The following is a 141,492-nucleotide window of genomic DNA, read 5'->3' on the forward strand; positions in this document are numbered from 1 at the left end:
CAGGGCTTTTTTTGGCTTAAAATGAGGCGGAGGTGGTGCCATCCTGATCTTGTACATACACGCATGTGTGGACCTATTCTCCCTTTAAATGGATTAACCAAACTCTTTACAAATAACATTCAAAAGTTCAAAAGATAAGATGAAAATGGCAATCATAAAGTTATAGAAAACCTTAAATTTATCCAACAAACAGAAAAGTTTTACTAAAGGACCAGAGCTCATTCTCATCCTACGATCTCTTTTGGTTCACTGAGCTTAAAATGACTCACTGTTCTCTTATATTCCATTTACATTTACATTTACATTTAGTCATATAGCAGACGCTTTTATCCAAAGCGACTTACAAGTGGGGTAGATAATGGAAGCAATTAGGACAGCATAAGTACAACAAAAGCATAAGTGCAATCAAAAAGAATACTAGTCTCATATAACCTAACACAGTATAAGGAACCATTCATTTTAGAGTAGAGAAGTAAAGAGTTGAGAAGAAAAGAGTCAGAACAGATCAGTCAGATGTTGGCGGAAGAGATGTGTTTTCAGGCGTTTCTTAAAGATGGCTACAGAAGCCGCAGATCTTGTAGCAGTGGGCAGATCATTCCACATAGGTGGAATAGATGCGGAGAAGGTGCGCGAGAGAGATTTTTTACCTTTATGGGATGGCACCACAAGACGTCGTTCGTTTGCAGAGCGTAGGGATCTGGCAGGTACATATGTCTGCATTAGCGATTTAAGATAAGGTGGTGCCGAACCAGTGGTGGTCTTGTAGGCCAGGAGCAGAGTCTTGAATTTGATGCGAGCGACTATAGGGAGCCAATGTAGCTTAATGAATAGAGGAGTGACATGTGCTCTCTTTGGTTCATTAAAGATAACTCTTGCCGCAGCATTCTGGATCATCTGTAGAGGTTTGGTTGTGCAAGCTGGAAGTCCACCCAGTAGCGCATTGCAGTAGTCCAGTCTGGACAGGACCAGAGCCTGGACAAGGATTTGTGTAGCATGCTCTGATAGGAAGGGTCTAATTTTCCTGATATTGTAGAGGATGAATCTACAGGACCGGGCGGTGCTGGCAACTTGATCCGTGAAGTTGAGCTGATCATCGATCACCACTCCCAGGTTTCTTGCGTTTCTGGAAGGTGTGATGGTTGATGAGCCCAGTTGAATGGAAAGGTTGTGATGAGTCTTCGTGTCAGCCGGGATTACAAGCAGTTCTGTTTTTGGAAGGTTCAGCTGCAGGTGATGGGCGTTCATCCAGAGCGAGATGTCGGCTAGGCAAGCTGAGATGCGTGCAGAGACAGTCGGATCGTCAGGGCGAAAAGACATGTAGAGTTGTGTATCATCCGCATAGCAGTGATAGGAAAAGCCATGTTTCCTAATGACAGAGCCAAGGGATATCATGTATTCATACAGAATAGCAACGGACCAAGCACTGAGGCCCTGAGGCACACCTGTGTCGAGATGATGGGACTCCGACACCTCACCTCTCCAAGATACTCTAAAGGACCTACCCAAGAGGTAAGACCTGAACCATTGTAGTAAGACCTGAACCATTGTGAATCACTAGTGAATCAATAGTTTCAACTGTACAAGCGAACAGGTTCAAAGGAGTCATTGGTTTGTGAGTAGTTCTGATCACAATGAGTGTTCATAGTGGCAAACTCGCTGTGACAAACTTATTCGCATTATACAATGATCTACAGTTGGTTCATTTAAGGACACGTTTCAAGAAATTGAACAAACTTGTTTGCAAAAGAAACCATATTCACCTGAACAGCGGTGAAATACAGCTTATACAGCTCCCTATAGCTCTTGTGCTGCAACTCATGGCTCTATTGCGGCGTAATGCAGCATCTGCAGTTAAATCACAGTCTGTTGAATGCATGCTGTTTTTTTATTCAAGACACCCAACATAATCTTGGCCAGAGACTGAGGCGGCACAAAATTTGACTGAGGCAGATGCCTCCAATTTGTCTATGCAGGAAAAACACTCTGTATCATATCTGGAGAACAATATTAACACCATCACCTATCAGACCTGTTGTGTTTGAATAAACTCGACAACTAGAGAAAACTTTGCAATTCACTTTTGTGTTTTAAGGACAATGACACGCAAAGAATGTCTAAGCTTCAGGTGTGTGTTGATGTGCGTGTGTGTGTTGCAGTACTCTGGGGACGGCCGTCACTATGGTGTTCAGACACACAGGAGGTGTCGAGGGAACAGCTGAAACACACAGTGACATCTGGACAGAGTAACAACCATCTGTTACATCATCATAGGGCTGGGCGATATATATCACGATTCACGCTAATCATACATGTCTAAATCAATTCTGAAATCGATTTGATATTTATGCACAGCTCTTCCATGAACTACGGTTGTTTGATCAGTAGAAAGTACTGCTCCATCTAAATGTTGATTATAACGTAGATTTGAAAAAGCAACACTCGTCTATCATCATCACTATAAATATAGTTTATTATCCTGAAAAAACCTGAAAAGGTTTGAAGAACAGTGATAAAATATGACCACTGGCATTTCCTGGAACTGAGCGTTCTTCTTCTGTTTCCCGTATTGGGAGTTTCTGCACAAGAGCGCCTCTGGCTTTCGGATGTGGCGCATTTAACCATAAGTCAATGAGAAACAGAGCATAAGAATCTCACGATATATCGCCCAGCCCTTCATCATCTTCACAATGTCTCAATCACAATCAATGAAGACAAACACATACACACCAGAACAATATAACCAATCGAAACATGTGAAAGTTTTAATGTCCTGGGGGTATGAGACACACCTGTCATGAGGTTTACATCCGGTGACTCATTTAAGTGTTGTGTGGCGGTGGTGAGAAACATGTTAAGAGCTTGACAGGTTTACACTCGTATGAATCTCTGTGAACTTAGCACAAAATCTCCTGATTCACAAAAGAAGCTTGACGACAGGATCGGACGCGTTCTCGTGTGTCTTACGGCGTCAATATTTTAAATATGAAATGAACTAAAGACATCTCTTAAACCCATATGACTCACCGGCACATGATCCAGTTACAACCTTCATTGAGTTTCATTAGCAAATTAATGATGAGGTTCATGTTCTTCAGACATGGCACCGTATCAGTTTCTCATGTCATCACCAACTTTGATCACAGTATACAGTCTAATCAGAATACTACATTTGGTCACAATAACTGGTTCTTAGTAACACAGTAAGATTTGTTTGATCAGAATGTCGTTTCTGAGCATTGTAGATGACTGGCGTGCTTGTGATGATTGGAGGAATAAAGAGCTGTGCACTCTCTCTGTGTTCTGTTGCGAAGACCGATCGGCATATGATGAAGTAGCTGCAGAGGCAGACGCATTGTGTGCTTTAAAAAGCTCTCCCTGAAGTTGGATATCATACACCGTTCGGTCACATGAAGCAGAACATGCTGGTTTCTGAACTCTCCTGCCGCTTGCACATCAATCAAAAGTAACTGACACAATGAGAAAATTCTATCCATGTTTCAGGTGGTGCAGCCGGTGAATATTTTACCTACATTACAGCTGGATGAACTGCGCTAAAAACCAACTTTCCTTTTCAATGACAAGTGTTCCGCTCCTACACACAAAACAAATCCTATCCAGTGACGAGGTGTTTTCCGTGTTCACTTCTATCTTTTGTAATGTTTTAAAGGGGAAGTGCAACGGTGTGTCATGCAATCTGACTTCTTTACACTTTTAAATGTGTTGTCTTCTCGTGCTTGACATGGTTCACTTTCAAAAACATAGTTGGACGTATGATGTAGTATTTCTGTGCTCTACACACCCCAGCGATCACATACCGTCAGGTCCATAAATATTGGGACATCGACACAATTCTAACATTTTTGGATCTATACACCACCACAATGGATTTCAAATGAAACGAACAAGATGTCCTTTAACTGCAGACTGTCAGCTTTAATTTTAGGGTATTTACATCCAAATCAGGTGAACGGTGTAGAAACTACAACAGTTTGCATATGTGCCTCCCACTTTTTAAGGGACCAAAAGTAATGGGACTGAAAAATAATCATAAATCAAACTTTCACTTTTTAATACTTGGTTGCAAATCCTTTTCAGTCAATTACAGTCTGAAGTCTGGAACGCATAGACATCACCAGACGCAGAATTTCATCCCTGGTGATGCTCTGAAAGGCCTCTACTGCAACCGTCTTCAGTTCCTGCTTGTTCTTGGGGCATTTTCCCTTCAGTTTTGTCTTCAGCAAGTGAAATGCATGCTCAATCGGATTCAGGTCAGGTGATTGACTTGGCCATTGCATAACAGTCCACTTCTTTCCCTTCAAAAACTCTTTGGTTGCTTTTGCAGTATGCTTTGGGTCATTGTCCATCTGCACTGTGAAGCGCCGTCCAATGAGTTCTGAAGCATTTGGCTGAATTTGAGCAGATAATTTTGCCCGAAACACTTCAGAATTCATCCTGCTGCTTTTGTCAGCAGTCACATCATCAATGTATACTAGAGAACTAGTTCCACTGGCAGCCATACATGCCCACGCCATGACACTACCACCACCATGCTTCACTGATGAGGTGGTATGCTTAGGATCATGAGCAGTTCCTTTCCTTCTCCATACTCTTCTCTTCCCATCACTCTGGTACAAGTTGATCTTGGTCTCATCTGTTGGATGTTGTTCCAGAACTGTGAAGGCTTTTTTAGATGTCGTTTGGCAAACTCTAATCTGGGTTTTCTGTGGTCTTCCGGATCTTTTGGTGTTGCTGAGCTCACCGGTGCGTTCCTTTTTTTTAAGAATGTTCCAAACAGTTGTTTTGGCCACGCCTAATGTTTTTGCTATCTCTCTGATGGGTTTGTTTTGTTTTTTCAGCCTAATGATGGCTTGCTTCACTGATAGTGACAGCTCTTTGAATCTCATCTTGACAGTTGACAGCAACAGATTCCAAATGCAAATAGCACACTTGAAATGAACTCTGGACCTTTTATCTGCTCATTGTTATTGGGACAGTAAGGGAATAGCACACACCTGGCCATGGAACAGCTGAGAAGCCAATTGTCCCATTACTTTTGGTCCCTTAACAAGTGGGAGGCACATATGCAAACTGTTGTAATTCCTACACCGTTCACCTGATGTGGATGTAAATACCCGCAAATTAAAGCTGACAGTCTGCAGTAAAAGCACATCTTGTTCGTTTCATTTGAAATCCATTGTGGTGGTGTATAGAGCCAAAAATGTTAGAATTGTGTTGATGTCCCAATATTTATGGACCTGACTGTAGGTTTCAAAAAAATAAATTCAACATGAAAAACTGTTACTTAACAACTTTCTTATTCCCTTGTTGGCCAATTCTTCTGGAAAAGCATGCCCACGGCAAGTTGAAAGAAATAGCCCGTCCACACGCCAACTGACAAGCGATACGAAGACCTGCAGCTGGTTACTCTTGTGATAGTTGTTCACTCCGTTCAGTGATGGATGTTAAATAAACTGGGGATGTGCAAGAATGTTTGAATATTAGATCCGCATTCATTTTTCGTAAATAAAAATGCTATTTGAAAAAACTGCGTCAAAACAGGGTTAGAATTGTCTTGTCTTATTTAACGCTTCTTCACTTCATCTGTAATGACTTTATAATATACAGAAAATATAATAAATCACTTACATGTGTTCCTAAATCTTTGTTCAGTCAGATGGCAAGCTAGTTTAAACATTTTAAGTTCAGACATGGCGGCCTGACAGATTGCGTGATATGCTTGGCTCACATCATCATATTAAAATATTTTCAAAACGTGAGCCACAGAATTCAATAAAATAACTTTTAGGTTGGTATAAAAATACCAAAGTAATAGTAAATAAATGAATCATCCAATCATTTACTATCATAACTTGTTAAGAGCGGTTGTTCGTTCATTAGAAATATATTATGCTAACTGATGCGGATTTCAAAGACTTTGAACATAAAAATGAATATTTCACTGCAACTCCTGTTAATAAATTTGACCTTTGGTTCATTTCTCCTTCGCTAAAGCCTGTATTTTCCTCCTAAGAACTTCAAATAGGGTCGTTGCATGTAAATGAATTGGCACAGATGTTTTTTTGCGCTGTAATTCCCTATTAGGGCTACCTGGATTGATTTGATTTATTGATGCAAATGCAATGAAAGCTAAACAAGACAGATATAAAAACCTCAAAGAAAACAATATGATCATCAGGATTAGTCATTCTTCCTCAGATGACGTCACGTTATAAACAGGACAGCAAGCACTACACTAGATCCGTCTTTGTTTTTAGAATCAATTAACAGTCAGCATGGAGGTATCTAGCTGTTTACTTTATCTATTATCAACGTTATAAACAATAAAGAACGATTTTATCGTCAGATTAGGGAATTAGAGAAGAGCAGCGTGTTTTCTGTACTGTCGGCTTGTTGAACAGACTTTCAGCAGAGTATAATACAGCTATATGCTTGTTTTTCATATAAAGAACATGTGAAACAAAATAAACAAGATAACCATACATCACAGACTGTCAATATACCTTGCGTTTTGTTCGTTTAGTTTTGCTTGTTAAATGCCATTTATTATTTTTCTATTTAACATTTTTCAACATAAACAAAAAGTATATACAGGATACAATTTTAGAGCTTTTTTATTGAATTAATTTTAATTAGAAGCTTGATATGAAATTTACACTAAATAAAAACGTAAAACAAACTACGCCTTTATTAACTTCATTATTATTATTAGACTATTCGTTTTTATGAGCTCAAATATTTCAATATGAAAGGATTGAAATATGTCCATCCCTAATATAAACCGTGGATCTAACACTGGACTAGGAAATCATTTAAAACTGATAGATTGCGTGATCCCAGCGCTAAAAGATGCCGGACATGAAGCGCACACGGTAAGTCAAACGCACTCATATGCTTGTGTGTTGTTAGCAATGGGTGCACACGTGCTTTAGTTTAGTCAGAGAGAGATGAAACCAAAACAATAATAAGTTGTTGTAAGCTTAATTTAATTGTATGTGGTGGAAATTAGACCTGATATTTAATGTCCTATACTGATATAGTTATATATCAAGTCTGGCAAATAAAAATCAACAAAGGCTAGTGGAGAAAATACAGCTTTTTTGCAAAGAGGGCAAGAAGGGAGGACATCAGTAATTTCACACGCATTATTTAACTTGGAAGAGGTTGTAAAACTAAATGATAACATGTGAAATAAAATGACAAATCGATTTTTGTTTTTTTGCATTTATATTGGATTAATTGTCCGTGTTGGACTCACAGTTCATGAGGGTACGTCATCAGCCACCACACAAGACACATTTTGATCCAGGAAAAACACTGAGTGATTGAGTTTATCGTCGCAGAAAGTTTTAAATGTTCTCATCCTGCAGGTAAAATGTGTGTGTGTTCATCATCGGCGGTCAGTGTTTGTCTTCTCACTGGTTAACATTCTTCAAGCAGAAATCGCTCTGTGAGTGACATACACATGACATAATAACACACAACAGATCAGCCGTAATAAAATAACACACACACGAGCATCACACACTGTCTCACACATCAATATCTGTTTCAAGTTCATTCCAACAGATTTTCCATTCAGTCATGGATTACAGTTGTTTCTCCTCTGGAACTTTGATAGGAAAAAAAGAGCTTCGACCCTCATGCGTGACAACATTCCCAGCTGAACCAGTTCCAGTCTTACATAATACAAGCCGATCACATCGATCAAACAACACACAAACACTTCCATCTGAACACAATTTTCCAGCAGAAAACACCAGGCATAAGGATTTTCATTCGAGCATTTCATTAGTGAACTAACACACACACACACACAACATTAAATAAACAAACACATCTTGATGTCATCTTCAGTTTATAAAGTGTCACATCAGCCGAGAGATGACACATGATGTGGAAGGGTTGTGTTATAAATCTAACCTGCTTCAACAAGCACTGAATCAAAGAAGCTATTGTGAGCTGTGAAAGTCTTTTGTAATTCACTTGTTTGTCAATTCAGTGACAACAATAACTCCAGCATTGACATTTAACCTCAGCCGTGTGCGTTTATGTAGCTCATTCTACCTTCATTTCATCAGATAACAAAAGACAGAGTCCAGACGTCATAATAGAACATCTGTTTATATGAAACTGGCTTTGGCTGGAGCGTGCGGCTCAAATGAGTGGAAATTACTCTTAAAGCCTCAGTGCCACACAAAGAGGCTTTTCTTCAAGCTGGCACCAAAGTTTGTTACAAATGCACTTAACTCTATAAAGTGCCAAGACATTATGAGCGGTGTCGTCACAGACCTGAACCAACATGCCTCTGGCTAAAACTGATCCCAGTGCAGGTCACATCCGGACAATAGCTGCTGTGTTTATACTGACGTCGGTCTCTAACACTTCTGTAAGAATGCCATGTTTTCACAACACTGACCCGCATCATCTACAATGATACAGTCAAGAGAGTCACATCACGATTCTCAGAACCACTGTCCTCGCATCAACTGACATCACCATCATCACATCCATACAATCATCATCATCATCATCACATCTGCTGTCTGTCCTATCATATCATTTCACCATCACAACTGCATCACATCTGCTGTCTGTCATCATTTCACCATCAAATCTGCTGTCTGCCCTATCATATCATTTTACAATCAAAACTGCCTCACATCACATCTGGTGTCTGTCATCATTTCACCATCAAATCATTGTCACATCTGCTGTCTGCCCTATCATATCATTTTACAATCAAAACTGCCTCACATCACATCTGGTGTCTGTCATCATTTCACCATCACATCATCATCACATCTGCTGTCTGTCCCATCACATCATTATACCATCACAACTGCATCACATCACATCTGGTGTCTGTCATCATTTCACCATCACATCATCATCACATCTGCTGTCTGTCCCATCACATCATTATACCATAACAACTGCATCACATCAGCATCACATCTGCTGTCTGTCATCATTTCACCATCAAATCATTGTCACATCTGCTGTCTGCCCTATCATATCATTTTACAATCAAAACTGCCTCACATCACATCTGCTGTCTGTCATCATTTCACCATCACATCATCATCACATCTGCTGTCTGTCCCATCACATCATTATACCATCACAACTGCATCACATCAGCATCACATCTGCTGTCTGTCATCATTTCACCATCAAATCATTGTCACATCTGCTATCTGCCCTATCATATCATTTTACAATCAAAACTGCCTCACATCACATCTGCTGTCTGTCATCATTTCACCATCACATCATCATCACATCTGTCCCATCACATCATTATACCATCACAACTGCATCACATCTGCTGTCTGTCATCATTTCACCATCAAATCATTGTCACATCTGCTGTCTGTCCTATCATATCATTTCACCATGACAACTGCATCACATCTGCTGTCTGCCTCATATCATTTTACAATCAAAACTGCCTCACATCACATATGGTGTCTTTCATCATTTCACCATCACATCATCGTCACATCTGCTGACTGCCCTATCATATCATTTTACAATCACAACTGCCTCACATCACATCTCCTATTTGGCATCATTTAACCATCACATCTGCAGTCTATCACCACCTCACCATCACATATGCTTTACATCATCACATCTGCTGTCTATCATCACATCTGCATCACATCTGCTTTCGTCATCATTTCACCATCACATCATCATTACATCTGCTGTCTGTCCCATCACATCATTATACCATCACATCATTATACCATCACATCATTATACCATCACATCATTATACCATCACATCATCATCACATCTGCTGTCTGTCCTATCATATCATTTTACCATCACATCATCATCACATCGGCTGCCTGTCATCACACCATTTCACCATCACATATGCTGTCTATTATCACATCATTATACCATCACACCATCATCACATTTGCTGTCTGTCAAAGTACATCACACCATCATCACAAATGCTTATAACAAATGCTGCACACTCGCTGATCATCAAATCACATCTGCACTGCAGCACATCACTTTAAACCGTCATCACATCACACACTAACATAAGCTACACGTCACATCTGCATGACACCACACGTCAATAACAGCTGCAGCAAGCATGTTATCACACCACTGTGACATGTTTCACACTCAGTTCAGTAATCATTAATACAATGACATGATGACATGTTGAGCGTGTTCCAGTACACAGATAATAAGTGATGCTGTGACTACCAGCTGAAGATCACATCGTTATCTATCACATGACCAATAACAGGGTACTGTAACGTATCTCAGCACTACTTTACGCACCATAGGAATTACATGACGATACTTCAAAATCTATTACTGTGCTAGAGACGTAACGTTACACGATTCCAAAACCACAACAATGAGGTAACGTCACTAGGGCACTTTAGACAGTTTTTCTGTGGTCAGTAAAGTTGAGTGTGACATGCTGAACTATTCTCACAGTGTGTTGCTCACACAAGTCAGTTACTAAACTAGTGAGCACTGCAGCACGAGCACAGCAGTCAGAGCCGAGTGTTGTGCGCTCGCAACCTTACCTTGTCCAGCTCGTCATGTAGTTCGGACAGGGTGGGTCTGATGAGTTTCTCGCCCAGCGGCGCGGCGGTTTGCCGGTAAAAGTCGATGTTGGGCACGGCGTCGATGGTGTTGTGCCCGAAGGTACGGAGGTAGTACGTGTTGGTGTGGGTGTCGTAGTGATGATGCTGCTGGCCGCCGGTGGATGAATGCAGGCTGCCCTCACTCATCACCGTGTCCCCGTTCTGCGCGCTCTCCGCCGGCGCGGCGTCCGGACTCGAGGCCGCGAAGTTCACCACCCGAAACCGGCCTTTGGCTTCCTCTCCGCCGGGCGCGCACTCCCGCGGCGGCTCGGGCGTGTAATCGGGTGGGGATGAGTCTGGGGTAGTGTGCCCGTCACCGGCGGACTCGGACACCAGATCCACCTGAAAGCGACTCTGGCTCGGCGTCGGACCGGCAGGTTTCAGCGCGTCCGGTTCGGGTAGCGGGAGCAGGTCGCTCCGAGTAGCGGATGGAGGAGACGTCGACATGACAAAATGTCCAAAACCTTCACAAAAAAGAACGCTCACAAGCAGATGCTGCAGGAAGACAGAAATAACGCGCCGCTCGTCCCTCCAAACCCGCAGCGCGACGCGCACATGCGGATGCAAATGGGGAATCCGCGCGCACCCGGAACGCAACTCCCCACGAGTTCTCGCGCGCGCTTGATGTAAATTCTGTTCGGGCTGTTCGGACTGGCGGGACTCGGAGGTTTCAGTGTCCGTGAATCGAGCTCGGCGTGGTTTACTTTTAGCGTGATGCTGCCGCGACCTTGCCGCAACTCCTCCTCTCGTCCGCGCGCGCCTCGCCGTTTATACGCGCACTCACTGCAGCAGCAAAGCGATGCTGGGCGGGCTCGCGAGAGGAGAAAATCTCGCGAGATCTCTCATGGGGTGGAAACTGGAGGAGAGACGCAGGCACATGGGTAGTCTTCTTTCGGACCTTATACGATGATCAAAATCTTTCGATTAAAATAATTACTAAAATATTTGTATAATTGCGTATTTTTTGTAGTGTTATATTTTTTGTGCTTACGAGTAATAACCGCCCGAATGAGCTGACAGGCTCTTAGTAAACTGGCCAATTATAATGGATATTCAAATGATTTCAATTCATTTGCTTTAAAATGTGGACATGAAACATTTTTCCTCCATCTAAACATTAAAAGATATTAAACAAGTGTTGTTTTATCTCTTTACAAGAGAGCACAGTGATGCTTCAGTGATGCTGAATGAGTTTTATTAGTTCAGTCCTTCTCCGACACACCTGTCTGTCATGTTCAGGTAACCCTGAAGATGTTAGTAAGTGACGTGATTCAGGTGTGTTTGATTGGCACCTCTCATATGTTCACACAATGTGTTTTCATTTCTCACACAAGTTTCTGAAATGTTCACGCGTGTGCTTATAGAATGTGGGATGTGTTGTTATTGATTATAAAACGGTCAGTTCTGGTCCTTGATTCTGATTGGTTGAGCCGAGCTCTACGCCCTTAGCTGTTTTAGCACTGTAACTCACTGCTTCACACGGCTTATTGCTTTAATGACTGCTTTGAGAAGGTGAAAGTTGATTGAAACGATGTTGTTGGTCTGTGGTGTTGTTGTGAACGGCCTCAGGCTTTCACTCCTCTTTCTAGCTGCTGCTGTTTGTGTAGTGTTCTGTCGACCCCTAGCTAGTGTTCACGTCACTCCAACACACACGGTATTCACTTGAGTCCACAGCTGCATAGAAATAATAGCATTTTGCTTTTTCACACTAATAACCCACCATATCAGAGAAAGTCAAACCTCATTTTCTTTTCTATACGCACAGATGTCTTGTTCTCCATCTTGACGTCATGATTCACTTCTCCTTCTCATTTGACCCAAGAACCAGGTCATAACATAAAGCCTTTATTTCGTTGTGTTTTCTTATTTTTAAAAAGAATTTCTTAGGCATGCAGACAGATGGTGTTATGGCTGATATCTCTGAGAACACTTTAGCATCACTGTCACAGTGAGACAGGGTCAGATCGTCTGAAGGTTATAAACTGACACATGATGAGATCACTTCATGAGTTTGATGCAGAAACATGCATCAGCATAACAGAGACACATCATGAGACAGATGAATTTTACCTCACGGACTTCAATGTCAGTTCATATATTCTTATTAGAGCAACTTTACTTGATCAATTTGATATCAGCAGTGTACAGAGAGTCTAAACCCTGACGCACTCACACACACACACACACACACACACACACACACACACACACACACGTGTGTGTTAAAGTTCTCTGTGAGCTCTGACCAGCGTACGAGAGGAATTTATGAGGCTGCTGTTAAACTTTACATTGAAATGCAAATTGTTAAATGAATCAGTAAAACTTCTTTGACACATTGAAGCTCTTCTGTGAGACCAGCAGCTATCATTGTAGCGAGAGAATCCTGTAAATGCTGAACACCACGATGAGCAGGTGACACCTGATGTCATTATTAGAGTGACACTGAATAAAACAAACCAGTTTCACACTAAATAACAAAGAGATCGCTGCTGTTTGTTCTTGCTTCAGTGTTAAGATGTTGACAAACAGAACTAGAATATGTGCGAACCAAACAACATCACACTTGACACTGCTCACGCTTCATGTTTACCATTTCTCCACAGAAAAAAAGCTTGTTTGTCTTCTTTTGTCACCCCCTATTACAGGTATTTGACACAGATATTTTATACATAAATATGACATTGACTTGACAACAAAAGAAATAATTTGAATGCGCTTTATTGACTAATTTCATTTACAGCCGTTCTGGAGGAATTATGGGCTTTATACTTTGCATGTTCCAGTGTAAAACTGCCTGACAAGTTTGAATTCTTGATCTCACAAATCATTTGATCTAAAGGTCTAAATGTTACATTACAATCAACATTTCCTGAAGAAACATTACAGAAGTGTTTTAAAGAGATGGTTTGAATGAAGAAGAATTCATCAATAAGAGGTCAGAACAGATGAGAACTCCTTCAAGTTTCTCTTTGGTCGCATTGATTCATTTTTCAGATCGCAAATAAAATCTTCAAAACTACTTGTTCAACCTCAACATCCTCCAGTGGCTTGTGCACATCATAAAAGCAATTTCTCATTATTATAAACAAACTGTTCATGATTTGCTACATTTATGCAATTTATTCTGTATATTTGTCTGCTGTTTCTTCCATTATCAAGTGCTTGGGCAGTGTACAGACGCTTTATCCAAATATAGGCTACCTGTTGCTGTCCACATGTTTAGGACATTCAGGATTGTACAGTATTGTATATGTATGAGTATACATATTTACTCATGAGAGGTGAAATTAAGATTTTGATCTACAGATCTATGATGACTGTGGTGTTTGTCCGAAAATTCTCCATAGCAACTGAGAATTTTTTTATTAAAAGGACTCTTATTTTAAATAGCATTCATGGACTTTTAGTTTGTATTTTGTTCCTTTGTTTCTCTTTGTTTGCACAGGTTTGTTTGTTCATTTTGTGTTGTCATAAGCATAAGTTTATTGTTAGTTTCTTTGTCTTGGTGTGTTAGTTTGCGGTTTAACTGTTGGCTTTATTTTAATATATATTCCTAATCATCTTCTCCATTCGAGCCTGAACTTTATTAATCTTTCAAGTTTTTCTTTAGTGATGTGGAAAACGAAGCATTGAATCAACTGCTTCTCAAAATGATTGAGGTTTGGAAGCGTTGGAAACAGCGCGTGCTGGCGCCACCTACTGGTGAAAATATGGAACAAGCATTGAGATCTCAGGCCAAACTCACGTCAGATTATACAAAACAACGGCTAACGTAATGTTTTAAAAGAAATTACAAATCCTCACGTTTAATTAAACATTAGTGCCTGCATTTTGTGTTTTAGTTTTATTTAATTATAATCAGGGCATTAACGCAAGTATCAAATTTAAACAAGCTGGTAAAGTGCAGGTAGTGTTATAAATCTTGCACATGACAAGGTTGATGTCTATAGTATTTATAATGTATTTTAATATCAGTTTTGGGCTTGAGGATTTAAAGGGCTATTTGACCGCCACTTTTGTAAAGCCTTCCACACAGATAATTGAGCACTTTATTTTGGAAGCACTGGCTAAATTTAGTTTCGGCAATTCTTTTATAAAGAGGATGTGTAACCTGGTATAATGGTATTAATGGCAGTGTTTCTTTAGTCTCTGGCACTTCTCATCTTCACTGTTGCTTGTGGTATTCGTCAGGGATGTACTATCTCCCCCTTTCTTTTCTTCTATGGCCGCAGAATTTCTTAGCTTAGACATAAAAATCCACAAATTAAAAGGTTCAAATATTGGTGAAATAATATATAAACAGTCCTTTAGCTGACGATTCTAAGAGATGATCCCTTTAAGTCTTTCATTAAAGCACACTTCAATTATTCTAGGTTGTCCAATCATATTGAATGCTGGTAATTGATGATGCTTATATTGTAGACAAAAAAATGTAATCATGTTTAATTAGAAAGACCCTTCTATCAGATCAAGTGATTTGATCCAAAGCACAGTTTTCCTCGGTTTCTTAGTTCTAATATGAGTAAAAGGTACGTCTCCTTTCATGTTTTTAACCCCAAACCGAATGAAAAAAATCAATCATGATTGTTACTCTTGTAATAAATCTTTAAACAGATTTTCTGAAAGTTTTTTATCCTTAAGCTCTTGTTGTAAAAGTGATGAGGATTCTGCTTTACATTCTTTTTTTCAGTGTCCCTGCTCTTTTTCCTTTGGGTGTGATATATCCATGCTTTAGTTGTTTTAACAAATAGGTACATATATCTTCATTTATTCGCGCCCGCCGCAGGACCTCCCGTCTGAAGGGAGGAGGGGAATGACTCGGCCTCCGTTGTCCATCTCGTCCCACAGCAGACACTCTCGCATCCTCATGCGCACACGCCCCGCATCCTCCATGACCACCTCATCTATACACACACAATACTTCAATCACATCAGAGACAAGAGAGATACTTATTTGTCTTTAAAGGACTTATAGAACTGTCATTCATTCATCCCAATATCATGTTAAACCTGTTTGAGTTTTCTTTTTGAAAAAGTTATTTTGAAGAATGAACCAGAGCTGAAGTACTCGAGTGGACTTGACGGCTTCAGCCTAATGTCTTCAAATGTATCTGTGTGATGGATTTGTCTCAAGATGAACACGGTCATGTTTTTTTGAAAAGTAGGTTTTTGAAAAACAGCTTCAGTATCTGTCTTGACCTAATTGAACTAAAACCTAGTCCTGGCTTAAACTAGTCACAGTCTGGGAAACACACAGTAGTCTGGGACTTGTCTTGTCACTCAGACTTGCTCATTGCACTCGCCTCATGTTATTGTCGGTCTCGAGTGAGTCTGATGATATTTTCTCCCTGCAAACAAAATCATTGATGAATCAGACATGTTTGCTCTAGTTGGACTCTTTCATTCTCTTTCCTCTTTGACTGGGTTACTTTTGTTTTGGGCGTCGAGCTGTAAAGAGATGTGATATAATCCTCAATGTCGTCGATGACTGATTTGAGTCTTCTGCCTCACAACACTAAAATACTGCCACACATTAAAACAAACATTTTCCTGACATGAACACTCGACGGTGACAATCATCAAAATCGTCAATCAATCAAAACGATCAGTTTACTTGATACAGAATAGAGAAATGCTCTGATATAAAGTGTGAAATGTAATGATACTGTATGTTTACTGTATAACGTCCTGTAGAAGATTCTGAGATGAGCCTCTGTTGATATGATCCTGAGATTCTGATGTGTGTGTCATCAGTTTTGCTTCTGAATGTTTACTGAAGGATAAATGTGTGCTGTTTGAGTTTACATCTTGACACTTCAGTTCATTATATTGTGTGTTTGTGTTTTCAGAATGGAAACATGCTTCAACCTTTGCAAAATGAGGCTGTTTGTGTGTGGGGTTTGTACAAGTTTGTGTGTTGTTCTTGAGTTGATAGTTGTGAGACAATGGTGAATTGTGTCACGAGTTAGCAATTGAGAAAAACTTTAACAAATATGCAATTTCTAATTAAGTCAAATAAACTAACTCGAAAATAATTATTTTATTATTATTTTAGAAGGATGTTTGCCGGAATGCTGTTTTTGTAAAGAGAAACAATAATCTATAGGCTACGTTTATTTTTTCAAATGCTCTTATACATATATATAACTATCTGTTTTGGTATATCATTTCCTTTTTCTCCATTAATCAGTCATTGGAGTTTGGGTTCCTCGCCACAGCAGGGCAGTGTTGGCTGCATTTATTTATTCATTTATTAGATATTATTTATTAGAATGATCTTGCTTGTTCTATAAACACATGCTGTATTTTACCTATCTGTGTTTTTCTGTTTTTCCTGTTTTCTCCTGTAAAGCTGCCTCGGAACAAAGAACATTGTGAAAGCGCTACATAAATAAACTTGAATTGAATTGAATCTTTAAGCTGTTTTATAAGTTTCTTCATGTAACTAATAAAATGGTCTTCATACTGGTTCATTGGAAATCAATAACACTTTAAATTCTTATTGGATTTTGATAGGTAAATACCAAACATAAAGCAATTGATTTGCAATAAATTTCAATAAATTAGAAAAGAGGATCTGTATAAAAAATAAGAATATACAATATAAATGCAATCGATTTTGATATTATAAATGGTGTTTTAAATTAAATTGGTTGAAGTCCTTCATCCAAAATAGGCCTAGTCATTCTTTTTTATTCAGTGCCGTTTTATAATAATTAGGGGATAGGCTAAATGTTTTGTTACGTAGTGATTGTGAATGCTCTTCTTTATCAGTTAAACTTTCCATTAAAAGGAAGGTTACTACTTTTCTGGAAAATGTTGTTAAAGCATAACTTTAATGATATAATATATAATGACTATAATGATATAAGTTGGGTTTATGGAGAGAAATTTAAAACAAAAGTTTTTTTTGAATGATGATTATTATTTCATGAGAAGTTCTTAGAGAATTTTCAACTTCAGTGAATGGTTAATATGTATAACAGAATGTTAAGAGCAGTACCAATTCTTTTGAGATTAATGGTTAAAGAATATATTGTGTATTCTCCAAGGCCTTCCATTTAGACAGCTCCCCATATCAGACATGTTTGTGATAAAAATGTACAAATAGAGTTGTAAGACGACGTCTCCTTTTACACACATTTTACAAAAACCCTATTAAAAGAGAATATTTGCTGAAAGATTTTGATACGTTAGAAATAAAAAAATTGGAAACCATGATACAGTTAATAATAAAAAATGAGAACTCTTGCCATCCATTGGATTCAAAAGAACGGATTCGCTTAAACACGTGTTCAACGCAGTTTAAAAAAAGTAAACACAAATCAGTTTTTTTGTTTGTTGCTCATTGTATTATAAATGTTGTTTCAATCTAAATGATTACTTTCATATTATCTGAAGAAGCTCGACATCATTGTAATCTGCTGGAGTGAATCGCGCGACTCAACATCAGACGTGGCATCGTGTGACGTCATCAGTGCGCGGCAGCGTCCCTCTGTTTTCTCTCTTGGTCCGCTCGGATTGAACGTCTAAACTTACTCTGATCTCGAGAGAATCACGTCTGGTAAGAATCAGATTTATTATCGGTTTCTGCCTAATCTGTGTCTGACAATACTCGGTTGTCCGATGAAGATGTGCGCGTGATGCTGAATCAAACTCATCACATCTCACGAGCAGTGAGTGACGCGATGACTCTCGTAAAAATGTGATTTATGAGAAGAAATGTGATTCGTGTTGTTGTTTTATGTGCTTTCTGGTCGTGTGGAGGGAGGCTGCGGCTCTTGTGCATCGAATCTATCAATTAATAAGCAATAATAATGAAACGGACAGTGTTATAGTTCATCGATCAGGGTTTGTTGAAGAGAAGACGTGTCATGTAAACATCACGTCATCCTGTGTTTAGTAGCGATGCGTCGTGCGCGAACGAGACGATTCTTTGTAGGGAACGAGAAGAGCCGACTCCCATTGGGGAGATCCGAATCATAAGCCGCAGGTAGATCGGGACTTTATTTGGATGGGCACACCATGCCGCCAATCACATGGGAGGACAGATTAGGATAATAAAATGATGTGAAAGAAGGATCCGATGATAGCGAGTGTGGTGGTCCAGGCCATGTAAAGATGCGACAGAGAGAGGACGGGAGCCGGATTTAAGTGTAAGCGTGTTATAAGAAATGAGCGAAAAGACTAAAAGAAGATATCAGCCAATCCAAGCTTAGACATCTTATATTTCTAGATGCCAACCTGCACTAAAGAAGTGACTTAAAGGGACAGTTCACTCAAAAATGAAAATGCTGTTCTCATTTACTCACCCAGGTTGTTTCAAAAGAAATATATTTGTAAGAATGTTTGACATTTTCAGATCTGTGACATGATCCATTTCCATAGTAGGAAAAAAATATTGTATATTATTGTGTTCTGCCGAACACAAAGTGGGATATTTTGAAGAATTTAGGAAAACAAACTAAAGTTCTGGGGACCTTTGACTACCATTGAATTGTTCCTACTATGGCAGTCAATGATGTCACAGAATTGAAAATTGCTCACATTCTTTAAAATATCTTTCTAATTTATACAGGTATAAGATGACATGAGGGTGAGCAAATGATGACAAAATGTTCATTTTTGGGTGAACTATCACTTAAATGTTAAGACTTTTGCATTTGTTTGATTTGTTTGCTGTGGTTCTGTGTTCAATTAAAGTTTTATCAAAAATGTTAAATATAAGGAATTTTATATTTTCTCGTAACAAAACCTAAATGCCTAAAAATAAGTATTTTATGAAAAACATTATACAAAATTCTTAATAATACTGAAAGCATTGATCGTTGAAAAGAGCCGGACTTCCCGTCACTAGTGTTTAGTGTTGTGGTGTAAGAACACAGCTGTTTCTGTCAACACTCAGTGATGATGACCCCAAATCTGTTATAGTTCTGTTAAAACATCATTTTGTATGTGTAGAATATATCACCGTTTCTTCTTTTTTCATGATTTAGCCTTTTTTGTAAAGTTCTTTGGAACTATAGTAGATCAGATAAATGTTTTTTTATTTAAGATGAAAGAAACGTGTGCACATATGTGATGAATGAGAGTTCTCTCAGTCTGTCAGTCTCATGTTTCTCCTGCATGTGGATGGAGAACCTTGTTTGACATGTGTGTCATGTGCCAGTAGGTGGCGCTACTCTGAGCTACAGATCTGTGATGTGTGAATTCTTTCTGCTCTCTTCACAGGCAGGATAGAGTGAAGATGATGGAAGAGAGTGGAATAGAGAGCACACCCCCTGCCACCCCCCCACCACCCCCCACAGCAACCATCAGCCCCCCTCCTCCCACCGCAGGTGACATCAGCTCATTTCTGTCTTTATTGAACAGCTTTCATCACTTCTAGTCGTGTGTTAATTCAGTCATCTATGGACGTATTTTAATGACATTAGTGTTTCAAGCAAAAAAGCATGTTGAATTACCACTAATCAAAAATAATACTGTTGCATTACCAGTACTTGCATGTTTAGAGTCTGCAATTCAATATGGTTGTACATTTAAGCTGTGAATATTTCAAATTTAAACATTTCACACTCTGTTTCATCGTCTAAAAATTAAATAATCAAAATTCACCTTTTTAAATTTCATGAAAAAAAATTCAACCTGGTTTTAAATACAACATTTAATATTCAACAGATCATTTCCTGTTCATATTAGATATAAAAATTCGCTTCCACAAATTCAGGGGTTCAAATTCGACTTGAAATTCAAAGTTTCACATCCGGGGATCTGAGGAAAAGCAATAGAGCGCCGATTCTACAAATGCATGATCTCTTCCTGCTGCCTGACCGCTTCACCAGCAGGTGGTGTAAGTCGGTTCTGACGTAGATCAAATCAAGAAAAACAGATACTCTTTATGTGTTTGCCACAGAGTCCACTCATCTGCTCGATTAAGTGAATATAGTTGTTCTCACATATAGCTTCTTATGTATCATCAAGGAAAAATGTACTGTTTGTACTGGCAGCTTAGCTCACCACTGTCAGCCCTGGAAAGGACATGGAGCACCCAGGTGGCCTGGAATCATTGGACTACTCATACATTTATAATATGAATTTAATTATTTAAATATTCTACCCGATCTCCTTGTGCTGCCTATCTAGAGTACGAGTTTATGTTTGTATTTGGCTTGCTATTTATACGCATCCATTGCTTTTTACGTGCATATGATAAATTAACATTAAGTCATTTTGCATTTTTTAGCATTTTTATTCAAATTAATGTAAGAAGAGTTCAAGGAGCAATAAAGCGATATGTCATACAGATGCAAAACCATTTTGGTTAAGATCGTGTAGGCAAATTACTTCAAATAATTTCTGTAGCTTGCCAAATACAAACATAAAATTGTGCTATTGATGAGCACCATCTTACGTCATCAAATAATGGTTTGAGTTTCGGGAATGAGAAAAAATGGATATATAACAGTGCTTTACTGAACCATGCTGTGTATTGAGTTTTTTAAATAAAGTTAATTTCATGAAGCTATTTGAATGACACATGCAACGGTATATGATTAAATGTGCCAGAAAACAATACAACAAGATTTTAAAGCATTACATTAGGTTCATATCACCATCACAATAAACTTAACGATTAAAATGAAACATTTTATTTTGGTATAAAACTAAATAGGAAATAATTCAATAAATATCCATTTAAAACTGACTACAGTAGTAAATGAAAAAATAGTGCAAACAGATATAAGAACAAGCCATGAAGTATTTTTATAAGAACGTAAAATAATCTACAATATAACAACATGTTAAAATAAGTATTTTCTTAAAAACGTAACTGTAAAATACTTTGTAAATATAGGATATAAATACTTAAATTTAAACAAACCAATTACCACTTAAAAGAGACATATCAATGGAAATAATTATGCCTCCGAAATCTCTGACGTCAGAACGAAAAATAAAGCCAATTATAGCCTATAAGGCTAAATGAACGAGTGAATAAAAAACAATCTGAAATACTGCAATAATAAAGACACCTACCTAACTCGCGTCATTGTTTTTCCTCCTGGCTATGTTTTTTATGTGAGAAATACACCTGGACATCCTAAAATGTATTATTATTATTAAAAAGGTGTAGGCTATATTAATTTTGGTCGTCTGGTCTGAAGATAAAGCAACATTAAGCATTTTAGCAAGGTACACCGGCTGTGATGCCGTGGTCCGTGGACACTAAAGTGATAGAGTAGGCTACAAGCACTGAGCAACCTTATAAGCTCATAATGTTTTTGTTCCACCATGCCATCATGCATATTGCGGATATTCAGCAAAATGTTCGCATCTCATTCAGTCAGCATAAGTTTAAAGAGGGTAAACTTGATCTTTTAACTGAACTGTACACATACATTTTAGACACCTTGCGTTGAAGTGTACAGGTATGTTAGACCTCCTTATGGGTCCCAGCAGCTTTGGGTCTAAAAAGTTGACAAAAGGTCGAGAACGATATGGCATCGGGTCTCTGGTAAATTAAAATGAATTTGCTTTTTCCAAATCGACTCGAAAGACACAAAATAAATCAGTTTAATTGATATGTAAACAACAAATATTTGTTACACCAAACTTTGCCAGACATCATAAGGTTAATACCGTGAGTGATTGACATTATTGCATTTCATTAACAGACAGCAACTCAAGCATTTTGTTGCACATTTTGGGAAATGAACACAGTATGCAACAAAAGTTTGTATCTTTGCGCTCAAAAACCATCTTACAGCTGTTAGATCCATAACGCGTGAGGTATCTTGCTTGGCTGCACAAGACATTTCGGGTCTAGTCTGGTTCTAAAGAAAGTGAAGTCTATTTGTATCTGGTCAATTTTATCTGGCCTGCTCAAGAAGTTCGCTTGGCTAAAAGATCAGTTTTATTTTATTTTGTATTGACAAAATGAAAACCACAAAGATTTCCACAATTCCACAACATCCAGCATTTTCTGAGAGTTGCAAATTAAAACAAGGTAATGTAAGGAAAATAAAAAGAAAGTCTGTAGAGATTGCTGCTTTGTCATATAAACAGAAGCACATACTGGGAGAGTTGCTTACGTGTTAAAATCGGAGCAGTTATCAATGAGATGCTGGTTGAGATCTCAGTATTTGACTGCTTTAAACACAATAAATGTCCTGTAAATGCTGATGATGCATAATATTTATGTGAACATGATGTGTTGAAGTAAAACATAACCTAATTCCTTCTAGCCAGAGCAGGACGGCAGTCAAAGTCTGAGCATAACAGGCCTAGAGTGTGTCTGTGCAGGCAGTGCAAGCGTCAGTAAACATTTCTGAAAATGTTGATGATACATAAGAAGCTATATGTGAGAACAACTAAATTCACTTAATCGAGCAGATGAGTGGACTGTGTGGCAAACATATAAAGAGTTTCTGCATTTCTTGATTTGATCTACGTCAGAACCGACTTACACCACCTGCTGGTGAAGCGGTCAGGCAGCAGGAAGAGATCATGCATTTGTAGAATCGGCGCTCTATTGCTTTTCCTCAGATCCCCGGATGTGAAACTTTGAATTTCAAGTTGAATTTGAACCCCTGAATTTCTGGAAGCGAATTTTTATATCGAAATAATATGGACTGAAAATTATCTGTCGAATATTAAAGGTTGTATTTAAAACCAAGTTGAATTTTTTTAATGAAATATAAAAGGTGAATTTTGATTATTTCATTTTTAGATGATGACACAGATTGTGAAATGTTTCAATTTGAAATATTCACAGCTTAAATGTACAACCATATTGAATTGCAGACTCTAAACATGCAAGTACTGGTAATGCAACAGTATTATTTTTGATTAGTGGTAATTCAACATGCTTTTTTGCTTCAAACACTAATGTCATTAAAATACTTCCATAGTCATCTCTTTTAATCAATTCTTTTGATTTTCTTCTGGTGTTCTACAGGGATTTCTGGCCCTCTGATGCACCCAAGTCCCGCTGGCGTCTCAAGTTTTGCCCCAGGAGCATTTTCCAGCCCTCTTCCACCTGCGGCCCTGACCTCCACCCTGCCGCCCATGCATTCATCTGCTCCTCCTCTCTCTTTCGGCTTGATATCGTCTCCTCCGGGCACGAGTGCTCCGTACAGTGGTCCCATGGCACCATTTGCCTCTCCGTCCGCTGTCCCGCCGCTCAGCACAGCTGCATTGTCGGGCTCCACCCTCTCTGCTCCACCCACCGCTGGCTTCTCTGTAAGCGCAGGATATGACATCACCCGTGGCCACGCTGGGCGCACCCCTCAGACGCCGCTGATGCCTAGTTTCTCCAGTGCTCCACCGATGCCCGGTACGGCTCAGAACAGATTCAACCTAGAACACATTTATATTAAAATGCCTCAGATAAAAACAACGGTGGTGTGCATCTTGAGACAAAACGGTATATTTAAGATATGTAAGGGCAATTTATCTTTAGTTAAGACAGCTCAAACTTTCATTTTAGTCTAAACTTAAAGCGCTGGCAATACTTGACCGTCCGTCTCTCTGCACAGCTTCTTGAGCATCCTCATTACAGATCAAGTGAGGACGTCCAATACAAATAAGTATGTGTGTCCTCTACCTGAACATCAGAGGGCAGCAATGAGCCGCGTCACTCACAGACCAACTGCAAATGAATGACAGAGGAAGTCATTCTCTTTTGCCAACAATCTATGCAAACAGCAAGACAAGACATGTTTCAGCATGATGCTTTTGTATCGTTCTTCTTGAACAGAGGCTCACTGCACACTTTCTGTGTGTGTATGACTCCTAGTGGACTAGTGCACTTTTCCTAACACATGCACTGTTGAACGCGTCCCGACCGCTGACCCTCCTGATGACAAAAATGACATAATGAGTACACTCGCCCCTTAAGCCTTGTCTGTGAACCGGGCCTTCATGTCTTTAAGATTAAAGGTTACAGTGATTCACGTGGACAGGGAAACGTTCTTCATGTGTACATTTCTCACACATTCTTCTTCTCTGCTGTTGTGGTGGTCTGTCTCTAGGCATCGTCAGCAATCCCATGATGCAGCAGCCGGTGTCTGGAAGCCTAGACGTCAGTTCTCCCATCACATTCCCTGAGGACACTGAGGACCCCAGAGTGACTCCAGACAGCGCCGGCTCCGCGGGAGGATTATGGGGCTTCATCAAGGTACTGAAATACTGGAACACAAACATCACGTGTCATCACTTTGCTGATCTGGTTGTGTTGTCAGGGTGTAGCTGGTAATCCCATGGTGAAGACGGTTCTGGATAAAACCAAACACTCGGTTGAGTCCATGATAACTACACTGGATCCTGGAATGGCTCCTTACATCAGTGAGTCCAGATCTCACCTTCCTGTGTGTCATGTCATGAATCTGATCTGAATCTGAAGTTAATCTGAAGTGGTTTATGCAGTTCATTGCTAGTTTCTGGCTGATTTCAGATTGATTGTCCACAAAAGTTGAGTTTTCCTTCTTTTGCAGTTGTGTTTGTTGTTTAAAGGGTGATGATGTGTGTGTGTGTGTGTGTGTGTGTGTGTGTGTGTGTCAGAGTCCGGTGGTGACGTGGACATCGTGGTGACGTCAGATAAGGAGGTGAAGGTGGGGGCGGTGCGGGATGCATTTCAGGAGGTGTTTGGTTTGGCCATGGTGACGGCAGAGGTGGGACAGTCTAACATCGCCCCTCAGCCTGTGGGATACGCAGCAGGAGTGAAGGTGAACTCTGACCTCCACAGCTCATGTGACTGTCTGCTTCTGAACAACGCCATTAATATATTCTTATCCTAACCAAACGTGACAATCAATTAGAAACAGCGATGAGCAATTTGTCTGTCTGCACTGAATGTGATAAAGGGGCGTCACGTAGAAAATCAATCACAAAACACAGCCAATCAGAACAATAGATCTCTGTCCGTCTGTGTGCTGCAGCTGAAGAGTTTGCACATGACTTTCATGATCAGCCTCACTGCATGCTATACAATGTATCATCCCTCTTTCATGAGTAAAATATTGATTTATATTTAGTTTCATTCAGTTAGTTCCTTATCAAACAAGAAAAACAAAACACTGCATTGAACGCATTAGCAGTGATCCTCCAGAGATGATGCAACATTCATGACGGCGTAACGTAGCTTCACATTCTCTATTGCTGTTGCTGCCGTTTATCACTAAAAGTTTTAACCGTGTGTGTGCGTTGGCGTGTGTGTGTGTGTGTAGGGAGCTCAGGAGCGCATTGACGGTCTGCGGCGTACAGCGATCATTCATGAGAAACAGCCTGTGGTCTCTGTGGAAAACTTCATTGCTGAACTTTTTCCTGACAAGTAAGAAAATCAATCCTTGTGTTTCTTTCATACAATACAATGCAGCCTTTATTTAGAATGCACACTTAAAATATAACTGAGGTTGAACAATGAGCTGCACAAAATATAAATGTGACCCTGGACCTCAAAAGCAGTCTTGAGTAGCGTGGGAACATTTAAAGTAATGTTCTTACTGCAGTGGTCAAGTGAGTGGATGGGTCTTGACTCATGAAGCTCACAAACAGCATTTCTTCCCTAGAACTCATTACTCCATGATTTCTTTTTTCAAACCAAAGCACGCACACACATCACCTCTGACAGCTCTTAAGCGTTCTTATATTTACTATGTTCGCTTCCACTTACTTTTGGCAGTATGTATATAACATCATTTACAAAAATCTATTGATAGTAAGGCTATCACTATAAAAACATATTGCTATAGTTACCTGTATCTATATTGTTGCACAGCTGTAGTCTTAAGCACACATGGATAGATGGGTTATGGAAGTTTTATTCTGACGGTGTATGACGCAAGTCATAATGTGCTCATTAGAGTTGAGCCGGATACTCTGCTGAAACGAGTATCCCGTACGGATAAAGCACTTTTGCTGAGTACGAGTATCATACGAGTAATACGAGTCAATATCTGTGCTCGGATTGAATAAAAATCCTCATTGGGTAGCTGACTGTGTCTGTGTTCTGTGATAGTCACAGCGCCCCTCCTCTACACATATACAGATGTATTGTGTTGCTGACTGTGTCTGTGTTCTGTGATAGTCACAGCGCCCCTCCCCTACACATATACAGATGTATTGTGTTGCTGACTGTGTCTGTGTTCTGTGATAGTCACAGCGCCCCTCCCCTACACATATACAGATGTATTGTGTTGCTGACTGTGTCTGTGTTCTGTGATAGTCACAGCGCCCCTCCCCTACACATATACAGATGTATTGTGTTGCTGACTGTGTCTGTGTTCTGTGATAGTCACAGCGCCCCTCCTCTACACATATACAGATGTATTGTGTTGCTGACTGTGTCTGCGTTCTGTGATAGTCACAGCGCCCCTCCCCTACACATATACAGATGTATTGTGTTGCTGACTGTGTCTGTGTTCTGTGATAGTCACAGCGCCCCTCCCCTACACATATACAGATGTATTGTGTTGCTGACTGTGTCTGCGTTCTGTGATAGTCACAGCGCCCCTCCCCTACACATATACAGATGTATTGTGTTGCTGACTGTGTCTGTGTTCTGTGATAGTCACAGCGCCCCTCCCCTACACATATACAGATGTATTGTGTTGCTGACTGTGTCTGTGTTCTGTGATAGTCACAGCGCCCCTCCCCTACACATATACAGATGTATTGTGTTGCTGACTGTGTCTGCGTTCTGTGATAGTCACAGCGCCCCTCCCCTACACATATACAGATGTATTGTGTTGCTGACTGTGTCTGCGTTCTGTGATAGTCACAGCGCCCCTCCCCTACACATATACAGATGTATTGTGTTGCTGACTGTGTCTGTGTTCTGTGATAGTCACAGCGCCCCTCCCCTACACATATACAGATGTATTGTGTTGCTGACTGTGTCTGTGTTCTGTGATAGTCACAGCGCCCCTCCCCTACACATATACAGATGTATTGTGTTGCTGACTGTGTCTGTGTTCTGTGATAGTCACAGCGCTCCTCCCCTACACATATACAGATGTATTGTGTAGCTGACTGTGTCTGTGTTCTGTGATAGTCACAGCCCCCTCCCCTACACATATACAGATGTATTGTGTTGCTGACTGTGTCTGCGTTCTGTGATAGTCACAGCGCTCCTCCCCTACACATATACAGATGTATTGTGTTGCTGACTGTGTCTGCGTTCTGTGATAGTCACAGCGCCCCTCCTCTACACATATACAGATGTATTGTGTTGCTGACTGTGTCTGTGTTCTGTGATAGTCACAGCGCTCCTCCCCTACACATATACAGATGTATTGTGTTGCTGACTGTGTCTGTGTTCTGTGATAGTCACAGCGCCCCTCCCCTACACATATACAGATGTATTGTGTTGCTGACTGTGTCTGCGTTCTGTGATAGTCACAGCGCTCCTCCCCTACACATATACAGATGTATTGTGTTGCTGACTGTGTCTGCGTTCTGTGATAGTCACAGAGCCCCTCCCCTACACATATACAGATGTATTGTGTTGCTGACTGTGTCTTTGTTCTGTGATAGTCACAGCGCCCCTCCCCTACACATATACAGATGTATTGTGTTGCTGACTGTGTCTTTGTTCTGTGATAGTCACAGCGCCCCTCCCCTACACATATACAGATGTATTGTGTTGCTGACTGTGTCTGCGTTCTGTGATAGTCACAGCGCCGCTCCCCTACACATATACAGATGTATTGTGTTGCTGACTGTGTCTGTGTTCTGTGATAGTCACAGCGCCCCTCCCCTACACATATACAGATGTATTGTGTTGCTGACTGTGTCTGCGTTCTGTGATAGTCACAGCGCTCCTCCCCTACACATATACAGATGTATTGTGTTGCTGACTGTGTCTGCGTTCTGTGATAGTCACAGCGCCCCTCCCCTACACATATACAGATGTATTGTGTTGCTGACTGTGTCTGTGTTCTGTGATAGTCACAGCGCCCCTCCCCTACACATATACAGATGTATTGTGTTGCTGACTGTGTCTGCGTTCTGTGATAGTCACAGCGCCCCTCCCCTACACACATACAGATGTATTGTGTTGCTGACTGTGTCTGCGTTCTGTGATAGTCACAGCGCCCCTCCCCTACACATATACAGATGTATTGTGTTGCTGACTGTGTCTGCGTTCTGTGATAGTCACAGAGCCCCTCCCCTACACACATACAGATGTATTGTGTTGCTGACTGTGTCTGCGTTCTGTGATAGTCACAGCGCCCCTCCCCTACACATATACAGATGTATTGTGTTGCTGACTGTGTCTGCGTTCTGTGATAGTCACAGCGCCCCTCCCCTACACATATACAGATGTATTGTGTTGCTGACTGTGTCTGTGTTCTGTGATAGTCACAGCGCCCCTCCTCTACACATATACAGATGTATTGTGTTGCTGACTGTGTCTGTGTTCTGTGATAGTCACAGCGCCCCTCCCCTACACATATACAGATGTATTGTGTTGCTGACTGTGTCTGTGTTCTGTGATAGTCACAGCGCCCCTCCCCTACACATATACAGATGTATTGTGTTGCTGACTGTGTCTGTGTTCTGTGATAGTCACAGCGCCCCTCCCCTACACATATACAGATGTATTGTGTTGCTGACTGTGTCTGCGTTCTGTGATAGTCACAGCGCCCCTCCCCTACACATATACAGATGTATTGTGTTGCTGACTGTGTCTGTGTTCTGTGATAGTCACAGCGCCCCTCCTCTACACATATACAGATGTATTGTGTTGCTGACTGTGTCTGTGTTCTGTGATAGTCACAGCGCCCCTCCCCTACACATATACAGATGTATTGTGTTGCTGACTGTGTCTGCGTTCTGTGATAGTCACAGCGCCCCTCCCCTACACACATACAGATGTATTGTGTTGCTGACTGTGTCTGCGTTCTGTGATAGTCACAGCGCCCCTCCCCTACACACATACAGATGTATTGTGTTGCTGACTGTGTCTGCGTTCTGTGATAGTCACAGCGCCCCTCCCCTACACACATACAGATGTATTGTGTTGCTGACTGTGTCTGCGTTCTGTGATAGTCACAGCGCCCCTCCTCTACACATATACAGATGTATTGTGTTGGTGACTGTGTCTGCGTTCTGTGATAGTCACAGCGCCCCTCCCCTACACATATACAGATGTATTGTGTTGCTGACTGTGTCTGCGTTCTGAGATAGTCACAGCGCCCCTCCCCTACACATATACAGATGTATTGTGTTGCTGACTGTGTCTGCGTTCTGTGATAGTCACAGCGCCCCTCCTCTACACATATACAGATGTATTGTGTTGCTGACTGTGTCTGTGTTCTGTGATAGTCACAGCGCCCCTCCCCTACACATATACAGATGTATTGTGTTGCTGACTGTGTCTGAGTTATGTGATAGTCACAGCGCCCCTCCTCTACACATATACAGATGTATTGTGTTGCTGACTGTGTCTGTGTTCTGTGATAGTCACAGCGCCCCTCCCCTACACATATACAGATGTATTGTGTTGCTGACTGTGTCTGCGTTCTGTGATAGTCACAGCGCCCCTCCCCTACACATATACAGATGTATTGTGTTGCTGACTGTGTCTGTGTTCTGTGATAGTCACAGCGCCCCTCCCCTACACATATACAGATGTATTGTGTTGCTGACTGTGTCTGCGTTCTGTGATAGTCACAGCGCTCCTCCCCTACACATATACAGATGTATTGTGTTGCTGACTGTGTCTGCGTTCTGTGATAGTCACAGCGCCCCTCCTCTACACATATACAGATGTATTGTGTTGCTGACTGTGTCTGCGTTCTGTGATAGTCACAGCGCCCCTCCCCTACACATATACAGATGTATTGTGTTGCTGACTGTGTCTGCGTTCTGAGATAGTCACAGCGCCCCTCCCCTACACATATACAGATGTATTGTGTTGCTGACTGTGTCTGCGTTCTGTGATAGTCACAGCGCCCCTCCCCTACACATATAAAGATGTATTGTGTTGCTGACTGTGTCTGTGTTCTGTGATAGTCACAGCGCCCCTCCCCTACACATATACAGATGTATTGTGTTGCTGACTGTGTCTGTGTTCTGTGATAGTCACAGCGCCCCTCCTCTACACATATACAGATGTATTGTGTTGCTGACTGTGTCTGTGTTCTGTGATAGTCACAGCGCTCCTCCTCTACACATATACAGATGTATTGTGTTGCTGACTGTGTCTGTGTTCTGTGATAGTCACAGCGCCCCTCCTCTACACATATACAGATGTATTGTGTTGCTGACTGTGTCTGTGTTCTGTGATAGTCACAGCGCTCCTCCTCTACACATATACAGATGTATTGTGTTGCTGACTGTGTCTGCGTTCTGTGATAGTCACAGCGCCCCTCCCCTACACATATACAGATGTATTGTGTTGCTGACTGTGTCTGCGTTCTGTGATAGTCACAGCGCCCCTCCCCTAAACATATACAGATGTATTGTGTTGCTGACTGTGTCTGTGTTCTGTGATAGTCACAGCGCCCCTCCCCTACACATATACAGATGTATTGTGTTGCTGACTGTGTCTGTGTTCTGTGATAGTCACAGCGCCCCTCCCCTACACATATACAGATGTATTGTGTTGCTGACTGTGTCTGTGTTCTGTGATAGTCACAGCGCCCCTCCTCTACACATATACAGATGTATTGTGTTGCTGACTGTGTCTGTGTTCTGTGATAGTCACAGAGCCCCTCCTCTACACATATACAGATGTATTGTGTTGCTGACTGTGTCTGTGTTCTGTGATAGTCACAGCGCCCCTTCCCTACACATATACAGATGTATTGTGTTGCTGACTGTGTCTGTGTTCTGTGATAGTCACAGCGCCCCTCCCCTACACATATACAGATGTATTGTGTTGCTGACTGTGTCTGTGTTCTGTGATAGTCACAGCGCCCCTCCTCTACACATATACAGATGTATTGTGTTGCTGACTGTGTCTGTGTTCTGTGATAGTCACAGCGCTCCTCCTCTACACATATACAGATGTATTGTGTTGCTGACTGTGTCTGTGTTCTGTGATAGTCACAGCGCCCCTCCCCTACACATATACAGATGTATTGTGTTGCTGACTGTGTCTGTGTTCTGTGATAGTCACAGCGCCCCTCCCCTACACATATACAGATGTATTGTGTTGCTGACTGTGTCTGTGTTCTGTGATAGTCACAGCGCCCCTCCCCTACACATATACAGATGTATTGTGTTGCTGACTGTGTCTGCGTTCTGTGATAGTCACAGCGCCCCTCCTCTACACATATACAGATGTATTGTGTTGCTGACTGTGTCTGTGTTCTGTGATAGTCACAGCGCCCCTCCTCTACACATATACAGATGTATTGTGTTGCTGACTGTGTCTGTGTTCTGTGATAGTCACAGCGCCCCTCCTCTACACATATACAGATGTATTGTGTTGCTGACTGTGTCTGTGTTCTGTGATAGTCAAAGCGCCCCTCCTCTACACATATACAGATGTATTGTGTTGCTGACTGTGTCTGCGTTCTGTGATAGTCACAGCGCCCCTCCCCTACACATATACAGATGTATTGTGTTGCTGACTGTGTCTGTGTTCTGTGATAGTCACAGCGCCCCTCCCCTACACATATACAGATGTATTGTGTTGCTGACTGTGTTCGCAGCTCTCTCTCTCTCCGTCTCTCCCTCAGTCACTCATGTTCGCGGGTCTTTTCCATAAACATTTAGGTTTCTTCAGCTTCAGGTTTGTTTTTTATTTCGGTTTGTAGTACTTACTTATTAACCAGTAGAGTTTGGTAAACTTGGGGTTTGTTCAGACGTGGTGCTTGGTAGAATGCGACTCGCGTTTCGTCTCTGCCTGTCTTTTTTAAACCGTCAGCTGGCTCTAAACAGTTTTTAATTAAAAATGAAAAATAAAGTTATGTTTAAATGAAAACTCTTGTTCATTACAGTTTACTTCATAATTGCAACCGCATGTGTTGTATTCATTGTTGCAAAACTTATTCTGTATATAGTTCGTTTGTCATCGTGATCAAAACCATCGATCTGAAGCTCAATGCTGATGCTGTCATGTAAATAGTTTTCTAATCAGCATTAAATAAAAAAAATTCTGATCAACCCATATCAATTGCATGCTTAAAATAACATACCGGTTAAAGCCCCGCCCATCTCAAGACAACCCGACCCAATTTCCGGGTTAAAACCCGCCCCTTTCCTGGTTAGGCCCCGCCCAGTCCAATTACAGATACGGATACAGATAATTCATATGGTTAACAGATACAGATACAGATACAGATAATGCTGTACTCGCTCATCCCTAGTGCTTATGTTCCCAAATGATGTTTCATTGTCAGATGAAAATGCTCTTGTGTCAATTATAATGTAGCCGGAGATCATACTGTGTGTCATCAGCTTAACATCCATTCCACAGTGCACACTGAACCCATCATGTGTGGTGTAAAGTGTGTAACGTGTGTGTGTTTTCTCTGCTCAGGTGGTTTGACATCGGCTGTCTGATCTTAGATGACCCTGGAAATGGAGTTCACATTGAAGCGTTCACTCAGGCGACACCTGTAGCTCTGGAACATGTTCAACAGGTAAACAGTCATGTGGGGAGTCCTGCTCTCTCCTGTCAGTAATGCGATTGATGTTTGGATTGAACTGTCAAATCATGGGCGAGATTCAGCAATATTCCTCATTTAGTGCCGTCAATCATCAGGTGTGTGTGTGTGTGTGATAGTAGTTCAGCAGATGCTGAGGATCTTCGTGTCATCTACACACAAGTGCTGCAATAACAATAAACATGTCTTATGTGTGTATAGGCTCAATCCCTCACTCCTCCGGACTATAACCTGCGCTGGTCTGGTCTGATGGTGACCGTCGGTGAGGTTCTGGAGAGAAATGTGCCAAACGTCACCCGTTCAGACTGGCATCAAGCTTTCACCGGCATGTCACGCAGACAGATGATCTACTCCGCAGCTAAAGCTTTAGCTGGCATGTACAAACAGCGGCTGCCCGCCAGGACACTGTGATGGGGATGTGCGTCAGGACTACAGTTACCCACAATGCACCTGGAGTCTGATTCCGTCCACACACATTTTAAAGCACATCACATGAGAACCGAATTGACATGTCAAAAACAGAGGTCTGCTGTATCTCTGCTCCAGCTTTGACATAAACTATAGCTTACAGGATCGTCTTTTAAAGGATTCTTTGAATCACAGTTTTAGCCTTGATTATTATGTTCAACAGTGACAGTATGCATAATGTCGACATTGAAACACATGTGATGGTCTGAGTGTGACATCAGATTCATGTGTCCTCGTTCGCTCATATGTTTACATTTAAATGTGTCCGATAAATCCTTTTTTTTCTTGGAAATTTTGAAAAATGAACAATTAAAAAGTATATTAACATTAGTGATGTCATCTCTTAGGGTTTTGGATTTTATTTGATAGTATATTTTTCATACTGTCTGTGTGTTTTTGTTGAGTGTTTACTGCGCTTAAATCCGATCAGTTAGTACAGCAAAGTGTGTTTGTGAGATGAAATGCTTGATGAAGATGACGACGGGTCAGAGTGACAGAGGACACACACACTGAGGATGACCTCTGACCTGATGCGTAGCAAATATTTCCACAACCTTAGACAGAAAATCTGCCTGGACTGCATCTTTTGAATGTTGCTAACATTCCTCAAGAACAAGTCTGGAATTTACTGCCGTGCCTTTGACCAGCAGACCTTCATTATAACAGACTGTTTTTCTGTTGTGCTTGCTGATAGTGTTCATTTATTTCTGATAACAATTTTTGGTTCCCACAACATTTTTAAGGTGTGTTTTTGGTTGTTCAGGAAATATATTTTTTTGAAAGTAGGATGTTAGTTTTCTAGGGTGGAGCTACAAGGGCAAATTTCCCCCAGATTTGATTTGGGCTCCTTCAAACATATCAATTAAAGAGTAAACATGACGTGCTTCTTATTTGTGTTATCTATTTAATCACAGGAAATTGTGAAAATGATGCATACAGTGAACTTTGATTATATTACTAGAAAAGTTGTTACCCATTTGTGAATGCCTCCAGCAGCCGGTCTGTGTGCCAGAACAATGCCCTCACTTGTGTCTGGTGATGATGGGTGTGCAGGTGTTTTCTCTACAGATCTGACTGAATGACTGGAGCCTTAAATCACAGAAGGGTTTAGTACCTGTAACCATATCAGCACGCTCACTTCAGAAACATTTGGCGACAAAGGTTTGGCCTTAATCGTCATGAGGGTCTTGTAAGTGTGCTGGAGTAGGTCAGGCATGCAGTCACAACATCAACACAAAGAATAAACCCAAAAACACCTGAGGGGTATTGCACAAAACCAGGATAAGGGAATAAGCCGGGATGTGTTGGTTATCCTGACTGAATTTAGCCTCAAGTCGGTTGCATGAAAGCAGCTCAAATTAAACCTGGCCAAGTTACTGGTGATTTATTCTCTGCAGCTCGCCTGCTCCAGACCAGGCTAACAGCCAGACTAAGATTAATCCTAGTGATTCACCTGTATTTCCACCGTCAATCCTCTATTTGCTGAATGGAAACACATGAATTCCTCACAGGATTGATTGCAGCATGTCCATGATCTTTCTGTGTATGTTGCATCATTTTAATTATCCTGTATTAAAATATTACATATATAGTCATTTCTCATTTCATTTAAATCTGTTGGCTGTTTGTAAATGCAACAGTCGTTTTATATTGAAACAAGTTGTAGTATTATTGCTCAGGCCAAGTGTTATATTGCTATGCTAATGAAGACTGATTGTCAAATTGCTTGTTTACAAAACACAGCTGATGAAGTTGCAAAGGTGTTTTCTTTAACTTGAATTAAGATTTGACAAGACAAACCAAGCCTGTGATTTCAATAAGATATACTAACTGGAACATCTTCTGGTGGCTCCAAATGTGTAAGCCTGTTCCCAGACACTGCTAGGATATCCAAAGTCAGACAGTATAATATATTTATTTGATCGTGTTCCATGTGCAGAAGTGCTGCAATATGTACCTTGTATGAAGCGGACAGTTTCTGTGGCTGGGACAGAGTCTGTTACTGGCCCTCCCTGATCCCCTCCATCACCCTTTATTTAAATGGAGTGCCAGCTCCTCCGCTGGGGTCATATCCTGGCCTGGTGGGCCGCCCCCTGTGCCAGTTCTATGGGCCTTTTTTTAACTTCTACAGCCATACAGACATTCAACATGTCAGCAAATCCTGGATTTCTTTATTCTACTTTTGTGCGATACCCCTCTGGTGTGTATTCCAGAAAGCAGTTAATTTACCGTCAGCTAAACCCTGAACTCTTGGTTGATGAACACAAACCTTGCTTCCTCGGGGCATGTCGTGTCCAAAACACCTGAGAAGAGTTAGTTTACTGAAGCTCCAGAAGATACCCAGAGTTAACGCGCTCTCACATGAACAACATGAACAGTGTCACACACATTTAACCAGTCAACATGGAAACGCTCAGGACGCTTAAAGTTTAGGAGTTTTTTTCACAGAAGACCTAAATCTGCATCAGTGTCTATAGTTATGAAACTAAAAAAACACTATACATTAATTATTTTATTAGATATATACATATTTTAAATATATGCACTATTTTATACTCATCATGGCGATCTTTGTTACATAAACTGTAGATTTGTTGAGATGTTTGTAACTGTTATTTTACGTGTCTATCATGGTATTTTACCATAATCGTGTTGTGAATGTGTATTTGATCACATTGCTCATTTTGAAGGCAGTATTAAACCTCTTTTTGTTCCTTCTCTATATGGTCCTTAAAAAATCTTCTTTGATTGGGTTTTCTGAAAACTGACTCTGCATTGAATCAGCTTTATTTAACAGTTGCTGATCTAGTCATATTAATGGACTCTTTTCATTCTAGAAACTATGACATTGGTCATAATCACTGTGTGATAATAAGAACTTGCAGTAGAGGATGAAGGTCTGCTGGGACAGAGGTTTAAAGTGTTAGTCACAATAAAGTCTTTATATATCCCTTTCAAATACATATACATTTTGTTTTTTTGGTTGTTTCTTTTGCAACACTTCTCTTCTTGAGTTTTAAATCTGGCTCTCTGACCAATGGACCACAACTATCTTTGACCCAAGTCATCAAATATTGATTAATAAGTGGACAAGAGTAATGATGCGTTCCACTGTAGTTAAAATACTTCACTATAAACATCCTTTAACTGTTGGAAATTGTAAGAAGTGTATATTCATCCAGTGATATTTGGAGATGTTTTAATAAACCTAATTCAAAGTATATACGATATTTAATATAAATACATAAAGTTTAACAATAACATCTTACATTATTTTATTTAAAGATTACTTCATTTTAAAAGGTTGAATATTAATGTTAATCAAAACATTGCGTTGGGTGAGATTGTAAATTTAATTGTATTACTGCTGTAAAATTACTATATATTATTCGTAATCTATGCTTCCACGCCCACTTGACGCTCATCAAACGCTTTGGTGTATAATGCCTTGTTATTATACACTGATTTGATGACTTTGGATTCATCAACACCACCTGACGAGATAAATCGATTCTATATGTAAACGGTTGCATTTTATTTCAGTTGTAGCATGTTGTTGTGGGCAAAATACATGGAAAACATCCTTTCTACTAGGTTGCAATGTCGCGTCTCTGGTTGACACCGGGCGACAATTACAAATTACTTACGAACTGCATCAAAAATATACCTTAAATGATTTACAGGGTATTCATAGATGCTGCTGAACATTTCTATCGTTAAACACATGAAATGCGTTGCTAATTACATTGTATGTTGCACTTGTTTAACGTTACCATTAAAACACTGTAAACAGCAATTCCGGCCTCTTTGAATGGCCATCATAAACATTTTTGCTGACTGAGATAAGCAAACATGTCAAGCTACTAGCCTAGTAAACGCACGGGGTGGTAAGATAAGTATACAATATAGTTAAAACCATTGTGAAATAATACTAATTAAAAACTCACCGTTAATGCAGACAGAAGAATGTCTGTCAGAGTCACCAAAGCGGGAAACTGAGAGACGTGCAGGAGATCCGTGATCTGCTTCAATCTCGCAATACTTGCAGTAAAAACCTGTGAAAATATGATGCAGTTGTTTCAACAAGCATTTTTTTGTTTAATCAACAATTGTGCTCGTTAATTTAACTTTCACCCTAGTTGAGAACCAAGCAACTTATATTTTCTTGTTGTCTCAACCATTTATAAAAAAAATGTTGTGTCTTCAAATAAAATTAGTTTTTTTAACTAAAACCGCAATTATTTTTTACAGTCTAGGATTATAATGTAAAACAGACACTGGCAGCCTAAAAAAAGAAGTCAAATGTGAACACAGCCTAACTAAAGAAATTCACGAAAGAACATCCCCAGTTCACTTATATCAAGAGTCTTTTCCCCTAACATGTTATTGTTAAATATGCAGATTCACTTGTTTTTGTTCAGTTGGAAATGAAAGTAACAGACGTTAATCTTAAATTTAAGATCTTTCTTTGTAATCATTTTAGTTAAGTTTCAGTTCAGTTAAGTATCGTTGCATCATTTTTTTCCCTGTGAAATGAACAATGGACTGTTTGACTTTAGTGTAAATATGTTTTGCCAACATTTCCGTGTGTGTCTCGGTCTGATATCATGAGCTCTTTTCCATCAGCACAGATTATAAAGATTTTATTACAGGTGAGCCTGAAACACAAATCCGCCTAAAGAATTGTCTTTGATATTTTATTCCTTTAAGAAGACAAGAGGAAGTGAGCACACAGCATCTTTACACCCCACTCAGATGAATGTCACTGCCAAAGCAGAAGTTTCTTACTCAACAACCAGTTCTAACTCTAGTCAAGAGAAGAAAACATTTGGTTATATAAAGGACATCATGTACGTGAAAACACACTTCTCACTTCTCTTGATTGCAGTGAAAGCAAACATGTGCATGTACTTCAGTCACTTTCCATCATCCTCCAGTACACAGCACTTTCTCACATCAGACAAATAAAGGTCAAAGAAAGAAATACACCTACACAGGCCAAACAGAGATCATGTGTACAGACAGTGATGATGTCATTACTGACACATTTATTAGGGATGGATGTAAATACTCTCTCTCTCTCTCTCTCTCTCTTGCGTTTGTTCTCGAGATGTTTTTGGTAAGAGAATGGAAGATGTGAAGGATAGAGTTCGGGAATGTGACATCAGTAAATGCATTCTGGGAGCATATTCTCCGGAAGTTGCGGTGGACCATAGATGTTTATGTGGTGGAGGCTGTGAGGTACTGGAGGTTGAGGTTAACCTTTGCCTTATGCGTCTTAAACAAAATCATAGAGTGAACACTTGCTGTGTCGTTCACTACCACAACTAAACTCAGGGTCTCAACAAATCTCAACAGAGCTTTCTTGTTTGGAAACAACTCATATTGGAGCTCTCTTCAGGCAGCGTAGCATGATATCAGTAAAGGACAGACTGACAAACATCACCTCCTACAATAAGTCAAGGCGTTGACATTTACATGACATGACATTTAGTGACAGTGTTGTGATTGTATGTTGTGTCTTGATGATTGTCTGGTAAACCATGACATAAAACATGTTAACCTATGAATGGCATATCGTCACTATCAGTGTTGTACACTATGCATATCACAAGTAAATATAACAAAAATTACAAAAGAACTTCAATTTACCAACTCAACTCAACTTTATTTATATAGCGCTCTTTACAATTTTCATTGTTACAAAGCAGCTGTACATGAGACATAATGACCAAAAGCAAAACAACTAAAGTTATATACCTGTAATAACAAGAAAAGGGTGAAAACACAGAAGACAGACATACCCACACACAAACGCTCCACACACACAATACAAACACATACTTACACACCTCGACATAGACACACAAACGGTTGGACACACTGACAAGCACGTGCGCACACACCTAAAAGTGCATTACAGTAATCTAGTCTTGATGTCTTGAAGGCATGAATTAACTTCATTGCATCTGACAATGACAGCATATGACGTAGTTTAGATATATTCTTAAAATGGAAAAATGAAATTTTGAAGGTGTTGGCGACATGGCTCTCAAATGACAGAGTACTGTCGAATACAACGCCAAGATTCTTAGCTGACGACGTGGATTTTATGGAACATCCCTCAATAGTTAAGCAGTTTCTTGGTTGTTACGTATGACGGTTTAATGTCCCAGAAGTGAAAGAATGTTAACTTCTTATGTCCCCTTGTCTAAAAATATTCTACGGTTGAAGAGTCTACTCGACGGAACACACAGAGTATTCAGGATCCTGGAGACAAAGTTTGACACAGACACAAGTGCTTGTTCAATCAGAGTCCCAAGTTTATTATTTTAGGACTAATACTTATAAGTTTGCATCAGGAGGCGTCATATAAAACCACCAAAACAGTGGAAAATCACCAGACTTTCTGTTTAGTCTTATTCCTCCTGAACAATCAGATATGATTACATATTTAATATTACAATAACAAAACAATCGTCCATAGGCATCATTAGGAACCTTGATATGGAGAACAACAGATGCTTATATCAACATGAGACAGCATAAGATCCAACTGGAATTACTGTACCGGTTATCCAATATCCCCATCCCCCGGATAGGCTGTCCAACCATTGAAACCATGTTGCATCTACCGGTGTGGGTTCACGAACTGATTCTCTCATGTGCTTCACAACATCGGTGACATTGTCTGCATAATCTGGAATTGAAAAACAACAAGATACTCCTAGCATTTTGCCCCTCTCCTCCTTTCTCTGCTGTTAATGTATCCAAAGCAAGTCTATGTTGCACGACGGCAACTCTCATTTTCTTTAATTCGTTAGAGATTAAGTTTAAAGCTTGTGCTGTGTCATTTTCCAAAGAAAGAACTTGCCATGTCAGACCATTGATTTTATTCAGAGCAACAGTAGTACCGGTTCCTGTAAACAAACCTGCTAGGGACATCCCACGTTTTCCCAAGGAGTAGTCCATGGATCACTAATCTTATGGCCTGCATAATAATTTGGCAGTTTTACTTCCCTTTTATGTCTATTCAAAGATGTGGCCAGATTTGTCTTTTCCATTATGCTAGTTCCTGTGGACAAAATAGCAGCATAACAACAACCTTTCCATTCCTCTGCATCTAAATGGTAATATGCAGTTCCACCACAAACCCACACCATTCCTGGTGAACTGTCTAAGTGTGAAAATGGACATTCAAATCCCTCAGTAGTTTTATTGAGATATTGTATGGTGCAATTATGATGTCCGTTATTTGATTGAGACAAAGTAATTTCATTTCTACAATCGCACATTCCTACTATATGTCTGCCTGATTTGGAACACACACATAATTCTGTGGGACGAGCATTTACATAAAATGCAGGACCTTGAAAAGGTTCTCCTGTATACGAACAGTTATAGTCTCGCATTACGGATGTTGGTGGTCTTCATTCTTGAATATTCAGAGTCATTTGTACAATTAAACACATTTGTTTTGGCATATTTCAGTCACCCTTATCATTTACTAGCATGTCTGCTGTAAGCTCCTGCGTTCCCCACATTGAGTGGAGCTGTATACATACCCATGATTAGGATAATTTCAATGATTCAATTTTGCCCTCAATGCACCTCAGGGGAAGCTACGGAGTCAGCACTGTTGGCTCAATGGGCCTCCTATCTTCTTGCTTTGGGTGGCCCCTACCTCACAAAAGGTAGTTCTGTCCTCAGCTTAGTCAGTGCTTTCTCTACCCTGAGATGTATTTGTCACGAATAATGGGTGTGATAGGGAAACAGGACCCAGATGCAGTACAGCGAGTAAAAAATATTTAATATACAAAAATAGTGAAAACAAAACCCACGAGGGGGTAAAAATAACAGGACCAAACAAACAATATCACACGAAGAATACACGAACAATCCCACACAAAAGGCTGGGAAAAAATAATCCAGAACATACAGGGGACAATGCCACACGAAGACTACACGAACATTCCCACACGAAAAGGCGGGGAAAAATAATCCAGTGCGCACAGGTAAACCACAGCATGAACCAGAACAAACCTAAAACATACAAGCATAAAACTTACGAACAGCATACAACGAACCGACCCCGGACTCGGGAAACACAGGGTTTAAGAAGGCAAAACTAACGAGGGATAATGAGACAGGAGGCGTAACAAGGCTAAACATTAAAGGGAGACAGGTGACGGAGATAAAACACTAATGGGAGACTAACAGAAATAAGGGGCGGAGCTACACGGACAGGAGGACACGCGGCGAATTATCAAAACATACAGCCGCGTGTCTCCACAAAAAACAAAACATACATACAAGACATTGTACCGTCACGGTCCCGTCCACAAGGCATGAAAGCCTGAAACAGGAAGGACAGAACCCTGACAGTATTAAGGTGAATCCCCTGTTGAGATTCTATGTTAAATTGGAGCTTGCCTGCTCTCCTGAAGAACACAACTTCAGTCTGGAAGCGTGTATCCACTGTGGCTGGTAGTCCGTCAGAACTCCTGTCCGTGTTACGGCAATCACAGTTGCTGGTCCGTGGTACTTTGGTTCTCCAACCTTTGTTGGCTTCAGACTCCTCACAAAGACTTTTTGTCCTGGAACAAAGTTATGAGTAGGCTGCTCTGAGGGAAGAGCAAGGCACAAAGAAACATCAGCACATATAGAATTTAACTTTTCGACTAGGGAGGTCACGTAGTCTTCCTGGATCACCTGAAGATCACCTAAACAAGAAATACCAGACCGGCCTTTGACCCACGGGTCGGGAAAGGTCTACCCATTAGTACCTCGAACGGTGACAATTTTGTCGTGGAAGATGGGGTCATTCTTATTTCTGCCAAGACTGCGGGCAATAAATCAACCCACTTTCTTCCCGTATCGAGTACAGCTTTTGTTAGTCGTGTTTTCAGTGTTCGATTACATCTCTCCACGACTGCTGCACTTTGCGGATGATATGGAATATTAAAATGCCAATCAATAGACAATGTTTTTGCTAAGAGCTGTGTTACCTTTGACATGAAACTCGTCCCGTTATCCGATTCCAATCTGGCCGGTACGCCCCACCTGGGCACAATCTCCTTCGTTAAGATTTTTACCACTGTTTTAGCATCTTCCTTTGCGCATGGAAATGCTTCAGGCCACTTTGAGAATCGATCAACAATTACCAAAAGATATTTTAAGTTACCTATTCACGAGTTCACCTACACAGATAACAGTGATGCTGATAGGGATAATGATAGAGCTTGGTTATGAAGGTAATGCGTATTTGGCGTGTTGTCCGGGAAGCGGGCTCCGAGCTCGCCAGATCTATCCGAGCCCGAAACACTCTACCTTGGTATGAGTGAGTGCGCCGAGCTCGGAACCGGTCTGAGCCCAGAGCACACCCCCCGGGGTTCCTGCGGGATATTGAGCTTTGGAGAGGAGCCGGGGTGGAGGAGGGATGCTTAATCGTATGAGATCGAACAGTTAAGATGGTTTCCTTATTTATTAGCGAGCTCGCTAGGGCTGATTGTGTATACGTTGTGATTGCTGATTGTAGACCAGCCGGCTGATTATATGCTTCGGCTCCTCCCGAACTTTGTTAATTAAACATCATTTCACGAGTTCACCTACACAGATAACAGTGATGCTGATAGGGATAATGATAGAGCTTGGTTATGAAGGTAATGCGTATTTGTCGTGTTGTCCGGGAAGCGGGCTCCGAGCTCGCCAGATCTATCCGAGCCCGAAACACTCTACCTTGGTATGAGTGAGTGCGCCGAGCTCGGAACCGGTCTGAGCCCAGAGCACACCCCCATAAAGCGAGAAAGTGGGACAGCCGCCGGAGTACGCATACCCCCCAAAGCGATGCTGAGCGCTGCGGAGGCGTGGCCTGCGTTCGGGTAGAGACGAGAGGATGAGGGCTCCTTAGGAGATGTGGTTCGTTATGAGACAAGAAGGGGTAGGGGTTCCTCCGAGGATGGTTGAGACTGAGAAGGTGAAAGGTGTCTGCTGCAGTGATGAGAAGTTTGAATCCACGAGTGGCTGGTAGTAGTGCGTAGGGAGAGTTCCTAATATGGATTTTTCGGGAACCGTCCAGAATGAACATGGCTTCGTGTGTGTCCCTGTTGTTGAGACTTATACTGGAAAGAGGCGACTAAAGGAGGGAGCCGGCTGTAGTGGAGCGCCTGACGGAGGCTCCTGCTGGGGTGATCATGCTGTAATGCTTGCTTCCTTGGAAAGTCGTAGGTGGCAGGAAGCGAAGCGCAAGCTCTGGCCTCTGTGGAGGCGATCGCTGCGGCGACGCTGGCTTCGCCGCCTTAGATGGAAGCGCTGGCCTTTGGGAGGCGATCGCTGCGGTGACGCTGGCTTCTGCGCATTAGATGGAAGCGCTGGCCTCTGTGGAGGCGATCGCTGCGGCGACGCTGGCTTCTGCGCATTAGATGGAAGCGCTGGCCTCTGTGGAGGCGATCGCTGCGGCGACGCTGGCTTCTGCGCATTAGATGGAAGCGCTGGCCTCTGTGGAGGCGATCGCTGCGGCGACGCTGGCTTCTGCGCATTAGATGGAAGCGCTGGCCTCTGTGGAGGCGGTCACTGCGGTGATGCTGGCTTCTGCGCCCTAGATGGAAGCACGGGCCTTTGCGGAGGCGATCGCTGCTGCGACGCTGGCTTCGGCGCTTGTGGTAGGTGCATAGGCGTCTGAGGAGCCAATCCCTTCTGCAACGCTGGTTTCTGTGCCTTACATGGAACCATGGGCGTCTGTGGAGCCGATCCCTGCTGCAACGCTGGCTTTGGCGCTTGTGACAGAAGTGCTGCGGATGATTCCTAGTTGCAGCACTTGGTTCCATGCCTGAAGTGGAAATGCTGGCCTTGGCTGAGGCGGTTGTGACGCTGACTTCTTTGCTTGGAATGGGAGTGCTGGTCTCTGCCAGGGTAGTCGCTGCTGCGATGTTGGCTCCTGCTGTTAAATCTGCTGCTGCAGAGCCTGAGACTTGGGCACTGGCCCCTGAGCCGGTTGAAGCAGTGGTGAGATCTCCTGTTAGAGAGATTTAGGCTGGCATGGAGGATGTTCGAGCTCGTGTGTGTGAAGTATGGATTCTCTACATGATTTTGGAACTGAGGGTTCGATGGGCTTCCCTGATGATAGAGCGATCTGACCTGATGTAGCTCTTGAAAGCTTCCGATGTCCAGCGCCCTAGTGCTTGGATTTGAGACTGCGAGAGGCCTTTTTGGGCTGCTGTGGTTGCTGCGCCTATGCGGAAGGAGTGGCCGGAAAAGTGGTCTGCGGGGATACCGGATAGGAGCAGGACAGCTTTTAGGTGCTTTTGGAACCAGAAGCGTGTAGCTGGGCGGTTAGACTCGTCGACGAATAGAGGATCCGTTGCGGTTTTGGTCTGGGATTTCCTGAAGTGGAGGTAGGCTAGGAGGGTCTGGTAAGGTTGAATTGGTGAGTGGAGATTGAATATATAGATGAAATGTCCTCTCCTGGTTTGGTCCGTCTTGCTCTGTTTAATGGAGAATGACATCGTCTCTGAATCGACTACTGACAGGTCGGATACCGTTGGGTGAGTTAGGGGGTTGAAAATGGATGTTGTGGAAATTTCTGAACATCTTAGAAATCCGAAGAATGCTAGGATAAACATGGTGTCGAGTGTGCGATCGACGTGTTTGGAGTGGTATCCTTTACGGAGGATGGAAATGCATCTGGTCAATATATCCAGGGTTATAGGTTGCCTTGCATCCTGGCGAGCAGGCTGGGTGCGTTGAATGCCCTTGATAAGCATAGATGTTTGGGAGCTGGCTATGGCTTCAGATGGCGAATTGAATATGAGTTTGTGGAAGAACTGAACTCCACTCATGTAGCCTTTAATTGAGCTGGCCTGGAGGTTTTTTGAAGAGTTTAGGAAGGAGATGAAGGAGGTGATGGTGAGGACAGAAAAATCCGGAAAGGGAATGTTGAACGCTAGGTGAAAAGACTTGAAGCTTTTCCATGCAGTGAGGTAAGATTGGAGGGTCCTGAGGGAGACGGCTTGGATGATGGAGTTTAGAGAGGCGTCGAGGAGGGTTTTTAGGGGGTGGTTAGCCGGAATATCAGCTCCGAATAGGGAGGTACCGGTGTTGGCAAAGGGTCTGCTTCGGGTGCCAGCAGCCTGAATTTCTGGAAGGCAAAGCGAGAAAGGGCGTCAGCAATCTGATTTTTTGATCCGGGAATGTGTTTGGCAGTTAGAATGAACTGGTCGCAGGCTGAGATCCAGATGAGGCGTCTGAGGAACGGCATTATGGCGGGGGAGTGAGAGCGGCCTTTGTTGATACAATGGACTGTTGCCTCGTTGTCACAGTGCACGATTATGCTGGAAGCTGACCACTCTTTTCCCCATAGGGATGCTGCGACGACCAGTGGATATAGCTCAAAAAGAGCTGAAGATGCTAAAGCCTGGGGAATCTCTAGGACCTGGGGGGGCCAGGTGGACGCGAACCAACGGCCTTGGTAATAGCCTCCGAAACCGACGGAAGGGGCGGCGTCTGTGAATAGGTGAATATCGACGGGGGAAGAGGCCATGTCACTGTAGAAAAATGACAAGCCGTTCCATTGTTTGAGGAATTTTATCCATAAGCTCAGCTCATCGAGGCAGGAGCTGGATATGGATAACGAGTCCTCTAAAGCGTGTGCGGATGATGCGAGTGAGAGGAGGTGTGAAACGATGGGCGGCCTTGCGGGATTATTCTCATCGCGAAATTTAGATGGCCGAGAACAGACAGAAGCTCGCGTTTTGAGCAGCGGGGATTTGCTAATAGGGAGGACGCGATCAAGATCGTTCTATCGATTTTCTCTTTCGGCAGAGAAGCCTGGAATTTAAGCGAGTCTAATTTAATTCTGAGAAATTCGATGGACGTGCTTGGACCTGAAGTTTTGTCTGGGGCGAGGGGAACGCCGAGATTTTTGAAAACCTCCTGGACTTTTGCTAGATGTGCCGCCGGGAACGAGTCGGGAGACGAGATGATTAAAAAATCATCGAGTAGGTGGATAAGGTACGGAATTGCATAATTGTTAGAGAGAATCCAGCAAATTGCCTCTGACAACATGTCGAAAATTTTTGGGCTGCTTCTGCAACCGAAGGTGAGACGGACAGAAAAGTAAAATTTATTGCGCCATCGAATGCCGAAAAGGTGCCAGAAGTCTGGGTGGATTGGCATAACTTTAAATGCGGATGTGATGTCTACTTTTGCTAGCCAAGCGCCACGACCAGCATGTTTTATTAAAGTGATGGCTTGTTCGATGTTATGGTAGTGCAGGGAAAATTCCTCGATCGGAATGAGGCTATTAATGCTAGGGAAGGCAGAGCCGTGTGGTGACGAGAGATCAAAAATGAGGCGCTTTTTTCCAGAGAATTTACGTGTTGCTATGCCAATGGGGCTGATGCGAAATGCAGTAAAAGGGGGAGCGTCGAAGGGGCCAATAATGAAATTAGCGTCGATCTCTTTATTAATGAGGAGATCGACTGACTCTGGTTCGGCGAGCGCAGACTGGAGGTTGGGGCATATTAAGCTGTGTGATGGAAGACTGATGACGCCTGGGTCGAAACCGTTCGAGAGACCGGTCAGAAGATAGTCAGTGAACTGAAAGTCGGGGTGCGAGGACAATTCGGAAGACAAACAAGAAATGTTCACGGGAGTCGAAAGGTAATTTTTTAGGTTTTTATTCTGTGTTTGAGGCAACGGGCACACGATTCGAGCGTGTGCTCCGCTACAAAATGAGCAAACGTGCAGGAAGCGACAACGTTGCCTGGCGCATCTTCCGACGTTGAAATTCCTGCAAGCCTCCAAATTGGTGGGTTGCCCCTGGGTTTGGTGAACTGGGCGAGTTGGCAGGCGCGGAACAGAGCAGGTAGATTTGGGAGGCGAAGCTGAGCGTGGGGGAAGAGAGGGGGTGACTAGGGGACAATCGATTGTGGTATGCGCTACTGAGCGACATACCGCACATGAAATATTGCGGACGCCCAGGAAAACCCTGTTATGCAGCTCAGTGTCCAATGCTCCCCAGTAGGGGCACTGGTTCCACTGAGCCACACGAATGGCACATTTGGCAGAAAAAAGTTTGTGATACGTGTAGAAATGCGCGCCCCCATAGGAGAGAGCGAGCTCTGCCACGATAGCGAGATAATCGCCCAGCTCGCGTCTCCTATGAGGGAACGCAGTGCAGATCACGTCAGTGTAGCGGGAAAAAGCAACGGTAAATTCGGGGAAAGAAAGCGTGCGGGTGTGGCGGGGTGACTGATTTTTTAGCGTGAGCGACAGATCGCCGTAAGTGATCTGCCGCTCGGTTGACGGAGGTGATAAAGGTGAGAGGAGTAAATAAAGATCTGTGTCCGCACCTGTCAAGATCTGCGATCTGATGTTCCCGGAAACTGGAGGCGGTTCCAACGCTGGTGCGTTAACCGGCACTGGCATTGCTGTCGCCGTAGCCAATGTGAAATTTGGTCGGCTCTGCGGGAGAGAGAAAATGGAGGGGATTGCAGCCGCCTGAGCGGCTAGCGGAGTCATGCTCGCGCTAGCGGTGGCTTCTAAGGGGGCGGTGAACTGGCTGAGTACCGGTCCCTGCATCGCTAGCTGAGGCAGCCTCGCGCTAGTAGTCGATGGGGGGGCAGCGGGCCAAGAGCCAGGGGCGGGGAATGGGTGAGAACGCACCGGAGCTCCGGGTGCTGTCGAGCCAACGTTTCTTATGCGGCCCGCGCTGTTTACTGCTGGCGGGATGTTGGCTGGAGGTTGGAGCTGGCCTACAGCTAGAGGGACGAGTTGCTGGAAGCCTTCGACCGGACGGTTCGTGGCGTCCTGGAAATCCGTGGCGGAACCTGCGCTCGCGGAGGGCCTGCTGTGCCGGCTTGCCGGCGGACGGCCACGACGAGCCGCATTGGTGGATTGCCCGGGTCGGGAATAGGGGGAACCACGAGCCTTGCCCGGCTTGTCAGTGGTCTTTTGTGGAGCTGACTTCGGTGGGGCGGTGTCGGCCAGGGAAGAAACGTAGAGGCAGTAAAGCTCCGCCTTGGTCATCCGCCTATGGAACTCGACGTCCGCATTGGATAGAGCCAGCCGTAGGCCCTGGACGGTCCATTTCTGGATGGCGGGTATCGTGTCGTGAGTAGAGGTATAGGAAGAAGCCGGTGAAGGCGGCGGACGTCTCTCTGGGGCAGGTGATGAAGTGTCACCTCTGGTTTTAGCCTTGCGAGGTGCGGAACGTCGGAGCTGGCGGCCGCGTGATGAAGCCGGGGAATCTTCTACTGGATCCGATCCCGAGCTGGAAAGATGGGACGCGCTCGTCGGCGCTGAAGGGTTGCGGTATATCGGTGCGTCGTCTCGGACATAGCGTCGAACTTCAAGTTGATGCTTAATCTTATGAGATCGAACAGGTAAGATGGTTTCCTTATTTATTAGCGAGCTCGCTAGGGCTGATTGTGTATACGTTGTGATTGCTGATTGTAGACCAGCCGGCTGATTATATGCTTCGGCTCCTCCCGAACTTTGTTAATTAAACATCATTTGGCGGCATGTGCGTAAAATCAATTTGTAAATGTTGAAAAGGAGCTTCCGGATGTGTCAATGCATCGTGCTTAGCTGATTTGTGCGGATTTACCTGAGCACATGTTAAGCATGCATCCAAAACAAGCTTTGCTGTTTTATGAACATCGGCTATACAGTACAATTGATTAATTGCTTGAACTACTTATGCACAACTGGTGTGAGATAACCCATGGTAATGTCTTATTAGGATAATTAACCCTAATTTCGGTAGTGCTATTGTACCCTGTTCATCTCTTATAATCCCTTCTTTATCAGGAGTGCAAATATTTTTTCTCCAATGCTCTAAGTCTCCCTGTGTTGTTTGACTTTGAAGGAATTTGATATCAATGTCAGGTACATTCGTTATGTGCACCGTCATTGCTACATGTGTTTCATTTTTTGGATGAAATGGTGATTTAATCTTAGATTGGGCTGCTGCCTTTGCGGCTTCATCAGCCCTTCTGTTGCCTATAGTCTGTTCATCCTCCCCTGAAGCGTGACCCTTGACCTTTACTATGGCCACTTCGAGTGGAAGCTGAACTGCTTCAGTTAACTGTCCTATCAGATTTGCATGTGCTATTGGCTTTCCATCAGCAGTTTTAAAACTTCTCGCTTCCCACATTCTGGCATAATGGTGAAGAACACTCCAGGCATACCGAGAATCGGTGTGAATTGTTACTCTCTTTCCTGTCATCAGCTCACAGGCCCGTATTAATGCTATCAACTCTGCAGCTGAATTGAAATCTAGAGCAAAAGCTTCTTTTACCTCTCCTGACTCGGAAACCACAGCATAGCCACAGAGGTAGACCCCGTCAGATGGCTTTGAACAAGAACCATCAACATAAATGTGTTCTCCCCCCTCTAGGGGCGTATCCAACAGATCGAACCTAGAAGAGTAAGAGGTGGTCAGTTCAAAGATGCAATCATGTTCAACATTAAAATCTGCAATGTCTACCATACCCAAAATACCCAGCAAAGCAGGATTAATGTTTGCTGTAGTTTGAATGCTAAGATTTTTCGTTGCCAACAGAGTAGCCTCGTAACCTGAGCGTCGTTGCGCTGTCATGTGTTGTGTTTGCATGTTGTGTAAAATTACACCTACCTGATGGGATGCATATAATATTAAAGGGTGTGACAGCACAGTTTTCTCAGCCATCTGTACAATCAGAGCAGCTGCAGCCACAGCACGAAGACATGCTGGCATACCTGTGACTATGTTATCTAACTTCTTAGACAGATATGCAACTGGCCTATATGTTGAGCCATGCAGTTGCAACAGCACCCCTAAAGCTGCACCCACTGCCTCCCTAACATGCAAGTGAAAAGGCTTGGTGTAGTCCGTTAGGCCCAATGCTGGTGCTGTCGTGATGGCTGCTTTCAAAGCATTGAAATGTTCATCAGCTTCCGCAGTCCACTCCAATGCTGTGTTTGGCGGAGCTTTGTGATCTATCAGACCCCTCAGGTGCCTATCGTGAATCGCACAGTCAGGTATCCACTGTCTACAATAGTTAATTAGTCCCAGAAAGCTTTGTAGCTCCTGTAATGTTCGTGGGGACTTAACCTTTCTGATCAGCTGGACCCTATCTGTAGATATTGCTCTGAGACCCTGCATCAACACATGTCCCAAATAGGTTACCTTGGATTGAACCCATTGCAGTTTCTCTTTCAAGGCTTTAAAACCTGTTTCGGCAAGTACATTGCAAACAATTATAGATGCTTTTTCACAGTCCTCCTCCGTCTCCCCCGACACGAGTATGTCATCTGCAAACTGAAGCACACACACGGTTGAAGGCAAATCAGTCATTTTGGCCAAAGTTCTGTGCACTGCTGCAGAAAAGACAGCGGGTGAGTCTACATAGCCCTGAGCAAGGCGTTTCCACGAATATTGCTGCCCCTTAAATGTAAATATTAACAAAGGCTGAGTATCTGGGTGAAGAGGTACAGAGAAAAAAGCTGCACACAAATCAATTACTGTGAAATACGTGTGCGAATGTGGCACTGAATTCATAACAGTCAAAACATCAGCCACAATTGGTGCGAGTGGTATGATTAACTGGTTAACTGCTCTTAAATCTTGAGTTAATCTCCAAGTTTTCCCATCAGCTTTCATAACAGGATTTATTGGTGTGTTATATGGTGAGTGTGTTTGTTCGAGGACACCCTGCTTGACAAAGTTTTCAATCAAATGTTGAATGCCTTGTTCCTTATCTTTAGACAAAGGGTATTGTTTAATGTAGACAGGTTTGTTTGTTTTAAGTTTAGCCCGATAAGGTTCCATGTCAATGAAACCAGTTTCATCCCTGAACTGAGACCATAACAAAGGGTTAATCATGGTGTCCGCCCCTATAGATATGCTGCTACCGGAGGGAGTTACCCTTGAGCCGCTTATCAGTCCACTTGTAGTGTAGTGTAGTGTTGCCTGTAAACTAGACAGAAAGGAAAAAACAACCTTGTAATCAGTAAACTTAATGTCCATGCCTAATTTATGCATCATATCACAACCTAAAAGATTTAGTGGAGCACCTGGAATAATTGTGAATTTGTGGAAAAATGGTTTAATGCCAGAGGCTGCAACCTGTAAAGGAGGTATTACAGTACAAACAATGTCAGTTCCGGAAATTCCCACAGAGTGAATAATTTGATTAGTAATAGGACCCTCATAACTGTTAGAAGTCATAGACGAAGCATCTGCGCCTGTATCAAGCAGAAAGGTTTGAGGCTGGCCATTTATCATAAGGAAAAAATAAGGCAAATCCTCCCCATTATTCAAAAATGTTAGGGTCATCATACATAAATCAGAACTGACATCACTCTGATCACTCTGTGCGCACCCCTATTTTTGATTTGAGTGCCACTGGGTTGGGTATGGAGCACCCGTGTTCTCATGTCTGCTCGGTGGTGTGTGTTGTTGTGTGTGTGTCTCACCAGAAATCGGCTTGCGCAACTGTCTGCACTCTCGTTTGTAATGGCCCCTCCTTCCGCAACAAAAGCAAATGACCTCAGACTTCTTCCGTTGGGTAGGGTTTACAGCTGTTTGTTCAGTCTTCATCTTTTCGGGATAGCCTGTAAACATAGCATGTTCCTGTTTTACAGAAAACCCCCCAGAGCTATCCAGCTCTCTGATTCGCTTTCCTAGAGCATCTAAAGTCATATCATGCAAGTTTGAAGTTGTTATTCTGATTAACTCCGCTTGTTTCGGATTCATGTTATTTAACAGGGTATTGACAAATAGAGGCCTTATGTCATTATTCATAGGCAATTTAGAATCTTCAACCCATGCTTTGTTAAAACGCACAAAATATTGAGCAGCTGAGTTAGTGCCTGCAGCAAATGATAAGTCTTGCTGACTCCCTAAGCGTTCATCAAGAAACTCTCTCAGCTGTTTGAAAAATGTTTCAACATTAGCAGCCGTCTCCCAAAACAACTCATGTGGGTTTGCAGCCGTATCGCTGTTTGTGATTTTATCATGGTCAAGTGATAATGCGGGACATTTTTCAATCAGCATTTCCTCTGTTACATCTTTCTCTAGTGTTTTTAACAACACCGCTCTGAAATCTCTTCCTGTAAAATGCCCATATTTTGTATGCGTTTGTAAAATTGATACAGATTTACCCGCATCCTGTGCAGAAGGCAAGCTTTTACAGATCGCCTCCATATCAGACATTCTTAACGGTCTCTCATTTAGCGTGTTCCCAGCTCTTACCCAAACCATTGAATTGTGAGGGTTTGTAGTTACATTGGGTTTATCAATTAACTTTTCTGGTTTTATCTCTTTTGATTTTATCGACAGTGATGGTGCAGAGGGAGAAGTCTGTTTTTGGCAAGGGGCAGTTTTGATTTGCATACGCAACAATTTTTGTTTTTTCCGGACCCTGGTCCCAAACCTTTTTCATGTCTTTCCATACTGCTTAAGCTTTATTCATGTATGGGTCTCCCCAACCTCCCTTTGACATGCCCCCTGCCAGTAACATACACTCATCAGAAAAGGACCCTTCCCTCGGATAGGGAATATCAATTTTCGGTATTATTCACTCCGACCATCCTGCGATATTGCTAACATATAGATCTGTATAAAATCCTTGATTATTTCTGTACATACAGGCGACTGGCGTTTCGCCCGGCAGTGGCCTCGAAACAGAATTTCCCATCTTACACTTTATACCCGGCGGTGATAAACAGTACAGTACAGACAAAACAAAGAAAAACCCTCGTGTTCAATCGACCAACCGTTTCAACAGTGCTGCATGTTTTATATTGTGTTCAGAGGTGGATATTATATTCACCGTCCTTTTCTGACACCAATATTTCAATACATGCAGTAACAGTGATATCAATAATATTTTCAATTTTTAACTGTAAGAATGTTATCTTTTAGAATTAACATTAAACAGATTTTTTTTTGTAACAAAGCCTCCTCAAAGCTAACACTTCGATCCCAAATTACAGTGTGATCAAGACTGCATTAACCATTCATATTCGTGCGTTAATAATTATTTTAGTAATTACTGTCGCCAGCCTCGCTGTCACAACAATGGGAAGTCGAATCCCACTAACATGAATTGAAACCTATTCATATTCGTTAATAATTATTTTATTAATTACTGTCGTCAGCCTCGCTGTCACAACAATGGGAGAATCAACTCCCACTAACATGAATTTAAACACACAAGAATCCTACAGGGTAAGCGTTAGATTTCTGTAAGTCATAAAGAACTGTATAGAAAAACACTTACCCCTTTTAATGTAGGTAAGTAAACCGATCATCAGTGCGCCCCAGAGGTCTTTGTTCTCTTTGGTTCAATGAGAGAAGAGTCTCCCCTCAGACGAGCCCCCAATTGAAAGAATGTTAACTTCTTATGTCCCCTTGTCTAAACAATATTCTACGGTTGAAGAGTCTAGTCGACTGAACACACAGAGTATTCAGGATCCTGGAGACAAAGTTTGACACAGACACAAGTGCTTGTTCAATCAGAGTCCAAAGTTTATTATTTTAGGACAAATACTTATAAGTTTGCATCAGGAGGCGTCATATAAAACCACCAAAACAGTGGAAAATCACCAGACTTTCTGTTTAGTCTTTCCTCCTGAACAATCAGATATGATTACATATTTAATATTACAATAACAAAACAATCGTCCATAGGCATCATTAGGAACCTTGATATGGAGAACAACAGATGCTTATATCAACATAAGACAGCATAAGACATAATACAACTTTCAACGAGGTTAAACAACAAGAAAGTAAGGAGCAAATATTATGAATAGAAGTGAATAATATGAATACATATGATGAATATTGGAATAAACACAGATGCAGTATTTGTGGAGGACAGGGCGAAATCCAGATTCTCACAATGGCCCATAAGCAACGCTTCTGTTTTGTCTGAGTTTAGTAGTAAAAAATTGTTACTCATCCAGTTTTTTTATCGACTTGCATTCCTTTATTCGATGGAACTGCTGGGTTTCATGAGGCTTCGAGGAAATATAAAGTTGAGTATCATCAGCATAACAGTGAAAGCTAATTCCGTGTCGCTTTATTATATCTCCTAGAGGTAGCATGTATAATGCGAAGAGCATAGGCCCCAAGACTGAGCCCTGTGGTACACCGTACTGGACTTGTGATTTGCGGGACACATCATTGTTTATTGCTACAAATTCAAAAAAGGTCAGATAAATAAGACTTAAACCATTTCAATGCTGTTCCGTTAATGCCGACGTAATTTTCGAGTCTATGTAGAAGTATGCTGTGGTCAATGGTGTCGAATGCGGCACTAAGGTCTAGCAGCACCAATAATGAAATACAGCCACGGACAGACGCTAAAAGCAGATCATTTGTAACTCTGATCAAAGCAGTCTCTGTACTGTGACATGCTCGAAATCCAGACTGGAATTCATCATTAATGTCATTCCTTTGGAGGAAGGAGCATAATTGAGTTGAAACTACTTTTTCCAGAACTTTAGATATAAAAGGTAAATTCGATATAGGCCTGTAATTCCCTATTTCTTTAGGGTCAAGTTTTTTTTTTAAAAGAGGCCTTATAACAGCCACCTTAAATGCTTTAGGCACATGTCCTAATGTCAGAGATGAGTTAATAATACTAAGAAGAGGATCTATAATTTCTGGGAGCATTTCTTTCAGTAGTTTTGTAGGTATAGGGTCTAGCATGCATGTTGTTGATTTAGATGATCTAATGATTTTAGACAGTTCATCGTGATCTACGTTAGAAAATAATTGCAATTTCTCCTTAGGGGTGCTGTAGTTAGTTTGTTCAGCGGGTTTCACTTCTGGTTGCATTGTTATAATTTTATCTCTAATATCTTGGATTTTACTAGTGAAGTAGTTCATAAATTCATCACTGTTATGCTGATAATCAGAATCTGAAGTCGTTTATGTTTACATAAACGAGCCACTGTGTTAAATAAAAGCCAAGGGTTGTGCTGGTTTTCTTCTATTAGTGATGAAAAGTAGGCGGATCTAGACGTTTTTATGGCTTTCCTGTAATTTCGAGTGCTATCCTTCCACGCTGTACGAAATACCTCTAATTTAGTTTTCTTAAAGTTGCGCTCCATTTTCCGGGTCGCTTTCTTTATAGCCTGAGTGTGTTCATTATACCACAGTATTGGGCTGCCATTTTTAATCTTTTTTAAACGCAGAGGAGCAACTGTGTCTAGTGTGTCCGAGAAGGTGGAGCTAAAATTTTCATTAGTAATGTCAAGATCTTCAACGTTTTTAATAATGCCAGAGAATTGAGACAATTCAGGCAGATTATCGAGAAACGCATCTTTGGTAGTTGAAGTAATTGCTCTACCATATTTGTAACGTGGAGTTTGGTTTGATCCCGGTTCCTGATTGCATCGCTGCCGGCGGCTAGTTTGTACACTTGCTTCACCTCACATTTGTGTATTTTGCTGTCGTTGCCTGCTATCACTGTCGTTGCCGAATTATTTATAACTTTATATTCTAAACCTATAATAATTGAAACTTAACGCCGCTAGCATAGTATTAGCGTGTTAGCTTGCTTTCTGTTTACACTGTGAAATATCATCTCCCCCTATTAGTCTTGTGTGCTAACTGTTCTTCTTTTTAAGTGTATATACTAAGACTCATCAAGCAACCTTGTTAAGTTAGGATTGCACTTCATAGCCAGTGAGTCATGGCTTCTATTCCTATTGTTGCGCCTCATGTCATATGTTTAGCTTACCCGACCGGCGAGGGTTTTTCATGCGATAAATGCTTTCCTGTAGCTCAGTGGTAGGAGCGTTGAGTTGTGGGTTTGATCCTGGGGATTGCAAATACCTATGTAAAATGTATAGGATAAAGCAATGTAAGTCGCTTTGGATAAAAGCGTCTGCCAAATACGTAAATGTAATGTAAATGCAGGGAAGTAGTTAGAATCTTAGATCTTAGAATTAGAGTCTCGCATCCAATCTTTATTTCAGGATAGTAAGAGTGTAAGGACTGTAGAAAACACTTTGGATGTGAGCAATGTTAGTGCACACAGCTCAGTTCCGGTTGAAAATCCCCTGCAGCTGGGAAACTTTGTGACGGTGAGACGGCATAGTCGCAGGACAAAACATCACTCAACCGTTCCGATTAAAGTCTCGAACAGGTTTGCCCCGCTCAGTGACGCACCGACTGAGAAACCTGCTGAATGTGCCCTAGTGATCGGTGATTCTATTGTCCGGAACGTTAACATAGAGGCACCAGCCACCATAGTCAAATGTTTAGATAAAAAGATAATATTAAAGAGGTGTGTGAGCTCGCAAAAACGATGTCAGACACTGTAACATTCTCTGGCCCCCTCACTGCTTACCGTGGTGATGAGATTTATAGCAGATTATCATCACTAAATGGCTGGTTGTCTGAGTGGTGCCTGCAGAATAATATAGATTTTATAAATAACTGAAAGAGTTTTGAGGGCAGACCTGACCTGTTGAAACGAGATGGTCTCCATCCCTCCTGGGATGGGGTTTCCCTCCTCTCTAGAAATTTGGCACACAGTCTTAATAATGCTAAAGTCTGACTAATTGGGGGCCAGGTCAGGAAGGAGACATAATGGTTTAACCAACTGTCTGCTTGCCGTCTCAAGATTCAGAATGCACAAAATATACAACATGTAATCACCCTTCTCACAAACAACATAAAATAGAGACTGTGTCTGTCCCCCGGATTAGCCAACATAAAAATAATGCGTAAACCTCTTGAAAGTAATTTAATAAACGTTAAACAAATCAAACATGAACAAAATACAGATAATCAGCTGTTACGACTCGGATTGCTTAATATAAGATCTCTTTTAAATAAAGCACTTTTTGTTTATGATATGATAACCGATCATAAAATAGACATGCTCTGTTTGACATGGCTAACAGAAACATGGCTAAAGCCAGATGATTATATTACTTGTCACAGGTAGAGCAACGACACATACACGAGGAGTGCAGTTTAAGCCCCGGAGGGTAATTTTATTAGAGTTCTCGTAGAGAACGAAGTTTGAGAGTCAATCCGGTCTGTTCCCTTTAAGGCGTGAGCTATACTTCCGGCTTCGTGGGGCGTGTTGCTTCCGGGTTAGATGGCTCCAGTTTCCTCCAGCTACGGCTACTCGTCGGAGCCTGTAAACAGAAGAAAAGTATGCTGAGTCTTTGCTCTCTAGTTTGGAGATGTTGCTCCCCCTTCGTTGTTCCCCAGCGGCTTTTAAAGACACTCGATAACGAGCCGCTGGTAATGGTGCTGATGAGCGGCAGCTGAGCCACTCTGATTTCTCCCGATTCCATGGCGACACTGATTGCGCCAGGGGTGACTCATCACATACTCTAAATCAGGGGTGTCAAACTCATTTCGCATCGTGGGCCACATACGGCCTAGGGAGATGTCAAGTGGGCCGGACCATTAAAATTATACCATACTCTGCTATAAATAATTAAAATATCATGTCTTTCCTTTGTTTTGGTGTAGAAAAGCACAAGAACATTAGGAAAAGATTGAAATTTAATAAACTATCCTTTTACAAAACATTTCATAAAACATCTCATATTTCCTTAGACAAATGTGAAAAGGCACAAAACTTTAATTGGTACTAAAAAATATAGTAATGCACTTTAAGATTAAATGAGACTTTTAAAAAAAGGAATTTTTAAACCACTTACACAACTTTTATTTTGAAGCTGCTGACTAACATTAAAGTGCACATTTTTTAAATCACCACAGTAAGGATTCATCTTCACAGAGCTGTATTCTTTCAATGCAAACAGTATCTAAGGCAGCATTTTAAAGGTGTTAGTCTAGTCTGGACTTGTATTTGTTCCTGAAACTTGGCATCTTTTGGCCTGTACAAGTGCATCAACACCAGGTGTCATGTCCTGACTAGCTGTCACTTTCAGAATGTCATTTAAGTGCTTGTTTGTGAGCCTTGAACGCATTTTTGTTTTATTGATATTCATCACTGAGAAAATTTGTTCACAAAGGTAAGTTGTCCCAAACATGCACAAAATTTTAGCAGCCAGGGCTGTTAATTTGGGGTACCCTGGTAGTAGATACTGATAAAATTTGTCCAGACCTACAGAGGCAAATTTGCTCTTCAAATCTGCATCACACTGCAAATCAATTATCTCTAGCTGAATTTCGACCGGCAGATCAGAAGCTTTAACTGTGAAAGGTGAGCGAAAAACTGAAAATTCTGTCTCAAGTTCACCAAATACCTGAAAACGTTTCTCAAACTCCCGCAGTAGTCCTGCAATTTTGTCTTTGTACCTTTTAATGTCCGCATCAGGTCTGGTCACACACACATCTCTCAAACAAGAGAAATGAGCAGGAGTTCCATTTGCCAGTTGCATCTCCCACAAAGTCAGCTTTAACTTAAATGCATGTATGTTGTCAGAAAACTGTGTGACAACTTTTTTGCGGCCTTGCAACATTTTGTTTAGATTGTTCAAGTGTTCAGTAATATCAACCAAGAATGCAAGGTCCCGTAGCCATTCCTGAGATTGTAATTCCAACACCGGTTTTCCTTTTTTTTCCATGAACTGTCCGATTTCCTCTCGTAGATCAAAGAAATGCCTCAGCACAGCGCCTCGGCTTAACCATCTCACTTCAGTGTGGTATGGCAGGCTGTGGGTAATGTTTCTGTCGCTGAGAAGTTTGTCAAACTGACGATGGTTCAGACCTCTGGACCGGATGAAATTTACAGTGCGAACAACCACTTCCATGACGTGGTCCATTTTCAGCGACTTGCAACACAATGCCTCCTGGTGCAAAATACAGTGAAATGTCCAGAAACGATCTCCTCCATTAAGAGCTTGTACTTTGTCTTTGAACTTTGTCGCGACACCTGCTTTCTTTCCGACCATGGATGGCGCGCCGTCTGTAGCCAGGCTGACAGCGCGGGACCAGTCCACTCCAACTTTGTCTAATGCAGCAACGACAGAGCCGAAAATGTCCTCGGCTGTTGTGGTGTCCATCATTGGCACCAACTCAAGAAACTCTTCAGTAACTGTCAATGTCTCATCAACTCCTCGAATAAATATGGCCAGTTGGGCCACGTCTGTGATGTCAGTGCTCTCGTCAATTGCCACGGAAAATGCAATAAATGACTTGACTCTCTGTTTCAATTGACTGTCTAAATCTGCCGATAGTTCCGAAATCCTCTCTGCTATAGTATTCCTCGTCAGGCTAATATTGGCAAAAGCTTGTCGCTTCTCGGGACATACAAGTTCAGCCGCTTTCATCATGCATCGTTTAACAAAGTCACCGTCGGAATACGGCTTCGATGCTAATGCTATTTCGCTTGCAATTAGGTAGCTGGCTTTTACCGCTGCTTCACTGACTTCTCGGCTCTGGATGAAAGTTGACTGCTGTTTCCTTAGACCCGCCAGCAATTCGTTAATCTTATCTCTTCTTAGTTGTCCTTGCAAGCCGTCATATTTTTCGCTGTGATGAGTCTCGTAGTGGCGTAGAATATTATATTCCTTCATTACCGAAACTTGTTGCAAACACACCAAGCACGAAGGTTTTCCGTGCATATCTGTAAATAAATAGGACGTGGTCCATTTTTCATTGAAAATTCTACACTCCTTATCTACTTTTCTCCGTTTTGATAACGACATTTTGGCTAAAGAGGGTGTAGCGGAGAAATAGAGACCAAGGTATTAACAACGTCGTAACAAGCAGCAGATGACGCATTGATACCGTCTGCTGTTTTAAGTCTGTCTCAGTGATGCGGCTTGTCTTCTACTCTGATGGAAAGAGTGCGCTCCTTAGCGGATAATCAATGAATTGCAGCGAATTAAAAATATTAATTTCATGTCTTTTATGCATTTTTTCCACTTTCAAATTATCCCGCGGGCCTGAACGAACCTCCTGGGGGGCCGGTTCCGGCCCGCGGGCCGTATGTTTGACACCCCTGCTCTAAATGAATCCGTTCCCCAAGATTGTTATTATAAACACGAGCCTCGTCTAAAAGGTAGAGGGGGAGGTGTCGCTGCACTTCACAATAATTATTTTAGCATCTCTCAGAAGTCAAATTTTAAATACAATTCTTTTGAAGTCATGATACTTCACGTATCAACACCTAATACTAAGGACAATTTTTTATTTATTTATTCTAGCTATTGTATATTGCTCTCCAGGGCACCACACAGATTTTATTAAAGATTTTGGTGGGTTCTTATCAGAACTAGTACTGGCCGCAGATAGAGTCCTTGTCGATAATGTAGATAATGATACAGATGCCTTGGGAATGGCTTTCAAAGACACTCTTAACTCCATGGGCGTTAGTCAACATGTGTCAAGACCCACTCACCTTTGTAATCATACTTTAGGTTTAATACTATCTTATGGTATAAATGTGGACGATGTTAAAATCCTTCAGCAGAATGAAGACATTTCGGATCATTATCTGATATTATATTTGCTTCACTGGCCTACGGCTGCAAATCAAACGTCTTGGTGACGTCTGTAACCTCAGTTCCCTGATGGAGGGAACGAGACATTGTGTTGAGAACGACAGATGGGGTTCGCCTTTGAGAACCAATCAACTCTGACTACTATAGAAAAGGCCAATGAAATTTGGCAAATTAAATTTGCATGCCGGTCTCCGCCCCCAGATGTCCGGTATAAAAGGAAGCCGGCTTGCAGCATTCATTTACGTCTTGTTCTAAAGAGCCTGAGAGCCTCTCACGACTGCAGCAGAATACGATACGTGTTTGTGGCATAAGGGACACAACGTAGAGAGACCAACAGAAAGGGAACGTCTTGGTTACGTCTGTAACCTCAGTTCCCTGATGGAGGGAACGAGACGACAGATGGGGTTCCCATGGAAAACGCCATAACGCTGTATCGCGTCACAATCTTAGCGAAGCAACGACAACAGGTCTGGGTGTGTCAGCTAGAAGCTTTCGCGAAACTGTAACCTTCCAGTGTGTTGGTCGGGGGGTTCCAGAGCTTTCTTGGAGAAAGATGGGTACAGCACTGACCAGTAACTTTTCACGGACGGAGGCCTTAGCTCTCTACTGGCGAGAGGTCGTCCAGCTCGGGTTTACACCACGAAAGTGCAACTTCCTTAATTAGGAATGCGCTGCAGAGGCCACCTCCTACCCGTGGGGTAGTTATGATCTCGTCTTTGGAGGAGAACGCATGGAACGTGCGGGCTGAGTACTTAACCGAGAGGTGGAGGTCCGCCTGGGGAAGACCATGGTTTACCAGGAGTGGGAACCATCTCATGAGGATACATCAGACGGAACAGCCCACGGAGGGGGTGTTACAGTCGTCTGGTAGTACTAGGTCCGGTTAGAGCTATCTGTGATAGCTCATATGTTCTCCTGGCCTAAGGGGGAAGGCTGCTCTGCCCAGCCAACCCCCAGGGGGTGCTTGCTTAGAGATGGATGGAATGCCTGTTCTTAACCAGTGTTTGGGTAAGAAGGAAGTTGGTGAGATACCGGTTCTTAGTCATGTGTTTGGGTAAGAAGAGAGGCAGATAGCACACTGACCCAACCTGCTGGAGTGTGGGAAGGTGCTTTCACAGGCATATGTCCCGCCGGATGCCAGTCCTACATGTCGCCACGCAGGACTTGGGCTGACACTGGGTTTACGCATGTTGTTAAACCTTGCGAAGGTGTTGGGCGTAGCCCAACCCACAGCTCTACAGATTTTTGCTAGAGAGGCGCCTCTGGCCAGTGCCCAGGAGGTGGTTATACCCTGTTTGGAGTGTGCCCTCACTGCCAATGGGCATGGGAGATTCTGAGAAAGGAATTCCGTCATAACGGCATCCACAATCCAGTGCGCCAGCCTCTGCTTGGAGACAGCCTTCCCCTTCTGCTGTCCTCCAAAGCAGACCAAGAGCTGGTCAGAGCTTCTGAGCTCTGCGTGCAGTCCAAATAGAGGCGCAGTGTGCGTACTGCAAACAACACGGATGGGGTTGGGTCTTCCTCCACCATGGGGAGTGCCTGCAAGTCCACCATTTGGTCCCGGAAAGGAGTAGTCCAGACAGGGAGGCGTTTGTCGACACCACGACTTGCCTCGTAATCTGCCCAGAGGGACTTCAGTCTGTCGAAAGGTCATGGAAGACCAGGGTTTTATGGTGCGTCGGCAGCAGGGTGTTATCACCATGCTCCTGCTGCCGGTTTGCCAAGCTCTCCTCGGAACTCGACTCTGAAGCCAGTGTTGGAGCGGTCTCATGTGCATCAACCCGAGGGGTATTACCCCCGCGAGGACGCCATGTGTCCCAGGAGCCTCTGAATTGTTTCACTGTTCACTGGGGAGAACTTGACCTTCTCTCGGTTGACCTATAGTCCCAATCGATCTAGATTCCGGAGCACAAGGTCCCTTTGTGTACACCACAGATCTCGTGAGTGTGCCAAGATAAGCCAGTCATCGAGATAGTTTAGTACCCGCACACCTTCCCCCCTCAGGGAGATAGGGCGGCTTCCACGATCTTCGTGGAGTCCGTGGGGCGAAGGACAGTCTGAAAGGGAGAACAGGTCGATGCCATGGAACTAATCCTGACACCTGATGGATGTCAGGATGCGCCTCTGCGTGAGCATCCTGAACGGCAGCTTGCAAAGGTGCTTTGTTCAGGCTACGCAGACCTATAGGCCGTGACCTGCCGTCTTTCTGGGGAACGATAAAGTGCAGGCCATAACCAACTGAACATCTTGGCTTTGAGGGACGAACTCGATGTTTCGCCAGAAGGGTGGTGACCTCTACCCGAAGTACAGAGGCGTCCCTGCCTCTGACAGAGGGAGAGATGATGCCCCAAAACTTGGGAGAGTCTCTTGCGAACTGGATCAAGTAGCCAAGACGGACCGTCCTCATTAGCCACCGAGACAGTGTGGGCAGCTCACAAGCTCCCAGGGACTGTGACAGGGGGACCAAGGGGACGGTCTGCATAACCATTCCCACGGGGGTAATTTAGATATATTCTTAAAATGGAAAAATGCAGTTTTACAGGTGTTGGCGACATGGCTTTCAAATGACAGAGTACTGTCGAATACAACGCCAAGATTCTTAGCTGATGACGAGGATTTTATGGAGCATCCGTCAATCGTTAAGCAGTATTCTTGGTTGTTACACATTGCAGTTTTCGGTCCAGTAAGTAGCACTTCTGTTTTGTCCGAGTTTAGTTGTAAAAAATTGTTACTCATCCCCATTTTTAAGTCAACTTCGCAATCCTTTATTCGATGGGACTGCTGGGTTTCATGAGGCTTCGAGGAAATATAAAGTTGAGTATCATCAGCATAACAGTGAAAGCTAATTCCGTGTCGCTTTATTATATCTCCTAGAGGTAGCATGTATAATGCGAAGAGCAGAGGCCCCAAGACTGAGCCCTGTGGTACACCGTACTGGACTTGTGATTTGCGGGACACATCATTGTTTATTGCTACAAATTCAAAAAAGTTCAGATAAATAAGACTTAAACCATTTCAATTAGGGATGGGTACCGAAACTCGGTACTTTATCGGTCTCGGGGCTAAATTGTGAAAGACCGAAGTATCGATAAGCTCTGACGTTAACAGTCCTGCTATCGGTACTTGCGAAATTAAGAAAAACATTTCCTATTTATTATTGCTAAATAAACGTTACATAGCATTTTAACTGACCAGCCATTTCTAATTTGAGATAATATTTAAGACATTTACCTGCATTTTCGTTATTCGCAATCTCGCACCGCACGCAAAATGTACGTCTGTTCCACACTACACGGAGCTCGCGCGCACACAACACGAAAGCTTGCGCGCACAACACGAAAGCTCGCGCGCACAACACGAAAGCTCGCGCATATAATAGTGATGATGGCGGAGAGAAACAAACGTTCTAAAGTCTGGCTATATTTCAAGCGAGTAGACACAGATAATGCTCGTTGCAATAAGTGCAACAAGACTTTTGCTTGTAAGAGTGGTAACACAAGTAATCTGGCTAAACATCTCTCTAAAGTGCATTATGTGCAGACAGAGAGATGCAAAGTTTTCGACTGCCTGCTAGCTAATAGTTCGTCATCCACGTCCTCAGGTGCGTATGCTAGCCCAGCAGTCTTTCTAAATAACACAGACAAAATTTAAACATTGCATAAGGTTTCTTTAAATTATTATGTAATAATTGTATAAACACACATCACATAAAAAATAGCCTACATATAAATCTTTAGAGTGTTTTTTTCTGCAGTAGCCTAAATAAATCTTAAACATAAAAACCGCTTTCACAGTACTGAATTTAAAATGGATGAATAATAAGAAATTATGCTTAAGAAATTATAAAGCAGAGCTTACCTAAAAAAATAATTTGTAGCGATGAAATACATAAACTTTTTTGTGTTTGTGTAAATTGCAAGAGGTTCCAAACCTGTATAACTTTTAAGCCCAGACAGAGTTAACTACATTGTAATTTATGTGAATGTAAAGCTGCAGTTACAGTGAACCAAGCCACTCCAGCATCTGGTCCAAACAAAAGAGAAATCCAAAGCCCCTTCACACTGAGCAGCATGTGTGTGTGTTTGTGTGTTTATACATATTATGTCCCTATTTATCATAAGTATTAAATGCACAAACACACAAATGAAGGAAATATGTGCTGCACTACACACATCATCACAAAAGAGAAGATCTCCAGCCACAACACATAATAGGAAAACCATTTCTTTATTATTATTAAACAAAAACAACAAAAAACAAACAAATTTAGGACCACATGCATTTTATCTAAATTCTCTATGAATAATAGGCGGGTATCAGTCATCTTTTACCTGCATTAAGATATGTTAGGTCAACGAAAGTAAAGAATACAAATGTTTTAAATAGTGAAAAAAAACTCCAGCTTTAGTTTCGTCTTTCATAAAAAAAAGGCAACAAAAAGTACCGATAAGAGTACCGTTAAAGTACCGGACCGATAAGTGGTACCGATAAAAGTAGTAGTACCGTTAAAACCTTAACGATACCCATCCCTAATTTCAATACTATTCCGTTAATGCCGACGTAATTTTCGAGTCTATGTAGAAGTATGCTGTGGTCAATGGTGTCAAATGCAGCACTGAGGTCTAGCAGCACCAATAATGAAATACAGCCACGGACAGACGCTAAAAGCAGATCATTTGTAACTCTGATCAAAGCAGTCTCTGTACTGTGACATGCTCGAAATCCAGACTGGAATTCATCATTAATGTCATTCCTTTGGAGGAAGGAGCATAATTGAGTTGAAACTACTTTTTCCAGAACTTTAGATATAAAAGGTAAATTCGATATAGGCCTGTAATTCCCTAGTTCTCTTGGGTCAAGTTTGGGTTTTTTGACAAGGGGCCTTATTACAGCCACCTTAAATGCTTTAGGCACATGTCCTAATGTCAGAGATGAGTTAATAATACTAAGAAGAGGATCTATAATTTCTGGGAGCATTTCTTTCAGTAGTTTTGTAGGTATAGGTATCATTATACCACGGTGTTGGGCTGCTATTTTTAATTTTCTTTAAACGCAGAGGAGCAACTGTGTCCAATATTTCCGAGAAAGTAGTGTTACAATTTTCAATAGTAGAATCAAAATCGTCAACGTTATTACTCATGCTAGATATTTTAGAAAATTCAGGCAGATTATCGAGAAACGCATCTTTGGTAGTTGAAGTAATCGTTCTACCATATTTGTAACAAGGAGTTTGATTTGCAGCCGTAGTGAAGCAAACATAATATCAGATAATGATCCAAAATGTCTTCACTCTGCTGAACGATTTTAACATCGTCCACATTTATACAATAAGAAAGTATTAAATCTAAAGTATGATTACGAAGGTGAGTGGGTCCTGACACATGTTGACTAACGCCCATGGAGTTAAGAGTGTCTTTGAAAGCCAGTTCCGAGGCATCTGTATCATTGTCTACATGGATATTAAAGTCACCGACGACAAGGACTCTATCTGCGGCCAGTACTAGTTCTGATAAGAACCCACCAAAATCTTTAATAAAATCTGTGTGGTGCCCTGGAGGCCTATATACAATAGCTAGAATAAATTTTAAAAATGTTTTGTCCTTAGTATTAGGTGTCGATACGTGAAGTACCATGACTTCAAAAGAATTGTATTTAAAATTAGACTTCTGAGAGGTGATAAAAGAATTATTGTAAAGTGCAGCGACACCTCCCCCTCTACCTTTTAGACGAGGCTCGTGTTTATAGTAATAATCTTGGGGAATGGATTCATTTAGAGTAATATAATCATCTGGCTTTAGCCATTTTTCTGTCAAACAAAGCATGTCTATTTTATGATCGGTTATCAAATCGTTAACAAAAAGTGCTTTACTTGAGAGAGATCTAATATTAAGCAATCCGAGTCGTAACAGTTGATTATCTGTATTTTGTTCATGTTTGATTTGTTTAACGTTTATTAAATAACTTTCAAGAGGTTTACGCAATATCTTATGTTTGCTAATCCGGGGGACAGACACAGTCTCTATTTTATGTTGTTTGTAAGAAGGGATTATTACATGTTGTATATTTTGTGTATTCTGTAACGCGAGACGGCAAGCAGACAGTTGGTTAAGCCATTCTGTCTCCTTCCTGACCTGGGCCCTAGGTAGTCAGACTTTAGCATTATTAAGACTGTGTGCCAAATTTCTAGAGAGGAGGGAAACCCCATCCCAGGAGGGATGGAGACCATCTCTTTCAAAAGGTCAGGTCTGCCCTAAAAACTCTTCCAGTTATTTATAAAATCTATATTATTCTGCAGGCACCACTCAGACAACCAGCCATTTAGTGATGATAATCTGCTATAAATCTCATCACCACGGTAAGCAGTAAGGGGGCCAGAGAATATTACAGTGTCTGACATCGTTTTTGCGAGCTCACACACCTCTTTAATATTATCTTTATTGATCTCCAATTGACGGAGTCTAACATCATTTGTGCCGACGTGAATAACAATCTTACTGTATTTACGATTAGCCTTAGCCAGCACATTTAAATTTGACTTGATGTCAGGCGCTCTGGCTCCCGGTAAACATTTGACTATGGTGGCTGGTGTCTCTATGTTAACGTTCCGGACAATAGAATCACCGATCACTAGGGCACTTTCAGCAGGTTTCTCAGTCGGTGCGTCACTGAGCGGGGCAAACCTGTTCGAGACTTTAATCGGAACGGTTGAGTGATGTTTTGTCCTGCGACTATGCCGTCTCACTGTCACAAAGTTTCCCAGCTGCAGGGGATTTTCAACTGGAACCGAGCTGTGTGCGCTAACATTGCTCGCATCCGAAGTGTTTTCTACAGTCATTACACTCTTACTATCCTCAAATAAAGATTGGATGCGAGACTCTAATTGTAAGATCTTCTCCGTCAGCCTAACTACTTCCCTGCATTTATCACATGTAAAACCCTCGCCGCTGACAGAGAAGGCTAAGCTACACATATGACATGAGGTGCAAGTAACAACAATAGGAATAGAAGCCATAACTCACCGGGTATGAAGTTCAATCCTAATTTACCAAGGTTGCTTGATGAGTCTTAGTATATACACTTAAAAAGAGAAACAGTTAGCACACAAGACAAATAGGGGGAGATGATATTCCACAGTGTAAACAGAAGGCAAGCTAACACGTTAATATGCTAGCGCCGTTACGCTTCAATTAATATAAATTAAGAAAATAAAGTTCTAAATAATTCGGCAACGACAATGATAGGTAACTATAGTAAAATACACTAATATTAAGACCAAGAACAAATGTGAGGTGAAGCAAGTGTCAGAGGATACAAACTAGCCCCCGGCAGCGATGCTGGGATAACTGGGATGTATCTTTTTTGTTTGAGTGTTTTGGGAAACCTCGATACAGCCGTTCTTTTAAAATGGCAAAATAAGGATAGACGAGCGATTGTGCAGGGTGGAGAAGCTGTCCGTCTATGGTACGGACCTGATCAAACGCATGTTTGAGCGACTCATCGTGAGACTGTTCCAGGGAAAAATCGTTGCACCGAGAGAGCCTTCGTCTCTCCAGGGCACTCTGTTCCACTGAGTCAGATCTCCGTGGTCAAAGTAGGCAAGAAGGCAAAAAGATAGGTGAGGAGAGGCTGGAGGAAGGTGAGGGCCCGCAGCCCCATTCAAGCGTCCCGGTGCCTGGAAAAAGGTACTTGTAGCTCCGCTGGTCTCCCGGGTCCGGGGAGCTGGCTTGGGAACAAGGCCCGTCTGGGTTCTGGGAAAGGGAACGGGTTTGGGGGGAGAGGGAGAAGACATAGAGGGAGAGAGAGATGGTCGGGGTAAGCCGACCTCGGGGCACGCCACCATCTGGTCCTGGATGGACTCTGTCAGCGACGCCGTCTTGTAACACTGGACCCACTGGGCAGTATACGGCGCGGGTGATGAGTCACGAACTGCTCCAGTGTCACCTTGTCGTCACCTCTGTCAGCCATTAGCCACTTACGGCAGGCATCCCGGAGCTGCTGAGCCATCGCCAAAGGTTGGCCACAATCCCCAAGCTCCAATGAGCGGAACCGCTACCAATGTTTTTCGGGGCTCAGGCCCACCCATTGGAGGATGGCCTTCTTGAGGTCTGCGTAGACAAGGAGATTTGCGACTTGCACCTACTGAGCGGCCAGCTGGGCCTCCCCCGTTAATAGGGGGATAAGCCTATCTGACCAAACGCTGAGTGCCCATCCCGAAATCTCCGCAGAACTCTTGAACAGCTCGAGGAAAGCTTCCTGGTTCGCAAGCAAGCAGCTGGGGTTGTGGTCGATGGCTCCCTTGTGGCTCCCTCCTGACTCAGCCAGCTCTGGAACGACTTGCGGTCTTCCTGCCTGTACGAGGACGTGGAAGTGGCATTCCTGGTCTTCCCGAAGGCCCAGCAGCGCTTGATGCTGTTCATGGACTGGCGAGCGAATGGATCACGTCCGCAAATGGAGTTGTTGGCTGGGGCTGCATGGCGGCTGCAATTCACTCCTTTCTTCCCGGGGTTCGGTACCAATGTAACAAACTTCGTAGATATATTGAAAAAAGGAGGCAGGGTTGGCGTGGCTGGGGGACAAGATTCCTTATATTCCTCAAAAAAAGAAAAACGTTGCGTCACTGCGCTTCTCAGCGTACAATAACTCAGAATAAACAATTCAATACGTTTTTCTTGGAACTGTGTCCATAAGATTCCTTCTTCTCCACTGGTGAAGCGGTCAGACGTCTCCCAGACGGTTTCTCTCAGCCTTGTCTGCTCTCAGTTGGCATATTAAGCGTCTCCTCACCAATCACTGTAACGAGATGCAGTTGATCTTAATCTGCACTTGACCTACTTACTCACCGTTTTTCCCTCACCTCACCTCACCTGCATCCTCCCCTGTGGCGGCCTTCCCTGCGCCGGTCGCATAGCCAGCTGCAGCCTCATTGGTGCAGACCGCAAAACTGCAGCCTTACTGGTGCCATCGTCACCCGATCCTAAATCGAGTCCCCAACTACGGGAGCCATGCCCTCCCTGGACTCCATCGCTCACCCTGTAAGCCATGTTTCTTCTCCTAACCCGGGACTGCTCCCATTGACCCCATGCTCAGTTCCCTTCTGGCCCCTTACTCTCTATCGTGCCTGGCCTCACCTCAACATCAACCCTAGAACCCTGCTCCTTACCTATCTGCTCCCCTGGTCACCCCTGGACCCTTCCGACCTCAAATGGGTCCCCATGCCTCACTCTGGTTCCAAGGGCCCATTCCCCTGGGACCTATTCCCCTCAGGATTCCCCCTGTCAAAGTCCCCCGGACTCCCCGCTTTCCCCCCAGGCATCCCCCTGTAATAAGACTTATTCCCACCCAACCCTCTGGAACTCTTTTGTGCTCCCACCCCCCCTCCCATGGTTTTTATTTGTATTATTTCACCCTTACCGCTTTATTGTACACTCATGTTTGCCTTTGCAATGTTTTGTTGGTTTCTGTCTGTCTCTGAGCCTTTTCCCGATTGTAGTGTGTCCCCCTAAGGGACTCCAGGGGGCGTCGCTTGAGAGCGGGGAACTGTCATGATCCTGCTTCACCTCTTCATGATTTTCTAGTCTTGTGGCTGGATAATGACAGTCCCAAGTGTTTTGTGTGGAAGCACATTGTCATTGTTTGTTATGATGTTGTGTTTTGACCCCGCCCCCCTAGTTTAGCTTCCCGCAACTGTTTCATTCCCCATATCTACCCATTATTACTATCTTCGTTAAGTCCGCTATTAAGTCTCCTTGTGTTTACTGTCCTGTGGTGTATTTACCTCGTGTCCTAGTTCTTTAACATGAACATACCTTTGAGCATTGAATTCTAGTTTATATTATGACGGACAGATAGTTTGATAATGAAAATAAAACATCACATATAGATGATTAATCATTTGAGTATTTTGATACCCCCAAAATCAATGGTGGTCAAATCAAATTTAAAAGTATTTTAGTGTTTGAGTCATCATTTAATGTTCATAAATCATTAAAACTTCATTTCTTTTTCATTTTATTAGACAAAAACCACTTGACATTTTTGTCATTTTATTGTAAAGCTCAATTGCATAAACAGTATACTCCATTTCAGTTAAAAGCATGAAACCAGTAAAATACAACATTCAAAATAAGTGAAGGAAAGGATACAAAAATAATTGTTACAACCAGTGCTCTTTGGGAAGGTAAATAACAACAGTTGTGCAACTATTTATTATAAACAAAACAAACCAACAATACTGATTTAAACACCATACAAACACACACACACACACACACACACACACACACGTTGCAGAATCAGTATTATTCATCATATAAATGAAACGATAAACACACTACAGTATGTTGGGTTTCAGTCAGTAAAGAACTGTAATCTACATGTCAAAATACTTGAAAACTGACAGATTAGGAATGTTATATTTTTAGGAATAATAAGAAATGATGAACTGCCACTATGTACACTTTCATAGAATGATCGTTGAGCCCTTTAAGACTCAGAACACATGACTATATGTCATATTAGACTGACCTCACAAACCCATCTGTCTCTGCAAAAGTCCAGCTTCAGCTCACTAAAACAACTTCAAGCATTTGATGGTTTCAGTCATTAAAATCATCTCAATATCTGGAACGTCTGTCAACATAAATACAAGAAGAACGCTGCCTTGTAACAGCACATTCACCTTTGGTACGTCTGAAATGCTTTTGGAGAACAAATGAAGAATTCTTTCCCCACCGTGGAGGAGTTTTTCAGCTTTCCACCTTTTAACTGTTATACAGCAGGTCGTGCTGTGATTGGGCGACAATCCATGGGAAACGCTGGCACTGGTAAGTGGTAAATTGGTCAATTTCCGTGTGTGATATGTGAATCTTGAACAGATGTTTTATTTGTATTTACGTTACAGACTGAATGGAATGATTCACGTGTGTTAACCCAAATGTTTTCCTCCTCCAATGGATGTCTGGGTCAGACTGAGCTATTGTACAAACCATTAAATGAAGAGTTGCAAGAATGTTTATGTCACTCAGAACACATGACAGAAGGGATTACAGGTTGTTGTCCGTGAGGTTCTGGGGTGGGGCGGTGCTGTCTCTGGTGGGTAACAGGTCATAATGACATGGAATGTGACTGTTCTTTGGTAGATCGTATGGATCTTGACCGAATGCTCCATTGTAGTTGTTGTTTGAGATGTTATTGATGGTCGGCTCTGGAAAGTGAAGAACATTGAAGGTTAAAAGTTGGAAATGCACACAAACTGTCTGATGAATCCAGATTCAAATGTGTGTAACGTGTTATATTAAACATCTAAATACATCACATCATCTGTTATGACATTCATCTCATCCCTGACACAACACCACAGAACCACAACAATGTGTTCTCACGTGTTTCTGTGCTTGAACAAAAGCACTTCATATGGATCTGGTGTGATCCTCATAAGGCGTGAGAGATACTGTACAATAGGGCAGAGAATAAAACTGGTTTAACATGTCTTACTAAAACAGTAGCGCAGGTGTGTGTATGCTTAACATCGGGCTTAACTTCACGTCCAGGCAGTTTACGCCCAATTCATTACTATTCTGGTAAACTTGACATAGTCGCTCAAGGTATGGGCCCATGTCTCAGAGAAGTGCAGGCAGTTCATCTAGCTCTTTAGGCTTCATCAGGAATGGTGTTAGGACAGACTGTAAACGTAAGATGCCCTCAAGCATTGTCCGCACTAATGACTCAAGCAAAAGTCACTTCTGTAACCTCCTTTCGTTGGGGAAATTGGTTAACAACCCTCACAGCCCCGAACATTGTTTTACAGCGTGCGGCAGTCACGAACCCATCCTCATGTATGATGTCTGCAATGACTGAAGTTGTGTTGAGGATGTCTGCGAAATGACACATGATGGTGTTACACTTACACATCTCTGCACGATAGAGAGCATCCAGACCAACTGTGTCACAGTCTGGTACGGGAACTGTTCTGTTGCTGAGCGCAAGGCACTGCAGCGGGTGGTGAAAACAGCCCAGCGCATCACAGGGACTACACTCTCTTCCATTGAGGACATCCAGAATAAACACTGTCTGCGTCGAGCTCGCAGCATTATCAAGGACTCCTCTCACCCCGCTCATATACTGTTTACACTACTGTCTTCCGGTAGGCGCTTCAGGTGCCTCCAGACAAGAACCAGCAGACTAGGAAACACCTTTTTTCCCAGAACTGTTTCATTATTGAACTCTGCCCCCCACTGATTCCACTACCCCTCATAACTTTAATTTCAATGCTGCTATTACATTGTTTACATTAAACTAAAGGGCTGCCATGCATGACTGAACTGTATACAACAGTGCTTCATGTTATCTGCTCCACCGGACTGTTAACACACACACAGCATCATTTGCACACTATAAGGCTCACTTGCACACAAGGAATATTATACTGAATGCTCATTTGCACTAATTGACTACTCTTATAACTGCATTACCTCATCTACTCCACTGTAACATCAATAACTGCATTAACTCATCTATTGCACTATAACTTCAATAACTGCATTAACTCATCTACTGCACTGTAACTTCAATAACTGCATTAACTCATCTACTGCACTATAACTTCAATAACTGCACTAACTCATCTACTGCACTATAACTTCAATAACTGCATTAACTGATCTACTGCACTGTAACTTCAATAACTGCACTAACTCATCTACTGCACTATAACTTCAATAACTGCATTAACTCATCTACTGCACTGTAACTTTAATAACTGCATTAACTCATCTACTGCACTGTAACTTCAATAACTGCATTAACTCATCTACTGCACTATAACTTCAATAACTGCATTAACTCATCTACTGCACTATAACTTCAATAACTGCACTAACTCATCTATTGCACTATAACTTCAATAACTGGATTAACTCATCTACTGCAGTGTAACTTCAATAACTGCATTAACTCATCTACTGCACTATAACTTCAATAACTGCATTAACTCATCTACTGCACTATAACTTCAATAACTGCATTAACTCATCTACTGCACTGTAACTTCAATAACTGGATTAACTCATCTACTGCACTATAACTTCCATAACTGCATTAACTCATCTACTGCACTGTAACTTCAATAACTGCATTAACTCATCTACTGCACTGTAACTTCAATAACTGCATTAACTCATCTACTGCACTGTAACTTCAATAACTGCATTAACTCATCTACTGCACTATAACTTCAATAACTGCATTAACTCATCTACTGCACTGTAACTTTAATAACTGCATTAACTCATCTATTGCACTGTAACTTTAATAACTGCATTAACTCATCTACTGCACTGTAACTTCAATAACTGCATTAACTCATCTACTGCACTGTAACTTCAATAACTGCATTAACTCATATACTGCACTATAACTTCAATAACTGCATTAACTCATCTACTGCACTATAACTTCAATAACTGCATTAACTCATCTACTGCACTGTAAATTCAATAACTGCATTAACTCATCTACTTATGAGTTAACTGCATTAACTCATCTACTGCACTGTAACTTCAATAACTGCACTAACTCATCTACTGCACTATAACTTTAATAACTGCATTAACTCATCTACTGCACTGTAACTTTAATAACTGCATTAACTCATCTACTGCACTGTAACTTCAATAACTGCATTAACTCATCTACTGCACTGTAACTTAAATAACTGCATTAACTCATATACTGCACTATAACTTCAATAACTGCATTAACTCATCTACTGCACTATAACTTCAATAACTGCATTAACTCATCTACTGCAGTGTAACTTCAATAACTGCATTAACTCATCTACTGCACTATAACTTCAATAACTGCACTAACTCATCTACTGCACTATAACTTCAATAACTGCATTAACTCATCTACTGCACTGTAACTTTAATAACTGCATTAACTCATCTACTCCACTGTAACTTTAATAACTCATTAACACATCTACTCCACTGTAACATCAATAACTGCATTAACTCATCTATTGCACTATGACTTCAATAACTGCATTAACTCATCTACTGCACTGTAACTTCAATAACTGCACTAACTCATCTACTGCACTGTAACTCTATTAACTGCATCTACTCATCTATTGCACTGCAACTTTAAAAGCTAATGTCTATAATTAATGCACACTTAAGTCACTTGCAATATTGTATAGTCTATATTGTTATCTGTTCATAACCACCTGTACCTTAATGTTCAAAGTTTATAGCCTTCTGTATATATTGTTCATAGTACATACCGACTGTCTTTTTTTTTCATAGAACTTTCCTTCTGTAAAGTATTTTCATATTACATGCCATTTGTATAGTATTTTTACTAATATTGTATTCTGTATTTATTCACACTGTATATCCTGCACTTGCTAATTGCACTTCTGGTTAGACCTAAACTACATTTCGTTACACTGTACTTGTATATGTGTAATGACAATAAAGTTGAATCTAATCTAAAAGTGACAGAAACTCCTATAGAGAATGCAGAATTAGAGTTGTTTGTTTATGGTTCAGCTCAAGTCATTGAAGGTAACAGATGTGCAGGTTATGCAGTCAGTTCCACCATTGAAGTGGTAGCTTCAGGTCATCTTTCAGATAATTTTTCAGCTGAAGCTGCAGAGCTAGTAGCCTTAACTAGACCATACACGCTAGCTTCAGGATCAGTTCTACACTGATTCCAGGTATGCTTTTGGGGTAATTCATGATTTTGGTGTTATTTGGCAAAGTAGACAGTTTCTAACCTCTGCTGGATCCCCCATTAAGCATGCTGGATTAGTAATATATCTGATGTTTTCCATGAGACTTCCAAAGAAATTAGCTGTGATCAAAGTGAAAGTACATCTCACATCTAATACTACGGAAGCAAAAGGTAATGCCCTTGCAGCTGCTAAACAAGCTTGTCCCCATGCAACTGTACAAGTGAGTTCAGGAAGTACAGCACAGAAGACAATTCTGCCTCCTGAATCAATCATTGATCTGTACAAAGACATTCCTCTATATGAAGAATGGACATGGTTATAAAAAGGAGCCACAGTGGATTCATCCGGCTGCTGGACCAAAGGGGGAAAGTATGTCGCTCCCGAATCACTGCTACCATATTTGGCTCAACAAATACACAATTTGGGTCACAGTGGTCCAGCAACGATGAATCACAGGTTCTCAAATCTTCTCAAAATTATGAAAGGTAGCCACCGAAATAGTCAAGAGATGTGTTTCATGTCAGAAAAATAATGATGTGCCAGCAGCAACTACCGCAGCAACACATACCCCAGCTATATCTGGACCATTTTGTTACCTGCAAGTTGATTACATATCATTGCCTCAGTGTAAGGGAAAAACTGACATTTTGGTTTTAATAAACAAGTTCTCGAGATGGATAGAAACTTATCCAACAGGGCGTGGTACAGCTGCACATACTGCTAAATATCTTGTCAGTGATTTCATTCCTAGATGGGGATTACCAGATTTCATTGACTCAGATCAAGGTACACACTTCACAGGAGCCCAGGGAAGAACGGAATGCAACAGGCTCGGGGGCGAACTCTGCGGTGCAGACTCCCTCATAGGCCTTCCCCATCCACTAGTCCATCCTTAACTTACTGTTCTTTAGGTGTCACAGGAATCGAGAAATAGGAAAAGAAAGAACAATAATAGCAGACTCAAATCGAACAAAGGATAAAACCCTAATATTTGCAGTCTTTTACCACAGAAAAAGACAACTAGACCCCTTGCAGAGCCGACTGTCATGAAAGAAGAAAGAATACACAACGCAGAGAATCACATACGGGAACTTCAGTCACCTATCAACATGATCAAGATTGCTGTACTAGTCCTACAGTGGACTTGAACAAAATACAACAAGACATTCTTGATCTTGGATCACACCAGATGACTGAAGATAGTTCTTCATAGTTTGGAAACCTGTTAGGTAAACCCTGGCTGTGGATCAAGGAAATAGCAGTTCTGCTGTTGTTTTTCCTACTGGTGTACTATCTATGCGTCCACAGTATCAAGTGTTTCATTCAACACGTGACTCATGCCCATCACGAGGAAATGGCAGTTCCAACTGGACCCTTACTGCATGTTTGTTTCTGTGTCAGCATGCCGTTCGTCACTACAGATAATCCAAACTGAACAAGTGCTATGTGCCTGTAACGATCACAGGTTACAAGAATTAACTTTTGAAGTTATTAAAACTCTCAAAGGGGAACTGTGGGATTACAAATCTATAAAATGTTATATCTAGGTTCCAATGTAATACTATATAGACTAAGAAAGTTATTTACATTGTGTTTCACTTCCTGAACATTTGGCAGAGTCTCAAGTCTCAGTACAGGCTGATTCCTGTACTGCATTTACATGCTTTGTGTAAATTGTCTCTACCTCAATGTATCCCGGCCCCTTGAAGGTATAAAACTCTACTGTGTTGAGCTAGAGTCAGACTTGGATGTCCTCAATAAAGATAACTTCTGTATGAAAGATATTCCAACGTCTCCTGGTCTTTGCTTCAACGAGGTAAAAAGGTTTCCTACACTACTCTGTGCCAGCGCGTCACATGTGCTTATTTCACATATGTGATAGAGAGAGAAGTCTCTGGGAGAAGAGGAAGCACAAGACACAATCTGTGTCTCTAAGTGATTTAATGAGCGTCATACTTTCCTTCACAATCGCTTTTAAAACACAGCAAACTTGTAGCGTGACTGCTGACCAGTCACCCCGAAACTCATTACAAAGGCAGAAAAAAGGTTTTTACAATAAAGTAAACTAAAAGAAACCAGCGCTGTTCCAATTAGAGAAGCGATGAAGTGAGTAGTACTGTATATTAAAAGATTGAATGACATGGTAAAAAACAAGTATGTGATCTGCATGATTGATGAAATGTAATGCAGATTATGATTCGTGCAAACAAGCAGGTTTTTACTGATGGTTTCTGAGGGATTTCCACTAAAAAAAAAATGTCTGTTCCTAGGATTGGACTCTGTGCAGCGACTACATTGCATGTTGACATTGCAAGTTGAAATTCTAATTTTACTAGTTGAAATATCAAATTTTGATATCAAGAATACACATTTCTTGGAGTGACTGCGTGATGGTTGATATCAAGAATTCATATCATGAGAATAATGAAAAGTTTGCCATAGTCATTTGAACAGTGAGTTAGTCATATGTGAGGATTTGTGCGGTCTCTTTGATCCTCGCTGTTATAACACGTGTCATTAATGTTTTCTCCAGAGAAACCAGTCAATTGACACTTGACTATCTTCAAATAGACTTCTGATCTCAGATGTGCGCTACATCAACATGATGCAACACTTCTCCATCATACATCCCACTTCAAACACAATACTGTGCACTGGTGTCCAGTAAGGAATGAATTATTTCATTGGTCGACCACTTTTACTGTGAAAGTGAAAGGATTTTCATGAGAATTGTTGGTCAGAATCTCTTACCGACTTCATAGACGTTTTTGTTGGCCGGAGCGCCAGCATGTACATCTGCGTACGGTGAATGTCTGTGAGCGGGTGATTTCATTTCCATGTATCCACATTCAGAGCTCTTGGTCAGAAGCGCGGGAGGATCTTTAATGGTGGCGTACGGATTCTCTGAACTACTGAGCGAACACGAACTGACGTGATACGACACATTCTTCACCAGATCTACACAAACACATAGGAAAGAGCTTTTCACATGTCATTCATCACAGGTCTGCTTAAAACCTCTCTGCTTGTGAAATGATCTGATACCTCGGAGCGATTTACCCATGTAGTGCCTGTCAACACCATACGCTCCTATGACGAGAAGAAAGATTATGACTGACATGATGTTTACCGTCCACATTTCTCTCTTTTAATCAATGAAATGCTGAAGATGTTTTGTGTTTTCACCCAGTTCATTGAAGCATCCGCTCTGTTTCCAGTCAGCCGGCAGCGTTCCCGTGTGACCCGGAACTTTCCTCATCTCAGGATTCTTCAGATTCACCAACGGCTGGTTATTCTTCGGCTGTTGAAGAGAAGCAAATAAACAGTGATATTTTGCTCAAAGTCCCAGTGAAATTACAAAACTTATTTTTTCATGAAATATTGCAGTGTTTATGGTAAATAGTTGATCAATGTGGGTCATTGAGTTTTTCAAATGTGTGTCCTCATAATATTCAGTTAAAATCTCTGAAAGTGCACGTCAGTCCTGTAATGACATCCATCTTAAATGAGCTATGTTAGACGGCTTGGGAGGATCATCTGTTAACTCCTCCCCTTCAACTGTCCGTCTGCTGCCTGTTCCATTTCAAAATGCAACTGCTGTTTATATACATCCAATCAAATCACAGTATTAAAACAAGTCACTCGGAAATGCATAAAACAAAAATCGCAGCTTTCGGTTTACATTTATGAATTTGGCAGACGCTTTTATCCAAAGTGACTTCCATTGCATTATCCTATACATTTAAACATGGGTATGTGCGATCCCCTGGGATTAAACACACAACCTTGTGTTGTTTACACAATTCTCTTACCACTGAGCTACAGGTTCATGTGGTCTTGAGTAATATGTTGATCATTTTGATATGAATGACTTCTAATACGCCACAACAGCATCAGTAAATACAAACACATTCACAACTAAAGAGAATACAGCTTCAGCTTGATGTTTATTACACATATCTTGTGTTTTTCTGTGTTCTCTGACCTTTCCGTACAGCACATTATTGACATGAGGTGGACTGCTGCATTGAGTCAGTGTGTCGTAACTGGGATTAGAGAAATGGTTGGTGTTGGGAGAGAGGTCATTCATCTGCGACTCTAAAAACATAAACGCACAGCATTACACACACCTGTACCACTTTTAACAATGACACACGCACATGTTCAGATGGTGACACTGACCTGTGATGGTGTAATCTGTGTTGGCTCTCGTGGTTGGCGTGTATGTGACAGCAGGCATGGAGGACTCTTTACCCTTCTGTTTTCTGCAGTAAATGACGAAGAGTGTGAGGAGCGTGAGCACCAGAAGAACCAGCACGATGATTCCTGTGATAGCTCCGATCTGATACGAGCCCACCGGCACAGCCGTACTTGTCAAACTGTTGGGATTTCCCACGATGATCACCCCCACTGACAGAAAAACCACGCCTCAAAATCTTAGTCAAGTCACATTTTTCTTAAATAAATGAGACTGAATGTAAGAACAGCTGGCGTTACCCAGGTCACAGCGTGGCCCTTTCCAGCCGGGGTTACAGTAACAAGTGCCAGTCATGTGATCACAGGTAGAGCTATTCAGACAATCACACACCTGTCGACAGCCGTATCCATACGTACCAGAAGGACATTCTGTGTGTAGAATAACACATTTAACAAATGGCAAACAGTGTTACACAACATCACATCAACACTTACTCTGTTCACAGTGATGTCCCATGAAACCGGTACGACACGTACACTGACCAGAGATGTGATCACAATTTGCTCCGTTCTCACACTGACACACCTGAGCGCAATCTCTACCGTAAAAACCCAACGGACAACCTGCAATAACAACACACACAAACAACACATCACACAGTGAGACGGGCCTGTTTGTTTTCTCTTTTCTCACACCATTGCTTGAGCTCACGCAGCTGTGTCGGGCTCATCAGATTGTCAGCATGTGTGTGTGTGTGTTTGTGTTACAGTATACTCACGTTGTGTGCAGTAAAGACCCGTCCAGCCAGCCGTACACTTACACTCGCCGTCATATGCACTACAGAACGCTCCGTTATGACAGTTACACGTATTGATGCAGTCTGGACCCCACTGACCCGGTGGACAGGCTGCACAAAAAAACACATATTTAACCCTTTCATGTCTGCATTTTCAGATATTTATCTTAGTGGAAAGTATGTGTAATGTTGTTGTTTGAAGAGATACTGTATTCCATTAACATCTATGTATACCACATTTAACATTAGGCTCTATGGGAGAGGGGAAACGGGCTGTCGGCCTGTATGGGGGAGAGGGATAGGGGGGTGTCGGACTCTACTGATATGTGGCTGCGGGGCATTGGACTCTGCGGGAGTGGCATAATGGGCCAATGAATGTCAGTCATGCTCTATAGAGGAACAGAAGAACATCAGGGTGTACAAGGGAGCAGGTTAGTGTGGTGTCATGCTCTACATGAGAGAGACAGCAGAGCATATTGCCCAACGTGAGTGGGACAGCGGTGAATGGGGCTCTACAGGAGTGGGTCAGTGGAGCGTTGGGCTCTACAGGTGTAGGTCAGTGGAGCTTGGGCTCTACAGGTGCGGGTCATTGGATCGTTGGGCTTTACAGGTGCGGGTCAGTGGTGCGTCAGAGTCTACAGGAGCGGGTCATTGGAGCATCGGGCTCTACAGGTGTGGGTCGGTGGAGCATTGGACTCTACAGGAGCGGGTCAGTGGAGCATCGGGATCAACAGGAGCAGAACAGTGGAGCGTCGGAATCAACTGGAGCGGATCAGTGGAGCGTTGAAATCAACAGAAGCGGATCAGTGGAGCGTCAGGCTCTACAGGTGCAGGTCAGTGGAGTGTCGGGTTCTACAGGTGCGGGTCAGTGGAGAATCGGGCTTGACAGGAGAGGGTCAGTGCAGAATTGAGCTCTACAGGTGAAGGTCACTGGAGCATCGACTCTACAGGTGCGGGTCAGTGGAGCGTCGGGATCAACAGGAGCAGATCAGTGGAGCGTCGGAATCAACAGGAGCAGATCAGTGGAGCGTCAGGCTCTACAAGTGCAGGTCAGTGAAGCAACGGGATCATCAGGAGAGTACTACTGGAGTGGGATAGAGGGCCGATAACAGAAGTAGAATAACGGGGAAGGAGGCTTTATGGGAGAGGGAAAGCAAGCAAGCCATCGTGCAGTATGGAGGAGCAGCATAGTGGGGTGTCTCACTCTACGGAAATGGGGCTTCGGAGCATTGGGCTCAGCAGGATTGAAAGATAGCAGGTTGTCGAATTCTACAGGTTAGCAGGATAGTGAGGTTTCGGGATCTACAGGAGCAGGAGAGCATGGTGTCAGGCTCTATGGGAGTGTCAGTGTAGGTGTGAAGGGAACTCACGCTGTGAGCAGTCGCTGCCGATCCAGCCAGGGTAACACTGACACGAGCCATCGATGGGGTTACACGTGCCGTTATTAGTGCACCTGCAGCTCCAGGCACAGTTCTTACCAAACCTACCACTGGGACACACTGACATCATACACATACATGATCAGATCAATGAATACACAAACACTGACATCAGATCAGTCATGTAGTTGAGTTATTAAGAGTGACACACACACACATACACATGTGACATATGTCTGTCTTACCTTCATTACACAGAGAGCCTTTAAAACCAGGCAGACAGTCACACTGTCCGGTCACATGATGACACGGGCCGTTGCTATGGGCACACTGTGGACACGCCTGGCCACAGCGATGACCAAAGTAACCCGGAGAACAGACTGAAATGACATCACAGAGATGTGAACACACATACATACACAAAAAAAACGTGTGTGTGATGAACTCACTGCGCTGACAGGTGGCTCCTCTGAATCCAGACGCACACTCACAAGTGCCCTCATCAGGTGAACACGAAGCCCCGTTCTTACAGTTACAGGAGAGAGAGCAGCTGGGCCCCCAGCGGCCTTCAGCACAAACACTGTCACAGTGAACACCTGCATCACACAAACACACACCGTCACAGTGAACACCTGCATCACACAAACACACTGTCACAGTGAACACCTGCATCACACAAACACACTGTCACAGTGAACACCTGCATCTCACAAGCACACACCGTCACAGTGAACACCTGCATCACACAAACACACACACTGTCACAGTAAACACCTGCATCACACAAGCACACACCGTCACAGTGAACACCTGCATCACACAAACACACACACTGTCACAGTAAACACCTGTATCACACAAACACACTGTCACAGTGAACACCTGCATCACACAAGCACACACGGTCACAGTGAACACCTGCATCATTCAAACACACACACCGTCACAGTGAACACCTGCATCACACAAACACACACTGTCACAGTGAACACCTGCATCACACAAACACACACACTGTCACAGTAAACACCTGTATCACACAAACACACCGTCACAGTGAACACCTGCATCACACAAACACACCGTCACAGTGAACACCTGCATCACACAAACACACACTGTCACAGTGAACACCTGCATCACACAAACACACACTGTCACAGTAAACACCTGTATCACACAAACACACACTGTCACAGTAAACACCTGTATCACACAAACACACACTGTCACAGTAAACACCTGTATCACACAAACACACACTGTCACAGTAAACACCTGTATCACACAAACACACACTGTCACAGTGAACACCTGTATCACACAAACACACACTGTCACAGTAAACACCTGTATCAAACAAACACACACCGTCACAGTGAACACCTGCATCACACAAACACACCGTCACAGTGAACACCTGCATCACACAAACACACACTGTCACAGTAAACACCTGTATCACACAAACACACACTGTCACAGTAAGCACCTGTATCACACAAACACACACTGTCACAGTAAACACCTGTATCACACAAACACACACTGTCACAGTGAACACCTGCATCACACAAACACACAGTGTCACAATAAAGACCTGTATCATACAAACACACACTGTCACAGTAAACACCTGCATCACACAAACACACACTGTCACAGTGAACACCTGTATCACACAAACACACACCGTCACAGTGAACACCTGTACCACACAAACACACACCGTCACAGTGAACACCTCAATGTGGAGTCATGGGCCGTTTCTCAGTTCCAAGAACACAAAAAACAGACTTGTGTCCTTGGCAAGTTCAGACTCAGGAGTTCGAATTCACAAGGACGGGAGGACACAGTCCCGTTATATTACAAATGGGACATCATAGGACTTGATTTGTCACTCAAATACAAGCAATCATAGTTCATTTCATAATAATTATTTTAATAGTCGCTAAAAAATAAATAATATGACTTATCTTTGCCATCATTCAAAATTCTTTGCCCAGGAACAAATAATACATTTATAAGACCAAAGACTGTTAAATATACCCAAATTAATTCAATCTCAAGTTTAAAGGCTACAGAGACATCAGAGCCAGCTGTGAGATTCCGAAGCACTTGATGAGGTGCGTACATGAGCGCAAGAGCGCCCGCTGACTGGCTGGACCTCATGTCTCTGAAATCCTCACAGCAAATTTTAAATAGACACTATCTTTATTAACCAACGGCAGATTTAAACTTTAAAAACATATTTTCTCGCCTGAACAACTTAAAACTACATTTTGTGAAAAAATAACAGTAATATTGTGAGGATTGTGCAATTTTACTGCTCCACTGCTGTTGCTGCGCAATACATGTCAAGAAATACTTTATAGTGTCAAAAGTCCGAACAAGTCACCTTCTGATACATCCTTGATAAAATGGGCGGAGAGAGGACACATCAGGGGATTCTAACCGTTCTTGTCATGATTCCACTATCATGTCATGTTTATTTCGTGTTATTTGAGTGGAGTCATGGCATAACCTATGGTTTTATGTGAGATTGAATGTTTCTTTCTCTTGTCTCGTCATTGTTCCCTGCATCACGTTCCTCGTCAGCCTCTCCTTAGTGCTAATCCCCAGCACCTGTTGCTCGTTATGATCCTGTGTTTGTTCCCCTATAAAACACCCTCGTGTTCTTTGTCTTGTGCTCGTGCATTGTTTCATTGTACCTGTTCTAGTACTTGTTCCTGTTTCCTGTTTCATGCCGTCGTCTTACCCTGTTCCTGTTCCCTGTGTCTAGTGTTAGTTTAGTGTTTGTCTCCAGTGTTTGTTTCATAGTTTAATCAGTCAGTGTCCTTTGTTGTTAAAGTTTATATATTTATTCCTGTCTGGTTTTACCCCATCGTGGGTCTTTGTTTTGTGTTTATTATTTTAATAAATCCTTTAACCCCTTCATCCGCCTTGTGTGTGCCTGCAATTGGGTTCTCCCTGCATTGTCTTCCTTGCAGTTCATGACAGTTCTCGTCAAGATGTGAACTTTGAATTGGAACAGTACAACTGATGACGTTTGACAAGACCACAAGAACCGACAAGAAAACATATTGAAAAACGTCCGTGTTATATGACATTATGGCAACTTTAGACATTGACATGTGGACAAAAAGAAACAAGTCACTAATGCTTGCCTACAGGACTATCACTGGATCTGCACCGGCTTACTTCCACTCTCTCCTGCACTCCTACACCCCATCAAGATCCCTGCGTTCAGCAGACCAGCGGCGTCTTGTATTGCCTTCTCATAAGGGCAGTAAATCGCTCTCCCGCTCTTTCTCATTCACAACTCCTTCATGATGGAACATTCTTCCTTACTCTGTCCTCTAACAACATTTAAAAAGCTACTTAAACCTCATCTCTTCTGTGAATACTTGACAGACAAATGAGAAAAAAACACACTCTCTCTCTCTCTCTCTCTCTATCTTTCTTTCTTTCTCTCAACAGGTAGTGTTCTAGCTTTTGTTGAAACCAGTAACTTTGTATTAACACCTGTTGTATTATTGCTCCTGTGTGATATCACTTATTGCTCCTAAACTCTCTGTAAGTCTCTTTGGATAAAAGCGTCTGCTAAATGACTAAATGTAAGTTCTCTGTACATCTCTCTGTTCTCTGATGATGTGTCACGATCACAGCCAATCCAAGCACACGTACAACAACACAAAAACCATTCTGCTGTAGTTTAGTATTTGTTCTTATTTATTACACAACTCTCTGGAATACCTGATTCTGATTGGACAGTCAGACTGGCATTCAAAAATCTGCTATTCCAAATTATAACCCCTCAAAAGACCGCCATAGTTTTACATTACACACAAATTCAATATACACATACGTACATATGAGATTAAATTGTAAAATTGTGTCTCTTGTGATGTTTATGTCTTAAATTTAAAATGAAATTAAACAGGCTTTCCTTGCAAAAGGTCTACATTCATTACAAATAAGCTGATCAAATATTTCAAATCAATATTTTTATATGTAGAAATGGACTCATGAGGTAAGCAGTTAAAAGTGATACTGTACACGCACTCAGTCTTTCAGTCAGTGTTGATCACACCATCATGATCTTACATAAGACATTGTGAGAGAGTTTCACACACTTCAGCTCTGAATGTGTGTTTGTCTACAGACTGAGTAAGAGTGGGTAAAGTAGAGTTGTGCTCAGTTTGTTGCCAGGCGACGCAGCAGGCCTAAAGAAAGACTCAAGACAGCATCAGTATTCTGTAGGTGTCCAACACACACTGAAGGAATGTGCGGCACACAATACACACACCTCACATCACATCACACTCAATGTCACAAACTTTCTTCAGTCTCATTATCTGACACATTTACGGTTTCATCAGAATTGACTCTTCATTCACCAGCATGATGTTTATAAATCAGTCACATGTCTGTTATTAATTGATTCTGATTGGTCTCGGTTATTGATCAACAAAAATAAAAAAGACATGTCAATTATTTCATGGTCTGTGTATTCTTCTCTAAACGCTTGATGTATATTTGGAGAGATTGGGGGGGGGGTGAAGGGGAATGGTGAGATGTGTTTACCCGTCCAGCCGGGCAGACAGCGACAGTGTCCAGTTGTAGGGTGACATCCATCAGCATGAATACAGTCACATCTCTCGCGACACTCCAGTCCATACGTGCCGTCCTGTACACGTAACACAAACATCCATAACCAACAACACTGCACAAGAGAATATGAGAGTGATGTGTGAAGTTGTCTCTAACATGACAGTGCAGATCACATCGGTCTCCTCTCCAGCCTGGAGTACATGTGCAGCTGCCGTCCAGAGCGTCACACGAGCCTCCGTTCTCACAGACACACGTCCGGTTACAGTTCAGACCCCACGTACCGCTGGCACAGTTAATAGAGCAATCCACACCCTGCCAACCTGACATGGGGAGAAATGACATCATTTACATTTACATTTAGACATTTGGCAGACGCTTTTATCCAAAGCGACTTACAAAGAGTTTAGGAGCAATAAGCGAAAGTTCATACAGGAGCCATAATACATTAGGTGTCAATACAAAGTTACTGGTTTCAACAAAAGCTAGACACTACCTGTTGAGAGAAAGGGTTAGTGTATTTTTTGTTGACAACCCTCCTACCAAGGTGCGATGGAATAGCTAGGTCAGGTGAAGTCTGTTCATTTGTTAGCTTAGAAATTATACTAAATAAAAACCTTGGATTGTTTTTGTTAGTTTCTATGAGGTTTCGGAGGTGCTCAGCTTTTGAGGCCTTTTTATAAATGTGTGCACTCTCTTTCCATGCAATTTTAAAGACCTCTTCTTGGGTTTGTTTCTATTTTACGTCCAGTTATGCATTTCTCTTTTAAGGGCGCGAGTGGTGCTATTGTACCATGGTGCTGTGATTTTCTCATAAATCTATTTTGCCTTCATAGGTGCGGACTTTATGGACTTAATAAAGATGATTAGCAACACTGTATCACAGATGAAGAATTACCTGCTTGACATGAACAGGATCCATCTACAGGTGAACATGTGGCTCGGTTCTTACAGGAACACAGAGAGGTGCAGTTGATGCCGTTTGTACCGACAGGACACGTCCGCGAGCAATCTGAGCCCTGTGACAACAATCGCTGATCAACACGTGTGATCTTAAACAACAACACAACACAACATTCATGTTTGTACCTGGAATCCAGGCGCACAGACACACTTGCCGCTCAAGCTATGACAGTCAGCGCCGTTCTGACAGCTGCAAACCTCCTGACATGATTCACCAAAGAAACCTGGAGCACAAGTCTGGTCACAGAATAATCCCGCCCAGCCCGTCTCACATGAACACTTGCCTGTCAGCGGGTGACAGCTGAAACACATACGTCACATGTGTGATGTTCTCCTCTGGAGTGCTTCAGTTGATTTCAGTTTTCATGATTTATACATAAACATCTTGAGTCATGTGTAAAACATCAGAGCATGTCACACATGCAGTTCTACACACAGCTGTGTCTCATCTTATCTCAACAATGACAAAGACACACACTCGAAAAACAACAACAACAAACACAGCACCATATGAATAGATGACATACTGTAGAAACAACAGAGATGAAAGTTTGATTAACTGTAACATAATAAAAGAAAACCATTCACACAAACCCAAAGGATTCTCCTAGACAAGCATTTCAAGACCAACCTAAATATTGGAAAAAAACAACACATTCATTCTCTTTTCATATAAAGAAATAATATGATTAAAATATAAATTTAACTACAACAGGGTAATGAGTCTAGACATCAGGAAAACATCAGTCTATGCACATTTTTTTCTATTTAAAAAAAGATGTAATAAACATGCTTTAAAGGACACATTTCTCACAAACAACATACTGTGGGATTTCTGTGAATTAATCAAATCTATTATAAAAAATGAATAGTCATTAATGGAACTAAAGATTTTTTGTGTGTTTCATTTACTGAAACATCTGAGTTAGCCACCTCACAACACTGTGAGAGCCACAGGTGTGACCATCCATCCATCCATCCATTTTCTACCGCTTATCCGAACTACCTCGGGTCACGGGGAGCCTGCGCCTATCTCAGGAGTCATCGGGCATCAAGGCAGGATACACCCTGGATGGAGTGCCAACCCATCGCAGGGCACACACACTCACTCATTCACTCATTCACTCAGGTGTGACCAGACCCACAGATTTAAACCCACTACAGTTTTTCTGTCTCTTTGGGGCATTTCTCAACTCTTTCTATTAATTTGCAAAATAGTGAAAGCATTCTTCAAAACAATCCATACAAACAGCACAACATAATGTAATACATGCAAAAGCCTGTGCAAAATTCTTAGTTCTCTCAAAAGTACTTGTTTACATCAATGAGCATATTGTAATTCTTTGTTACTTGTAATCTACATATCTGTCATACTGTCACGTTGGTCGGAACTGCACCCAGGTTTTTCACCTACTGTTGCACTTCTGTATATGGTTGAGTGACAATAAAGGCATTTGATTTGATTTGAGACGCATTCACCCCAGACCCCTCCATTATAATCTACATGACTCGTTCACCCCAGACCCCTCCATAATCATCTACAACACTCGTCCACCCCAGACCCCTCCATAATCATCTACAAGACTTGTCCACCCCAGACCCCTCCATAATCATCTACAAAACTCGTCCACCCCAGAACCCTCCATAATCATCTACAACACTCGTCCACCCCAGACCCTCCATAATCATCTACAAGACTCGTTCACCCCAGACCCTCCATAATCATCTACAAGACTCATCCACCCCAGACCCCTCCATAATCATCTACATGACTCGTTCACCCCAGACCCCTCCATAATCATCTACATGACTCGTTCACCCCAGACCCCTCCATAATCATCTACATGACTCGTTCACCCCAGACCCCTCCATAATCATCTACATGACTCGTTCACCCCAGACCCCTCCATAATCATCTACATGACTCGTTCACCCCAGACCCCTCCATAATCATCTACAAGACTCGTTCACCCCAGACCCCTCCATAATCATCTACAAGCCTCGTCCACCCCAGACCCCTCCATAATCATCTACAAGACTCGTTCACCCCAGACCCCTCCATTATAATCTATATGACTCGTTCACCCCAGACCCCTCCATAATCATCTACATGACTCGTTCACCCCAGACCCCTCCATAATCATCTACAAAACTCGTCCACCCCAGACCCCTCCATAATCATCTACAAGACTCATCCACCCCAGACCCCTCCATAATCATCTACAAGACTCATCCACCCCAGACCCCTCCATAATCATCTACAAGACTCATCCACCCCAGACCCCTCCATAATCATCTACAAGACTCATCCACCCCAGACCCCTCCATAATCATCTACAAGACTCATCCACCCCAGACCCCTCCATTATCATCTACAACACTCGTCCACCCCAGACCCCTCCATAATCATCTACATGACTCGTTCACCCCAGACCCCTCCATAATCATCTACATGACTCGTTCACCCCAGACCCCTCCATAATCATCTACATGACTCGTTCACCCCAGACCCCTCCATAATCATCTACATGACTCGTTCACCCCAGACCCCTCCATAATCATCTACATGACTCGTTCACCCCAGACCCCTCCATAATCATCTACAAGACTCGTTCACCCCAGACCCCTCCATAATCATCTACAAGACTCGTCCACCCCAGACCCCTCCATAATCATCTACAAGACTCGTTCACCCCAGACCCCTCCATTATAATCTATATGACTCGTTCACCCCAGACCCCTCCATAATCATCTACATGACTCGTTCACCCCAGACCCCTCCATAATCATCTACAAGACTCGTTCACCCCAGACCCCTCCATAATCATCTACATGACTCGTTCACCCCAGACCCCTCCATAATCATCTACATGACTCGTTCACCCCAGACCCCTTCCATAATCATCTACAACACTCGTCCACCCCAGACCCCTCCATAATCATCTACAACACTCGTCCACCCCAGACCCCTCCATAATCATCTACATGACTCGTTCACCCCAGACCCCTCCATAATCATCTACATGACTCGTTCACCCCAGACCCCTCCATAATCATCTACAACACTCGTCCACCCCAGACCCCTCCATAATCATCTACATGACTCGTTCACCCCAGACCCCTCCATAATCATCTACAACACTCGTCCACCCCAGACCCCTCCATAATCATCTACATGACTCGTTCACCCCAGACCCCTCCATAATCATCTACATGACTCGTTCACCCCAGACCCCTTCCATAATCATCTACAACACTCGTCCACCCCAGACCCCTCCATAATCATCTACATGACTCGTTCACCCCAGACCCCTCCATAATCATCTACATGACTCGTTCACCCCAGACCCCTCCATAATCATCTACAAGACTCGTTCACCCCAGACCCCTCCATAATCATCTACAAGACTCGTCCACCCCAGACCCCTCCATAATCATCTACAAGACTCGTTCACCCCAGACCCCTTCCATAATCATCTACAACACTCGTCCACCCCAGACCCCTCCATAATCATCTACATGACTCGTCCACCCCAGACCCCTCCATAATCATCTACATGACTCGTTCACCCCAGACCCCTCCATAATCATCTACATGACTCGTTCACCCCAGACCCCTCCATAATCATCTACAAGACTCGTTCACCCCAGACCCCTCCATAATCATCTACAAGACTCGTCCACCCCAGACCCCTCCATAATCATCTACATGACTCGTTCACCCCAGACCCCTCCATAATCATCTACATGACTCGTTCACCCCAGACCCCTCCATAATCATCTACATGACTCGTCCACCCCAGACCCCTCCATAATCATCTACATGACTCGTTCACCCCAGACCCCTCCATAATCATCTACATGACTCGTTCACCCCAGACCCCTCCATAATCATCTACATGACTCGTTCACCCCAGACCCCTTCCATAATCATCTACATGACTCGTTCACCCCAGACCCCTCCATAATCATCTACATGACTCGTTCACCCCAGACCCCTTCCATAATCATCTACATGACTCGTTCACCCCAGACCCCTTCCATAATCATCTACATGACTCGTTCACCCCAGACCCCTCCATAATCATCTACATGACTCGTTCACCCCAGACCCCTCCATAATCATCTACATGACTCGTTCACCCCAGACCCCTCCATAATCATCTACATGACTCGTTCACCCCAGACCCCTTCCATAATCATCTACATGACTCGTTCACCCCAGACCCCTCCATAATCATCTACATGACTCGTTCACCCCAGACCCCTTCCATAATCATCTACATGACTCGTTCACCCCAGACCCCTTCCATAATCATCTACAACACTCTTCCACCCCAGACCCCTCCATAATCATCTACAAGACTCGTTCACCCCAGACCCCTCCATAATCATCTACATGACTCGTTCACCCCAGACCCCTCCATAATCATCTACATGACTCGTTCACCCCAGACCCCTTCCATAATCATCTACATGACTCGTTCACCCCAGACCCCTCCATAATCATCTACATGACTCGTTCACCCCAGACCCCTTCCATAATCATCTACAACACTCGTCCACCCCAGACCCCTCCATAATCATCTACATGACTCGTCCACCCCAGACCCCTCCATAATCATCTACATGACTCGTTCACCCCAGACCCCTCCATAATCATCTACATGACTCGTTCACCCCAGACCCCTCCATAATCATCTACAAGACTCGTTCACCCCAGACCCCTCCATAATCATCTACAAGACTCGTCCACCCCAGACCCCTCCATAATCATCTACATGACTCGTTCACCCCAGACCCCTCCATACTCATCTACATGACTCGTTCACCCCAGACCCCTCCATAATCATCTACAAGACTCGTTCACCCCAGACCCCTTCCATAATCATCTACATGACTCGTTCACCCCAGACCCCTCCATAATCATCTACATGACTCGTTCACCCCAGACCCCTCCATAATCATCTACAACACTCGTCCACCCCAGACCCCTCCATAATCATCTACATGACTCGTTCACCCCAGACCCCTCCATAATCATCTACAAAACTCGTCCACCCCAGACCCCTCCATAATCATCTACAAGACTCATCCACCCCAGACCCCTCCATTATCATCTACAACACTCGTCCACCCCAGACCCCTCCATTATCATCTACAACACTCGTCCACCCCAGACCCCTCCATAATCATCTACAAGACTCGTCTACCCCAGACCCCTCCATAATCATCTACATGACTCGTTTACCCCAGACCCCTCCATAATCATCTACATGACTCGTTCACCCCAGACCCCTCCATAATCATCTACATGACTCGTTCACCCCAGACCCCTCCATAATCATCTACATGACTCGTTCACCCCAGACCCCTCCATAATCATCTACATGACTCGTTCACCCCAGACCCCTCCATAATCATCTACAAGACTCGTTCACCCCAGACCCCTCCATAATCATCTACAAGACTCGTCCACCCCAGACCCCTCCATAATCATCTACAAGACTCGTTCACCCCAGACCCCTCCATTATAATCTACAAGACTCGTCCACCCCAGACCCCTCCATAATCATCTACATGACTCGTTCACCCCAGACCCCTCCATAATCATCTACATGACTCGTTCACCCCAGACCCCTTCCATAATCATCTACAACACTCGTCCACCCCAGACCCCTCCATAATCATCTACATGACTCGTTCACCCCAGACCCCTTCCATAATCATCTACAACACTCGTCCACCCCAGACCCCTCCATAATCATCTACATGACTCGTTCACCCCAGACCCCTCCATAATCATCTACATGACTCGTTCACCCCAGACCCCTCCATAATCATCTACATGACTCGTTCACCCCAGACCCCTCCATAATCATCTACAAGACTCGTTCACCCCAGACCCCTCCATAATCATCTACAAGACTCGTTCACCCCAGACCCCTCCATAATCATCTACATGACTCGTTCACCCCAGACCCCTCCATAATCATCTACAAGACTCGTCCACCCCAGACCCCTCCATAATCATCTACAAGACTCGTTCACCCCAGACCCCTTCCATAATCATCTACAACACTCGTCCACCCCAGACCCCTCCATAATCATCTACATGACTCGTCCACCCCAGACCCCTCCATAATCATCTACATGACTCGTTCACCCCAGACCCCTCCATAATCATCTACATGACTCGTTCAACCCAGACCCCTCCATAATCATCTACAAGACTCGTTCACCCCAGACCCCTCCATAATCATCTACAAGACTCGTCCACCCCAGACCCCTCCATAATCATCTACAACACTCTTCCACCCCAGACCCCTCCATAATCATCTACAAGACTCGTTCACCCCAGACCCCTCCATAATCATCTACATGACTCGTTCACCCCAGACCCCTCCATAATCATCTACATGACTCGTTCACCCCAGACCCCTTCCATAATCATCTACATGACTCGTTCACCCCAGACCCCTCCATAATCATCTACATGACTCGTTCACCCCAGACCCCTTCCATAATCATCTACAACACTCGTCCACCCCAGACCCCTCCATAATCATCTACATGACTCGTCCACCCCAGACCCCTCCATAATCATCTACATGACTCGTTCACCCCAGACCCCTCCATAATCATCTACATGACTCGTTCACCCCAGACCCCTCCATAATCATCTACAAGACTCGTTCACCCCAGACCCCTCCATAATCATCTACAAGACTCGTCCACCCCAGACCCCTCCATAATCATCTACAACACTCTTCCACCCCAGACCCCTCCATAATCATCTACGAGACTCGTTCACCCCAGACCCCTCCATAATCATCTACATGACTCGTTCACCCCAGACCCCTCCATAATCATCTACAAGACTCGTTCACCCCAGACCCCTCCATAATCATCTACAAGACTCGTCCACCCCAGACCCCTCCATAATCATCTACAACACTCTTCCACCCCAGACCCCTCCATAATCATCTACATGACTCGTTCACCCCAGACCCCTCCATAATCATCTACATGACTCGTTCACCCCAGACCCCTTCCATAATCATCTACATGACTCGTTCACCCCAGACCCCTCCATAATCATCTACATGACTCGTTCACCCCAGACCCCTTCCATAATCATCTACATGACTCGTTCACCCCAGACCCCTCCATAATCATCTACATGACTCGTTCACCCCAGACCCCTCCATAATCATCTACATGACTCGTTCACCCCAGACCCCTCCATAATCATCTACATGACTCGTTCACCCCAGACCCCTCCATAATCATCTACATGACTCGTTCACCCCAGACCCCTTCCATAATCATCTACATGACTCGTTCACCCCAGACCCCTCCATAATCATCTACATGACTCGTTCACCCCAGACCCCTTCCATAATCATCTACATGACTCGTTCACCCCAGACCCCTCCATAATCATCTACAACACTCGTTCCACCCCAGACCCCTCCATAATCATCTACAAGACTCGTTCACCCCAGACCCCTCCATAATCATCTACATGACTCGTTCACCCCAGACCCCTCCATAATCATCTACATGACTCGTTCACCCCAGACCCCTCCATAATCATCTACATGACTCGTTCACCCCAGACCCCTCCATAATCATCTACAACACTCGTCCACCCCAGACCCCTCCATAATCATCTACAAGACTCGTCTACCCCAGACCCCTCCATAATCATCTACATGACTCGTTCACCCCAGACCCCTCCATAATCATCTACATGACTCGTTCACCCCAGACCCCTCCATAATCATCTACATGACTCGTTCACCCCAGACCCCTCCATAATCATCTACATGACTCGTTCACCCCAGACCCCTCCATAATCATCTACATGACTCGTTCACCCCAGACCCCTCCATAATCATCTACAAGACTCGTTCACCCCAGACCCCTCCATAATCATCTACAAGACTCGTCCACCCCAGACCCCTCCATAATCATCTACAAGACTCGTTCACCCCAGACCCCTCCATTATAATCTACAAGACTCGTCCACCCCAGACCCCTCCATAATCATCTACATGACTCGTTCACCCCAGACCCCTCCATAATCATCTACATGACTCGTTCACCCCAGACCCCTTCCATAATCATCTACAACACTCGTCCACCCCAGACCCCTCCATAATCATCTACATGACTCGTTCACCCCAGACCCCTCCATAATCATCTACAACACTCGTCCACCCCAGACCCCTCCATAATCATCTACATGACTCGTTCACCCCAGACCCCTCCATAATCATCTACATGACTCGTTCACCCCAGACCCCTCCATAATCATCTACATGACTCGTTCACCCCAGACCCCTCCATAATCATCTACAAGACTCGTTCACCCCAGACCCCTCCATAATCATCTACAAGACTCGTTCACCCCAGACCCCTCCATAATCATCTACATGACTCGTTCACCCCAGACCCCTCCATAATCATCTACAAGACTCGTCCACCCCAGACCCCTCCATAATCATCTACAAGACTCGTTCACCCCAGACCCCTTCCATAATCATCTACAACACTCGTCCACCCCAGACCCCTCCATAATCATCTACATGACTCGTCCACCCCAGACCCCTCCATAATCATCTACATGACTCGTTCACCCCAGACCCCTCCATAATCATCTACATGACTCGTTCAACCCAGACCCCTCCATAATCATCTACAAGACTCGTTCACCCCAGACCCCTCCATAATCATCTACAAGACTCGTCCACCCCAGACCCCTCCATAATCATCTACAACACTCTTCCACCCCAGACCCCTCCATAATCATCTACAAGACTCGTTCACCCCAGACCCCTCCATAATCATCTACATGACTCGTTCACCCCAGACCCCTCCATAATCATCTACATGACTCGTTCACCCCAGACCCCTTCCATAATCATCTACATGACTCGTTCACCCCAGACCCCTCCATAATCATCTACATGACTCGTTCACCCCAGACCCCTTCCATAATCATCTACAACACTCGTCCACCCCAGACCCCTCCATAATCATCTACATGACTCGTCCACCCCAGACCCCTCCATAATCATCTACATGACTCGTTCACCCCAGACCCCTCCATAATCATCTACATGACTCGTTCACCCCAGACCCCTCCATAATCATCTACAAGACTCGTTCACCCCAGACCCCTCCATAATCATCTACAAGACTCGTCCACCCCAGACCCCTCCATAATCATCTACAACACTCTTCCACCCCAGACCCCTCCATAATCATCTACGAGACTCGTTCACCCCAGACCCCTCCATAATCATCTACATGACTCGTTCACCCCAGACCCCTCCATAATCATCTACATGACTCGTTCACCCCAGACCCCTCCATAATCATCTACATGACTCGTTCACCCCAGACCCCTCCATAATCATCTACATGACTCGTTCACCCCAGACCCCTCCATAATCATCTACATGACTCGTTCACCCCAGACCCCTCCATAATCATCTACATGACTCGTTCACCCCAGACCCCTTCCATAATCATCTACATGACTCGTTCACCCCAGACCCCTCCATAATCATCTACATGACTCGTTCACCCCAGACCCCTTCCATAATCATCTACAACACTCGTCCACCCCAGACCCCTCCATAATCATCTACATGACTCGTTCACCCCAGACCCCTTCCATAATCATCTACAACACTCGTCCACCCCAGACCCCTCCATAATCATCTACAAGACTCGTCCACCCCAGACCCCTCCATAATCATCTACAAGACTCGTTCACCCCAGACCCCTCCATAATCATCTACATGACTCGTTCACCCCAGACCCCTCCATAATCATCTACATGACTCGTTCACCCCAGACCCCTTCCATAATCATCTAAAATACTCGTCCACCCCAGACCCCTCCATAATCATCTACAACACTCGTCCACCCCAGACCCCTCCATAATCATCTACATGACTCGTTCACCCCAGACCCCTCCATAATCATCTACATGACTCGTTCACCCCAGACCCCTTCCATAATCACCTACAACACTCGTCCACCCCAGACCCCTCCATAATCATCTACAACACTCGTCCACCCCAGACCCCTCCATAATCATCTACATGACTCGTTCACCCCAGACCCCTTCCATAATCATCTACAACACTCGTCCACCCCAGACCCCTCCATAATCATCTACATGACTCGTTCACCCCAGACCCCTCCATAATCATCTACAAGACTCGTTCACCCCAGACCCCTCCATAATCATCTACAAGACTCGTCCACCCCAGACCCCTCCATAATCATCTACAACACTCTTCCACCCCAGACCCCTCCATAATCATCTACAAGACTCGTTCACCCCAGACCCCTCCATAATCATCTACATGACTCGTTCACCCCAGACCCCTTCCATAATCATCTACAACACTCGTCCACCCCAGACCCCTCCATAATCATCTACATGACTCGTTCACCCCAGACCCCTCCATAATCATCTACATGACTCGTTCACACCAGACCCCTCCATAATCATCTACAAGACTCGTTCACCCCAGACCCCTCCATAATCATCTACAAGACTCGTCCACCCCAGACCCCTCCATAATCATCTACATGACTCGTTCACCCCAGACCCCTCCATAATCATCTACATGACTCGTTCACCCCAGACCCCTCCATAATCATCTACAAGACTCGTTCACCCCAGACCCCTCCATAATCATCTACAAGACTCGTCCACCCCAGACCCCTCCATAATCATCTACAAGACTCGTTCACCCCAGACCCCTCCATTATAATCTACAAGACTCGTCCACCCCAGACCCCTCCATAATCATCTACATGACTCGTTCACCCCAGACCCCTCCATAATCATCTACATGACTCGTTCACCCCAGACCCCTTCCATAATCATCTACAACACTCGTCCACCCCAGACCCCTCCATAATCATCTACATGACTCGTTCACCCCAGACCCCTTCCATAATCATCTACAACACTCGTCCACCCCAGACCCCTCCATAATCATCTACATGACTCGTTCACCCCAGACCCCTCCATAATCATCTACATGACTCGTTCACCCCAGACCCCTCCATAATCATCTACATGACTCGTTCACCCCAGACCCCTCCATAATCATCTACAAGACTCGTTCACCCCAGACCCCTCCATAATCATCTACAAGACTCGTTCACCCCAGACCCCTCCATAATCATCTACATGACTCGTTCACCCCAGACCCCTCCATAATCATCTACAAGACTCGTCCACCCCAGACCCCTCCATAATCATCTACAAGACTCGTTCACCCCAGACCCCTTCCATAATCATCTACAACACTCGTCCACCCCAGACCCCTCCATAATCATCTACATGACTCGTCCACCCCAGACCCCTCCATAATCATCTACATGACTCGTTCACCCCAGACCCCTCCATAATCATCTACATGACTCGTTCAACCCAGACCCCTCCATAATCATCTACAAGACTCGTTCACCCCAGACCCCTCCATAATCATCTACAAGACTCGTCCACCCCAGACCCCTCCATAATCATCTACAACACTCTTCCACCCCAGACCCCTCCATAATCATCTACAAGACTCGTTCACCCCAGACCCCTCCATAATCATCTACATGACTCGTTCACCCCAGACCCCTCCATAATCATCTACATGACTCGTTCACCCCAGACCCCTTCCATAATCATCTACATGACTCGTTCACCCCAGACCCCTCCATAATCATCTACATGACTCGTTCACCCCAGACCCCTTCCATAATCATCTACAACACTCGTCCACCCCAGACCCCTCCATAATCATCTACATGACTCGTCCACCCCAGACCCCTCCATAATCATCTACATGACTCGTTCACCCCAGACCCCTCCATAATCATCTACATGACTCGTTCACCCCAGACCCCTCCATAATCATCTACAAGACTCGTTCACCCCAGACCCCTCCATAATCATCTACAAGACTCGTCCACCCCAGACCCCTCCATAATCATCTACAACACTCTTCCACCCCAGACCCCTCCATAATCATCTACGAGACTCGTTCACCCCAGACCCCTCCATAATCATCTACATGACTCGTTCACCCCAGACCCCTCCATAATCATCTACATGACTCGTTCACCCCAGACCCCTCCATAATCATCTACATGACTCGTTCACCCCAGACCCCTCCATAATCATCTACATGACTCGTTCACCCCAGACCCCTCCATAATCATCTACATGACTCGTTCACCCCAGACCCCTCCATAATCATCTACATGACTCGTTCACCCCAGACCCCTTCCATAATCATCTACATGACTCGTTCACCCCAGACCCCTCCATAATCATCTACATGACTCGTTCACCCCAGACCCCTTCCATAATCATCTACAACACTCGTCCACCCCAGACCCCTCCATAATCATCTACATGACTCGTTCACCCCAGACCCCTTCCATAATCATCTACAACACTCGTCCACCCCAGACCCCTCCATAATCATCTACAAGACTCGTCCACCCCAGACCCCTCCATAATCATCTACAAGACTCGTTCACCCCAGACCCCTCCATAATCATCTACATGACTCGTTCACCCCAGACCCCTCCATAATCATCTACATGACTCGTTCACCCCAGACCCCTTCCATAATCATCTAAAATACTCGTCCACCCCAGACCCCTCCATAATCATCTACAACACTCGTCCACCCCAGACCCCTCCATAATCATCTACATGACTCGTTCACCCCAGACCCCTCCATAATCATCTACATGACTCGTTCACCCCAGACCCCTTCCATAATCACCTACAACACTCGTCCACCCCAGACCCCTCCATAATCATCTACAACACTCGTCCACCCCAGACCCCTCCATAATCATCTACATGACTCGTTCACCCCAGACCCCTTCCATAATCATCTACAACACTCGTCCACCCCAGACCCCTCCATAATCATCTACATGACTCGTTCACCCCAGACCCCTCCATAATCATCTACAAGACTCGTTCACCCCAGACCCCTCCATAATCATCTACAAGACTCGTCCACCCCAGACCCCTCCATAATCATCTACAACACTCTTCCACCCCAGACCCCTCCATAATCATCTACAAGACTCGTTCACCCCAGACCCCTCCATAATCATCTACATGACTCGTTCACCCCAGACCCCTTCCATAATCATCTACAACACTCGTCCACCCCAGACCCCTCCATAATCATCTACATGACTCGTTCACCCCAGACCCCTCCATAATCATCTACATGACTCGTTCACACCAGACCCCTCCATAATCATCTACAAGACTCGTTCACCCCAGACCCCTCCATAATCATCTACAAGACTCGTCCACCCCAGACCCCTCCATAATCATCTACAACACTCTTCCACCCCAGACCCCTCCATAATCATCTACAAGACTCGTCCACCCCAGACCCCTCCATAATCATCTACAACACTCTTCCACCCCAGACCCCTCCATAATCATCTACAAGACTCGTTCACCCCAGACCCCTCCATAATCATCTACATGACTCGTTCACCCCAGACCCCTTCCATAATCATCTACAACACTCGTCCACCCCAGACCCCTCCATAATCATCTACATGACTCGTTCACCCCAGACCCCTCCATAATCATCTACATGACTCGTTCACACCAGACCCCTCCATAATCATCTACAACACTCATCCACCCCAGACCCCTCCATAATCATCTACAAGACTCGTTCACCCCAGACCCCTCCATAATCATCTACATGACTCGTTCACCCCAGACCCCTCCATAATCATCTACATGACTCGTTCACCCCAGACCCCTTCCATAATCATCTACAACACTCGTCCACCCCAGACCCCTCCATAATCATCTACAACACTCGTCCACCCCAGACCCCTCTATAATCATCTACATGACTCGTTCACCCCAGACCCCTCCATAATCATCTACATGATTCGTTCACCCCAGACCCCTTCCATAATCATCTACAACACTCGTCCACACCAGACCCCTCCATAATCATCTACATGACTTGTTCACCCCAGACCCCTCCATAATCATCTACATGACTCGTTCACCCCAGACCCCTCCATAATCATCTACATGACTCGTTCACCCCAGACCCCTCCATAATCATCTACAAGACTCGTTCACCCCAGATCCCTCCATAATCATCTACAAGACTCGTCCACCCCAGACCCCTCCATAATCATCTACAAGACTCGTTCACCCCAGACCCCTCCATAATCATCTACATGACTCGTTCACCCCAGACCCCTCCATAATCATCTACATGACTCGTTCACCCCAGACCCCTTCCATAATCATCTACAACACTCGTCCACCCCAGACCCCTCCATAATCATCTACAACACTCGTCCACCCCAGACCCCTCCATAATCATATACAACACTCGTCCACCCCAGACCCCTCCATAATCATCTACATGACTCGTTCACCCCAGACCCCTCCATAATCATCTACATGACTCGTTCACCCCAGACCCCTCCATAATCATCTACAAGACTCGTTCACCCCAGACCCCTCCATAATCATCTACAAGACTCGTTCACCCCAGACCCCTCCATAATCATCTACATGACTCGTTCACCCCAGACCCCTCCATAATCATCTACAACACTCGTCCACCCCAGACCCCTCCATAATCATCTACAAGACTCGTTCACCCCAGACCCCTCCATAATCATCTACAAGACTCGTTCACCCCAGACCCCTCCATAATCATCTACATGACTCGTTCACCCCAGACCCCTCCATAATCATCTACAACACTCGTCCACCCCAGACCCCTCCATAATCATCTACAACACTCGTTCACCCCAGACCCCTCCATAATCATCTACAACACTCGTTCACCCCAGACCCCTCCATAATCATCTACATGACTCGTTCACCCCAGACCCCTCCATAATCATCTACATGACTCGTTCACCCCAGACCCCTCCATAATCATCTACAAGACTCGTTCACCCCAGACCCCTCCATAATCATCTACAAGACTCGTTCACCCCAGACCCCTCCATAATCATCTACAAGACTCGTTCACCCCAGACCCCTCCATAATCATCTACAAAACTCGTTCACCCCAGACCCCTCCATAATCATCTACATGACTCGTTCACCCCAGACCCCTCCATAATCATCTACATGACTCGTCCACCCCAGACCCTCCATAATCATCTACAAGACTCGTCCACCCCAGACCCCTCCATAATCATCTACAAGACTCGTCCACCCCAGACCCCTCCATAATCATCTACATGACTCGTCCACCCCAGACCCCTCCATAATCATCTACAACACTCGTCCACCCCAGACCCCTCCATAATCATCTACAAGACTCGTTCACCCCAGACCCCTCCATAATCATCTACATGACTCGTTCACCCCAGACCCCTTCCATAATCATCTACAACACTCGTCCACCCCAGACCCCTCCATAATCATCTACATGACTCGTTCACCCCAGACCCCTCCATAATCATCTACATGACTCGTCCACCCCAGACCCTCCATAATCATCTACAAGACTCGTTCACCCCAGACCCCTCCATAATCATCTACAACACTCGTCCACCCCAGACCCCTCCATAATCATCTACATGACTCGTTCACCCCAGACCCCTCCATAATCATCTACAACACTCGTTCACCCCAGACCCCTCCATAATCATCTACAACACTCGTCCACCCCAGACCCCTCCATAATCATCTACATGACTCGTTCACCCCAGACCCCTCCATAATCATCTACAAGACTCGTTCACCCCAGACCCCTCCATAATCATCCTCCGACTCATTGACAAGACTTGTAACAGCATCATGATCGTTTGACTGAGTGTGAGTCTTACCTGCGTGTGTTGTTGGGGTGACACGGGCATTTATGTTCACATTTCAGACCATAGAGGCCCTCAGGACAGTCTCGCAGCTCACATCTGTCTCCTGTGTAACCCGTTTCACACAGACACGCTCCATTCACGTGATAACACTGAGCACCGTTCACACAAGAACACATCTGACTACAACCGAGTCCAAACGTGCCAACCGCACATTCATCCTGACACCTGGCAACACACACAACACATTTAACAGTGTTATGAATTCATGAGGTTTCATTTCACACACTGATGTCGCTCACATGCTGGATCTTCTCAATCTTTATACAGTGCAATATATGTTATATCTGTTTGGTCAAAAGCATGCTGATCTAGAACACATTTGAGTTTAATGTTGTGCTCCTCCCTGTGGCTGTGGTTGTGATGTTATTTCAGGCAGTGTAGGGTGTGGTGAAATCAGAGTAAATCAGAGTAAAAACACAGTGACGTCTTGTGAAGCCAAAGCTCTTATTATCTCATCAAACTGCTGCACTTGTGTTTCTATTCCTGCATGTTAAACACACACTTCACTCGCTCTGTAATTACAGACGCACAATCAGCTGCGCCCGCACATACGTGTGTGTGTGTGTGTGTACCTCCGTCCTGTGTATCCTGCAGTACACACACACTGTCCTGTAGAGGGTGAGCAGCTCGCTCCATTATGACACAGACACTCCTGTGAGCAGTTACTCCCGAACCGGCCCGGTGGACACGGCTCTCCACAAACCCTCCCCTAAACACACACAACCACACGGGCGTCAGTGACCCACTGCAGAACACACACAACTTAACTTTCACATCTCACAAAAACATTAGATAAAGATTTGTGTTTAACAAAACATAGAAAGTGATGTCATGATTCTTCATCACTACACAAACACATGTGAATGTTGAGTGGAGTGCAACTATGTGCCACATTCCTCAGCATCAACACATTAGCTGCATGATACAACCTCCACTAAACACTAAAACGTTGAGGTATTTATTGAGTGTGTGTGTGTGTGTGTGTGAGACGTACCATCCAACCAGGTGGACAGGAACATTCACCCGTCACATGATGACACACACCTCCGTTCTGACACGGACAGCGCTCCTCACACAGACGGCCATGTTTTCCTGGAGGACACACATCCTCACAACTGCACACAAATCAAAGACGAGCACAGCAGTTCAGGCACCCGCTGATATCAGCCACATACACATGTGTGTTTGCACTCACAATGCTCCAGTGTAACCGGGGCCGCACACACACTCTCCGCTCATGTGATGGCATGTTGCGTTGTTTTGACACTGACACTTGTGTTGGCAGTTGTGTCCATAGGTGAAGCGCTCACAAATCTCCTCACAGCGCCAGCCGCTGTATCCGGCCGAACAGATGCACGCTCCGCTCATGGGGTTACACAACGCCCCGTTCTTACACTGACAACGACTAGTGCAGTGAGGACCCCAGTGACTGCTGTCACACGCTGTAAACAACAACAACACACTCTTCACACGCAGTACAATCTGAACATGAGAGAATAAAAACACAACCTCATCATACAGCTGTTTGTTACATGTGTGTTTGTTTGACACACATCATTTAAAGCTGAACAACACTCAGGGGCGTCGCAACCGTGGGGGACTTTTCCCGGTGAGAGGGTTAAACACCCGCACTTTTTTTTGCAGTTTTTCCGCAGTTTTGTACAAACGCCTTACAGCAGTCGCTCCAGCGTTTCTCTTGCCGCTCTGTGTCTGCGCTCGATGCGGCTGCTTCTCATCCTCTCCCCTCCCACTCAATCAGAACACCGGCTTTGAGTGTGACCGGATGGTGATTGGCTGTTCTGCCTTAAGTCCCGCCTCTCTTGGTGTGTTAGATTGATCGGTCAGCTCGTGCTGAGGAGGCGGGATCTTATGGTTATTTACGTCTTCCTTTTCCAGCGACTTTGAATGAGTGTTTATGCTTTCGAGGTTTTTAAATAACCTTGATATGTGTTTGGGGAGATGTTCTGTTTATGTTTTGTTGATATGTCGAGTGTTTTCTGAATTATATTTAGTTTTAAGACTAATGCTAATTGCAAATTGGGATATTGTTCAGAAATAGCTAAATTCGGTTATTTATGTGGCATGTAATGTATAAAGTAACTGTGATGAAGAAGGCAGGGAATTGACGAGGAGGAGGGACAAATTGACCTTGTTAAGCAGTGTACTTATGGGTTTTTTGATTTTGATATTTTGAACATTGCTTTTTTTGTTTAGCTGAATACTTATGTGGATACTTACCTATTATGTTTGATTGTACCTGTTGAAGAACTATGAACGAAAAGTGTGTATTATTTTAATGGTTAAAAACAGAAAATTGTTACATTATTTACACCACCAGAGAAAAAGCTTTGTGTGTGTGTTTTTTTTATATCTCCCCTTTTCAAGGTGCAAGTAAGCAAACTTTAGCGGTCACAGTCACAGTCCTGTCAGACCCATGTCACTATTGAGCTTACCACTGTCTTTTTCCCCTGGGATTATTAAAGTATTTCTGATTCATTAGCAAGTCTACTGTACAGAGTTTTGACTTATTTTCTGTGTGTTCCGAATGTGTTTTTATACTTTACTAGTATCACTCATTTAAATAGGAAGCTTTTAATATCTTGTATGTTATACCTTTTGTACCGTTCTGTCATTACATTCAACGTTTTCATTGTTAACAAACAAAAAACATCTATCCCCCGCACTTTTGAAAAGCTTGCTACGCCCCTGACAACACTTGATGTGCACGCATGAGTTTGTGTGTGTGTGTGTGTGTGTGTGTGTGTAATTCACATGATGATGGGTTCTCACAGAGCACAGGATTCGTTCACTCTGGCATGAACATGAGGAAAATATGAGAGAGGAAGTAGATAATCCCACAGCTGTTAATAAAACTCTCTCTCTCTCTTTCTCTCAGAAACTTCAACAAACACACAACCTCCACTGAATGAACAACACAACACAATATTAACTAATGCTTGACAAACATTTGATGACATCCCAAATGACATCTGTGAGATGAAGTTGAGACGGACACCTGAACACTGGTTGTACACGTCAGTATATTATTGAACATCTCCTGAGACCTTTGATCAACGAATGATTGATTTCTCAATCAGCAAACGACCGATCTCAATACACTTTCACATAGAATCATTATTGTCTCTCACAATGATTGATTCAGAGAGAAAACATTAGATCTCATTCAATAATAACTGTGTCCTTTATTCAACTCAGGGATTCTCATGAACACTTCTGATCATGTGTCTGCCACCGCTAGTTAGTTCTCGGTCATTTCCTGTCTGTAATGTGTGTGTGTTTCTTGTGTTTGTCTGCTGTGGATCCTTCGCTCTTGGTTCAATAAAGTCTACACTTGGATCCAGTCTTCTTTCTTTACATCTTTTTTCCAGCATCACACTAATGAAACATACTGTGTGCTCACGACAGCACATGTGTCTGGACAAAAACACATCTCGCTCAAGATTCTTTGTGTATAGGCCTAAAAAACCCTTTCCTGCATCTCAGGATTAAGGTTGAATGTCATGAAAACATTCATACAGAATCTTCCGTATGCCCTGACCTGTTCTTAATGTTTCCATTCAACCTCATTGAAACACCCAGACAACAGGCTTCAGAAAGATCATCCACATCAGTGCTTCAGTGAACCGTGACCCAGTTTCAAAAATAAAAACCTGCTCCATTTCTGCTATTCAGTGTCCTGTGTGTGTGAATGAGATGAGATGAGATGCTTTAACAACATCAGTCTACGCTCACGAGTCAGTCATGTGATTACAGAGACCACGAGTTTAACACTAAATAACACATCAGTACACTCCAACAGGACGATCATTAAGCAATCACATCAACACTGAATCTATTCTTACACGTTAAATTTAGAAGATAAACACTTCAACATCCCAACATGAAAAGAGTTGTGTGACATCACGTGATCTGAGCGCTGAGGTCATTTCCTGTCTTCTGTTCTCTTTGTTTAGCTCTGGGCTGTTAAAGAAAGCTCTTTTCTCCATCATTTGGATTCAGAGCAGGCTGCACTTTTGTTGGCGTCTGGTGGGCCGGAAAGAGGCGATACAAAGAGCTTTCAGAGGAGATTACAGTCACATCACACTCTACTCTACCTGACATTAAACTGCTCAGAAAAACAATAACAACTTTATAATAAGTCGAAGCAAAGATATAAAACCAAACAGGCAGTGTTTGAGCTGATAATGCCATACACACATCAAGATTATTCTCAGGATTTATTTTATAATGAAGTACAAAATCAATCCACTACAACATTACTGCTGTATCCTGACACATATCATCACAGAGATTCATCATAAAACCTTTTCAGGCTAAATATATATATCTGTGTGTGTTGTGTTTTTGTGTTTCTGTCGACTCGTGTGTTGATGTGTGTTGTGTGCGTGTGTGTTGATGTGTGTTGTGTGTGTCAGATGGACAGGCACAGGTGCAGGACTCACCGCTGGAGCAGTCGGCTCCTCCCCAGCCCGGCTCACACTGACAGGTGTTGGGGGCCACACAGCGGCCATGCACACATTTCTCAACACAATGAGCTACAGAGAGAGAGAGAGATCAGATTTCACTCCATCAGGGCGAAGAACAGAGACACACACACACACACACAAACATTGCTCTAAGTAACTTGAGAATGAAAAGCCAAGAGAAACATGTGAGAGGCGTCTGAAGCTTTTATCCTTCACTCTCATGTTCTGAGTTCACTCGTCCTCACGACCTTATAACAGGATTCAGGAACCTCACCAAAGAACTCATTGCAAAAACTACTTATAAATACATTTGACAAAAACTACACTACAAATATAAACCATCTTCTGACTTTGTTTCATTTCTTGCACTTTGATGTCATACTGCGACCGCTCTGTGCAGCATGCTTTGCATCCTGCTAATAGCTGTAAGGTCCGGTTTATAGTATGTTTGGTCAAGACACTTATTAACTGCTGTTATCAACATAAAGAGCTGTTTGGACTTTTGTTGTTTTGTGTGAGAAGAGCTTTTGCACACCACATACTTTGCTGTATGGTGGCTTTCAAACTTGTAACATTTGATTCACAAGTTCGCCTCGGAGCTAATGAACAGGTACGGAAGGTTTGTGTTTTGCGTGCTGACCCGAGACCAGGGCTCTGAGCACAGTAATTCTCCTCGAACTCAGAACACCTGCCCCTTGACTGGGGAGAGGACCCCAGGCTCGGTGTGTGCCTGGATCATAGGTGAGAACGGGCTTGTGGTGTGGAGGAGGGATGTTGTGAAACGTGAGGGGGCTTGACTACTTATAGGCTGATAGGATGATTACAGTGATTGTTTATGGAAAGCCGGATGAGTTAATTATCCTCCCAAAACTTGTTAATAAAGCATAATTTATTTATGCACGCCACATCAATTTTTTTAGACTCCCGACCACTGATGAACATGAAAGACGTAGGAGTAATATTAGCATTATACCATGGTCTGATTGGCTGGTGTGCATTAAAAGAACAGTCCAATTTTTTGGGATATATGCTAATTTAACAACTCCCAGTCCAAGTTAATAAGTAGAGTTTTACCATTTTGGAATGTATTCTGCCGGTCTCCGGGTCTGGCAATAGCGCTTTTAGCATAGCTTTAGTATCCAATTAGACCAGTAGCATCGCGGTCAAAAATGACCAAAGAGTTTCTGTAGTTTTCTGTAGTTACACACAAAGTGATACTCACGGACACACACGTCTCTACTCTCATAAAAACCTGGACAGCACAGAGACTTGCGCCGATACATTGTCTTTACACCCCTGCGGAACGCCGTCCTGTAACTGACCCTTAAACACACAAAACAAACACAACTGTCAACATTTCACTTCTAAAAGAGAGATCTCTGTGATTGTTTGCTCAAAACGGCATGACTTTCTATCTTCTTCACATCACAAAAGAATGAAACAAGAGTGAACCCCATTGACTCCCACAAAACCACTGAGACATTTCTCAAAAATATCTTCTTTTGTGTGAACTGAAGAAAGACTCACATACGATGAGAGAGTTGAGATTTGTGTGGATGAATGATAAGAGATGAACACACACCTGTGCTGAGTGCACTTGAACCAGTTGAGAATATCCGTACAGCTGGCGTAATAAACCTGATCAAAGGGATGAGCGTATGACTCCTCCACTGTAACAGAATAACTACACAACACACACAATACAAACGTATGAAGCCGCACACAGACTGATGTGATTTGTTGTGTGACTGTATTCAGCAGATATTAACTGGTTCTTCATTATAACACAACTGTGATAGAAGCTCTTTTGTGTTTGTATTGGAACGGCTGTGACCGGCGGCACACACAAACACACACACACACACACACACACACACAGCCAATAAAACGCAAAATAAATGTGACTAACTGAACCTAAGTCTCCCTGTAACTGGATCTGAACAAATGCTGCTTCTTATTTTACTATATAATTACACATGTTACACACATCAGACATGTTGAGTGAGTGAGTGAGTGAGTGAGTGAGTGAGTGAGTGAGTGAGTGAGTGAGCGAGCGAGTGTGTGTGTGTGTGTGTGTATGTGTGTGTGTGTGAGTGTGTGAGTGAGTGTGTGTTATGGTTTGTGGCAGACAGCTGTTCACACACATTACTGAGTGAAAGTGAATCTAGCTGAGAAACAAAACACACAATCTGCTTCCTTCACTCTCTCTCTCTCTCTCTCTGTGTATGTGTGTGTGTGTGTGTCTGTGTGTCTGTGTGTCACCTCTCCCAGTGACTGCAGACATTGGGGTCATCCAGGTTGAGTGATGATGTCACTGATATTAGACAGCATAAAACAGCCAATAGAACAGGAGCGCAGGATGACATGATTTCAGCAAACACCTTAACAAACACAACACCAGATGAAAGTGACACACAAACTGTTGAATAAAACCCACCAGAGAGAGCTTGTCATTGATCACTGATGATCATTTTTCACATCAACATGAATGAACTTCTGTTCACATGACTATAGTCCTGCTGCACATTCTCATGTAAAGAAGAACAACTTTAATTGTGTGTGTGTGTGTGTGTGTTTGTGTGTGTGTGTGGACTTGGTTTTTATATGTAAGTGGGGACCTAAACCTGACTGCACAGCAACTCATGGGGACTCATGTCACTGTGGGGACTGAAATTGAGGTCCTCATGGGCACAAAAGCTTCTAAATTGTACAGAATGATAATTATTGAAAATCTAAAAACGCAAAAAGTTTTCTAGGATCTTTAGGTTTAGGGGTTGGGTCAGGGGTAGGGGATAAAATATACAGTTTGTACAGTATATAACTCATCACACCTATGGACTGTCCCAATAGAGATAATAAAACATACATACGTGTGTGTGTGCGTGTGTGTGTGTGCGTGTGTGGGCGTGTGTGATGCGTGTGTGTGTGTGTATGTGTGCGTGTGTGGGCGTGTGTGTGTGTGTGTGTGTGTGTGTGTGCGTGCGTGCGTGCGTGCGTGTGCGTGTGTGTGTGTGTGTGTCTGTCTTTGCAGTTAATGGAAGTAGCAGCAGCGCTTGAGTTTCACTGAATTAATGCCACACAGCTGCACTCACAACAACTGCAGACAAACACACACACACATGGGTGTCTGTCAATCTCAGATATCATCAGTGTTGTCTATCATACACAACACAATCACTTGAACACATTTCTCAGTACTACAGGTCATGTTTTCACAAGTCTTTACACAGTTCCTTTGACCAACTTTCAGCTTTACACATCAGTTCATTTCACATTAAACACGTTATTTATGTTTTTATCAGAAATCCAGTCATTCTTCCATAACACTAGCACAAATTTTCACTCCACAAGTGTTTTCTTTTGTAAAATGTCTTAACAAGCAGGAACGTCTCTTTCTATGGTTTATAATTCACTGAAGTCACAGTACAAACTTGAAATGATTCCCACACTTTCACCTTGTGCACACATGATCATGAAATTGAAAGTGTAACACTTGTGTCATATCGTATTACGTTTTGAAATCAGAATATATTTCAATATTACTGAAAGAATGTTGCACATTTCTGTCTTGTTCATTTTTATATTGTGCTCAATTTTGAGCTTTAGAGTAGTTCACTTTAAAATCAATCATTTTCTACAGGAGAAATAAAAACGACTATGGAGGCAAATTTGAAGTGAACTCCTTTAATGGGTTGACAGGAGTATGTTAGCATTTGCATGTTGGCATGAATAGTAGATCAAGGTTTGGTCGTGTTTGTGAGAAAAGCATGAATGTACATTAAAAGATTTTGTGCTAAAGCAATGAAAATAGATGCACACTTTAGCTCACATAGACTTTTTTTGTGATCACTGTGTGAACACTTGTGATAGAAATCGTGACTAGAAATATTATAGAAATGTGTAAAAACAGTAATGTACATTTATCCTCCATGAAAGTCTAGAGATTATACATACATGTACAGCATAAGAAGACTAACTCAAACAATCTTTAAATTGTTTCATTACGATCAATAAAATACAGTTATGCTACTGATCTTTATCATCTTCCTCATCACAAAAACAACTGAACACAAACGCGCACACACACACACACACACACAAATATAGCTTAACCAGTACACACATATACACCGACACACACGCGATCATCATCCTCATCACAAAACAACTGAACACACACACACAGATGAAAATATGAAATTATGAGTTTTTCTGAGTTTGTGACAACTGTAAATTTACTGCGGTACATTTAACCGATTACATTTAATCAATACTTGAACAATCCGGTTTCATTTAAACACCTGAAGTTAACTTATTCTATGTTAAAGTGATCTATTTCTCTTGAAAATGGTGAATCACTGATGTAATATAATCATAAAAACTCACCGCTTCACATCAAAACTCTGTTTTCTGGTGCAGACACATGCATTCCGCCTAAAGCACAGATCTGTGAACTAAATGCAGTGTGAGAGAAATCTCTCTCTCTCTCTCTCTCTCTCTCTCTCTCTTTCTCTCTCTCTCTCTCTCTCTCTTTCTCTCTCTCTCTCTCTGTCGCACCTTCAGTCACAGACGCGACGGCACAGAAACGCGTGTGACGTCACAGGGAGGAGGTGAGAGTCGACGGGGGAACTCCTCAAGTTAAAATAATATTTTGTTGTGACAGTTGTTTCATCATAAAGGTCATTTGCAGTCACATTGATTATTCTTAACTCAGTTTAAACTTTCTACATCGGCTGAGGAGCCTACCCGATTTTTCCCAGTAATCCAGGTTGTTAAAAGATTTAAAAAAGACATTTGTGACTATTGTTAATCCTTTCTTGACACTATTTACGATATTTCTGGCATTGATATTGATTTGGATGCTAAAAATGTTTTGTTTCTGTACGAAACACCGATCAACACCGCAGTAAAGATAGTTTAGCGGTTTGACATTCGGACGTTTATAAGTTGTGAATCCGCATCGCTCTGCATGAACACATTATTAAATTTGGCACACAATGATTTGTGAATTCATATGAATCGGTTTCCCCCACACGATATCCGCATTTTATTTTTGCGACTTTTTGTTTTCAAATGTCTATAACTCATGAAGCTGAAGACCTAAACACCTAAAAAACCGTCATCCTGTCCACTTTGATTTGTGAATTTTTCACAGCAAAGTTTGTCTGCCAAATCGTGTTTAGTTGTTAGATACGGAGGATGACAAATACACAGTCTCTACCATTCACAGCTACTTTCAGTGTACATGCACTCACAGCTGATCCCGATTTAATTGTTTATGCAGCCTAATTTAGTATAACTTTCACAGACAAATTCGTCTTTTTATATAATCTTACACCTGTGTTTATTATGTCCTGTATAATATTATTAACGGTTTGAGATATTATACATAATAAGCCTTTAAATTAAACAAGACAAGTGAGTCATACAAGTAACTGTACCGTTGTGATTGGTGAATTGTTTCAGTGTTTTGTTTCTCTTTCACATGTTGCTTTACTTTATATAGATAGTTTCACAAATGGCATTGCAATTTTCTCATGTTCTTATTCATAAAAAAGCTACGTCATTGTTAGGTCACCATAAAAATGTTCACAAATTGACATTATTACTTAAAATGGCTTTATATAATGCATAATCATAGTGAATTATGGCTTAAAAGGAACAGAAGGCATACTATTCCTAAAAATTGCTTGCGGTACCCTATTATATGTTTTTTGAGTTTAAAATGACTCTTTAGATTTGTGAAACATTTCACAGATCAGTATTAGTCTAAAACACATTCCTTGAGTCCTTCATGTGAAAGGAAAATTAGTTAATTCATCATCACTCAAAACAAAATAAAAGGGAACATGAAATACAATCACACACCTCAATGACTGACATCGACAAATAAAACACAAGTACTTAAATACACTGGGATAAACGAGAAGACAAGAAACACCTGGAAGAAAACCAACCTGAGGCCAATAATAAAAAAAACTAGGATACAAAATGAAACAGGAAACAGGGCAAACTCAAAAACAAACTAAGAATCCAACTAACAATGAACATGGAACACAGGCTGGGTCACAACAAGAACTACATGTACATTTGTTACTGTGTATTTATTATTATTTGCCATTATTATTATTATCATATATCATTATTTATTATTACTTACATATGTGTATTATTATTTAGGCCTAAATAAACCTTATGATGACCATTATTACTGTAACTTATCTCAGGTTTACAGGAAAAATCTGCATCACATGACATCCTATCATCGTGTTGGGCAAGCACCCCTTCATGAAAACTTCCACTGACTGATTTTACTCTCTTAAATTCCTTTGTAGCCTTTCTGGACTGTCAACAGTGTAAAATTAAACACCATTGATTATTTTTAACATAGTCAAATGTTTATTCAACAAAAGTTGGGACAGTAAATAAGGGAATAGAGACATTGAATGTTTGGGGTAGCACAAATATAACAAGTGACTGTGCACGACTATGCATCCTATGAACACAAGGATGATCAGTCCAAGGACTTGATTAAATCCAAAATTGTTATTATTGTTTAATAACGATTATTTTTCTTATGTTTCTTTGAAACTATATGAATAGAAGTTGATTGTCAAGATGTCCTCGTTGTCATAATTATCCTTGCACATTCATAATCATTAATCATTTTTTATTGAGTACATTTGTAGTAGTAGTAGTAGTAGTAGTATTTTCTCCATCCTTGCACATTCATAATTATTAATTATGTAATGATAATAACCACTTATGTGTTTAAGTAATAGTATCTTTGTGTTATTTAAACAGTAAATATTAACTATATGACAAATAATTATTTACTTTGCATCGTCATATGTTATTCCATTACGTTCACAGCAAAAGACTAACTTGGTGCTTTGTAACCTTTTTCACATAACTTTAAAATGTTTTAACCAAAACTAAATGGCAACGCATTTAGCTCGTGACCTGAGTGTTGCTTCTTTGCTGCTGACTGGCAAAGAGAAATTTCTAATTCATAACATTTGAAGACCCCAATAAACAAATACATAAATTTAAACGCACCTCAATTTGTTTTACTTATAGGCAAAAACTGTAATCAAAAGATGTTTATTGTAATACTATGTTGTTTGCACACAAAAAAATACACAAAAACTCTCAACAAATTCGTAATTTATTTACTGTTAAAAGAAAGAAAAAAATATGAAACAATGTAATACAAATATAAGCTATAGCCTATAATAAACATTATGTGCCTAAATGTATGTATGTCATCATATAAGGCAAAGTGTTAGAATTTAAAAAACGTTGCGCGTAGAGGCACTGCGCGTCCGGTGTCCGATTTTGACTGTCGCATCCATCGCGCACTCTGTGTGGCGCAATAGTTGATTTGGCTTATTGAGCTATACAATAAAAGAACGTCAAACACTCACGTAACACAAAGACAACACGAAAAAACATACATACATAGCTCCAAAAATAGACTTGTGCTCAGGAGTTGTAGGATTACCACAATGCGTATAATTAAGAAATGTTAATTAACCTGCATTTGTGTTTCTTTAACTGCGGGGGGTGCTAGAGCACACCAATACCCCTTAATTTTCGAGCACATCAGAATTTAAAAGACATTGCATAGTAAATAGAACTTCCGGATTCTCGCCAAAACACATCGAAAGAACGACACAAAAGGTACATCATCTGATTCAGATTCTTAAATGTCAATTATGTTCGATCAGTGTATTAGACTGTCATGACCAAACCAAGCAAAAAAAGAGGAATAAAGCATGGGGCCCCAGACCTCTGGACTGACTGTGGAGGCAGTGAAAGGCTTGTCGAACAATTTTTAAGAGTTGAAATTAATCTTGAGAAAAGGATTCCATGGAATTCCAACATATGGAGTGCAATAGCCAAAAATCTTTTTGGACAAGCCACACTTAAAAACAGAAAATGGCTGTCAGTTGTATGGCACAGTAACCGAAAAAATGTGCAGTCCACAGTTCTTAAACTTTTCCGCCAAAACAAGAAACCTACTGACCTGGATGAGAATGAAGAGAACAATTCTGATGCAATCACATCAGAGCATGAACATATTTGTAATGACATGTCTGAAGAGAACAATGATGTGAATTGCTTTGAAGACATCCATTCACCTGAAGATGATGCACTGCAAAATGTTGACAGCAGTTGAGGACCAGAGGATACAGGACAAAAGAACAAAAGTAAGTGGAGACCAGCAATACCTGCCAAAAAGAAATTTAAAATTCACATCAGTAGTGAAGACTGGAAAAAAATAGCTCCCAAAGAAGGAGAAATTAAAATCAGAAGACCGTGGACCCATGTACTTTATAAACAGTTCAAGAAAATAAATCCATCATGCCCCATTGCATTCAAGTACCAAAGAGTTTGCGGTCCTCAAAGTAGAAAAAAGGGTCCATATCTAAGATCAAAGGCAGTTTGCACATTCTCTGATTGTCAAGCAAAATATGTGTTTACTTGTAATGAACCAGTACAAGAAAAGAGAAAAATCACCATCTGTGTCACCCGATTCGGCCATGTCAAACATGCCAAAGCTGAATTAAAATTTCGTAGGGCAAGTTACACTCGCAGAGGCAAAATTGCAAAGGCGCTAAAAGATGGAATTTCAAATTTTTACTATAGGAAACTGAGAACTACAGTTGAAAGAAAAAGTATGTGAACCCTTTGGGCTTACTTGGATTTCTTCATAAATTGGTCATAAAATGTGTTCTGATCTTCATCTAAGTCACAACAATAGACAAACACAGTCTGCTTAAACTAATACCGCACAAACATTATACGTTTTCATGTTTTTATTGAACACAACATGTAAACATTCATAGTGCAGGGTGGAAAAGGTATGTGAACCTTTGGGTTTAATAACTGGTTGACCCTCCTTTGGCAGCAATAACCTCAACCAAACGTTTCCTATAGTTGCAGATCAGACCTGCACAACGGTCAGGAGAAATTTTGGACCATTCCTCTTTACAAAAGTGTTTCAGTACAGCAATATTCTTGGGATGTCTGGTGTGAATCGCTCTCTTGAGGTCATGCCACAGCATCTCAATCGGGTTGAGGTCAGGACTCTGACTGGGCCACTCCAGAAGGCGTATTTTCTTCTGTTGAAGCCATTCTGTTGTTGATTTACTTCTATGCTTTGGGTCGTTGTCCTGTTGCATCGTCCATCCTCTGTTAAGCTTCAGTTGGCAGACAGATGGTCTTAAGTTTTCCTGCAAAATATCTTCATAAACTTTGGAATTCATTTTTCCATCGATGACAGTAATCCGTCCAGGGCCTGAGGCAGCAAAGCAGCCCCAAACCATGATGCCCCCTCCACCATATTTCACAGTTGGGATGAGGTTTTGATGTTGGTGTGCTGTGCCTTTTGTTCTCCACACATAGCGTTGTGTGTTCTTTCCAAACAACTCAATTTTGGTTTCATCTGTCCACAGAATGTTTTGCCAGTAGTGCTGTGGAACATCCAGGTGCTCTTTTGCAAACTTCAAACGTGCTGCAATGTTTGTTTTGGACAACAGTGGCTTCCTCCGTGGTGTCCTCCCATGAAGTCCATTCTTGTTTAATGTTTTCCTTATTGTAGATTTGTCAACAAAAATGTTAGCATGTGCCAGAGATTTCTGTAAGTGTTTAGCTGACACTCTAGGATTCTTCTTCACCTCAATGAGCATTCTGCGCTGTGCTCTTGCAGTCATCTTTACAGGACGACCACGCCTAGGGAGTGTAGCAACAGTGCTGAACTTTCTCCATTTGTAGACAATCTGTCTTACCGTGGACACATGGACATCAAGGCTTTTAGATATACTTTTGTAGCCCTTTCCAGCTTTATGTAAGTCAACAATTCTTGATCGTAGGTCTTCTGAGAGCTCTTTTGTGCGAGGGATGGTTCACATCAGACAACGCTTCTTCAGAACAGCAAACTCAAAACTGGTGTGTGTTTTTCATTGGACAGGCCAGCTTTAATCAACACATCCAATCTCATCACATTGATTGGACCCCAGGTTGGCTGACTCCTGGCTCCAATTAGCTCTTGGAGAAGTCATTAGCCTAGGGTTTCACATACTTTTTCCACCCTGCACTATGAATGTTTACATGTTGTGTTCAATTAAAACATGAAAACGTATAATGTTTGTGCGGTATTAGTTTAAGCAGACTGTGTTTCTCTATTGTTGTGACTTGGATGAAGATCAGAACACATTTTATGACCAATTTATGAAGAAATCCAAGTAAGCCCAAAGGGTTCACATACTTTTTCTTTCAACTGTACTTCTTCAGCGGAGCTCATAGCTGGAAACCTTTCTAAATGCCTTACAAGAAATGTTCTTAAAACTATAGCATCTGAGTTCAAGTGGAGTCTTCGGTTACATGACAATGTTGTTATGGAACTCATGATCACTCAGAAAATACAAAGACACAGGGTTTTTCAACAGCCCAGGATACATGCAGCATTTGCAAATTGATCCATTTGCAGTGCAAATGTACACAGAAGAGGGCATGATGATCCTTGTGTCACATCTCCGGAAAAATCGCAACACATCTCTCTATCTTGATGCGACTGGTGGCATTGTTAGCAAGATTCCAAATCAACACAAGAAAGTTCTGTACTATGCCCTTGTTCTACAAGGAGATGGTGACAACAAACCTCCACTTCCAGTTTCAGAGCTTTTGACAAATGAGGATAATGTGCCAAATATTTCAAGTTGGCTTCTGAAATTTTTGCACAATGTCTGCAGGTTGACCTCAATCAGAGTGCATCACGTCGAGACAGATTTTAGTTGGGCCCTAATCCAAAGTGTTCTGCTGTCATTCAACAGAGAAAAGGTTGACACCTACTTGGAAAGGGCACACAAAATCTGTCAATACAGATTTGAGAAAAGGGATATACCAAGGTTTACAGTGGTGCACATCTGTGCAGCACACATGGTGAAAACCATATCACAGGGAATCGGTAAAGTGACAAAAGACAAAGGATTGCACAACTTTGCTGTGTTTTGCTTTGCACTTTTGCAAAATTGTGTGAGTCTTGAAAAAGCCAAAGCAATCTTTTTGCAGATGTGCTTTGTCTTTTTGGGTGTAAAAAATACTCCCACTGTACAAACTGGAATTAACAAGCTCAACAATTACATCAAGCAGATCACTTTGGAAGATGTTTGTAGATAGGTTCGTGAGTGAATGGAAGGAAGGAGGCGGGGTCGGCGTGGACTGAGAGACAGATTCTTTTATTTTAGAATCAAAACAAAACTTTGCGCCACTGCGCACTTTAAACGTTTTCAAAATAACAAACACTCTGGTTAGCTTTCGCAGATACTTCCGGGTTACGATCACTTCCGGGTTACTATCTCTCTCGAGCTCTCGATCTCTCCACGTCTCTCAGTCCGTGTCTCTCTCAATCCCTTCTCTGAAACTGCAAGCCTTTAAGCAGTCTCCTCGCCAATCACTGAAACAAGACGCAGGTGATCTTAATCTGCAATCGACCCATTTGCTTACCGTTTTTCCCGTGTCTCTCCCAGGTCCGATGCAGACGTCACTAAACCACGCCCCCCTTGCCACATACCCCCACCGCCCGACTCAGGCCGAGGCCCCATCCGGCCTGCAGCCTCCCCCCTCCTCCTGGAGAGGAAGTCGGCCACGACCATCTGAGACCCCGGTCGGTGGATCACCTGAAACTTAAAGGGCTGTAGCGCCAGATACCACCGGGTGATCCGCGCGTTGGTATCTTTCATGCGGTGGAGCCACTGGAGGGGAGCGTGGTCCGAATGGAGCGTGAATTCGCGTCCCAGGAGATAATAGCGGAGGGTGAGTATGGCCCACCTGATCGCCAGGCACTCTTTTTCGATGGTGCTGTACTTTGTCTCTCTCCTCGAGAGCTTCCGACTAAGGTACAGCACCGGCCGTTCTTCACCCCCCCGTCTCCTGGGACAAAACCGCCCCCACGCCCCGATCCGACGCATCCGTCTGCAACGAAAAAGGAAGGGAAAAATCAGGGGAGTGCAATAACGGTCCGCCACAGAGAGCAGCCTTCACTTCGGTAAAAGCCTGCTGGCATGGCTCCGTCCACTGGACGGTATCCGGTGCCTCCTTTCTAGTAAGGTCAGTCAGCGGGCTGGTGAGCTCCGAATAATTAGGTACAAACCTTCTATAGTATCCCGCCAGCCCCAGGAACTGCCTCACCTCCTTTTTGGTCTTGGGTCTCGGTGCGGTTGCAACTGCTGCCGTCTTATTAATTTGGGGACACACCTGACCATGACCCAAGTGGAAGCCCAGATACCTTACCTCCACCCGCCCAAATGCACACTTCTTTGGGTTAGCCGTCAGCCCGGCCCCCCTCAGCGATCTCAGGACCGCTATCAGATGTTGCATATGCCGCTCCCAGTCGTTGCTGTAGATCACGATATCGTCGAGATATGCCGCCGCATACCCCGCGTGTGGTCGGAGCAGGCGGTCCATGAGGCGCTGGAAGGTGGCCGGAGCTCCGAATAAGCCAAATGGAAGTGTTACAAACTGGTGTAATCCAAACGGCGTGGTGAAGGCGGTTTTCTCTTTGGATAGGGGAGATAAGGGGATCTGCCAGTATCCTTTAGTTAAATCCAGTGTCGAAAAAAAACGAGCCGAGCCAAGTCGATCCAGCAACTCGTCGATCCGTGGCATCGGATATGCATCGAACTTCGACACAGCATTCACCCTTCTATAATCCACACAGAAACGGACCGAGCCGTCGGTCTTAGGAACCAAAACTATCGGGCTCGCCCAATCACTATGTGACTCTTCTATTACCCCCATATCGAGCATTGCCTTTAATTCTTCCTGAACTACCTTTTTCTTGTGTTCAGGTAATCTATAGGGCCGGCTGCGAATCACCACGTCCGGTTTAGTCTCAATATGGTGCTCGATGAGGTTGGTGCGGCCGGGTAGGGGCGAGAACACATCCGCAAAATCTGCCTGCAACTTGGCCACCTCGGTGAGCTGGGAGGCTGAGAGGTGATCCCCCCCGGGGCCAGAGCAAGGGATTGAACTGGGTAGCTCGCTTCTGGTCCGAGATCATCCTCTCTGCTTACTACCGTCGCCAGCATCACTGGGCTCACCTCATTCCATTTCTTTAGGAGGTTGAGGTGATATATTTGATGTGCTCCGCTCCTATCCGACCGTACTACCTCATAATTGAGATCGCTTATTCGCCGTGTGACCTCAAAGGGCCCTTGCCACTTTGCGAGTAACTTGGAACTCGAGGTGGGGAGCAATACAAGCACTTTATCTACCGGTGCAAATTTACGTAAGTTAGTACCCCTGTTATACTGCCGGCTCTGCCTATCCTGGGCCTGTAGCAAATTCTCCATGGAGAGCCGCCCCAGTGTATCGAGTTTTGCTCTCAGGTCCAGGATATATTGAATTTGGTTTTTGCTATCCGAGGGTCCGTCCTCCCAAGCTTCCCTTAGGACGTCCAACACCCCACGGGGCTGACGTCCATAGAGTAACTCGAAGGGGGAAAACCCCGTGGAGGCTTGGGGGACCTCTCGTACCGCGAATAACAGGGGTTCTAGCCACCGATCCCAATTTTTGGCGTCTTCGTGTACGAACTTCCGGATCATTGTCTTCAAGGTGCGATTAAAGCGTTCGACCAACCCGTCTGTCTGTGGGTGGTAGACGCTGGTACGAACTGCTTTAATGCCCAATAACCCGTATAGTTCGCGGAGGGTACGTGACATAAACGCCGTGCCTTGATCTGTGAGAATCTCTTTAGGGATTCCCACACGGGAGATAATACGAAACAGGGCGTCCGCAACACTCTTAGCCGAAATGCTGCGGAGAGCCACCGCCTCGGGATATCGTGTCGCATAGTCTACTATGACCAATGCGAAACGATGTCCTCGTGCCGACCGCTCTAATGGCCCGATCAGGTCCATTCCAATTCTCTCGAAGGGGACCTGAACCAACGGAAGGGGGCACAATGGTGCTTTAGGAGTGGCCGTTGGGTTTACCAGCTGACATTCAGGACAAGACGCGCACCATCTGTGCACGTTCTCATGAATGCCCGGCCAAAAGAAGCGGGCCATTAGGCGGTTTAATGTTGCTGTTTGTCCTAAGTGACCCGCCATTGGATTACGGTGAGCCGTCTGGAAAAGCATTTCCCGGCGGCTCTTTGGGACAACTAACTGCGTTGTATCATTTGATTGAGTGTCTCGGGTCACTCGATACAACCTGTCCTTTAAAATGGCAAAATACGGATAGACCAGCGGCTGTGCAGGGTTGAGACGCTGTCCGTCGATGGTACGAACCTGGTTAAAGGCATTTTTGAGCGTGTCATCGTGAGACTGCTCCAGGGCAAAATCATCGCACCGAGAGAGATGTTGTCTCTCCACAGCACTCCGTTCCCCTGGGTCAGTCAGCCGAGGTTCCGGCTCAGCTTCCCCTGCCTGCACAACCGCAGTCTTCCGTCGCCCTTGACTTCCCGAGGAAACATCCGCACACAATTTTCCCAATAATACAGAAAACATCGGCCAATTCGTCCCCAAAATTAGCGGATGTTTGAGATGAGGATTAACCGCCACCTCTACTCTATGCTTTTGACCCCTAAATTTTATGGGCATCGCCACTAGCGGATAATTCACCACGTCCCCGTGTACACACCGTACCTTAACCATGCGGCTCTTATCCTTTGCCACGGACCGAATCAGGCGTTGGTGGATGGAGGTTTGGTTACAACCCGAATCCACCAAGGCCTGATATGTAACCCCCTTAATACTCACAGGTATTTGATACAGGCCGGCCGGATCGAGGGCAACCTGTGGGTCGTCGGGGACCCGGATCACCGTCCCGACCTCCATCACTGGACAGCGGTCGATCGAGTGACCCGGCTCCCCACACCGCCAACAGGTGGGCCCAGACTTTTCCGCCGCCCTAGCGGCAGGAAATGGGCCGAAGGATTGGCGAGGAGAGGCTTGTGGTGAAGGAGAGGTCGCAGGCTGGTTGTACCGGCCAGGTCCCCGGAAGAACTGACGCCCATTTCCCCCTGTGTCTCTGGTCCTTGGGACGGGCCTGGGGTCAAAGGACGCTGGAGACCTGGGAAGGGGTAAAGGTCGGGGAGAGAGAGGGGGAGAAACAATAGGTGGAAGAGAGAGAGATGTTCGGGGTACGCCGACTCCAGGGCACGCCACCATCTGGTCTTCAGCCAGTTGGATGGCCTCCGTCAGCGACGCAGGCCGGTGGCACTGGACCCACTGGGCGGTCTTCGGCGGAAGCCGCACCACGAACTGTTCCAGTGTCACTCGGTCCAGGATCTTCTCGACGTCGCCTCCGTCGGCCATCAGCCACTTGCGGCATGCGTCCCGGAGCTGCTGAGCCAGTGCGAAGGGTTGGCCAGCTTCCCCCAGGTCCAAGGACCGGAATCGCTGCCGCTGTTGCTCGGGGCTCAGGCCGACCCGCTGGAGGATGGCTTTCTTGAGGTCTGCGTAGATCAGCAAATTCGGGACTGGTTACTGCTGGGCGGCTAGCTGTGCCTCCCCCGTCAGCAGGGGGATCAGCCGGGCCGACCAAACGTCGAGTGGCCAGCCCGAAATCTCCGCAGACCTCTCAAAAAGTCCCAAAAAAGCCTCCGGGTCATCCTGAGGCCCCATTTTATGTAGCGGCAGACCTACCGCTGGTGAGCTGGCCGATAGTCCTCTGTTGGTGACTTCCTGGTCCAGCCAGCCCCGAAACGTCTCGCGGTCTTCCTGCTGGGCCTGGACAAGTGCTTGGAAGCGCCGTTCTTGGTCTTCACGAAGGCCCAGCAGCGCTTGATGGTGCTCGCGGTGAAGACCGGCGAGGGACTGAATCACGTCGGCAAATGGCGATCCTGGCTGGGACATGGCGGCGGCACTGGTCCTTCCTTCCCGGGTTTCGGCACCAATGTAGATAGGTTCGTGAGTGAATGGAAGGAAGGAGGCCGGGTCGGCGTGGACTGAGAGACAGATTCTTTTATTTTAGAATCAAAACAAAACTTTGCGCCACTGCGCACTTTAAACGTTTTCAAAATAACAAACACTCTGGTTAGCTTTCGCAGATACTTCCGGGTTACGATCACTTCCGGGTTACTATCTCTCTCGAGCTCTCGATCTCTCCACGTCTCTCAGTCCGTGTCTCTCTCAATCCCTTCTCTGAAACTGCGAGCCTTTAAGCAGTCTCCTCGCCAATCACTGAAACAAGACGCAGGTGATCTTAATCTGCAATCGACCCATTTGCTTACCGTTTTTCCCGTGTCTCTCCCAGGTCCGATGCAGACGTCACTAAACCACGCCCCCCTTGCCACAATGTTGATGACATTTCCTTCAAGGCACACGTCCCAGAGGAAGATGATATTCCAGTGACAAAATACACAATAATTGGACGTTCTCAGTTTACCATTGAGTTTGGTAAAGTCAAGGAAGAGGCAATGGATGTTATCCAAAAAGAAGACACACTAAGCGGTGTGGAAGATAACTTCTATAAGTGTGAAGAAATTATCACTCTGCTGACAGGACACTACTTGGGCCTATTCCCATTGTGGAGTGGAATTTTCCTTGGAAAGATGGAAAAGTATGCTTCAGAGAGCAAAAGCAAACTGCAAACAAAATACAGAAAATATTGAGAAAACCAGAGACACCAACAGTCATGTTGAATGTTGGTTTGGAATTGTAAAAAATGTAATTCTACAAAGAAAAAGGAAAATGTGGCCTGCTGATTTTATCTGCAAACTTCATGCATCCTTAAGGGGACGATACAAGGAACACATGATTGTAAATGGACTGCCACTTGGATCAAAACTTCCACCAACAAAGAGAAAAAGGGAAGCACTAGAGCTAAATGAAGAACAGTGGGCCGAAAGAAAAAAGACAACAAAGTCTAAGTACTAGAGTGTCCCTGTAATCAGGCCTGTGCCAAAAAAGATAAAAAACAAAAATCAACACAGAAGACACATAAAATCTGTTAGACATGGCAAACAAAACACATATGTTCAAGATTTAACCAAACCAAATGAAACAAAGGAATCCCGTGCATGCAAGGTTGCTATTCAGCAATCTGATGACAGCAAAAAAAAAGAAAAAATGGTCTGAAATTGCTGCAATAAAAGATCCAGAAGAAAAGGTATATAATCTTGTTCTCTTAACTTTTTATTTTATATAATAACACTGTAACCTAAAAGAAAATGAACCTGCTATTTTTTATCTTGTAGACCTACGCTTTCTGGGACACAGACATTGAAGAAGCTGTCATAGCCACACTGCCTTCAAATCAAGATGTGAAAAACTCTATGAATCTGAGAGTAGCAGACTTCAAAACGCTTAGTCCCCAACAATGGCTATGTGGAGAAGTAAGATGTTTTAACTCAACTCATAGTGAAATAACAGACATCACATCAACAGTTTAGAAGCATTATAATGACTGCAATTAAAACAAACTTTTGAATGCTTTATTCAGTTTTTATAATAAATTTCAAATTTCTGTTTGCCTACAACTCTTTGTTTGAATACAAGATCATTGCATTATATGTTTAGGTATACATATATTTAGCAATTTTAAAATTCAGTTAATTAAAGCAATATAAAAAAAACGTTCTGTTCCAACCTTGTTTCGTAATTAAAATAATGCAATGTTTCTCCCTCTTTCTGATACATCACAGTTACACAGTAATTTACTCTTCCTTGACCTTTATCCTGCTGTGTTTACAAATATATAATCTTTCACGCCATAAATTTAAACCTAATAGTAATAATTGGAATTTATATTTTTAAAGTTTAGAACCAGTACAAAACAACAGTTTTCAGATTTTATAATGGAAGATCTTTTGTATTTTTTGAAACATCTTAACCAAAATGTTTATTTTTCTTTCACCCATTAAATACAGGCTATAGAACACTACCTCTGTCTGATGAGAAATCGAAACGAAGCTGCAAAAAAAGTACTGATCATTAGTCATTACACTGTTGATGTAATACTGAATGAAAAAGATGAGGTAGTAAAAAGATAGTTGATGTCAAAGGTAAGGACTTGTAAACAATATATAATTTATATTTTTTAAGTAGTTAAATACATGCCTGATTTCCTGATTGAATATTCTGTTTTCCAACATATTGTTGTTTTTTTATTTAATAAAATAGTGATATTTTCCATAGGTTAATTTTGATAACTTTGATGCAGCAGTAGGCACCCTAAATGTAGATCATTCTCATTGGATCTTGGTGGTGAGTTAGGCTGAAACAACTACAATCACAAGTTGTATCATTAGGCTTTTTTCTTTTGGCTGGGGGACTGTTTGCAGTACTTACATTTAAAAAATTTGACAAAACAAGAAACTCATTAATAACAGCTTGAATTATAATAACAGCATGTTTAACACAAATAGCTAAAGTTAGACAAAGCATAAGCATATATATAAATATGTTCTTTATACACATTGCTTTGAATGAGTCCCAAAAAACGAGTCCATAGACTAGCTCAACATTAACTGTTAAAGCAACAAAATGTGTCTACATGCAATCATGTCTCAAGTCATGATTTTCAATAATAAGGACAAATGTTTCCAACATGAGGTGCACACCTGTACATAACATAAGAGCATTAGTTGCAGGTTTCCACTACCTCACATTGTTCAATATCGTAACTGAATGACAAATTCATTTTTTCAGTATCTGAATGCTACACTGTAAAAAATGCCTGTGAAATTAATGGTAAAATTTTACATGTTGATGGTTTTGTTGAGTCACCATTATGGTGATGAGTGTTTACTTTAGTTGTGTTCTTGACCCTTTGCTTTCCATGTGATGAAGTCTTTCCACAGTATTGACATCTATGAGTTGAAACACACTGACTCAGGTGGGTGGAAAGCTCAGATAAAGCTAACGCATTAAATTATTTGTGTTGGTGAGTAAGTACATGTTTAAGAGTTTAGGTAGTGCTTTAAAGTTACTTGTTATCCTCATTTATGATATTGAATGAAATTAATTAATATACTGAATGTCTTCAACAGCACATCTAACACATGATAAATGTTCTAGCAGATATCTAGAATATAACAGTTTGTCTCAACAATGGTGACAACAGAAAAAACCTCTAAAGATAAACGCAATGCATTCTGGGTATCATCAAAGCACAAAACTCATCAATGACTCCCAGCATGCATTGCGGCTGTAAGCTTTTCATTTGTTAGTCACCACTGTTGAGATTCATACACTGATTCTTGATGTCTGAGTCAAAGACAAAATGCTAGCTTTTTAATGGTTCAAAAACTTTTTAGATTGATTGCTGCATGAAATGTGAATTTTAAAAGTAGATTAATTGAGGCGCTTGTAACAAGAAATACAATAAGTAATTAAACAACATCCCAGATAAAGAGTAAATACCTAATCACACTTTCATTTGATGTGATTTGCTACAAGACTATGTTTTATATAAAACAATGTCATAGCAGCCCAAAGATAACTGTAAACTTATATATAACGGCTGAAAGATGGCAACTAAAGCAAACACTGATCACAAAAACGGTGACTTTAAATAAACTTCTGATGTCATGCTGCATGTTGCTTTGTTTAAAAGTGAGTTTAATAATGAATTACAAAGAAATAAATTAAGTAAATGTTATGTTTTCACTTTTATGCATTTGGACCAAGTTTTCATTTTCTATAAAGAAATGTTGTTGATATAAAAGACTCAAATGTATTAAGTTCATTCACAGTTTGAAGTTTGTGCCCTGAAGTTTTAAACTGCAAAGCTGTTTACATTCTTTTCCTGTATTTTTTACGGAATTTTACTGGCAACCACAGCTGCCGGTATTTTTCCGTAAAAATTACGAAAACATTTTTTACAGTGTACTTCAAAACAAGTCACACTTTTAGATCCTTTCGGAAGAAATGAGGAGGCCCAAGCAAGGAAAGCAGGAGAAAGATTTAGGTAATTTTACTTTATATTATTTCTAGCATTTATTAAAACCACAATAGTTTACAAGATTTTGTTTGTAATCATACTTTAGGAGGTTCTTCAAAATGCGCCACAACATTCTTGGCCAAAAAGAATGGAGCAGTCTGAGATGGAGTCCAATGGACATTAAACACACAAAACAAAAGGATGGAAGTAGTTGTGGAGTTTTTGTTATGAAGGTATTAAAATGAGTATACTCAATAAAGCTAACAATGTTTATGAAATACATGGTGTAATGTACTTTACTGATGTTTTTCTCAGTTTGGAGAGGAAATTCTCTCTAAATTCCCCAATATTCCCTGCAACATAACCATAGATGGACACCATGAGGCAATAAATGACATAAGGACACAGATGGCAACTACTATTTTAGCTTCATCGGTTAATAAAACTGACTTGTGTTGATAGATACCTTGCCAATAATAAATAAAATTTATAAAATATAATAATTTTTAAAATCAATTTATTTATTTTTTACAGAACCCATGGAAAGTGTTTGCCAGTTTTGTGGCTGCATGGATATAGATGTGAATTCACTATGGGTAAGTATAAATATGTAAATAAATATGTCTATTTCTCTATTTAATATTTATATAACAACTACATGTGATTTTGGAAATATAACTACATTTCTAATTACAATGTTGTTCAGATTCAGTGTGATGATTGCTTGCTGTGGATGCATGCCACATGCACAGGTCTGGAACAGAACGAGGTGGACTTGATAACCAATGACAACAGTCCATGAAAAACAGAGAAAAACAACAACAAAAAAGCGATAAAGATCATTTTTGATAAGTGGTTTGGAGTCAATATGGAGCATGGTTGGGAAGGTACACATTTTCTTTATTTCTTCTTGGTTCTAACAAGATAAACAATCAATAACAAAGCTGTTCTTTTTCAAGAATAACAAGTTAAAAAGTTAAAAAGCAATCAAATATGTTCACAAAATCTTTAAAACATGATTTTTATTTAATATCAGTGAAATTAAATATATACACAGTTGAAAGGATATTCAACTAACTAAATTTAAAATTAGCTTTAGGTAATAATTTGTACTTCACCTCCAAACTATACTGTAAAAAGAATGACTGGTTTTTTCCTATTAAGGTCAAATGTTGAATAATGGTCTATGTAGACATCTGATGCTGATGTTTTCTGTAAACCTGAGATATCTCACAATGGTAACTGTGATCATACAGTGTGTAAAGATTACTGTATGTAAAGTTACTGTACTACATGTAAAGCTTGATGTACTATGTGTAACTTTAAGCATACTTTATGTTAAGCTTAAGAAATCAAGCAAGAGTTACTGTGCAAAATGGAAAATACAGACCATCACAATTCACATATCTGAATAAATAATTAAGTTAATTTAAAATTACATTTAACTCATTTAAAACTACTTTCAAGTTAAATTTAAATTGTTTAAATAGTAAATTCAGTTTTTAAGAATTGTCAGCCTACTGTTCTGTTGGCACTATTCGTAGCGTACATATAGGTTCTTACGAAATATAAAAAAATTGTCTAGTAATGTTTTTGTTTATTTAAGTCATTTAGTTTGGTTTGGTTTTGCCTTCTCCCATGTGTTTTTTGTGCCTGGTCCTGCCTCTTTGAATTTTTTCAGGTTGTGCCAGGCTGCCTTCTGCCCCAGCCTCCCGACCAGTGTTCGCCAGCTATATACTTCCATGCAAATCCCATTTGCCCGGCTCTGAATCTGCTAGCAACTCCCCAGTCTGGCGTTCTCTTCTCCCCGTTTATATATCAGGCTCACCCTCTGCACAAGCTCGGATGCTCACCACCATCAGTAGCCCTACCTTACCCTGATTCCCTAGGACGTTGTCCGCTATGTCTTCTGCCTCTTGACCATCCTGTTTCCAGGGAGTCCAAGTGCTATCTCTCTGCCGGGCACCACTGCCTCATTGACTGTTTCTGTGGCTTTTTGTTCCGGTTAATCAACTGAATCTACTAAAATTGGATCGTAGACTTCACAAATAAAGTTTAGTCTGTAAAGAGTGGTTTTTGAGTGATGTTGAATTAACTAATTTTCCATTCACATGAAGGACTCAAGGAATGTGTTTTAGGCTAATACTGATCTGTGAAATGTTTCACTAATCTAAAGAGTCATTTTAAACTCAAAAAACATATAATAGGGTACCGCAAGCAATTTTTAGGAATAGTATGCCTTCTGTTCCTTTTAAGCCATAATTCACTATGATTATGCATTATATAAAGCCATTTTAAGTAATAATGTCAATTTGTGAACATTTTTATGGTGACCTAACAATGACGTAGCTTTTTTATGAATAAGAACATGAGAAAATTGCAATGCCATTTGTGAAACTATCTATATAAAGTAAAGCAACATGTGAAAGAGAAACAAAACACTGAAACAATTCACCAATCACAACGGTACAGTTACTTGTATGACTCACTTGTCTTGTTTAATTTAAAGGCTTATTATGTATAATATCTCAAACCGTTAATAATATTATACAGGACATAATAAACACAGGTGTAAGATTATATAAAAAGACGAATTTGTCTGTGAAAGTTATACTAAATTAGGCTGCATAAACAATTAAATCGGGATCAGCTGTGAGTGCATGTACACTGAAAGTAGCTGTGAATGGTAGAGACTGTGTATTTGTCATCCTCCGTATCTAACAACTAAACACGATTTGGCAGACAAACTTTGCTGTGAAAAATTCACAAATCAAAGTGGACAGGATGACGGTCTTTTTAGGTGTTTAGGTCTTCAGCTTCATGAGTTATAGACATTTGAAAACAAAAAGTCGCAAAAATAAAATGCGGATATCGTGTGGGGGAAACCGATTCATATGAATTCACAAATCATTGTGTGCCAAATTTAATAATGTGTTCATGCAGAGCGATGCGGATTCACAACTTATAAACGTCCGAATGTCAAACCGCTAAACTATCTTTACTGCGGTCCGATACACAATATATTTATTATTTTAGACAAGTTCAAATGTCGATACATTTTAAATTTAAGCAATTTGAGACATTAGGTGTAAAGAACACAACACAACACAACAACTGTGTGTGTGTGTGTGGGGGGGGGGGGGGTTGGACTACTGCAATGCTCTCCTTGCTGGTCTTCCTGCAAAGGCTATCAAACCACTTCAGCTGGTTCAGAACGCAGCAGCACGCCTCGTCTTCCAACAGCCCAAAAGGGCTCACGTGACTGCCCTTTTCATCTCTCTCCACTGGCTACCGGTTGCAGCCCGTATCAGATTCAAGTCACTAATGCTTGCCTACAGGACTATCACTGGATCTGCACCGGCTTACTTCCACACTCTCCTGCACTCCTACACCCCATCAAGATCCCTGCGTTCAGCAGACCAGCGGCGGCTTGTATTGCCTTCCCATAAGGGCAGTAAATCGCTCTCCCGCTATTTCTCATTCACAACTCCTTCCTGGTGGAACATTATTCCTTACTCTGTCCGTTCAACCACATCTCTCACAACATTTAAAAAAATACTTAAAACCCATTTCTTCTGTGAATACTTGACAAACAAATGAAGAAAAAAACTCACTAACCCTATATCTCAACAGGTAGTGGTCTAGCTTTTGTTGAAACCAACTTTGTATTGGCACCTAATGTATTATGGCTCCTGTATGACATATCGCTTAATGCTCCTAAACTCTCTGTAACTACTAAATGTATGTGTGCGCGCGCACGTGCGTGTGTTTGTGAATTTAATGGGCTACCCGTGTAAATCGTTTTTTATGTTATGTTTTTCTTGATGTTATTTTTGTATTGGTCTCATGTATCCGTTAATAAAGTATTAAAAAGAACTCCCTGAGCTTTCAAACCTGAAAATAATCATTGAGTTTTTATATAAATGACATCATTGAGTGACCGTCTCTGTGTGTGCGTAGTGGGGCCATCTTGTGCTTCAGTAGAGAATGTTTCTCGTCTTGTGTTGAGTGTGTACAAACAAGAGCTAGTGTGTAGTGTACAGTGTTCTCTTGTGTAAAATACAGTGTTTCTCGACTGTTTCCGCTAGGTTGCCATTCAAATGTCGCACTGACATATGAAGAATACATAAATACTGGTTGATCCTCGCTGAAAACCATTATAGCAGTGTCCAAAGTTCTGACTCCCCACTACCAGTGTTGCCAGTGTCGCAGTTTTCCCGCACAATTGCGCTAATTAAAAGTGCACCAGCAGGGAAAATTATGGAGCGTTACGTCAAAATATTATTTATTTTCTACGGATACATGTTCATTGATTAGTTTCTTAATATGTATTTCTATTATCATTTATCCCCCAAACACAGACTGTTTCCCCCCTGCATAAAGCGTGAGAAATGTCCTATTGGGCAATTCAACCAAGGCCGTAACCAGGGTTTGAAAATTAGGGAGGTCCAAAGTAAGGTGTTAAGAATTGTGCTATAATAACACCCACAAATGCACTCCTAAACTTCAAAATAAACAGACATGTTGATGATTGCGAAAGTTTTTTTATTCAAAATAATGTTTTACATTTCACAGACGTGTGTGTGTGTGTGTGTATATATATATATATGTGTGCCATCTGAAAATTTCTTCTAGAGTGGTCATTTTTATCAAGCTCGTATATTTAAGTTCAGTCATTTATATATATATATATATATATATATAAGTAGATAGATAGATAGATACACTGTATGAATATGAGGTACCGTATAAGTAACCTTAGGTAAGGTAGCAGTTCCAAAATAGTTTTTGTTAATAGTTGGTATGTGTGACGAGACCACAGTCATTTAGAAATACATTACAAAAACACAGTGAAAATAAAGTAGCATTTTGAGGGTTAAGGTCTGTTACCATGGTAAATTTGCGCGCAGCGAGCACAGTAGCCTATGACTGACAGGACTGGAAAGTTCGTTTTTTTTTAGGTGAGGGAATTTTTATTTTATAACGTTATAAAAACGTTAGAATAATGACACCGATATAAAACTTGACCTCATTTGACCGTAAATACTGAATGAGGAAAAAGCGTTTTTGATAGTCAACCGCTTTCACGCACGTCTGTCAAAATAAAAGTCTAGCGTCAGAAAAAAACAGAATTACGTTTGTTGTTTCTTTGAATGCACACTCCGCAACCCACTCAAAACGTTTTTGCGACCCACCAGTTGAAAACACTGCTTTAATTTATGTTTTTTGATGACTTAAGGTTAACTAAAGAGCATGAGACGTCATCCTGCTGGTCAGTAACGTTATTTGGCAATGGCACAGCCTATTTCATTCTGTAACAAACATATTTGTATTATGCTATTGTTTTTGTTGGTGTTAATCATTTCTTTCAGATATTAACGATGATCACTGCGTTTGTCTTACCAATGGTGGTATTTTCCTGTCAGCAATTAAGTTACAGTTTGTCTGTAAGCTTTTTTTTATTAATGTACAATGTTGCCAGATATTGCTATGAAAAACAAGCAATTTCAAAAAGAAAGAAAAAGATATCCGAAATAAGTTCAAAGCTTGTGTTTTGTGAATAACATTAATATATCACTAACACTAACGTTCAACTTTACACTTTATAAACGTCCCAAGACTCCCAAAGTGTCACAATAAATTGGAAAAACGAGTAAAAAAACAAGTATAATAGGTGCATCTGGCAACAAATGGAGGCATACCCGCGCTCTCACTCAACGCGCTCTCAAGCCCCGTTCACTGCGCTAGCTTCTCGCAGCAACATGATGAATTGCAAACACTCATATGATATGGGGTGGTTTAAATGGCAAAATAATCATTCAGAGAGCTTGACATTTTATTTTTGAATATAAAAAAATGACCGAGGTCCGGACCTCGGTGACCTCATAGCTGGCTACGGCCGTGAATTCAACTGTGCTGAAATAGTGGGATTATAACAACTAGTCCTTTTGAGCGAATCTATTCATACTCAGATTGAATACCTGGCAACTCAATGACCTGAACCGTTCTCTCAAAAGTGTGGGGAACGAGCATACACTTATAATAAATATATATACATATATAATATAATAAATAACTAGACCGCGCATTGACTGCTTTGGTCAGCTGCAGCGATACGTCACCGGCGCCGCCATATTGGTTGAGGCAAGAGTAGCATGCGTCGCTGTTGACGTTCGATCCAGCAGCCAATGAGCGGTCTAGTGGTTCATACGTCCACGCGTCTGAGAGACAGACTACAGCACAGAGAGGGACGCGGGAGCTCAGCTCAACCAAACACGGAAAATAAAGCGGTGGTATGAGACAATGCAGTCGAATTATGTTAAGTTTTGTACTAAAGTGCATGTCATGTTCCACAATGAAAAAAATCACGCGTTTGTGTACAACAATGGATTATTCCGGCTGCTAAATATCACGTTTGAGCAGCTCAATAACGTTATGCAGTCTATACCAACTAAAACATTGAGGTGCTTAGACACATTATACATGTGCAATACCTTTAACCATGTTTTTTTCTTAAACAAGTTTTTATTTGTCTTACGAAAAGAAAACACGTTCTCCTCTATTTCCGGGCGTGGCGTCGAGCACACGTGATCTCTTTTAAAGGGACACTCCACCCAAAAATAAAAACTGTCATTATTTACTGACCCTCTAGTTGTTTCGAACCTGTATGTATATCTTTGTTTGGAAGAATGTAAGTAACAGATTTTTTTTGACATCATTGACTACCATAGCAACAAAAATGGAAGTCAGTTGTTAACTTTGATTTGACACCAGAAAATCTTGGGCTAGTTTTCATTCCTTTTGGGTGGGTTTTGAGGGGTCATTGGATTGGAAATATTTCTTGGACCTGTCAACCCTGCTCAGTATGCTCTCATTTTTAAAGCGATTCAGGCGCATAAAGGTACAGCGGTGAGGTTGTTTTAACAAGTGTGCTTGATAATCATTCTTGATATTATGATTACTTTATTTATGACAAACGTTTTTTATTTACATTCTAATTGAATAATGTGTATGTGCAAGACAACATGTGATCACATGTCATTTAGAGTTAGAAGAAACCTGTTCAAAACTGATAAAAGTCATTATAAGATCAAATATAATCTTATGGAGAATGCTAATATTACGAACAATTTGCCATCAGCACAGGACAACAGAATACTGAAGCATGAATTGTATTAAAGTTTCTCAACACACACAACACCTTAAAGATGGCGTATCACAGCAGTTTCTGCCAATCTCATATTCATCTTCAGTGCCTGTGCAGTAGTATTGCTTATGACATTTGATCAACTTCATAAAAGAGAGATACAGCTGTAGGATTATTTCTGGAAAAACACAAGCTGCTGGAGGTGTGCAGGAGGGACGGAACTACACGAGCACACAACACATCCTCACATTAATCCCTTTTCTACATTATGCACGTACACACCGATTGCCAACAAAGAACAAACATATGACTCAGTTTGACTTTCATGTCCGGCATCTTTTAGTGCTGGAACTGCTCCATACATCTCAAATCCAGCGTTTATATAACATCCATCACTGAAATGCCCTGAACAAACATACACACACACCTCAACTTCACTATGAGAAGAGTAACCAGGTGCAGCGCAGACAATCTTGACGCAGCGCAGCCCATCTTGCTGGTAAGCGTGTCTCGCTCATCGGTTGGCTCGTGGGTGGTGATTTCTTTCACCTCGCCGCGCTTTTCTGGGAAGGTTGGCCAACAAAAGGAGTAGACGACACAGGGATCCAGAACTATAAAAAACTTTCTGAAACAAGTTGGAGTGCTGGTGGAGTGTACGGAGCACAGAAATACAACGTCATACGTCCAACTCGATTTTGAAAATGTTGCCAGGTTAAGCATGAGAAGACATTCAACAGTGTAAAGAAGTCTGAATGCAGGACACAACATGATAGCTCCGCTTTAAACATTGAAGTGTTGCAGAAGCTCTTGAGATTGAATGTTCAATTCAAGTTTATTTATATAGCGCTTTTCACAATGTGTATTGTTTCAAAGCAGCTTTACAGGGGCAAACAGGAAAAACAGATAAGTTAGAACACAGCACAGTACATGGTGTTTATACAACGAGTAAGATCATTCTAATAAATAATATCTAATTTCTAAATAAATAAATAAATGAATGTTTGTGGTCCTGTGTGTTTTGACAGACAGACATGTTGCAGCGGGTCCAGAAGCTCTTGAGATTGAATGTTTGTGGTCATGTGTGTGTGAGACATGTGAAGAGCAGAACCCATCTGCCCGTCCTCACCCTCTTCACTAAGGTACATGAAACGTTCAGCTGGTGGTTGAGATGTGACAACAGTGATGGATGGATGGGTCCTCTCTCTTTCTCTTGTTGTCTGTTTTCAGCATCCGTGTCCTCTGTGTGATGAAGCGAAGGAAATACTTGAGCCGTATAAACACAGGGTGAGAGAATCACGTCTGAAGTTTATGTGATGTTTGTTAGTTTCTCATTCATTGGTGTTTGTTTGTGTGTAGTTTGAGTTGCAGGAGGTTGACATCAGTCTGCAAGAGAACAGCGTTTGGATGGACAGATACAGATTTGACATCCCTGTCTTTCATTTGAACGGACAGTTTCTCATGATGCATCGTGTCAACACAACTCTTCTAGAAAGAGCTCTGGAGAAAGCGAGTGTGTGATCATTCATCTGTGTGTTCATGCGTCACATGCTGTCTGTGTGGACTGTAATTGATTGATAACGTGAAATAAAGGCCGTTCATACAGTCCAGTCCATCAGGTTTTATTATTATGAGAACTGGCTGATTAGATTTGTGTGTGTCCCAAATGGTCTTAGGACCTCCTCAACTCAATTCAAGTTTATTTATATAGCGCAGTGTGCATTTTAATTTTTTCCTACTATGGGAGTCAATCTGGGGCAAAATCTGTCTGGAAAATATATTTCTCTGTGTTTGTCAGAACAAAGACATTTATACACATTTGGAAGAACTCGAAGGCAATGCGATGATGACACGATTTTAATTTTTGTGTGAAGTATCCCTTTAATATGCATATATGTTGCTATTTAATATTCCTCTACAATACAGAAGCGGTGTTGTTCATCGTTTTCAGAGCCCGGAGACAACTAGATGTAAATCTACAACAAAACATGGCTAATTGCCTTAAAGATATTTCATTACCAAATCAAAATGTGCCCATGATTTACTCCCCCTCAAGCAGGGATGGATTACTGAGCGGGCCAATGGGGTCAGTGCCCGAGGGAGCCCTGGGCTTAAAAAAAAACCAATGAAACAAATGTTTAATATATGGGCCCCATAGCCTGTACAAGGCCTCTGTGGATACCCTTTTAAAAAATGAAATTATCAACAAATCATGGCAAAATATGTTTTTATGTTACCTTAAAGTGATTAAATTGAACTTATTAATTCAATTACAGCACATTTAAATTGTGTTTTCTGAGTCTTTTGCTTGATGAGTTGATGTTTACAGGCACGTGTCACGTGGGCATTTTATGATGAGAAATCATTTTTTATTCATGGCATCTATTGATCAAAGAACTGCTGGACACGGCCCTCCCGAAATCTGTGATTGGTCGTTCGGAAGGAATCCTGGGTAAGTATCTTCAGTGGAGTCTCCAAAGATGCGGACTACACCGAAGACTGCATAGGCGGCGCGCGAGCATATTTCTGAACACTATAAAGACAAACGGGACACCCTACGGACACGTGGACGTAGCGAGCACGCGCACTTGAAGTCCACATGAGGGCCCGAATTCGATGTGTTGACTGAATTCTTCTGTAAATTAAGCGTGTCATATCGAAATGTGATCATTGATACATCAGTCACACTGTACGAGCTGTGCAGATTCCGTACTTATTTGAAGGGATGAGCGAGTACAGCAGTATCTGTATCTGTTAACCATATTAATTATCTGTATCTGTACTCGGACTGGGCGGGGGCTAACCCGGAAGTTGGTCGGGTTGTCTTGAGATGGGCGGCGCTTTAACCGGTATGTTATTTTAAGGATGCAATTGATATGGGTTGATCAGAAATTGTTATATTTAATGCTGATAAGAAAACTATTTACATGACAGCATCAGCATTGAGCTTCAGATCACGATAACACGATAACAAACGAACTATATACAGAACAAGTTTTGCAACAATGAATACAACACATGCGGTTGCGATTATGAAGTAAAATGTAATGAACAAGAGTTTTCATCTCAACATAACTTTCTTTTTAACTTTTAATTTTTTTATGATCAGTGTGATTTTTTTGGTTCTTTTTATTTATTTATTTCCACACCAGGTATGTGTGTGTGTGTGTGTAGCTAATTAATTTGTAATATAGTTTTATACACTACTTCCTTAATTTTTTTTAGAAATACAGCAAGAAGTGTCAGACACTTTAAGTAAAAAAAACTGGTTAGATCCAGCTGACGGTTAAAAAAAAAGAAAAAAAACTGACAGTCAGAGACGCGAGTCCCATTCTACCAGCACCACGTCTAAACAAACCCCACGTTTATCTTAACTCTACCGGTTAATAAGTAAGTACTACAAACCGAAGTAAAAAACAAACCTGAAGCTGAAGAGACCTAAACGTTAACGTAAAAGACCCGCGAACCTGAGTGACTGAGGGAGAGACAGAGAGAGAGAGAGACAGAAATATATATATTTTTACTTATAGACTTTTAATTTTATTCTATCTTATTTTTTATCTTAATCTGTATTTCTGCATGTTTATATTTAATCTTGTGCTTTGGCAATGTACATTTTCTTTTATCATGCCAATAAAGCTCCTTTGAATCTTGAATCTTGACAGAGAGAGAGAGAGAGAGAGAGAGACAGAGAGAAAGAGAGAGAGAGAGACAGAGAGAGAGACAGAGAGAGAGACAGAGAGAGAGACCACTAGAGATAAAATCTTAAGACAAAATCTGCAATGAATAAATAAATACCTTATGGATAACAAAGCATTTACCATATCATGTTGGAATATTCAAGGCCTGAGGTCATCTGCTTTTGGACTGAAAAGCAAAAGCATAGACTTCAGCTTTGAAACAAAAAACTCAGACATCCTCATCCTACAGGAGACATGGAGTAGAGGAGACGGACCCACTGGTCGCCCTACAAACTACAGAGAATTCATCATTCCATCCGTCAAACTGCCTGGCGTCACACAGGGAAGAGACTCAGGCGGAATGCTGATCTGGCATAAGTCCGAATACGCCCAATCAATAAAAATGATTAAAACTGGCCAGTTTTACACATGGATAGAAATCAACAAGACCATCACTTCAACAGATAAGAATATCTTCCTGTGTGCAACCTACATCCCTCCAGCAGAGTCACCCTACTTCAGTGAGAACAGTTTCATGATCCTGGAAGAGGAGGTCAACTACTTCCAGTCACAGGGCAAAGTTCTGATCTGCGGTGACCTAAATGCCAGGACAGGCGAAGAGTCAGACTCAGTTCACTCCAAGGGAGACAAACACATTCCAGGAGGAGATGTCCTTCCCACACCTACTCACACACAAAGACTAAATTACGATAAAACAACAAACAAAAATGGATTAAGACTTCTCCATTCATACGGTAGGTACACCTATAGTTCTAAACTGGGTAACAGTACTGTAGACTATTTCATCACGGATCTGAATCCTAACTCCCTCAGAGCGTTCACAGTCAGGCCACCATCCCCATTGTCAGATCACAGTAAAATCACTCTCTACCTCAATAGATCCGAACCTAACACAGAGGCATCAAAACAAACTCACCTCCATACCCTAAAACAAACTTTCAGGTGGAAACAAAATTGCGAAGATACATACAAAAGCATAACTCGTGAACCAAAAATTCAAAACTTACTGAACAAATTCCTCGATACCCCATTTCCACACAATAATGAAGGTGTAAATTTAGCAGTAGACAGGATTAACCAAATTTTTACAATATCTGCAACACTATCTGACCTAAAACCCACTAACACAAAATCAAACAAAAAGCCTGTAAATGAGAAATGGTTTGATAAGGAGTGTAAAAACCTTAGAAAAGAAGTAAGAATTCTATCAAATCAGAAACACAGAGATGCTGACAATGTAAACACACGTCAACTCTACCATGAAAAACTTAAACAATATAAGGACACAATAAGGTAGAAAAAAGAAACAAGATACACAAAACCAGTTAAGAGCAATTGAACAATCTCTAGAAACAAATCGCTTCTGGGAACTTTGGAACACACTTAACAAACCCCACCATGAAGATCTTCCCATTCAGAACGGAGACGTATGGATAAAGCACTTCTTAAACCTCCTTAGTAAAATAACCAAGAACCATGAACAAACTAACCTACACAACAAACTATGCACTCTGGAGTCAACAATTAAAGATTACCAAAACCCTTTAGACTATCCAATCACACTCGCTGAACTGGGCCAAAATATACCAAAACTTAAATCCCGAAAAGCAAGTGGTATCGACGGTATCCTAAACGAGATGATTAAACACGGAGACCAAAAACTTACACTCGCCATCCTCAAACTGTTTAATATCATCTTAAGTACAGGTATATTTCCCACAATCTGGAACCAAGGTCTCATAACTCCAATCCATAAAAGTGGAGACAAATTCCACCCTAATAATTACCGCAGAATATGTGTAAACAGCAACCTAGGTAAACTCCTCTGTAACATTCTTAACAGCAATATCCAATATCTAAACAACCAAAACATCCTGAGAAAATGCCAAATTGGTTTCCAACCCAAATACCGCACATCCGATCATATAAATACTCTTCATACCTTATTTGACAAAGAAACAAACCAAAATAAAATAAAATAAAGCTCTACTCATGCTTTGTTGACTTCAAAAAAGCTTTTGACTCAATCTGGCATGAGGGACTTTTTCTTCAGTTGATTCAATGCGGCATCGGAGGAAAAAACCTACGACATCATCAAATCAATGTACACCAATAACACATTTGCAGTTTAAATTGGCAACAAGCACACAGACTTTCTCTCCCAGAGTCGTGGAGTGAGACAGGGCTGTAGTCTAAGTCCTACACTATTTAACATTTACATGAATGAACTAGCTGGAGCTCTAGAACAGTCACCAGCACCCGGTCCGACCTTACAAGACACCGAAGTGAAATGCCTCCTGTTTGCAGACGATCTGGTGCTGCTGTCACCCACAAAAGAGGGTCTACAGCAACATCTGGACACCCTGCACACTTTCTGCCAAACATGGGCCCTATCAGTTAACCTTAAGAAGACTCGAGTCATGATATTCCAAAAAAAGCCCAGTAGCCAAAATCAAC

General features: G+C 42.5%; 5 protein-coding genes across 7 annotated transcripts in view; 2 read left to right on the forward strand and 3 right to left on the reverse strand.

The window, feature by feature from the left end:
* The window catches only part of slc12a2 (solute carrier family 12 member 2), a 62,334-nt gene extending 50,915 nt beyond the window's left edge, over positions 1-11,419 (reverse strand). For both annotated transcript variants that reach the window (XM_056735795.1, XM_056735794.1), the window contains exon 1: positions 10,588-11,419. In XM_056735795.1, coding sequence (XP_056591773.1) covers positions 10,588-11,094 — 507 coding nt within the window. In that variant the 5' untranslated portion in view covers positions 11,095-11,419. The remainder of the gene's footprint in view (positions 1-10,587) is intronic.
* Positions 11,420-18,076: 6,657 nt separating this feature from the next.
* Positions 18,077-34,616, forward strand: prrc1 (proline-rich coiled-coil 1). The gene is made up of 9 exons (XM_056737213.1): positions 18,077-18,211; positions 19,879-19,985; positions 23,606-23,983; positions 24,681-24,826; positions 24,891-24,993; positions 25,210-25,373; positions 25,875-25,978; positions 33,143-33,245; positions 33,471-34,616. Exons 2-9 carry the CDS (start codon positions 19,895-19,897, stop codon positions 33,678-33,680), a joined length of 1,299 nt encoding a protein of 432 aa, XP_056593191.1. The 5' UTR covers positions 18,077-18,211; positions 19,879-19,894; the 3' UTR covers positions 33,681-34,616.
* A 23,190-nt stretch (positions 34,617-57,806) lies between these two features.
* On the reverse strand, positions 57,807-60,377 carry LOC130412140 (general transcription factor II-I repeat domain-containing protein 2-like). The gene is made up of 2 exons (XM_056737287.1): positions 58,798-60,377; positions 57,807-58,056 (listed from the first exon to the last, which is right to left on the reverse strand). The coding sequence occupies exons 1-2, from the start codon at positions 60,375-60,377 to the stop codon at positions 57,807-57,809; spliced, it is 1,830 nt and encodes a 609-aa protein (XP_056593265.1).
* A 10,852-nt stretch (positions 60,378-71,229) lies between these two features.
* megf10 (multiple EGF-like-domains 10) lies at positions 71,230-112,773 on the reverse strand. The gene is made up of 25 exons (XM_056736439.1): positions 112,681-112,773; positions 110,557-110,675; positions 109,877-109,978; positions 109,517-109,617; positions 108,271-108,363; positions 105,003-105,249; positions 104,802-104,922; positions 104,380-104,516; positions 103,760-103,972; positions 87,989-88,163; positions 87,798-87,918; positions 87,059-87,222; positions 86,876-86,978; positions 82,738-82,884; positions 82,534-82,668; positions 82,280-82,408; positions 80,892-81,020; positions 80,608-80,736; positions 80,413-80,541; positions 80,098-80,325; positions 79,901-80,013; positions 79,102-79,216; positions 78,961-79,005; positions 78,667-78,873; positions 71,230-72,378 (listed from the first exon to the last, which is right to left on the reverse strand). Exons 2-25 carry the CDS (start codon positions 110,658-110,660, stop codon positions 72,218-72,220), a joined length of 3,348 nt encoding a protein of 1,115 aa, XP_056592417.1. The 5' UTR covers positions 110,661-110,675; positions 112,681-112,773; the 3' UTR covers positions 71,230-72,217.
* Positions 112,774-134,297: 21,524 nt separating this feature from the next.
* Positions 134,298-136,940, forward strand: c22h5orf63 (chromosome 22 C5orf63 homolog). 2 transcript variants are annotated; one of them, XM_056735835.1, is made up of 4 exons: positions 134,298-134,483; positions 136,363-136,476; positions 136,565-136,621; positions 136,694-136,940. In XM_056735835.1, the coding sequence occupies exons 1-4, from the start codon at positions 134,379-134,381 to the stop codon at positions 136,853-136,855; spliced, it is 438 nt and encodes a 145-aa protein (XP_056591813.1). In that variant the 5' UTR covers positions 134,298-134,378; the 3' UTR covers positions 136,856-136,940. The 2 variants fall into 2 exon arrangements, with proteins under 2 accessions (XP_056591813.1, XP_056591814.1); XM_056735836.1 differs by having other exon boundaries at positions 134,429-134,508.
* The last annotated feature ends 4,552 nt before the right edge of the window (positions 136,941-141,492 follow it).

This window comes from Triplophysa dalaica, chromosome 22 (assembly GCF_015846415.1).
Source record: "Triplophysa dalaica isolate WHDGS20190420 chromosome 22, ASM1584641v1, whole genome shotgun sequence".
Classification (NCBI taxonomy): domain Eukaryota; kingdom Metazoa; phylum Chordata; class Actinopteri; order Cypriniformes; family Nemacheilidae; genus Triplophysa; species Triplophysa dalaica.

Bases quoted from the DNA above. Each gene is read 5' to 3' on its own strand.
- prrc1 (XM_056737213.1), top strand. From the start codon at position 19,895: ATGATGGAAGAGAGTGGAATAGAGAGCACACCCCCTGCCACCCCCCCA. The intron at 24,994-25,209 runs GTGAGTCCAGAT...TGTGTGTGTCAG, and splicing joins TGGAATGGCTCCTTACATCA to AGTCCGGTGGTGACGTGGAC. The intron at 25,374-25,874 runs GTGAACTCTGAC...GTGTGTGTGTAG, and splicing joins GATACGCAGCAGGAGTGAAG to GGAGCTCAGGAGCGCATTGA.
- LOC130412140 (XM_056737287.1), bottom strand. From the start codon at position 60,377: ATGTCGTTATCAAAACGGAGAAAAGTAGATAAGGAGTGTAGAATTTTC. The intron at 58,057-58,797 runs GTACCCCAAATT...TGGCGCAATCAG, and splicing joins TATCAGTATCTACTACCAGG to TGTCGCCATGGAATCGGGAG.
- megf10 (XM_056736439.1), bottom strand. From the start codon at position 110,660: ATGTCATCCTGCGCTCCTGTTCTATTGGCTGTTTTATGCTGTCTAATA. The intron at 109,618-109,876 runs GTGTGTGTTCAT...TGTGTGTTTAAG, and splicing joins TTCAAGTGCACTCAGCACAG to GGTCAGTTACAGGACGGCGT. The intron at 108,364-109,516 runs GTGAGTATCACT...CTCTCTCTGTAG, and splicing joins GAGTAGAGACGTGTGTGTCC to CTCATTGTGTTGAGAAATGT.
- c22h5orf63 (XM_056735835.1), top strand. From the start codon at position 134,379: ATGAGCGGTCTAGTGGTTCATACGTCCACGCGTCTGAGAGACAGACTA. The intron at 134,484-136,362 runs GTATGAGACAAT...GTGTTTTGACAG, and splicing joins ACACGGAAAATAAAGCGGTG to ACAGACATGTTGCAGCGGGT. The intron at 136,622-136,693 runs GTGAGAGAATCA...GTTTGTGTGTAG, and splicing joins TTGAGCCGTATAAACACAGG to TTTGAGTTGCAGGAGGTTGA.